This window comes from Syngnathus typhle, linkage group LG4, assembly GCF_033458585.1.
Source record: "Syngnathus typhle isolate RoL2023-S1 ecotype Sweden linkage group LG4, RoL_Styp_1.0, whole genome shotgun sequence".
NCBI lineage: Eukaryota > Metazoa > Chordata > Actinopteri > Syngnathiformes > Syngnathidae > Syngnathus > Syngnathus typhle.
Window position 1 is genome coordinate 10486316 of NC_083741.1, and position 144179 is coordinate 10630494.

Below are 144179 nucleotides of genomic sequence, written 5' to 3' on the forward strand. Positions count from 1 at the left end.
TTGACACACAAGTCGCTCCTGAGTATAAGTCGCACCCCGGCCAAAATATGAAAAAACGACTTAGAGTCCGGAAAATACGGTATGTGCACCCTGATGAACTTTGATTGACCTTTGTTCATCTCTGTCAGTGGCACTGCCATTCTTGCAACAGTATTATTTTATTGCATTCAACTACAGGCCGGGATTTCACACCGAGACAAGATCACCATTACTTCACTGATTATATTTATACCCTAGAGTTGTGTTGTGTTTGTCCAAGTATTGCCAGCTGTCGCTGTGTGTTTGCACAGAGTACATGATTTGTAGCCGCCCCCAGTGGCGGGAGTAAGCTGCGTGCATTAGCGTAATGCGACATCAGTGACAGAGAGCTATTAGTGTGGCCATGATTTTGTGCAGTTTAAACGGGGGATGTGATTATCCGCTGTTGTGCTCTGGGCTCAAGAGAGGGAGGGGTCGCCCGAGAGGGAAGAAGAGGAGGGGTTAAGAAACCAACGTGCTGAGCCAATGGCTTTTCCCACAAAGCAGCTGGCCGCCATCAGAACGAGACGGGCCGCCCCGAGGAAGGATACCTCGCTGAACGCGGAGGCCGTGTCCCAAGGAGCTGTTCATGGGATGCACTATCTACGCAACCAGCCCTAAGGCCCAGCCTGCAGACGAGCCAGCGGGTCAGGACGCGTATTACCGCCACCTTCATGGGAACTGCAGTCAGAGGATAGCAGACAGGTGAGCCACACACAGGAAGTGCATCACATTCGACTGCAGGTAAGCTTTTTTCTTACTTGAGGGCTCATCTTCCACCATTTATGATGACTACATACATAAATAATGCAATCTATTTACTGAAGGGTGCTAATTAATAATGAAAAATTGTGATCTCATGGGAATGAATTTGACATATTCATCATGAACAGCAAAATATTTATGTAATCCATGGTCACCAACAAATTTCATTCAGAGATGGCTGTATGTGTTGCTCAACATATTGTTGACATATATTCCAAAAAAGACTGACTTTGTTTTTCTCGCATTCGGTTATTGAGATGCTTTGATTTTTTGTTTTGGAGTTTGACCTGTAAAAGCTTGTATTGTACTGATTTTATCATGCATTCTTATTTATGTTTCATTGGAAAAAAAAAAAATCTCACTAGATACATTACTCTATATTATATTGCTGTTATAATTATGATGAAACCCTGATGTTCTAGAAAAACGGCAGATTTTAAACATATGTACATTAGGGAAGCTTCCGAAAATGTCACTCTCATCACTGGAGTATGGTGTACTCCAGGTGACTGACACAACATGCCACAAACATCTGCACCAAGAACCAAGACTGACCTGTGATGGGCATCCAGACTGATGAAAACGACAAAACAGTAAATAATGATAGGCTGTTACACACATATGAATTTGTGATTTGTGTGATTTTATTTGGAAGAATAACACACATCACAAGCATGCTAGTCAGTATAACCATTTAGAGACATCTGATAATCAGGCCTGTGAATTTTCTAGGTTTTTCTTAATTATTCGACTTAAAATGGACAAACATGGGCCACAAATATTTCACGAGCAGATCGATGAGAAAAAAAAGCAGTCCTATTGCACCATTCTCACCATTATCCAAGCAGGTCGGTGAGGAAAAATCACAAGTCACACAGGACAATCAATCAAGAGGAAATATTTTAGAGATATCTGATAATCCGGATCAAATTGTTTCCATTTATCATCAGAATCAACTTTCTGGGCCAAGTTGTTTATAATATGTTTATAATCCACTTAATACTATTTTCCGAACAGGTTGTGAAATCACTTTCAACAACCTGCAGTGCTGCACTCTGTAAAACCCTCTCAAATCCCTCCTGATCGTCAGCATGTTTGTACCTTGTGGACCTCAAAATATTAGAAAAATAAATTATGCAGATTGTTTAATACCGAACAAACGGATGCATTTGTGTAATTACGGTACAAACGTGTTCCTAAGATTGTGTTTACACCATGTGAGATCGTGCAGCCGTGAATCAAGGGTATTATTCCGGGCATCCGTTGCGTGTAAATAGAAATCGGCGCATGTAATCCCCTTGCAGAGAGCGCATAGCCCAGCGAGCCCACACTGGGCTATAGGTAAGCTCAGCTCAGCCCACCCCCTCGCCACAACGACGCACTTGAGAGGAGCTTGAAAGTGCACATAGCGCGCGTTCTGCTAGCGTTAGCTTGTTGGATTTTGTGACAGTCGTAAAGATTGTCGGGTTTGTTCGCACACAAAGACAAGACGATGTCTGCATGGAGGAATGAGACGCACTCCTGAAGACCTTTTGGAAGTCGACAAAGTTAGGACACAGCCTAAAAAAGACGTCGCAACCAGTTTGTGAGCTACAGGTAGGGGACGTCGAGGGCTGGTAAGCTCGCTACATTTAAATAGATCATTTCCGGTACTTTGTCAAAATAAAATATGTACGCTTGGTTTATAGCTGTGGAAAGGGTTTCGCTTGCAAATCTCACTTGTTGGTTGGTGTAAGCAAATATTTTCTCTGTATATTATATGCACACTTTACCGTATAGTTCTAAGGAAAGGTGATGTGTTTTTATTTGTAGCAACCCCCAGTAGTTTTATTTTGAAGACCAAGTGACCGTGTTTTGACAGCAGTCTATCTTTCACTGGTAAACTTAACACTGTCTAGCAATGGAAAACGCACCACTATTGAAGACAAGTGCCTTATTTATATGTGCACGTTGCACAAATTATGTATTGTGTACCGTCGCGTTAAGCGAAATTCTCTTAATATTTGACGGACAATGAATATCACAACAACAACAAAACATGTCAGCGAACATAGTTTGTTGCATACTTTAGATGCAACTATGCAGTAATGCGTTTGTTAGTACAACACTTGTACAATCGCCTACCTTTAAAATCATTTATTTGACTGCATGCATATACGCCGTTATTTGATATTGAATAACATGTGGGTTAGAGTACTGACCAGTGCTTATCAAGGTTTGTTTTGAGGTGCTTGCACAATGGGGAGGTTATTTCAGGAGGTCTCAAGCTGTGCACATTTCTCTGACTCAAAAGGCTGAACACTCATCTGTGAAATGAAGAATAATAAACTGCATTGTAAACAGTCATTGTAACTGCATGAGCACCAGCTGATCACTGCTATTAATAATACAAATATAGGTTGAAATATGACTCTGCAATCATATTTCAAATTTAAAGCGCAGTCAGGGAAAAAACATTTTGAAATGACTAAACAGTTTTTGCACTTCAGCTTTTGGGACAAACAAAAGTATCCAGAGGTCCACACACCCAACGCAAACAAACTCGCGCTGCTTTCAATGAGTTCAAAAATAAAATCCCACACATTTTAAATGCAGATTGTTAATGTTTACTGAACGTTCCTAGTGTTTATTTGGCCAGACAAGCACACGGTGAACACACAAACTTGTTGATGGAGAGGCCATATAAATACCGGGAGTATTTCTGTGACTCTTCGAAGGAATCCGGAGAGATTTCTCTTGTCAAGTATGTCAGTGGCCAGCAGCATTAATGAGATTACAGTTAACTGGATTGAAGGATGTCTTGTGACAGCACACAGTGTTTGTCTACGCAGACAATGAAGAGAGGTGGAAACCTTTCACAGAACATTACTGTCAAACATGTTTAACTGCGCAGAATGGCATTTAGAACTCAATAGGCCATTTGACACAATGTTGGCTGTCATTACATGAATGCCCGGAAAAGAAAACGAGCTGGTGTTGCATGGAAAATTAGGACATGGCATTTTTCCTCCGATTTTACATGGACTGGTAACCAGGAAGTAACGTGGCCTTCAAGAGTCATGGACTTGATGACTATTCCATTCATCCATATTCTTTTGTGCAAGACGGAGCCCATCCCAGCGGACTTTGGCGCAATGCAAAATGCATTGCTCGGCACTTATAGGGAAATATTCACACTGTAACTAACTGCTTGAATATGTTCTTAAAAATAAGACGGGATTGTGTTTTTTGTAAAAAAAAAAAAAAAAGTTTGTTTGGCCGTTTCAAAATTTCTCGTAGGAAAGTGTAGGTGTACATTATTATTGATTGTTTATGAACTGATGAGAGTTCACTTGGTTTGTGGGGAAATGCAGCACAATGTTGTGCCCTGTCATGTTTATTCTCTACGCTACAAACCTGACTTGCTGATTCTGCCGTTCGTTTGTCCACAAATCATCCAAGGAAAGAAATATTCAAATGTTTGAAAAAGGATTAATAATTAGACAAATGTTTGAACTGTCGTGTTAGGTTAATTCAATCAACAAAGAAAGCGAAACATGCCCATGCAGAGTGCATCTGGTGCTGGCTGAACGGAGGAGTCATAAATTTTCTGCTATCATGCGTGACGTCATGCCTGACGTTGATGTCAAAGAAAGCTGTGTCTCGGCACTACGCAGTTTCATCCATCCATTCATCCATCCATTTATCCATCCATCCATCCATCCATCTTCCACTTATCCGGGGTCGGGTCGCGGGGGCAGCAGCTTGAAATATCCACAAGCGTTTCTCTTTTCTAATTACCAGGCCATCTTGTGAGCCTCTTTGTGATCACAGATAACTAGTCAGTTGGACCCGTTCCACACAGGAAGCTAAGTTGTTTGAACAAGCCAGCGTCTGACGTGAAGCTTCTGGCCAATTAGAGATAATCCATAGGAAAGTGCATACGTGTGAGTATCTTTCCATCAGCACCTGTAATTATTCAGGGCAGGTGCTTACAGCCTTCCCTCTCCCACGGGGAATTATGGTACAATGCGGGTGGCGATGTTTTTGCCTGTGTGTGTGTGTGTGTGTGTGTACGTGTGTGTGCGGGGGTCAACTGCAATCTAATAACAGGTTTATTTAAACCATAGCTGGGTGAAAACTTCTAAACGATCACACTGTAAAAGAAATGGTGTGCAGTGTAATTAGTATAACGATAGTTTAATTATTTGCTGTATGTACGTACTGCGCAGTAGTATTTTTGTTGAGGATGTGTGCTTTAAGGGGCACGTTTTTTTTTTTTAGTTCATCTCAATTAAGGGCTGAACATTGGGGCACTCGTAAATAGGGCCCAACCAATTTAATTGGCCAGTTTTTATTAAAACAAATTGGCAAAAACCTTTTTTTTTTTACTGATTAACACAACACGAGACAAAAACCTCTGACATTCTAACCCCCCCAATCAGCTGATTTGTGCCAGTTTTTCTTCTCTGTTGTAAAGTTAAGCCAACTACTTAAGCACAAAGTCATGTAACAGTGAAATATTCTGCCAATATATATATTATTTTTTTTCTAGGGATGTCACAATATCAAAAATACTATATTATCTCTATCTCTATCTATATCTATATCTATAATCTCTACAAAATATCACGATAAAATAATTATCATGATATTTTGTAGAGATTTTCAATTAAAAAAAGCTCTCAATACTGTATAAAAACTCACAATATTGTAAAAAGGAAATACTAGTGATATTGAAAGAAAAGGCACAATATGCTGGGGGTTTTTACACTATAACATAAGCGACAAAGAAATAGACTTGGCCAGTGACTTTATTGGCATGTTCTAAATACTGGTGTCGTTCCATCCCTATTTTATTCAATGTTTGTGAATTTTTTAGAAAATCAGCTGATTAATTGGTTATCTGAATTTTACTCTGCCAAATATTTGAATTGTCTGGCCCTATTTGTAAATGAAGTTACGCCTGAGTTTCATACATTTCCCCCCCAATGTTTGTTTTTAACTTCACTGACCCATTTAACCTGTTTTTTATTTTGTTGAGTTGAGGATGTGATTCTAGCTCAAGTTGCATCACTGCCATGTTGATTTTAAAGGCAGAGTCCATGTGTTATCCCCAAAAACCTTTCATTCCATACTGCAAAAAGTGTACCTGCAGACAGAAAACAAACACGACAGCAGGGATGAGATCAGAGCAAAGTGGATGGCCGCTGTGCACTCATTTGTGTGTGTGTTTGTGGGTTCAGGGCCAGGAGCATGACTGAGCAGCAGGAACACTCTGAAGAAACAGGCCTGCTGACCACACAGGACCTGGATGCCTCCAAGGACGAAGACGCGCATGGACACCTCAGGCAAATTCCTCTCTCTCACACACACACACACACACACACACACACACACGTGCGCGCATGCACACACTCACTGACACACAATGGTCTGCAAACACAGACTCATTTTATAACACATCATCCGCTTCCTGTGTGTTTGTGCGCGTGTGCACTCATGAGCTACAGCTGCAGGAGATTTCTTTTCATTGTCCTTTTTTTAACATTTACTTGGTGTCAAACAATAGTAAAACACGCGCACACAAAACATCTTTAGACTTGACGTCTCATTGAGATGATAGACACTCACCAGCCATAACATGCTGTAAGGCCCCTGCAAATTCTATGTGAGATAATAATGTTTAGCTTGCTGGATGCAATATCAGATATTTTATTGAACAATGTTTATTACTGCAGTTGGAGTCTGCAATGTTTTAGTACTGCATTCCGTGACACAGAGCTGTTTCTGATATTGTCTTTTTTGAATTATTTCTTCTTCTTTTTTTCCATTTCATACAAAGCTGGTACAGTGTAAGGAAAAGAATGTGTCTCAAAAATCTATGCAATTGAGCCTCAAGCAAAAGAAAGCTCATCCAAAATGGTGGCCCTGAGTATGTAAATATTGTGAGGTTCATACCGTTTTATTAGCATAAAATATAGTAAATTTACAGGACTTGGTGATACCTTGAAGATTAAAGATATATACGTACATACAACCTTCACCAAACTTTTCCAATCCTACTATCTGTAAATTCCTAAATTTCATGAATTCAAATGCAGACCACTACCATGAAAATAGTAACAGTGACAACAGTTGTTGTATACATGTCTTTATTAACTTGCTGACAGCGCCACATCAATTTAATTGATATATGAAAGAAACGTTTCTGAATTGTGGATATTGGTATTGGATGCCACCAGCAGTTGTGTAGCAATCAAATGTCTGCTAAACATGTGGTTACGTTATGTAAATGCTGTGTGTTGCTGCTTTGCCAGTCAAATGGTCTGAAAGCAAAGCGATCGTGTTAGTGTGCGTTACCAACAGAGAGGCTGTTTGTGTTTATATAAAAAGGATTGCCGGCGGGAGTCGTGTAATCCTGGAGAATCGACTCTGGACTTGAGCACAGAAGCGTGTCATATGTTGGATTCAAGTGGAAGGCAGGAACCTGAACACTTCCTGTTTACCTGCTGCCAGACACAGTCAATGTGTTTCTAAAGAAAACCAAACTACAGTACTGCATTAAATTGGGGTCGGTTATTCCACACGTCAGTATTGCAAAATAGTGATAAATCAAATTTGTCCTAGAAAACACTGGATGGGTTAGCTTGTATGCTGCCTTCTTGGGAGATAGTTGTCGAGACTATCGATATAGAACAACTAGAGTGTTTGTTTTTGGCTCCGTTCATTATAACAAACATCAAACATGCAGCTTTTGTCTTTTTATACTCGAGACTTTAACAAAGAGACCATCGTAGGACCTCCTCTTCTTCAGATGACAACTAGATGGATTTTCTAGTGAGAAAATATGCCGAAATAATTCCTCACCCGAATGTATTACCTTTTTATATATTGTGGTGTCATAACATGGACTGCATACCAGCAATGATGACTTCTTTGAGTTAGTTCCAACCTCTACGTTTATGCTTCTGCGCTAATTTACCACGGAGCTAAATTGAAAGTGTCTCATGTGAAAAGGCCCTGTTAACTTTCCACATTATGTCTTATCTAGTAAAAATCTTTACAAGGTCTGAGTCTTTCCACTTGTCTCCAAGCTCACGCTGTTAATTTCCCTTCCTCTTGCAGCTCAATTATTACGCGGGAGTCCACAGCTACACCTGCTGCCGGTGGGAAGTGTTCCCTTTCTAATTTAAGATTCAATTTTAGAGCCTTAGAGTTGGTAATTAGTCTCAGTATTCTGCTTCACAGCCTGCGGCACAAAGCGGGCGCATGAAGGCAGTTTATTGCTGCTTACAGAAAAAAGCATACAATGTTTAGTTTACATTAAAACATTCCATTGCCGTTCTCTACGTGGAGTTCTGAATTGTGCTCAAGACACGTGCATTTTCATTTGAGCGTGTGCATCCTTTAGCATGTTCAAAAAGGTTGACTGAAATCCAAAAATAAAGGACCAGAGTTATTTGTCTTTTACAACTGCCCATCCCAGTGTGACCCTGTAAAATCTGCTTTACTTTGACATTGCAAATGTAATCATAGCACAGGTCCCTTCAGACCTCACTTTCTCTTTGTACCGGCAGTATTAGTCATGAAGATTATTTTCATGTGCGGCAGATGGAAGGTGAGCGGAGAGAAAACACATGGTGAGTCCCTGCAGGGGCCGACGCCTATATTTTTTAATAATCACTCACCCATCCCCACTTTGGCACTGGCGGCTACTGCAGAAACTATTTATAGGCTGCAAGCAGTCAGAGCAGCAAGCGCACACAATTACTAAACAAGGATAAACCGGTGGAAGCTGTTCATTATGAAATTGGATGTGCTTAAGTCACCAGTTTTGTCTTTTTGCTTAATTCAGTTGTTGATTTTGGTTGTAAACTCGTTTGAATTCTAATTCGTAACATTGAGGGCCGCCTGTATAGCTGTGTCCCAATTCGGGCCCCGTGTCATGTGAGCAAATACGGCAAACCACTATTTGTATTTACCAAACAAACATATAGACCAGACCTTTTATCCAAATGTATTTAGCCAACAAAACAAAACAAAAAAATGTTTGATTATATGTCAAAGTTGGGATTAAAACTGGGAGTGATGTTGAGCACATCTGGCCCAGCAGGCCGTGCTGTCACAGCTGCACCATCATGCTGTAAACAACATCCTGATCTTACGCCACATGCACAGACCCACACACACACATTTTGGCATAGGCACAGCATCTGGTTTTTGACACCTAAACAGTGTTTAGATCTTTTTGTCTCAGAGACTATTATCCTTCTCCAGAGGAAGTGGCTCAGTGACGGCTGAGGCTGTCTAGTGTATAAACCATGGCAGCAGATCAGGGAAGCTTGGCGGAATGGTGGAGCAATGTCTTATCTCGCAGTTCAGAGGTGACGATGCCGATCAAGTGGGCATTCCTCTTTCCCTCCAAACTTACGACATATGTGGCATTGCGCTGTGAGGTGAATGGATTAACTTGGCACAGAAGTGCTTCCACAGATTTGTGAACAATATCTGACAGAAAGATTCAAGATATCCTAGCAAAAGTGTTGCTTTTCTATTTTTGGTTTAATATCATTTTGGCTGGCATGTTAACCATATTACATATCTTTAGGATATGCATTTCAGCGTGGAAACTCGTTTTACTAACTGATTCATGGAATATGGATTGAATTAATACTTGATCATTTTTAAAGGGATGGGCAAATCAAATGAAAGAATGTTTGGTCTTGAGAAGTGATCCATAATCTTTCACTATGTTAGTGAACAGTAGTGTTTGCCATCGCTTTGCACTGTCAATCACTTCTCTGACAGCTAATGCTTAAAAAGAAAGTCATTTTTCTCTTTAGTCTTGAGTTTCACCTCCAATATTTATTCTCCTCCAGAGGGGATTATTTCGAATTTTATCTGCTGGTAGACGAAGCATCGCATTACATCAGCCCTTCTGAGGCAGGAGAGAGTCTATGATGCCGGTGTGCGTTCATGTTATTTGACAATAAACAAAACAGTAAACCACTGAATGATCTCCAGGGCATTGCCACTATTTGCATACAAACAACGTAATATACCTCTTTGATTGTGCTGGATGTGATAGAGTTCACCTGCATCCTGCAATGACACACTCACGCACTGATTACGTGTCGTGCTGAGGCATGCTGCCGGCGGGGATTGTCATGTGGTGCACACGCATGAAAACACATGCTCACCAGCATTTGTCAGGCTGCCAACACCTTGACTTCATGAGCGCAAAGAACACTCAAATGCACAACTAATAATCATGTTTGCAAATGATTTACAGTGTTTGCAGTGATTTCATGATTAATGGGAGGTAGCATCCATTTTGTTTTGTTGGTTCATCACAAGTCTGCCTTTTAATTCTATTCCAGGTTTCATCTGATTGAAGAGCTGTCCTACGAGGATGTAAAAAAATGTTACCGTGGCTCGGTGAGTGTCATCATTTTCTGTTGTCTGTGTTAGCTCCCTGAATTGGGACAGTTCCCCAGTGCATCGTTAACACACGAACAGAAGTAACGGTGACAAAATACGTATTAAAAAAACAAAACAAAATATTTTCAGCCATGCATTTTTGTGGCTGTTCAGTTAAACTTTGATGTATTCCAAGAATCATTTGAAAAATATGTCATCTTTACTTCTTGTAATGTAGCAGCCTTGACTTCATGTGTGGCGGCGTCAAACTGTGACCATTATAAAATGCAAATGAACCGTTTAGTTGCACTTAAATTGCACGGTACACTTACAGCATTCATACATTGTTGAATGAGGAGGGCAAAGTCACATACTGTATGCACCAGACGTCACACACGTAGCAAAAATTGCAAGTATTCTATTGTGATAATAAGAAATCATAAATTAAGTTGTCCGTGAATTAATTAATTTCCGAATCAGAATTCCAAGTCAATAATGAGGAGCCCAACCACCACCATCAGTCTGTTTTACTGTGACCTCCATTTAGGTCCACTTTCCTGTGTAGAGGAACTGCCTTTAACTATTAATAGAAGGACAATGAGTGAGCTGGGGAGGAGGGGAGCGTGAGAGTGAAAGAGGGAGACAGAGCGAGAGAGAGAGAGCGAGAGAGAGAGAGAGAGAGAGAGCGAGAGAGAGAGCGAGAGCGAGAGCGAGAGCGAGAGAGAGAGAGAGAGAGAGAGAGAGAGAGAGAGAGAGAGAGAGAGAGAGAGAGAGAGAGAGAGAGAGAGAGAGAGAGAGAGAGAGAGAGAGAGAGAGAGAGAGAGAGAGAGAGAGAGAGAGAGAGAGAGAGAGAGAGCAAAGAAAAATGGGTAGGAGAATGCTGGAAGTGAACAGGAAATTTTTGAGACCACTCACGTATTCGCATACAGGATGGTTTGGACTTTGGAAGGTGTCACTGACAGACGCAAGGATGTACTGAAAAGGAAAGGGGTCACCTGTCCTGGGCAGTGTGTGTGCGTCTTTCTAGCTCGATGATGGGCAGTGTGTACAAGTGTGTGCATGGAGAAGGGGCGTATACTGAGTGTGGAGTCAGTCACTGATGAAGAAGTTGAGACAGGGAAGCCTTGAGTTTGAGGATGGCTCAAGTGTAGTCGTGTGCATCTAGTCTGTGTACCCCGTAGCCAGATGTGTTTTTCTCGTAGAGCAGCCTGTCGCCCATACTGACACGCCACAGGGGAACAGTGTGTGTCTTGCAGTGACTTGCTTCAGGCCATGGATGAGTGTGTGTGTGTGTACGGTGCCAATGTGCTGAGCCTGGTGCAGAGCTCGCCGCCTCTGAGGGAGCGGGTGGTGTCGGCGGTGAGCCGGGTCGGAGCGGCCGGCGGCTGGAGAGGGGGTTCCGGTGCCGTGCAGGCGGGCCGGTCCGCCAAGGAGCTACTCATGACTCTGCCCTGTCCCTCTGCACAGACTGTCAGCAAGTACAACTCGCAGTACCACAAACTGTTCCAGTGTGTGCCCAAGGATGAGCTCCTTATGAAAGGTACCTGTGCCAACTGTAACTTGATCAACTTTTGTCACATTATTTGATGTTTTGATAGTGACTGTATATCGCGCTGCGTGTTATTACTGAACCATATGGGTCATGTGATGTTCGCAAGCTGAACTGTGATCGGTAGTTGTCTGAGCAGATGTGATTTTCAGTCACCAAAAAAAAAAAAAAAAAAAACTACACCCATGTGCTGAGCAGAAAATTCGGGCTCATGGTGTATCAGAATGCTCTTATCGTCTTATGTGAAAGGGCTGAACCACGGTGTCTGATGTTGATGATGTAATTCATCCAAGATCAGTAAATATGTTCGGATAACTTCATAATACCTATTTGTTTGCGTAGCTCCGACCGCTTCACCGTCCATTTTGCTGCTGCCCATAATATAAACGAGAAACTGACTGACACAGCTGCACAAAACAAAATCAATACTCCGCCTAATGTAAATATGAAATCTAAAGCTTAAAAATGTGTTTGTCTCTTGTTTCGTCAGTGTATTCCTGTGCTCTTCTCAGAGATATCCTGCTCCAAGGCAGGCTTTACATCTCTAGAAATTGGCTCTGTTTCTATGCCAACCTCTTCGGCAAGGACATTAAGGTACCCGTACAGATGAAACTTGACTTCTAGTTTGAATGCAACGGGCTTGAAATATTTTCAAGGAGAATATGCGCGCTGGGAAACTCCACCTGAAGCAGCCATGTCTTTTTTTCTTTCATGCTACACATTGTTCTTTTTCTTTCTCATTTCCTTGAAACTCAACCTCTCCTGACATTTGAGAGACAATAAGCTTCGTATTACGGCGGCATTCCTTGCATACTGACTTAAATAAGAAATGTCTCTTGGCCACTTTCACGACTGCTTTTGCTTCCACTGCCCACATGCAGTATTTAGACACTAAAAAAAATAATTCTCCTCCGCTTCTAGGTGCCCATCCCTGTTGTCTCAGTGCGGTTGGTGAAAAAGCACAAAACAGCAGGCCTGGTGCCCAATGGCTTGGCTATCACCACAGACACTAACCAGAAGGTAAACAATCCCGTCACACTCACTTTGAGTTCAAATGCTTGCACTGATTAGCGCAGGCTGTCTGTGTTGTCTGAGGCGAGGTGTGACGGGAAGAGCAGTGCTATAGATAGCAGCGGCCCGGAAGCGTGCTCAAGTGGAGGCTATTTTTCCGACACCACATTCTGAGAATCTCAGTATGACACGCAAATCATGCACAGCCAGCATGATGCAAGCGATAGGGGTTGGACTACCAAAAGGCGAAAGGTTCAAATCTCTGCTCAATCGCTGCTGGTACTTCAGCTTCCTCCCACGTTCCGGAAAGAGATGTTCATTGTCCGATTGGTCGGCGATCAGTCCCGGGTGTACGCCGCCTCTCGCCCAAAGTCAGTTGTGTAATCGGCAAAAATGTGACCGAAGCAGGTGGAATCGCTAGCAAGATGTTTCATTATTGTATGTCAGTGAATATAAGAGCACTGATTAAGATTCACCTGCCAACACAGCATTTCTGATATGAGCTGGAGATCTTTTTGAAGTAGATAAGGTTTGTCCTTGCAAAGTGTCATACATGCATGACTCATTCTCTGTAATCACGCACTATGTGTCTGGGGGATTATACAATACACGTAGAGTCCTCTTTGTACATCACAACTGTACTTTTGGTTATTTCTCGAAATACAAATGGGATTGAAATCACTATATCCTCTTTGTGCCCTAGATTAAATCGTTTTAATCTCCAATAGTGTTCTTATTTTGGACCAATGCAAAACCTTTTTACAAATTGCACATGGGTTCCTTCAGATGTCCTGTGGCCTCATCACAGCAATCAGTGAAACACCTTGTATGTTGACATTATGTTTTTATTTTCTCAGTATGTATTTGTGTCGCTTCTATCAAGAGACAGTGTGTATGACGTCCTTCGTAGGATCTGCACACACCTACAGGTACGGCGCACTGCATACACACCACCAGTGTGCCACCAAAGATGTGATGTCATGTCCCTCTACAGGTCAATGGGAAGAGTCTGAGTTTGAAGCAGTACATGGAGGAACCCACCTTGTCACTGGTGAGTGACAGCAGCTTTAAAAAAAAAAACATTCATGATATACTAGGGTTTGACTTGCTAGGAGGAGAACATGGGTTTTTGTGCAAATCACTCAAATGATCAACTTAAAATAAAGCAATAGTTGGGTATAATGATAATTTGTAAAAGATCTTTGCTTGTTTATAAGGGTGCGCCAAAGCACCTCAAGTTCAGGTATGTGCGAATATGTTCAACTGGTTTATGTAACTGGTTTGTTATGTGTTGTCGTCTACTGCAGGATGAATTCCCAACCCCTGACGGGTTTCCAGTGGTGGATGAATTCCCGTCAGTGTTAAAGTGGAGAAGGAAGGCCTCAGTGGTGTCTGTGTCCTCCTCCCTTCCTGACCTGCTGGGGAACTCCAGCAGCAGTCTGAGTGTTGCAAACACACCCTTCAAGTCAGAGCAGCCTTTAGAAGGTCTGACACTGAGATCAAAATAATTTGTATGAAATGCAAACTGTAGTTTTAATATCTAAAGTATTTCGATTATTCATGGCTGTATGTGAGTGAAAGTGCAAAATACTTTGCATTGGAGAGCGATTTGTCTGTTACGCAACAGGATGTCACGATTCAAATGGCGTGTCAAGAAGGGGTTGTATTAAAATGCTGGAGCGAACGCGGATTAAATCCAGATAATCCCAAAAAGTATGTGATAACAGAGAATAGTTTAGATGCTTTCAGACCGATAGGTTTGGGATTGGAAATCGGCACTCACGCTATTTTGTTTTGGTTTTGTTGTTTACAGTTATCCACCATTAGAGTTTTTGCTCTTAAACAGTTGGGGTACTTTTTTATTGACACTCTCAGACATTTTTTTTATTTCACAATATTCTAATGTGCCCCCACTAGTCTATACATGGCATTCTGATTAATATTGCATTTGTGGAATATAAGTGAAATATTCTTATTTTTATCCATCTTGGGGGGCGTGGTGACCATTTTGCCACTTTCAGTAGACTGAAAATGAAATCCCAATTGCCAGGTCTCAGGTTGCAACCAGTTGCGGCTCAGCTTTGGAAAACTTGTGAAGAAAGAAAAAAAGAAAATTGCCTGGTGGAACATTAAATCTGAAACCATTATAATTTCTTATGATTTGTTTGTATCACAGAGGGAGCCCTGGAGACAGACAGAGGCCTTTTATCGGAGCCAGTGGCAGAGTTGGGCCAGATGGAATACCAGCTGCTCAAGTTCTTTACCCTGCTGTGAGTATGGAACATGGACAGGAACACATTTATACACATTAATAACAGCTGACACGCAGGTCCACACTGAACATAACAAGTAACAAATAATAATATAATAATAAATAGTCACCTTGTCCTGTCATGTAGCATTTAGCGTAAACAAAAAACACACAAACCCACTTTCACAATGTCTTTGGGTCTTGTGCTATATAAATTGAATGAATTATTATTATTATTGCAACAGCTAAAGCGCTATCAAAGAGCTTTACAGAACATAACAATAATGAAACAGACCATATCGATATATAGACCATAGAACACATACAAAATGTGTCAATATGTGTGTCATGTTTGTGTTCTCTTGGCAGGATCATTCTCCTCATCCTGTCTTCATGCTACTTGGCATTCCGTGTCTGCAGTCTGGAGCAGCAGCTCTCCTTCCTCAGTAACCCACATTTGCCCCTCAGGGAGAGGTGACTATTCTCAATCAAACTCCTAATATCCTCCTGAATAGACACGCATACTTACTCTGTGTGAATCAATAGAGGAGGAGGAGAGTCATTGCCCAGAGGTTCCATCAACCTGTTTTACTTTCTCGTTGTCCAGGTAACCTCGGCTCCCCTGGATGGGCCTTTGGTTTGGCTGCTGGTCAAGCCTGTCACGTAAAGATCCACAGTCATTTCCGGCTCTCCACTTCATCAAGTGACAAAGCAACGACCCCAGACATCTCTCTGTGGGACTAGTGATCACTTTGACTATGCACACAGACTTTTTATTTGTGTCCTGTAATCACCCCGAAGTAATCATTCAGCTCAGTAATTACTTGAAAAGACTCAAAATAGAGGCATTTCATTTGTGGTTCTGCCAACTTACAACCTGTCGACCTTACAACGGTCTTGACTTCTGCACTTTTAAAAAAAGAAATACATGTCATCCTAATTTTCAAAGCATTTATAAATGTATGTATCGTTGTTGCACAGTGGTTAAAACGTGCCTCACAGTTCAGGGGTTCGAATTTCAGCTCTGATGTTTGCATGTTCTCCCCATGCTTGAGTGGCTTCTTCCTAAAAACAAGCACGTTAGGTTCATTGATAACTCTAAATTGTCCTTGGGTGTTTGGGTGGGTGGATGGGTTGGATGGATGGATGGATGGATGGATGGATGGATGGATGGATGGATGGATGGATGGATGGATGGATGGATGGATGGATGGATGGATGGATGGATGGATGGATGGATGGATGGATGGATGGATGGATGAATGAATGGTTGGATGGTTGGATGGTTGGATGGTTGGATGGTTGGATGGATGGATGGATGGATGGATGGATGGATGGATGGATGGATGGATGGATGGATGGATGGATGGATGGATGGATGGATGGATGGATGGATGGATGGATGGATGGATGGATGAATGAATGGTTGGATGGTTGGATGGTTGGATGGTTGGATGGATGGATGGATGGATGGATGGATGGATGGATGGATGGATGGATGGATGGATGGATGGATGGATGGATGGATGGATGGATGGATGGATGGATGGATGGATGGATGGATGGATGGATGGATGGATGGATGGATGGATGGATGGATGGATGGATGGATGATTCTTGAATGGAGGTACTGAGCTGTCACCTTTAAAGGTATTTATGCAACGGAGGTTGCAGCACTTGACTGACTGAAAAGATCTTTAAACTAATATGATGAAGCAATAACACTTTGTGTGTTAATTACAATGTGAATGCAATTTCATAATTTAGTAACATAATGTCTATTTATAGATGTATTAATCTGTTCTCAAAGAGTAGTTTATTTTATAAATCTCAAATGAAGTGCTCACTCATACTACTGATGAGCGTAAATGTTATCTTGACTTTGTTGAAGGATAGTATGTTGATTAAAATTACGACAGACCAGACCAGGAAGCTTTGTGTGTCATTTCTATAATTTGTTTAAATACTTAAACATCAAACAAATGGTAGTAACATCAATAATTTACACACAAAACAAATCAAATTTAAAATAGAGATTATGTATTGGCCTTCTGAAATTAATGAAACTGCAGATGGACTTTAATTTTTAAATTGAACTTCTGAAATAAAAACTTTCTAATTTCATGAGAAAAGATGCACCTATAAATTCACAAATTTCCTCTATATAAAAACTTTGAAAACATACACCCGCGAAAAATAGATATTTATATCTGACTAACAGCAAGCCAAACGTTCATTGCAGGAGAATGAATAAATGGTTTGTTCGTAACGCTCATGCCGTGCATCGCAAAAAAAAAAAAGGCGGAGAGCATTAATCCTCACATCCACTAGAGGGCGGACTTTCACCGTATTTTCGTTCATTTATGTACGTGACTACAGGTTGGCAACTGAGGTATAGCCAGGATATTATAACACAAAAGACTACCCTGATATCTAAGAATCTAAAAGTGATTAGCATAACTGCAGTACAGCGGGAGCAAACTGGAAGGAAGACATCAGGATCATACAAAAAACAGGAATTCCCCCATTTATTCCAAAGAAACCCTGGATTTAAAATGGAAGTGTGTGGTCAAATATATTCTCAATATTAAGTGACCTTTGTCTTTTTGAGACAGATTATTCATTGGGACAAGCAGGGAATTTAACAATATTGTCATGGATTACTGTACTCATTTGTCTTTTGGGGTGCAAATGTTATTAAAGTTAAAGTCCCAATGATCGTCACACACACATCTGGGTGTGGTGAAATTTGTCCTCTGCATTTAACCCATCCCCATGTGATTTTAATCCATCCCCTGGGGGAGAGGGGGGGAGAGGGGGCAGTGAGCAGCAGCGGTGCCGCGCTCGGGAATCATTTGGTGATCCATCCCCCCAATTCCAAACCTTAATGCTGAGTGCCAAGCAGGGCGGCAATGGGTCCCATAGTCGTTGGTATGACCCGGCCGGGGTTTGAACCCACAACCTTCCAGTCTCAGGGCGGACACTCTACCACTAGTATCAAAAAAAATCACTCCACTATTATCAGTCACTATCAAATACATATATTTCAGTTTCAGTGATTATTTTCTGTGGTTGTGTTAGACAAGTTAGGACAGATGGCCAGACGGGCTGCTGCCCCCAGGGAGTCATATCGTCTGTCCAGGAATGCTCCCCAGATGACCTTTAACCCCTCGGCTGTGATTGAGAACACTGACTGTAACGTCACGGTAATGGTTTGCATTACACACGCGAAGATCATCAGCACACAGTCGGTGCTTGCTCGGAGGGCCTTGAACACAGATGTGCACCGTGGACATGCATGACTATTTATCAGGGAACAAAGTGAGAGGTGCGGCTTGAACACACATCTTTATTTATGTTTCCTAAAATCTATTGGACCTTGTTAAATCTTCTACGAAAGCAGAATACTGTTGATATAGGATTAGTGGATTATTATATTCCCAGTTCAATTTTAAGAAACAAAAGATCTGAGACAACAGGCATGTTACGTTGATTTAAAACTCTAAATTGTCCACGTGTGTGTGTAAATTGTTTCGTTTATATATGTCCTGCGTGTGCATTGCAATTGAGAGTCCATGGAAATCACTGTAGATAAAAACATCATGAATTGAAACGCAGGAGTTGATCTAAAAGTATCACTTGAACCCCAAAATGACCCGCTTTCTTCAGGGTCAAACATTCAGGCTACACATTTCCCCCAGCTCTCATAAATCCTCCACAGAGGCAGTGCAACGCTTCAGTAATTGTCACTTAGACTGTCAGCGGGTGCTTCTGCATGGGTGGGTGCATGGAAGCATATCATAAAAATATAGCTTACCTGCTAATGATTAGCCATACATTCTATATCACTGTAATATATTATTATTAGAATATTAGCAAAGGTGTAGTGTTTATCCACCTGAATTTTATGCAGGCGGTGTGTCTCAATTTACCTACAATTTCTGTGTGAAAAAAAAAAAGGAATCTTTTTTCTAAGTAAATATCATTTGAAATTTGTTTCAGTGTAAATTGAACACATTGAACATTTTATTGTCTTCCAAGTGTTAATCTTTTACTCTGTGTTCGGAGGGGGACCAAATAAAGTAATTTTAAAATAAAATGTACCAATCCGAAATTTACTGTGCAACTAACAAAAAAAGAAAAGACAAATATTTGAGTACAATTGCTTTAGGCAGGCGTAACACATTGTATAGCCAGAGATATTAATAGTTTCATAAGCCCATTGTGTTTCCGCCCACTCTCTGGAGAGCTAGCTGTCATTCTACAAAATCGGTGCAATGAACCAAAACAATAAATGACGCCCATGACACCTAGAAATCACAGTTAATAGTGTTTCCCTTGTATCTGCTTCTCTTCAGTGGATGACTTTGAAATTTAAAACATTATCATAGGTTTGACTGGAGTCCTGATAATAAAGAAAAGGCAAGAGTGATCGACATTGCGGGAACTTTTTTTTTTGTTTGTTTCCCCGAGTCGGCATCTGCACTTCATTAGCTCCCTCGGCTTTTCAAGCCATGTTTCTTTCAGTACTGACTAATTCAAGTCAGTTGAAAGTTAAGGTTTCCAAGTTTTGGTTCACCCTCAAACTTGACTTGGGGCCTTTGACTTTGTAGGTTGTAAGGTCACAGAACCTGACAAGTGGATTAATGAGTTCAAGTGAAGTGTTGATATTTGAGTAAAATCATTTCAAGTTGTTGGCAGATAAGAAATCTTAAGCTCTTACTTCCATAAAGAGAAAATGGGAGCAAAAACAAAACTGTTGCATTTAACTGTTCTTTTGTGTAAAATCAATACTTTGAATCCGAGCTAGTAAAGACAAACACTAGTCATCTGTTATTATATTATTAAACTGCTTTCTGATTTCACTCTACAATTGACCGACAGCAGCTTGGGCAAGAGAAATGGACAAGCCTGGCTGGTACTTCAACATTTTAGCGACAGCTTATAAACACAGAAGAGAAACTCGACTCCTATGTATGTCAGTTTACTCGTTTCATGCTTGACGTGTGCTACTTACATGGAGGTAACTCGCTTTACGCAACTCCTCACCTTGTGCCACGGCGACTATTTTAACAGTGTGTAAGCATCGAAATGTTTGGCATCATTCCATCCTTCTTTTGTAGCCTCTTTGTAGCCTCCTTGTTAGGCTTTTAAGAGATGCTGAAGATTGTGGAAATTCTTGGCAGCTCTTAGCTTTTTGCAACACACCCAAGCGCACGTCACTGGTGTGGAGTCATGCACCTGTCCCGTCACTTCATTTTGATAGTGGTTCACATTTAGGTATTGTTTGTGTTTCTGACAGTGTCACGTGACGACGTGCATCATTCAGCTCATTTCACATCCTTCAACACAACACAGTGTGTTTATTCTTACTTTGTAATGTTGAGCACATATGTATGTTGGCTGCCAAGGTGGCGATTGCTCATGGCATGGCATATCTTTGTTTGACTGAGTAATTAGGCAAGGCGAGGCTGGTCCACCCTACCTTGAAATAAATGGTTGAGTAATAATTGGCTTTACAAATGCAAACAAGACGTTCTTACTTTTGAGCCAAAATGATTATCTTTGTTTTGGGAGGTGTTGCTGGCATCAAACTCAAAATAAGAGAATATTTTCAAAATGTTCAATATGTTGTCTTGATATAGGTTGAAAAGAAATTGTATTGTTTTATTTTATCTCTAACTGCATTGCAGTAGGAGTTTGGAAGATTGAAAATTGTTTATAGAGGACTAAAGGACAGTGACCAATAAAGAGGGGATAAGCTGATGCTCACTCATGAGGACAAGCTCTATGTGGGAATGTCGGACAGATGCTTTAAAAGTTTGATCTTGTAACATTTGAGTGTGGGTCAATCGAAATGAATTTATGACAAAAGATAATCTTAGGATAAAACTGATTTTATTAAAATAATCTAAAAGAGGATTTAACCCAACAATGTTGCAGACAGACCACTTTTCAAATTCCAGCGTGACGAGAACCAAGACTACAGTTATGGCATCCAAGTCACATTCTGTCAATTCGAGTCCATGTGAGTCTGGCCCCAAACTCATACAATGGAGCAAAGCGACAGATTATGCTGCCTCCGTCCGTCCTCACTTAAAACGTATAACCGACAACATGCCTTTTATAGGCACGCTGGTGTTCGTGGGTTTACGCATCTCATGTTGCAGTGCTTACATTAGAGATAAACATGACAGTGCTGGTTGAATGAATCATAAAAGAGTCAAAATAGTGTCAATTTCTTCCATTGCAGACTGTTATTGAAATATGATTAGTTTTATTAGGAGTGCTATATAGCTGTATAGAGGATACACAGGCAAACTTGTTGGTAGTCTATAATGACCACTGAAACTACTTGAAACTGACCAAAGTTTGAAATTGCATTCAATAGTATTGTTTATTTCAGTAACAATTATTGAGAATCTTTCTTTCACTGAGAGCCGTACCAAAGTTTTAATCCACTCATGTACATGCAACTTTGCATACAGTGGCCATCAGAGTGCATCAGAGTTCACTCTGAGTGAGACTCTGGATAATTTTGCACCATTCTGCTCTCTTCTGCTTAATAAAGGCTGGGGTGAGAGTTTGCAAAGCCCGGTGTGGCTTCTCACACAAGGCCTCAGCTATAGAAATAACATACATGCCACAGTCATATAAGTTCTCTTGTGCAGGAGTGGGCTCCTCTGCAAACAAGGCTTTTGTTCCTGCACCCAAAATGGGTTCTAGTTTGTTAGCAATGCGCTGGGCATGCTGAGAGTTGCTGCCATTTTGAGAGTCATAGTGAGCAAAGTGGTTGGATTTATGATGGTACACCAGAAGGCTCCAGTGTGACCCGCCAGCGCTCTCGTCCTCGTTGTCATTCACAGCCAAAAAGATGCGATGACGTGACGCCAGATCCAGAGGGTCAAGAAACACGGCCAACTCCTCCGGGCAGGAAGCGCACTTGATAAACTGAGTGACCTGGGGACTGACGAAGACGACACTCTCCCCCAGGAGTCGAAAACGCTCACTGGCAAAGTACTCAAAGGTAAATCCGATGATTTGGTCGTTCAGCCAGTGGTTTCCTTCGAGAAGGGACACATCAGAGCGTCGAAGTAGACTGTCCTGGTAGCTCAGCACGACATGATCCATCCTTCAAACAAACACTTAAGTGTCAGCACTTTGAATATATTCATTTTGAAATTATTAATAATCCTCTTCTACCACTTCCAGATTTGTGAATCAGACCCGGTGCACTTAAACTCACCTGCTACCTGATAAATTTTCCAAGGACTGCTTCTGCCGTTAAAAAGCGTCTTCATCCGTGGGACAAAAATAAACTAACATGCTATGAAGGCATAAACACGTAACTGGTATATGTAAAGGAAATAATTACTCTTGATATGATATGGTACGGTGGCGTGTCATGTTACTGATCATAGCACAATGCGGCGTTAGCATGAGCATGCATATCAGCTTTCTCAACGTCACAAGAAGCATTAAAAACAATTTAACCGCATATACATCCCGTGGCTCATTAAACTAGTTTTACTAGCCCAATCAGAATGGTTGTTTTTCTATCAGTACCTGAAAAAGAAGCATTCGACTGAAGAGGGGTACGAAGCTCCAACCTCATTCCTTACACCGGCTGCCGTAAACCACGTCGAGTAAACAATCCAATTTGCGACAGTGGGAGGAAAAGTTAAGAAGAGGAAAAGTTTATTGCGTGTTGTTCAGAATTTATTTTAGCATTGGAAATAGACATGTTCCATACGGATATTGTATATGTTTACATAAAGTCTAATAATAATAATAAAAAAATAGCGGTATGTGAAAGAACGTCGCCGTCTTGCGTCGGCTTCCTGTTATGTCGCTCAACCTCGTGAACGCGCTTGTAAACGGGGCCGCGCTGATTAGCTGCTCAGAGAAGAGTTGGGAGGTTCAACGTCAGTCACGAGCGTCTCTCAATCCCAGCAAACAGATGACATGCACGGATAAATAATGTCTACTTCCACGGCGCAGATTTGACCTGCAGGGAGTTATTCAGAGGTGAGGGACTGAGAAGAAAAAAGACGTTGGGATGGCGTGAAAATGCAGGGAATTAAATAATAAGATTTCAGTGCTGGTGACGGAGGAAAGCTCCAGATTTGAACTTCAGCTGCTATAACTGACTTTGGGCGTCCTCGCTTGGAGGTAAGAGTTCTTTAACTCATAGACGTTCACAAGTCATTTCTTGTTCGGGCAGCTTTCTTCTGGGCGCGATCCATTGCACGATCGTTGCCGAGACTTGGATGTTGGTGTGCGTGTGGGCTCGATGACAAGCTCAACCACGGCGCGTTTGTGGAGGGACGGTCATGCATGCGACTCTTCCAATGACTTGTTGCTTTGCGATGCTTTTCAAATACAAACTCAACATGGGTCTTACGTGTGTTGAGGTGAGGTGTTTGAACCAGCGTGCGTATTTGAGCCCTTGTGCGTTTCCACGTAATATTTGACAGTGAAGAAAACGGAGTGCAAAGAAAGTCCAAGTTGAACTGAAAGTTGCTGATGCATGTCCTTAAGCATCTCCATATGATGTGTGAAAAATTCCCACGTCATGGAGCTGAGGGTTTTGTTTTTTTCTACTTGGTTGGATGGCAGAAGAATGGAGCAGGGATAGTTTGACCTCATTAGGGTCAGCCAATGAGCCAGAGCAGTCTTTGGGCCAGACGTGGGATACACCCCTGGACTGGTCTCAAGCCAATTGCAGGGCACATATAGATAAACAATTATTCACTCTCACATTCACATTTAGTAAAAGCAATTTAGACATCTGTTAACCTAAATCCCGTATCTCAATAAGCAGGGAAGATTTACGCATATTGCAAATGTTGTGTTTTTGTCAGGGTTTGTTGAATGTTCCAGACAGTTGCAAAGATGTTTGCCAGAGATTCTTAAACCGTTTTAATGACTGCAAACAGTTTTTATTGTCCCCATAACATTTTGAACATGTTCAAAATTTCTTTGCGAGAGAAAAAGCGCTTTGCGACCCTTTGCAACCTTTTAGGAACCCCAACGAAATACTAACATTTGCTATGCGCGCAACCACTCGCGGCTCAATGAGATACGTAATAATGAAATGTGTTTGGAATGTGTGAGGAGGCACAGCGAGAACATGCCAACTCCACTCAAGAAGAGGCCCAAGCTGAGAGTTGAATTCAGAACCTCAGAACTTGGCCAGATACAGAATGCGAACCAAAAGGCAACATGTATTGTGCATAAAACGATTTAGATGTCGTCATTTGAGAGCTGCCCTTGTGTGGTCATGAGAGCAAGACCTGTTCATTCTTTCTTTGGTTAAGTACAGGCTTTTGCATTCTTGTTTCAGATAAGCATCCTTTGCTAGTGGTTTGAGGAGAATGACTTTGCTCCCCACAGGAGCTTGTCAAGCCCTGGGCTGTGCACAGGTGATGAGAGTAAAGTGGGCCTGTCCTGCGGGAATGTGAGGTCTGAGAAGACGCAGCTGCTGTAGTATGAGAGGCAGCCCGGGCGGAGACACCAGCAACTGGGCTCTGTCGACATCCGACACCCGGCAAAATCTCTGTCTGCTATTTGTAAAAACTGGCCTCAGTTTATCACGTCAGCTCTTGTCTGTTGATAGCAGCAGCAGCAGCAGCAGCAGCAGCAGTAGCGCTTCATTTCACTTGGCTGTGCCTCGAAAGCTCAACCTTTGCTCCTGTGATGCTGCTTTTGTAATAGAGCGTACCAATCACATTTTTTTGCATCCAAGTCAGTTATTTGTTTTATTAGTAACTGCTGATGCACAATCTCAATCTGATATCAAATGTGTCTTTTGTTTTTTTCCTGTCTCAACTTGGGAACTTTTTATATGGCTATAAAAGTGAGCAGTTCAACTCGGGTTAAGAAATAATTATTTTATTCCTGATTTTAGAAATGTATGCAGGACTACAGTATAATGTGATTCAGTTCTAGCAGCACTATTCAATTTCATTGCAGATTGTTCTTTTTCTATATGAATTCACCGCTTGTAAAAAAGCATTTTTCCATGATAAAATTGACAAATAAATTACCCTGTTAAAACATGTCCATTATTTTCCATGAAAACAGAAATGAACAGGTATATTAATAGAAAGTACTGTTTGCCAGCATGTCTCCCAGCATTGCAAAAATACAAACCGTGGTATATTGACCAAAACAAAACCAAATTCTCGCACGCACGCACGCACACGCACACGCACACGCACACAAGTCAATTCACAGTTCACCCATTTATAAATACCAAAGTGGTCTCGTACTTTTAATTCATCGCGTGTGGCTTGAAATTGCAGAAAGCTGAAGCGTGCGCTTTGTGATGCGATGTCACCGACGCGTGGATCTTGTTGCCATCTTCAGAGCCGAGTCCAACTCGTGATAAATGCCATGTTTAACCATTTAGCTGCTTTTTAATCACATGATGCAGTTAATAGACTTAAACAGATATCTAACTATGAGGACGAGCTGAGCACACTCAAATCATGAGTAAGTCACCCAAAGTAAATTTACACTACAGTGAGTCTTATACACTCAGATGGGCTAAGTGGTTCTGTTGTTTGTTCAGACTCTCTGGAAACTGCTGTAGTGCCAAGTTTCACCTTTTCCATGTTATTTGATGATTGATTAAAATGTCATAATTGGTTCAGAATAGTTTACCCTGGATTTTATCTTAAGGTCCTATAGCCTACTTCTGATCCACCGACACCCCCGTTTTATGTCTTCAAATCACCCGCTTGTAGTATTTGAAGTCATGCATTGGTAGCTCACATGATGGGGATGACCCAGAAAGAGTCATGGTCGCATTATTTAGAGGAAAGACATTGGCATGCACATGAAGTCATTATAAGAGTAACATGCTTGTGTCGGACCGAACAAAGCCCCCTTTTTCAGTGGGTCATTACACGAGTGAGGCTTTGCCCTCGGTAGCTCAACTTCCCAGCATTTTGCATTTGCCATCATTAACTCAGACTAAGAGATGCAGAGAAATGCTTTGTTTTGATTGTCGCAATCTTGCTCCTGTGAAATTAATTTCAATTGTCTTTTGTAATTAATCCTTGAAATAGAGACAAGCAATTCTGATTGAGCTGGAAGCTTGTTTTGGAGGGAGAAGAACGTTTTCTCTTTTGTATTGATGGCGTGGCTTTAAGTGATTCTGTTGAAGTTAAACCCTGTAACAGCTCCAGAAAAGCACACTCATGATATTTTTGCTTTGTCATTGCTCTGATATTTTTGTTGGTAACTTTTTTTCTTCAGAGGTTTGACTAAATAAGTGCCTTTGGATGCCAATGAAAATTAGAAACTAAAGTTGTACATTTGCTGAATTTTTGGGAGTATTGCGACATAGTTGTGACAATAGCAAGCGGCCTCTGCTGCCTTATAGTACAGAAAGGACAGGGCCCGTGACTAATCCTCAGGCATGTGCGCTTGTGTAATGCTGCACAATACTACAGGGCCTGCACTGCCACTCACTCGGCTGTAAAACCACATCGCTCTCAGCCAAAAATGTGACTTTCTTGATTTCAAAATGTACGCAACACCTTGCGGTGGTTTACAGCTCAAGATAATCCAGAGGACCGCAAGAGTTTAGTCTCTGCTGCAGCGCTTATCTGCGTGAGCAATTCTGACAGTTTACAGTAGTCTGGGCACTGTCAGAAAGAGGCAAGAGGGGAGGAAAAGCAAAGATAGTTGAGACTGACAACAAACAGGCTGTGATAAGGTTGATTTGAAATGCAGCCAACGATGGGCTCTGGTTGCTGAGTGCTTCTCTTGCCTAATCTGCTTTATCAATGTAGTAAATGTCTGGATGATATAGACTTCCCAAAGATTAGTCTTAAATCTGACTCATAACTCGAATGTACAGGAAGGCGTTGGTTAAGCAAGATGTAAATGTTATTTTATTTAATCAATTGTCTGCTGCAACCTTTTAGTTTCTTAAAAGTTAAATGTTGCTTTTTTTTAAAATGCTGTAGCACTCGATGTCTTTGAAATTTGAAGTGCATTACAAATAAAATCTACGAATAATATTAGGGGTGTGCGTAAAATATCGCTATTGAGATACGTACCGATATTGATAGAATCGATACCATAATCAATATTTTGGTTCTGAGTATTGATACTCCTCCCTGACACTAGGGGGTGCAGCGATGCCAGCGACTCACATGAGAAGGAAGCATCTGAATGAGAAAAACATTTTATTATTGTTTTTTTTTTAATAAATTGATAATATATGCACATTTCTACTTTCTTGAGAACATGGATGTGTTCAAAATAAACTAAGGAGCAGTAAGGCCATGCTGTATAAATCGTATCATATAAAATTGTACTAAATCAAATCGAGGTACATATTGTATCGTGACCTGTATATCGAGGTATGTATTGTATCGCCAGCTTCACAAAGATGCTCAGCCCCAATTATTAGTTTTTGATAAGCTCAATTAAACACCCAGCATGCCGCATTGTCCAGGCCTTCTTGCTGTGTTGTCAACTACCAGACCCAATGTTTACCAGTGATTGGTCTGGTGGTGGGGAGTCACATTGATGCAGATTTCTGAGCAAACCGACAGTTCAAATGAACCAATCAGCGAAAAAACAAAAATCCACGGCGTCTTTAGGAACGCCATCGGTTGCTGGGGTTTTAACGAATCTGTGACTCTAGCTATTTCAAACTGAGTTTAATGCTGAATGAAACCAGCTACCGTCTCTCTCGCGCGCATCAAAGATACGTCACAACAAGTAAACAAGTTTGATTTGTTGGTTCATTTGGAGATTAGCCAAGTGGTGGTAAATGGCCCTCACCACCAGACCCAATCACTGATTCAGCATTGGGTCTTGCTTGCCAGGCTAGCTCCCAGCGCCCGTCCTGAATACCCTCTGATGCCCTTAACAACAGACATCCACTTCATTGACTTGATGGATTTGTTTAATAACTGAAGTTAGACATCCTAACAATAATTATATGCTGAATTGGCTTCAGGAAGCCATATACTTAAACGGAAGGATTCCCCTTAACAGCATAGCTTTGTCCCTCTTGTCATATTGGGCTCTTTGAGGTTTGGATGTCCACTTGATTGTATCCTATAACAAGGTTTCCTGAATTAGTCTTTTGAGGTTGTGAGACTCTTTATCTGTTTTGGTCTTGTCATTTGAGAATGCTTTATTGCTCGGCACTAAATAGTTTCATTTTTGAAAACTCTGGTGCAATTCTGTCTCTCTGGATAAAGTTTTACGTATTATCATTTGTTTTCAATTTGGGATTTCCATTCATATGCTGTGTCTTATGCGTTTTTTCTACAAGGACTCACAGTCACAATTAGAATTAAACCTGTAGCAACGTACGTATTATGATTAACATTGAAAAATAAATGTTTACATTTTTTTTTTTTTATTCTGGTTATGCATTTCAAGAAAATCCAAAACTGTTTGGCCATATATGATTTACACACGTAAAACTTCAGACTGATCCTCTCCTGTCGAAACAACTTTAGTTACTCTTGGTCAGGGAACTTTTATTTATTACTGATGAAGCCTGTACTTAGGAGAGCATGCATGCATTCTGTTCATGGCTCCCCAGGAATGATCAACTAAAGAAAGAAGAGTTAGAAGTGCCATATTGGAGTTAAGTTTGCATGTAAATGATCCCATTGTCCCATGCTGCAAGGCTCTCTCAAACATGAACATTCATTGAAGTGGTAGCTCATGTATATTAAAGTTTGATCATGTCATATTTACATGATCTCTCCAGAATATCTTTGCCATGTTCTTGACGTCTATAGCTCATTCTGCCTCCTGATCAAACAGTAGCTTTTGCCGTTTCTCTGTCGACTGCAGGATCAAGCTCAGATTTCAAAAAGACTGCAGTCTGCTCCAGGCAGATAGACAACCTCTGGGGCCGGGCCCCTTCCTCAGAAGAAACAGTGAGAGCCTCAGTAACGTTTCCCTGTCATTACAGGTCATGTTTTTTCTTTTCTAATCCTCTAAACAGATGTGCTCCAAATAATGCTGAACGTTCAGACCCGAATGTTTAACATTGATGACCTGCCATTACAATAAAACTGGTGCAGGTCGGGTTGAGGCGGTTTGTAATGGATTCAACTGTCCCATGACCTTTTTTTCAGTGCATCAAATGGTAACATTGTCTTTAACAGACAGCATTGGATAAAGTAGACAAAAATATCTGTCAATGTGCAAGTCCTCGAGTAATTTCTTCTGCATCAGGTACCAGTTTTTTTTGGTGTGCACTTTGGAAAGACTAGTTGCAACAACAGTTGTTATTGCTTTGCACAATCGTAGCACGACTCCAATGCGGTGAGAAGACCAATTTTTGAATAAAAGCTTAACAAATAATTTATGGATACCAGTGCCTTGGTGCACCCTTATTTTGAAGTTCTTCATGGCAGTGACTGACTTGACTTATCTTCCCCAGGCTCCATAGTTGGAGTTCAGTTTATATCAGTCATCAAATGAGCTAAACGGAAATATAAAAAGGTAGTCACAATTGGTTAGAAATTAAAATATAAAGGTGGGTCCTGTGCCTCCCTTTAAAATATATCATCCCATTGACATGACATTGCTGTTTTAAATCCTTAATACAATTCCTAGTACACTGAAATCATATTTTTTGCTGTGATTATTGCAAAAACAAGAGGAGAGTTGCCTTATTGGCAAAACATACTGTATCATCATCGTAAAACGACCATTGACCAGTCTGGTTCGTCTCGTGGTCTGTATCAGGGGAAGTGCTGCGGTTTGTTTTCATCAGCTGGTTTTTAACAGAACAGTGAATCTCCATACCACGGTCATCAAATGCCAGTCGTGCTCTTAACATACACGTGTCACGCGGTTGCTTTATTTGGCATATATGTGTGATTCTTTTTCTAGCTGCAACATATGGGTGCCGATAATGTTGCCAAATGTGTTTCATACTTCAAATTCTCTGAAGTCTGCAGTTCTATTTTTATATGGTTTGACTTAAACATCTAGCCATCCCATATTCATACAGAAATCTGGTGCTCTTGTTGCTTTTTTCAAAATGAAAACATCATTAGAAGTGGATATCAGAGGCTTTAACTTCATTCAAGTGACTTTCGTACGCCAACTCAATTTCATTGTGGGGTGGAGTACTTTTCCAGCTTCACCGGCCAATTGCTGCAGCGTCATATTGATATTTCCAGAACTAAAATGGAGTCTGTATGGAAAACATTATCCACACTCCAAAACAATAAAAGTAAATGTGAGGGTAGTCCAAGAGCACATCTTGTTTTAGACATGACATCAATGTTCCTAAACTGTTGCATCCACAAGGAATGAAAAATCCACTTCTGTCAGGAGGAGGTCATTGTTGCTGTTATTTCAACCTTGTGAAAGCAACAAGGCTACCTCTAGTGATGGGCAAGCGACCTTCAAAATGTAGTGAGCTAAGATACAAGTATTTTACAGGAGATAAAAATGCTTCACTACCCTGAAGTCACACATCAGAGAAATGTAGCAATCGAAGGCTCTTTATTGAAAGAAAAACTTTTTTGTCAGAAGGCCTAGTGTGCACACTGGCACTAGATTTGATTGCATTTTGAATAACCGAGCGTTGAATTTGAGCAATGCTTGGAGTTCCTGAATGGTTGGAGTGAACCAGTGTGTGCTCGGCGCATATTTCCAAATGCATGTTGTGATGACTAACTTATAGTTTAGATGGCCATTGTTACTTTAATTTCGGCACATGCCTGAATGTGTGTCCTGAAATTTGTGATGGGTATCTTGAATGTTGACAGGACCTTCCTGTTGAGTTTACACACGCGAAACATTTCTTTGTTCTGTGAAGATTCGAAAGGTAAAATGGATTCTTTAAGCCATGAAGATTCAAAATGTTCTTTGGCAGCTGTATCAGGAACCAGTTGGCCAAAATAGTTTCCCAATTCCATTTCTGCCAAACATTACTGTTTCCATAAATGTCCTAAAGACTCAAAATCCCACATGTGGTATTGACTAAAAAGCACAGCTGTGTATGTTTCATTGTGAGAAACGTTGAATTAGCTGTTTTCTTTCCATGCAACACGTTTTCATCGACAGTATATCTAATAGATATTGGAGGTTTGACTTGTTTGCCTTTAAACTGCCTCTATGTAACCACATAATCTTCACACAAAGCCTGCAAAAACGGTCATTTATTTTAAATATGTAGACATTAATAACATGTTGTTATGTTGAAGTTATAAGTTGAAGTTTCCAAAGTTATACTTCCTGTCTCCCGCTGTATTTCTGTGATTTTTTTTTTCCTGGGAGTGGACACAGGAAGTAGATTTGTATGACTACAACAAAGGAGTGGTGTAGTTGACAGCAGTGCAGAATTGAGTGCTCTTTTCACTAGCATGCACTTTGGCTCTTAATTGGACACATTAGGTTCTATTTTCCCAACTAGCACAACAAAAGCGTAGGATTAAGGGTATCGATAGAGCTGATTGGTTAGCTTGATCTCTCAATGATCGGAATGGCCACTTTAAAAACTGCAGCTTTGAAAATCTCAAAATGACATTGTCTGAGATTACAATTTTGAACCTAGAATAAATCATTCGCCTCGTGTATAGGTTCATCCTTCTTTCAAAAAATAGTACGGTAGCTAATTTCTTATTTGTTGTATTGATCAGTCCTCCAGTTCTACTTGCACTTAGCCATGAGTATCTTCCATTTGTAGCATTTTACTGTTTTTGTTTGTACAAAAATGTGACTGTGTAAAACTACAGACAAAGGTGAAACAGTAAGAAGAAGGTACTTTGTTGGAATGGCAGTGAAAAAGAGCCTGACCTCCACTCCCTTGAGTTCATCCAAACTCATTCTTCTCTCTTGCTTCAGCAAAGTGGAAAATCTAGCTCAACTAGATTACCAGCCATAAGGTATTTGTAATCTAGCTCAATAATGTAAGGAGGTTTTCGTTTTCCACATTCATGATTTCTAACACAGTCCAGTTTATCCTTGCTGGCTTCCACAGAATCTGAAACTCTGAGCTCACAATGCACAACAGATCTTGAGTTTATCAAGAGCACTTTTCTTTTTTCACAAAACATACCCAAAACAAAAAGTTTGAAACTGACTTCTTCAACAAGTGAGGTTAAATACAGGGAGGAGTTGCTTCTCTGCCATATCCTCATGTTATATTCAAGTTAATTTGTAGTGTGGGAAAGAATCAACCATTGAAAACAAATATGGAGTCTATTTTTACTGATGCGGATTGATTTGAAGATTGTAAAAGAAATTACCGTACAAATTCAGATTGAATTGCGACGGTAACACAGCAAGTCGGTTCCTTTCGTACAGTTAAAAGTCAGCATCGATGTTATCTGTCAATAGTATCTCTCGATTGTCTTAGTTTCCTTTTATTTATTTTTTTAATTTGGTCGCGGCTTTTTTGCAGCTATGATAATGTTCAAAAAGTTTACTTAGAGAACAGAACAAGTTGGAGTTGTAACTCTTTAGTTGACAAGGTCAAGGCCTCTGTCTGAGAACATCAGTGTTGCCTTTAGGCTTAAGGTGAAATATTTCTGTGACTGTAGTTTTATGTTACACAATGATACATTTGGTGCAGAAAAAAAGTGCACATGTGCATTAGTTGAATGTCTTGTGCGTCATCTCACCAGTCAGATGACCTACCTTGCAAAGTTTTGGTGCTCCAGTGTACTGTGAGTGGATGTTTTTGCTGAAATAGACCAATTGCAAAATGCGCTGAAGATGTGAACATATACAGATAAAGAGCGATACATATTTAATTCACCTTACATCTGATACGTTGCATGTCTTTGTGACAACACAAAGACAGAAGACAGGATTGGCAAATCATGTAATTGGAAGTCATTTAACAGTTTCATTCTTATCACGCTATTGGTAATAGTGACAATTTTCAAGTTGAACTCTTTTTTTCCAGTTTTCACGTAATAATGCTTGGCTCCTCCTCCTAGCATCATTACGTCGTACTATATTTCAAACTTAACAGGATTGTTTCACAACATTGATAAATGATTCCATTTATATATTATTATTGAGAAGTGCCTAGCTTCAAAATGTTGCACGTTTTTTGACTAATTTATTGAAGATACTGTGGTCCGTGGCATGCAAATCAAAACTTGGGCAACTGGCCAATTTTGAAGACCCCGCAGATATATCTTCCAAAGGAGTGGGTAGGCTAGGGCGAGATATTGATGGTCAGCGAGTGGAAACTTTCCCCGGGTGAATGCCCCTTCACCATGCCATTGTTGATGAATATGACCCTAAAAAATATTGTCAACAGGGGAGGCAGGGGCAGACAAAACATTAGTTAAACTTACGCCCATCAATCAAAGAACGATTCCCCTTCATCTGCAATAATGAACAAGCCTTGAAAAAAATGTCACTGCTCAGGTGAAAATGTCACCGCTCAGGTGAATTCTCGGGGCCACACCCCTGCTTGTGGTTGCATTGTAAAGCTCGAATACGAAGAGGCAGCAACAAGAACATTGAGTTGCTAACGTTTTTACTTTTCAAAGATTATAAGATGTATTTGTAGTGACTTTACAGATGCTTTGTGGTACCTTTTCCTGTTAACATACTGCCCTGTTTTCCATTTGACCACGTGCACTGTATTTGCGCAAGTTTTATTTTAGTCCTCATCCACCATATGTTAAATCAAAGCACGTTCTCTTGAAAGCCGCGGCTTGTGAGTTTACAGTTGTTTTTACGACATGTTGGACCGTATGTGTTTTTCTGTTTGAAGTACATTTCCCTCTGCTTGTGCAGTGAAAGGGGGTTGGGTGTTTTTGAAGAGAGCCTAGATATTACAATGAGTGAGACGGGCGTATGTGGCGTTTATGCTGCATAACTATCATGACTATCTTTGCCCTCTTTGCTTGTGGTCGGTGCTGTCATGTGTGGCCATAATTAGCATCTTCTTCCCCATGCCGGCAGATGCCACCAAATGAGGTTAAGGGCACGTTTTTTTTTTTTTATTTCAAAACAAACTAGGGGACAAAATATTTGAGAGGAGTTTTTTCTCGTTGTACGTGGAAACGAATCTAAAACTTATCAGAAAACGAACTAGACGTGATCAGATTTGTATCTCTGTTCATAACAGCTGGTTGAAGACCACCCAGCTCCTCAGCAAAAACAAACATTAAGACGGTTGCTATATTGTCAGATCATATTTATATTTTTATACTCGAAAATAGCAGAAAGGCTCACAGGAAAAATGTTCTCTTTGACGTATGACATCATGTCTTTCTTAGAGTGGAGGTTGCTCATGCCAGAGGGAAGTGTGCTGTGGTATGTCCAAAACAGATTTTCAGTCAGATAACTTGAGTTTGACTCCAAATGACTAACTGCTCAATCAGTGTAACCAGATCTGTGTGCATATTTGGAGGAGGTGAAGGAAAGAGACAACAGGAGGCCTCTTCAGTGGTTCGCCATCAAAGCACCTCCCGCATCATCACTTTCCTCCAGCTTACATACCTGGGGCCTATTTCAATCACCATTATCTGTTGCTGTATTGCTCCTTTCCGTCACTCAGCTGACAGTATTTGCTGCTCCAAGTAGTGTGTGGTATTAAATCTATTCTTAGTGCTATACTATGATTTGAGTTTCTGGTTTTCAGAAGACAACAAACCATCTTGAACTAATAATCTTTCTTGTATTGGACCTGACTTTTTGACATACTGATTGAAATGATTTAGAGGGAATTTGTCCCAATATCTTTACACTGAGTTGGAGCAAGAAAGTTGGCATATTATTATTTTTCTTAAAATGTTTACAAACTAAAACTGAATCATTTATTTTGCATATTTGAATTATTAATGCAATGGTATCTTTGCCCATGAGATGTGATGGTCATCACAGTGGCCACTAGCATGGCCATGTGGCCAAATACCCCCCCATCTTTTAAGCAGCAAGCTGACCATCTGTTTTAGGCATGCACGCACATGCTCACGTAGACACACACATGCCCCCTCAGGTCATATTTGTGTGGCTCCAGCCTTGCCGTTGTGGATGGATTGAGCGTGCTATGTACGGGAAGCCAAAGAGGATGATGGTCAAGTGTTTTTTTTGTAGGACTCCAGACCATTGCAGAGCTAGAAAGGTCAGATGCAGGACAACAGGAAAGGACCCGGCAAGGGTGCAGGCTTTTATTGGCCACAATAATTGTACTTTGTATGACCCTGATCCATTTCCTGTCTTCATTTTTTCCCCCTGCCGAGTGTGTGAAATGGTAACGGAAAGTGTGTTACAAATTCTGATTAGAGATCTGAGTTAATGTCAGTGGGATGTTTAAGGAATTGGCTGACATTTACCCAGCAAGCACTCATTTTAGTTTATTCCTTTTAAGAAGACATTCTCCAGAACATCCGTTTTTGAGTGTAAGACTGAGGCCAATGTCATCAATGCAAATACCCGTCAATTCTGTCCACCGCTTGTCCTCATCGGGGTCACTGGTGCGCTTGAGCCGACCTCAGCTGACTTTGGGCAAGAGGTATGGTTGGTCATCAAGTACAGCAGGCTGAAAATATATATGATTTGAAACAAAAAGCACGATGGTTTCTCATTGTAATTTCATCGATATTTGCTCTGTCGCACATAAAACAGTGTGCAGGTGGCTGCCTGCACATGTCCTCTCCGCTATAAGGAAAGGAAACTTGTGAATGGCGTGAGTGTATTCTCATTAAAGACGATGGCAGCTGCTCGTCTTGGTGTTTGGGGGAGCTTATGTGTGCTCATGGGAGTAAGGATGTGTGTTAATGATAATCCTGTAGAGCCTGGCGACTTGGCCTTTATCCTCTATGTGCGCTCTAGCAAAATAATTTGGCCACATTACATAACAGCATCATCTTTTTGTCATAATCCGTCAAATTTCAGATTGCACTAGCATCACTGCTCGGGGATTGCAGTCACATTGCGTACGACGTCAGTCCTGACACCCCCATATTTTTATTTCTATAAATGGAGTGTGCACCTTGAAGACTGTGTCAAAGTACTGTGAAAGTAAGCTTGTGAAATGAATTCATCCAGTGTCCTTGCTTGTCTTGTCTTCACAGTGATGACTTGAAGTCGGTGGCCTCTACCGCCCAGTGAAGGACGTGCCTGACAGCTGCTAATGGGAACTCCTCCTCCGCCATGAGTGCTCGCGATGGCGTTGCCGGCATGGGCAGTCTGGGACGGCGGCAGCGCTTTGAGAACTCTGATTTCACCGTGCGCGTCTACCCAGGCACCCTGGCTGAAGGCACCATCTACTGCCCGATCAGTGCCCGTAAGACTACCTCAGCTGCTGAGACCATTGAACGCGTCATTGACCGACTCCACCTGGACCGTACCAAGTGTTATGTTCTGGCAGAGGTGAAAGAGTTTGGCGGAGAAGAATGGATTCTCAACCCCAGCGATTGCCCCGTGCAGAGAATGATGCTCTGGCCCCGTGTGGCACTAGAGCATCGCTCTCTATCTGGAGGTGAAGACTATCGCTTCCTTCTCCGGCTGAAGAACCTGGATGGTTCGATTCACTATGACGGCAGCATCCAGATGTGGCTGCAGGTCACGGAAGAGCGCAGGCGCATGGTGGAACGTGGACTACTGCCACAGCCCGAATCTCAAGGTGACCATGCCGATTTATGTCGCCTACCGGAGCTCAATGAGCGCTCGCTGCTGGACAACCTGCGCTCACGCTTCCGCCAGGAGAAGATTTACACCTACGTTGGGAGTATCCTCATCGTCATCAACCCCTTCAAGTTCCTGCCCATATACAATCCCAAATATGTGAAGATGTATGATAATCACTCACTGGGAGATTTAGAGCCTCACATCTATGCCGTGGCTGATGTTGCTTATCATGCAATGCTCCAGAGACAGAGGAATCAATGCATTGTCATATCTGGGGAAAGTGGCTCCGGCAAGACTCAAAGTACAAACTTTCTCATTCATCATCTGACTGCTCTCAGCCAGAAAGGTTTTGCCAGTGGAGTGGAGCAGATAATCTTGGGGGCAGGTCCAGTATTAGAGGTAAGTGGGGTTGGGCATTAGCGTATTGGTAATTATCACCCTGATCAGTAGACCCGATTTAAGACTTGAAAATACTTGCAAGTGTTCGTTCAGTCTTGGCATGGCTTTTCTGTCAGTAATTATGTCGATTGGCTCTTTCAGTTGATTGGCTTGCTAAAAATGGATTGGTGACATCACACTCTACAAACGTTTACAGAGGCTTGCTGCTCCGTTTCTACATTTTGTCTTTTTCCAGACTTTTTATTGTGTTTTCAAGCGGCTTTGCTGTGAATGCTCAGTCAAAGTGGATTTTTAAACAGAGTTATACAACGATGCTTATCACCACCTGCCTCTTGGCTCACTTGCTGTTGAATTGTGTGAACCCCTTACAGAGGTTTATTGCACTCGAGTCCAGCTGTGTGGGGATTATGTAGTGCACACAGGAGCTCTGTCTGTGGGCGACCAGTGGATGTCAGCGGTTACACTAGTAGATTCTTGCGTTTGTGATTACAGCACAGATGAAGACTGTTTCAGGGTAGTTGTGGTAGAGGCACAGCCAAAGGTTGTAAAGGAAACTGGTTGTTTTATTATCTCTCAAAACATTCCGCTCATATAACTTTTTCTTCTCGTCACTTCAGCACTCGCTATAATATTTAACATCGGCTGAATTCTTGAAGCTTGTGCAACACTCTCTGGAATTGCATGCGCAAAGAAAAGCACATTCATTGCGGGTATGGTCAAACGCGTTGCTGAATTTTATCAAGTGTCACCGTCATGTCACCTGGCCACCAGCTATTTACACTTGATTTAGCCCCAAATAACATGGCAGCGTTCCTAAAGTCAGACAATGCCTTAGGGTTCTTCTTAATCTGACAACCAGGCATGGAAAAAATGTTCTCAGTGTCGAGCGGAAATAGTTTGAGTCTTTTGATTTTATCACAATTTGGAGACTTAAATTGACCGGGGTCTTAGTCAACAAACTAGTTTTACCCTCCCGTTCACACCTACCCCTTTGGTCTTGGATGGGTTACTTGGGTTTCTGTATTGCCATTTTTGTTGCAAACAGGAGTTCAAACGACACAAGTTCAAAGGTACAAATATTTGCCACAGGTAGCTTCCCTCTTTTATTGTCCACAGTTCAGCAAACACTAGAAAAAAAAAATGCCATTCACCGGTGAGTCTCTGGAGTTAATGTGTAAGCATGCTCGGGTGCACGGCAACACGATTGAGGGGTTTGGATTGCAGAGGAGTTGCCTTAAGTTGTTTGCTCAGTTGGATTGTATATCTGCCCATGGGGCGATTGATACCAAGATATGGTGCTACTGCAGAGAGAGAGAAAAGGAAGAGTACTGGCAGCCAAAATTACCCTCGTTGATGTACAGTCATAATTGGTCTTCATTCATGAAGCATGGCGAGACGCTTTCTGTGTGGTGCATCCAAAGTACATACAGTACTGCATAGTATGTACATTCATTTTAAATAGTTACAATCTAATTTATTAATTGGACAATACTGAAAACCTTAACTGACTTCTATGTTGTTCTTGAGGATTTTTTTTTTACTAGTACCATGTAAAGGGATCGTTTACTAAAGCTTGATCATCGGATTTTTAAAGATAATGTTGTCTTTGTGCTCCAAGAATCTCTTTCCTTGACTTACAGGCAAAACCTGCCTGAAGCCTAAATCCTGTCTTGAAGGAGAATATCTCCTACATGTGGTATTGGAAGTCACCCAAAAGACCTCATTCTATACAGCGTATTAAAACCCTGATGAGCCTTGTCACTCAAGTGCTTCAGTGAATAAAGCTGTGGTCAAAGGTGACAAAATAGATTTTAAAATATTGTTGGAACTCCCAAAATCCTCTTTTGAGCTATTGATCGTTGTTATCAGGGCTTGATTAATTAATCGGGAAAACCTGAAAGCTAATGTTTGGTCCTTAAGGTATTTTTCACCTTCTAGTCACATCGAATTGAATGAACCTACATTCTTGTGACAATATGTCTACAAATGTCTTGTTTATGTGTGCGATGTTTTGGTTCATTTAAGAATGCGGTAACTCCTCCACACGTTCGACTTCTGCTTTACCTTATGTTGTATGTGTGACAGATTTTTTATTTTTTTATTCTTACCACTGGCTGTTAAAAGATGTTGAACATTTGTCAGAACTGGTTCTAACTGGAGAGAAGTCTGTTGTAGGCAACTTCAGTGTCAGTTCGGCAGTGTTTATGATGAGAAACAATTGCTCAGTACTGAAAATGCTATCTTTGTGAGCTGCTGAATGACTTTGCAGCGCACATTATCACTGTTAGCCACTTCATTTTGTGCATCTCTTATCAGTCTTTGGGCTTCAGAACAGTTATACAGTTGGTATTGTTTTCTTTCATTTTTTTTTCATGACCATCATCAAGGTCATTATGGTCTTATTTCACCTCCTTAACAGTAAACATTCTCTGATTTGATCCTTCATTAAAGCAGAATGATAAGCTCCAGTGTTGAATCAAAGTATGAGATTTGCTTTCACATTACAAATGACAGCAGTAGCTCAATCATAATCAATGAATGGGAAAATTAAGTCACTTAAATCCATTAGAAAAACAATTATTTGCAGCAATAGTATGAATAAGTACGTGTCTATTAAAACCTATCCACGCTGTCATCAAGTGTTATATTTTTTGTAGTATTTTTTTAGTTTCTGTGACATCTAAAAGATGCAGTCATTTTCTCCAGTAAAAAAGGCAAAATCTAATCAGGATTGGAGTTGTCTGATTCTTTTAAAAGATAGACGTATAGCTCCTTCAGCTTGTGTGCAACTCTTTCCACTGCTGTGGCCAAGTAACTTGACAATGTGGCTGTTTGTGTGCACTCACAGACACTGTATTTATACTCCAGCATACCAGAGTTCGCAGGTGCACACACACACACACACGCACGCACACGTGCACACACATGCGCGGCAATCGTCCTCACATGTATTCACACACATACTGCAATCTGAACTGAATCTCAAACTTGACCATCTGCCGGACTACACCTGTAGCAGTACGTCAAACAAAAACTGGATGGACAATGACGGCTTGGTTCTTCTATGCTGTGGTTGTTGCGTCAAATCCATCTACAATCAATTCAATTTTGTGACGTCAGTTAGGTTGCTTTCAGATTGACTGAAAAGAACAAATGACACTTCTAAAATTCTTTTCCAGGATATTCCTGACACCAGTGGTCCCCAACCATTTCAAACCGGTTTAAACAAGTATATGCTTTTCGAAGACCAGCAGCAACCATTTGTCAATGGGTGGTGGTGGGGGTGGGGGGGTCATTATCATTACTTAGGTTAACTACAGAGTACTTCCGATAACCAACTGACTACAACATTTTTTAAAATAGGTTGTAAATCTTTGAAAAAAGAGATACTGCAAAAAAAAAGATCAAAAATTTCCCTCATGAGGAACTCTGCAATGAATATACCTTAAAATGAAAAACATTAGAATTTTGAAGTTATGATCCCATATACAGTCCCTTTCAAAAATATTGGAACGGCAAGGTTCTGTTGTTTTTGTTGTATATTGAAGACGTCTGGGTTTCAGATCAAAAGATGAAAATGAGCCAAACTTTGTGTGATTTACATTTAGATGTGTTAAATGACTCAGCGCAGAGCAACCTTTGTTGGAAGTCATCCACTTACCAAGTGAGCAAAATATTGCAACAGACATTAAATTATCTTGAAGTGAAAAAGATTTAATATTTGGTGGCAAAACCAGTCTTGCACTTACTGCATTAAGCCTTCGACCCATTGACTCTACCAAACTGTTGCTTTCTCTGTTTGAGATGCTTTTGCGTGCCTTTTCTGCAGCCTTTCACTTGCTTTTTATTTCTTGGGCTTTCTCCCTTCTGTTTCCTCTTCAGGAGGTGAAATGCATGCTCTATTTGGTGAAGGTCTGCTGATTGAGCAGCTTGTGTGTTTTGGATCACAAGCAGATTCTTTCTCCATACTTTGGTCTTTCCATCACTTTAGTGGAAGGTAATTAAACGTGATCTTGCCACTCTATAAAACTTTGTTGCAGAACTTGTGCCTAAACTTTGAACGTCTTTGCAAAGTCCAATCTGGCCTTCCAATTCTTTTTGCTGGTGAGTGGTTTACTTCATGTGAGAATGTTTGTACGCACACTTTACGCCAACTTCCGTGCATTTTATAGGTGTGGTGATTTGGTTTCCATTGACAATTTTACAACCACTAGCTTTTAGACGTTACTGCATCTACTTAGTAAACATTGACCTCATACTTTAATCACTAAGGAACTTAAAAGCCTTTAACCACACAATGACAGGGTCACGACTTGTGTGCCCTGTCAAGTTGGACGACTCGTGCACAGTGAAGTCAACGTTCAGAAAAACTCTGCTTTGTAATGCGGTCTACTTGTTCTTAGCTAGTTGGCGAGACACATTGTGAGCATAGAACACACAACTGTAGGCGGTCTTCCATTTCATGAGATCCTGCAGGATGCCCCTGATGAAGTTGCCTTCCTCCTGAACAAATGCTAGATTCACATGAAACTATACCTACACTTTACACACAGCTTTTAGATTCCCTCCCTCCCTCCCTCCCTCCCTCCCTCCCTCCCTCCCTCCCTCCCTCCCTCCCTCCCTCCCTCCCTCCCTCCCTCCCTCCCTCCCTCCCTCCCTCCCTCCCTCCCTCCCTCCCTCCCTCCCTTGAATTGGCTCAAGATTGAACAGAAGCCCTATATTTGTGTCTCTAGGTCTATGTAATTGGATTGACCTTCTTTCTGTCGTTGACCACAGAGCTTAGCTTTGGCATAGTGGATGAGCAATGTCACACCCTCACCTGTCTTGAATAGCTCTCCCTTGCACAAATGCAGAACTGCTGCTTGACATGTGGTCTATATGTATATGAACGTGTTGGCACCTGCTCCGAGCTCAACTTTGCATCTTCGTGGTTGCCTGGGTCTCAATTTCAGTCTAAACCAATATATTTGTGATTTTTTTTTTCTTTCTTATGGCAAAGTGATGTTTTATGTTTGTTTTGGGCGTAAATGTTTTAGAAAAGTGCTGAAGTGGAATACCAAGAAATACATATTTATGGAGTGCAAGAAAGAAATGACAATTGATATCAGCCAGGTGAATTTGTGCTCTTCATGCATTAATTTAAGGAATTTTATTCTTAGTCTTTTTGAGTTAAAAACATTTCTTGAAGTTGAACCAATGTATGACCAAAATAATTTGGATTTTAGGTCATATATAAACCAGAAGGGCAATAATCAATGAAGCAAATCTTCTACCTCAGGGTATTTTGTTTATTTATATACAAGAGCTACTAGTTTGAATAGGCTATCAGTTAAACTTCAGTGACATATACAGCTTATATTTTCGCTGCTGCAACATTTACAACATTTTTATCAGGCCGTGTCTTCATGTATCAAGGTATTTAAATAAAAAAAAAAGAACATTTCCTTCAAAATGATGTCAAAATTAGAACACAGTCCAAAAATAGGTGGTGCTGCACATCAGTTCATCCAAGTAAGTTCGTAATAGGGCGTAATCGTGGCTAGTCTACTAATCCTGGCAGTAACATTTCCATGTATGACTAATCGTGTATATTGAAAATGAAGTATTTTATCTAGATTGTTCCACATCTTAAATAGAGTCAAATCAAATCAGGTATCATGGCTCTCCCAGTCATCAGGTATTATTAGTTATTTTAAGTTATTTTACATTTTTCCACACTGTTTACTCATCGGAGATGTTACGAGCCTGCTAAAGTATCACATTTGCTTCTAAGTCTAGATGAAGCGTAAGACGAACCGGTTATGCTGCACTCACAATCATAACTTACTTTTCTTGTTCTTCACTGCCATTGTTGATTTGCTCTCATCCTGTGTGCACTTGGCTGGTGTGTGTTCATTTGAGAAACTGGGAAAAGCTTGGCCCGGCAATGACTGATCTGTATCAATAATTAGCAACGCTCTAACACTGTTACGGAAGGAACTCCCAATATACATACTTGGAGAGGTTCTGTGGTAAAATGCCTTGCAGCTGTTTTATCATCATGGTGAAGAGCCAAGAAATATGACAAATTTGGTGTTTCACAGTTGTTACCTTTGGAAATAATGTTAGCATCAACGCAATATTTTTAACATGAGTAATTATCCAATATCACTGTTGAACAAAAAAAAACTTTTTTTTAACCTGGAAGGATTTCTAGTAGATTAAATATCTCTTACTTAAAAAAAAGACAGCCAAGTCATTGTTTATTGTCTTTGACAACTGGAGGAGCATCTGTTATTGAAAACCATCCTAACTGTTTGGTTTGACGTTTTAATTTTCTCCCCCCCCACTCATTTACTAATGTTGCGAAGCCGTGTACACTCAAGAGCACAAAGGGTGGATTTGGATATGCAATCTGACGCCCTAAGTCTGATCTGAGTCTGTGAGTGTTCAATTACATTCCAACAATGCTTTGAGCTTCTGAATGTTCCAGAGTGTAGTTCAAAGTGCATCTACAAACACACCCTTCAGGAGAAAATCATGATGCCAGTGCACACGCTTGCTCTTCTTTTTGGTGCTGCAAACATAATTGGCTGTGCCTGCCAGACTGGTGACTGGCACCAAATACCTGTTTTAAATGTCTTTTATGACTCATAACATCAGACGACAGCGAGATCAATATACGTCTGTGATTCTCCAACAAGGTCTCTGGTGCATGAAATGTACTTTATTCGTTTTATGCACCGGCTAACTTGGAGATTACAATCACTGTTTGTACACACAGGTCAGTCTATGTGCATCACTTAAGACTTAGTATGTAACCACTTTTAATGATTATAATATCAGTGTTTTTCATCATTTGTTGATTTAAGATGTGATGTTCAGGGTGTCTGTGGCTACCAGACTTTTTAATATACCGTATTTTCAGCACTATAAGGCGCACCTACAAACCTCCAATTTTCTCAAAAGCCGACCGACAGTGCGCCTTATAATCAGGTGCCCCTTATATATGGACCAATATCGGTGCCATATTGAGCCACTACAGCAGGCGCGTCCAAAGTCCGGCCCACCGGCCAAATGTATATATCTTATATATGGACAAAGTTTCAAAATGGGCCGTTCATTGAAGGTGCGCCTTATAATCTGGTGCGCCTTATATATGGACAAAGTTTTAAAATGGGCCATTCATTGAAGATGCGCTTTATAATCCGCTGCGTCTTATAGTGCGGAAAATACGGTATATTAAAAAGTCTGGTAGCCACAGACACTCTGAACACCCTAAAAACTAAACTTGACACCAGGAGCATTACCTCCTTGGCAGAGGAAAGATGACTCAAATCTTATGCCATTTTCTTCTGCGCCCTAACCCTAACCACTGCAATACCATGTATGTTGAAAAACGCTATAGCTGTATGATTTCGGGATGGAAGAGCCACAAGTGATATGCTTATTACAGAATAGTGGGACGTAATGACATTTGTGAACATATGTATCACTGGATTTTGTCCAAATGACATTTATGACCAGAGAAAACTTGCTTTTTACTGTGCTTACCAACTCGGTCTGTCTCTAATGTGAAAATATGTTCAATGTAAACAAACAGGAATGGGTTCTAACCAGCACCAGCAAGCTACCTCTCATGTGAAAAACACATTAAAAAATAAAGAGGGGTAGATTTTATCTTGTCATTTGGTTTATGTTAAGCTGTCAAGGGATGATTCACTTTACATGTGCTCAGTGAAGAATATTGAAGGAGGTTGTAAATGTAGAAGGATTTGAGGCAGCAGGGTACGAGCTGGCAGTGAAAACAAACAGGTACTGGCACAAGCTCCAAGCAGCAGCAGTCCATTTGTTTGCTCTGAAAGATAGGCCTGTTTTCCTAATGGCTAATCATGTTTACTTTGCGCTGGTCAAATACTTCTACTTCTATCATTCAAGAGGGATACATTTAGGGATAATTTTTTTTCTTGAAGCTAGCGTCACAGTTCAAACATATATTGTATTTCTTGTACACCTGTGCTAGTACAGTCATCCCATTTGCTTTGGGTTGACATTTTTCCTACTTTCAGCACATTTTCTAGCAAAGAGGATGGATGTGGTAAGTTTATTGTTATTGATTACATCATCAGAGATGTGCCAAACCTCTTAAGGCCTTATCTGGCTGAGCCTCATGTACGCATGTAGATAATGCTGGAATTTAGTTAGGGTTCCCAAAAGGTTGTAAACTGTTGCAAATAGATTTTCTTGTCGCAAAGACATTTTTGCAACAGGAAAAACTGTTGATCGTCTCAGATACGAAAATTCTGTGTTGCGATTATTGTGACGAAACCTTTATTATTGTGCTCATTCAGAATTGTAAATGACAGCAACCTAAATGTATTTTTATATACATGCAAACCCTTTGGAAGTCAACATAGACTAACAAAGATGAAAATGATGCGCATAGTGTATGATAACATTGTGTCGGGTTACAATTTGGGTGTTGAAGCAGAATATTAAGGATGGAGTCAAGGGTTATACAGTTTTGTATCATGTCGAAATCAAATTCCATGGAGATTTGTTATGAGTTTCATTGAAGTGGGTGCAGTGGCCAGTTTGATATTTGAGTCAACAATCAGCTTTTGTTCCTCTGTCGGTGGAGTGACCCAAACTGAGCCAAGCCTGTGGGCTGAGTGGAACGAACAGCGGCATTTCCTGACTGTCAAACAACAACTACTCTCATACAAGTTTCTTCAAACCCCAAACCACCTAATAGCAGACTCTTGAGAATGGATACAAGAAGACAAGTTACAAGCTGAAGTATCAATCTGCTTATGGATCACCTCTTAATGCTGCCCAAGTACCGTGCTACTATTTAAATATGATATTGAAAAGCCATTTTGGGGGTCTTTTGAAAAGTGATTATTTTGAACAATTTCCACATGCAATGCCAGTTACCACCTGTTACTATCGCAGAACAAATCTCTCGGGGTAAAATTTGTTTTCTTGTCTGGCCTGGTTTACCTCATCTCATGACAACGGTAGAACACTGCACCATTGTTTTGCCTCGAATATCCCAGTAAAGCAGATACTGAAACTAGATGCTTCTTTGCTTGATCTCGTCTGATCCCCAGTTCGTTCCAGTGTGCTTTGAACTTCTGCAGGTTCGGGTAAACTAGCTTTAGCCATTTCAGCTCTGCTCTCATCTAACCTGCTCTCACACTTCAGGAACCAAACACTTTTATGTAACACAATGTCAAAAGTTCAGTGGAGTCTATATTTTTCTTCCATATTGTCACATGATAGGGTGAGGGCAGGAATAATAAAGAACAATGTAGCCAGTATTTGGTGATGTGACACTGTGAATGGTTGTGTGAAATCAATTAAGCTGTAGTATTACTTAGTCCGTGTATGCCTGGAGGCACAAGTCACACATACATCTCAACTTAGTCATAACCTTCTACCTTCGCATTTTTAAAATAGGTTAGACACAGTCTTGTTTGGCTTCTCCAGTGGTTCAATGAAAATACACTAGCATAATAAGTTAAAGTTAAAGTTAAAGTCCCAATGATCGTCACACACACATCTGGGTGTGGTGAAATTTGTCCTCTGCATTTAACCCATCCCCATGCGATTTTAATCCATCCCCTGGGGGAGAGGGGAGCAGTGAGCAGCAGCGGTGCCGCGCTCGGGAATCATTTGGTGATCTAACCCCCCAATTCCAACCCTTAATGCTGAGTGCCAAGCAGGGAGGCAATGGGTCCCATTTTTTATAGTCTAATGTTTGAGTGTGGCGACATGCATGACTATACGAAACTACATGCAAAAGAAACTGCAACATCCAAAACGAACGGCTCAGAGAGTCTGCCCCCGGCAAATTATACGTATGCGGGACGCTAGAATGCTTATGGTTTTGTGGGTCATTTGTGCCACGTGGCTTATTACCTGGTCATGTGATACACCATTAAAAAAAAATGTTCTTGGAAATTCCCAATATTTTAAGATACAATCATACCTGCAGGCTTGAATCAGACTGGTGCTAACACACAAAACTGCTGCTCTTGTCGGTGTTGAGGGTTAGTTTTTAGCAAGCCACTCGAGTCCTGTCATATGACTTGAGTCCCCCAAGTCTGCCACAGCTCATTTCACAGTGGCTGAATATGATTTCATGTAGGAATAACACAAAGATGCTCTACTACACTACCGTCAGCCTTTTTTTCTTTCTTCATTTTAATGTCCAAAATACTTTGATGATACTCTCGTGATCATTTACGAGACAAGCTGTGAGTGCAGAAACTGCTTTTGTTGAGTCCGTTTACAGATCACAGCTAATTTCTCACTTTAAAATCAAATACTTTGTGTCCATCTACCAGTTAGCTGTTTCTATTTTATTTGTTATACATCACATAAGTCTAACAAAGAAGTGATGTCTCTGGACCATGTCACACAGTGTCACAAACTGGTGATGTGGACAGCTATATGACCTATTTCACTGAACCATCACATCTGCTCCCAGGGGTGATGAGATTCCTAGAAATGGCGTAAGGCGGCTTTTGTATTGTGTTATTGCTGAAAAGCTTGATTGTTTCATCTCAATAACAACTCTCTCGCTGGTTTCTTAAAAAAAATACATGAAGGCCTTTTCTGTCACTTCTTGATTGAACTGTGTTTTCAGGACACATTTGATTCTCAACTATTGTGTGATTTGATTTAGCTATTTATACTCATTACTGTGCTGCTGCATTACAGTGATTTCATATAATTGAAACTAATCATGCCTTCCTGCTTCATAGAGTAGATGGTGAAATGTATTTTACCCCATAGGAGGAAGCTATCTGCACACTTATACTTTACTGACATAAGCCTGATTCATTTTGAGCCATGTGACCATCATGCTGACACCCCCAGGGCCAGGTCTTGGTCAGGGCTGACTGTCCATAGGAGAATCTCTAAGGTCACATTTGCAATAAGTCACACCAGGCCCTCTGTCAGGCAAAGGAGGATGAGTCAATCAGAAGAAAGCAATTTTTCTGTGGTTGCTCATCTGACTTGGGTCTAAATGTAGTAGACAAAGTATCTCACTGTTCCATTTAGAACCATGCAGTCACATGACATCTGGACAATTCACAGCATTGAAATGAATTTTATCAACTGGGAATCAATGACTGGGAAGGATGGATAATCCTTCTGTTTGTTAAATCGGGCACTTTATCCACCATCTATCTGATGATCATTCTAGTATGATACATTCATCCGTTTAATACACTCTTGGCTGCCAGGATTAATCTGGCAGGCAGGATATGCAAAGGCATCTTTGCAGCTCTGTGTGAGTGTGGATTGTTGAAAAAAACAACAGTTGAAAAACACAAAGTTGACAAAAAATCTACTCAAATTTCCCCATGTGAACATACAATTAATGACAAAATGTCTTATGTCATATGTGGATTTTATGAGAAACAAAAGTTCCATAGTTCATCTCTTTGTATTCAGCTCTCTCCCCACAAAAACCCAACCATGCACATCTTTATGGAGCTTACGGTGTGCACTGGAGCACAGTCGAGCTGGAACACAAAAGACCCAAATTCAGACAAATTAAGTCACTTTGTGGACCCCCAGATTGAAGTATTTATTAGGTAGTTGAGTATTGCAAAATGAACATTGTGTTCACGTTTCCTAACTCTTATGGGGCAGGATACTCTGAATTTCTGATCAAGGAAAGAAAAAGCACACTATACTACCTAAAATGAAGAATGGGCAGCATCATGTTTTGAGGCTTCAACTGGAACTATAATCAAGATGATTATGAACAATTGGACAGAGTAGTCAGTGTTGGCACAAAATCATCAGGGTTATGCTGGGAGGCAAGACATTTTAATCCATTAGAACATCCAACCTTTTTAGCACCAAGGACCTGATTATTGTCAGACAATATTTTCACGGACCGGTTTTGAAGGTGTGGCGGATAAATACAACAAAATAAAACGATCAGCATGAAAAGATGGTATTGTCGTGATGAAGGAAAGAAGAAGCAGGTGGTGTGTCGCAAAAGACTTTATTGGACATACGTATAAAACGAGGAATAAAAAGAACAACGGAAGTGCGTTACCAGATAAACATGTATGCAACGCGCACTTCAACCCTTAGTTCCATGCCGGAATTCTGTATGTGAACACTTCAGTTTCATATATTCTACTCTACTCTACTCTACTCTACTCTACTCTACTCTACTCTACTCTACTCTACTCTACTCTACTCTACTCTACTCTACTCTACTCTACTCTACTCTACTCTACTCTACTCTCCTCTCCTCTCCTCTCCTCTCCTCTCCTCTCCTCTCCTCTCCTCTCCTCTCCTCTCCTCTCCTCTCCTCTCCTCTCCTCTCCTCTCCTCTCCTCTCCTCTCCTCTCCTCTCCTCTCCTCTCCTCTCCTCTCCTCTCCTCTCCTCTCCTCTCCTCTACTCTACTCTACTCTACTCTACTCTACTCTACTCTACTCTACTCTACTCTACTCTACTCTACTCTACTCTACTATAATAATAAAATGTGAATCCACTGTGTATTCCTATGCAACTTTACACGCAGTGTCGATTTCAAAAAAATAAAATAAAAATAAAAAAAGATTGTTCAACCTCGGATAAATAAAACTGAAATAATACAAGTTATTTATTCTTTCCTGTGCGGCCTGGTACCAAATGATCCACGGACCCGTACTGATCCGCGGCCCGGGGGTTCGGGACCACTACATTAGAGCTTCTGAACTTTATTTGGGGTTAATTAGAGGTACTATAATAAGGGTGGCTGTGGATCAACTGTAGAGCATTCGTCCACTAACTGAAGGGTCGGCTGTTTGATTCCCGCTCTGCTTGAGTCATGTGTGGTTTTGATTTTGGGCAGACACTTCACCCACCTTGCCTACAACGCCACTCATACTGGTGTATGAATGTTTGGTGGTGGTAGGAAGGACCGTAGACTTTTTACAGTTTATTTACTGTATTTACGTAAATCCATCCCCTGTTCATTCAAATACATACTGAATGCTCACGAGGTCTTTTTATTTACATTTCCATAACTATGTTTCCTGATTATGGGATGGCTGCCAGAATAACTACTGTATATAAATATAGCAAATATTTGCCATTACCACGAACGTTAAGATAAAGTCCCACCACAAAGACTTCAGTGTTTGCAATGTGAAAGCTAGCTGAAAAAGCTCATCAAATCAAACCGTCCATGTGTGTTGGCTCTTCTTAAAGACTCTGAGTTTGCAGGCATGCAGTCACATTGCACCCACAATACTTTGGCTCCATCTCAAGTCTGTCATTGGTCCGCCTTTGGCTCACTTGGTACCCTAAAGCTAGGAAAATGTTTGTTGACCTACAATATTGGAGTGTATGAAGTGGTGCAGTTATCTCTGTATAAACAGTTTCAGCTTTGCCAGAGGGAAAGGGAAACAAGCTCATATGGTCGGATCTTCTATTTTAAAGTAACAAACACATTAACCAAATCTGTGAATAATTACAGTTATGGGCCACATCCAACCAAACATCTTGTGGTTTTTATTTTTACGTGTTTTATTTTTCCATCACATAGATAAGCTCATGGTGTTTTCTGAATGAATCGACTCAAAAGAATTCACTTGACATTGTGTGTTAGTTGCTTTGAAACTGTACCATGGCATCAAATACACCTGAATATATTTGAATAGAAACTCAAAAGTAAATAGGGCCCAGAGGTCTTGGTATTAAATGTTTGACACGGGAATTGATTAACTCCCTTCAAAATACAAATTTGAGGTCAACCAGCTTCCCGGACCTTTAAATCTTGCACGACATATTTTTGATCAAGAATCTGCCTAAAGTCGGAAACTGTGCTTTCTGGTTCACACAAGATGATTTAAAGGAGGCATGCTGTGGAAATTGGATGTTTTTTATTTTTTATTGCTTTCATACCAATTAGAGGTGTAACCGTTCACCATACCTATGGTTCGGTTCAAATATCGTTTTTTAAGTAGCAGTTTTGGTTCAAACTTCGATTGCCGAAATTGCCATCAACTTGCCTGTGAAGTTATGCTGGATTCAAGTGCTCCTTGGAATTATGATGTGTGCAGCCAAACCGCGGTTCAGGGTGACAGAACGAGTAGTTGAACCAAAGTACTTTGTACCGCTGTTTACTGGTCCGGTACAAAACCGTTACACCCGTAATACCAATGGTTGTCAAAGCCCGACCCACCAGTCAAATATAAATTTAAACAGCCATGTAAATCTTTAAACTGCTGATATCTGAAAAGAACCAGCAGTTCTGAATTTCCAGCTGACTATTATGCAGCTCTCAACATAAATAAACTGTGCTAGTTTCTTCCTACAGCCAGGCGCCATCACTGATGTTAAATGTCAACCAGTTTAGTTTAAAAAAAGAATATATGCATATGCAGAGTATTGCATATTTTTCATCGGCTCGACCTAGCAAAATGACGCTGACCAATTGTAGTCTATCCCTGTTTTGACCTCGTGTTTCTGAAATGAGCAGAATACCAATTGGTTCTTCATTAAACCACTTATTTAATGGGAAGTGATAGTGTGCATCCAATTACATTTATCATGACAGGTTTGCATGTATTTTTCCTCCTTGCCTTTCAATTCCAGTGATTTCAGAGAAGGTTCATGAAGGACAAGTATGTGGCGGTTATCCTGTGTTTGTGAGCCAGGATGTGAAAGTAGCAGAGAGGCCAATACCTCTAAATTCTTCTGGTCCCATTTGAATGGAAAGGTTAAACTTCCCCGCCAAAAACTTCAAGTTGGCAAAAAACACTTTAGTGCCTGCAGCCATTATTTCTTTTCCCCCAGGCGGAATATTTCAGATGTTTCTGGCCAATTTTTTTATCATTTTAAATTCCATTTTCAAAAGTTGAAAATGAACTAGAATTACCCTTTTTTTCCATGCATAATGCGCAAAATTTAACTAATTTATTGTCCTAAAATCTGGGTGCGCATTATACATGGGTAAATTATTATTATTTTTTTTTATTCCGGATATCATACGGAGGCCGCCATTACAGATGCGCTTTCTTCTCTGCTGTTCACGTCAAACACGCTCCATACGAACACAATGCTCTTGTATCAGACGCTTGCTCGATCACCTGCTCGTTTGCTGTCTGTCACAATGTACCCTACACAAATCCGAAACATTTCTTCGCTATTGAGTTTGCTAGCGCATGCGCAGTGATACTGAAATTTTACGTTTACGGACTTAAGTAGGAGTCCAAATTTGGGTGCGTATTATACATGGGTACAGGCTTTTTTCCAGCATCGACATGCCATTTTTAGGGTGCGTATTATACATGGGGGCGCATTATACATGGAAAAAAACGGTATCCTAATTAAGAATCATTTTCAACATTGCAGCTTCAGTGGTATTAAGAAGAACAGCATGCAACGAACAATACTTTACTTCTGCTTTTGTCATTTTTGTACCAACGTGTGGGGAGTCATACTTGGAGTCCATTGATTGGTCAATAGAGGACTGTCATTGTGCAATATTGGGACAAAATGTCTAAAAGTAGACACAGAGAGGACAGTAAGATGCTTGTTTCTGGAAAATGCTAAGACAAAGAGTCACACCAATAGTCACAGTCTCTGGTTTGAATACTGTACACAGGCGGATTATACTGTCTTGTACTAGGACGATGTCACCCTATTGCATCACGTGTAGCTGTTGTCATGATCCATACTCTCTTTCCCTGATTCTTGCTTCAATTAATGGAGTAATAAGACAATTGCGGTCTCTTGTGCTAGTACTACTACTTTTACTACAACTGGTGTTACTGTTTTATCATTCACTAATAAATATTTGAGGGGAATTCAACCCTGAAATTTTCTTGATATGTTTCTTGTGTTTTATGTGCTCCCACTAGTCTTAACACAGTATTCTGATTAATATTGCGCATGTTGAATTTGAGTTAAGTAACAAAACTCAACCCTTTTTATCGATCTTAGTCGACAGCCATTTTGCCACTTGCTGTTTGTCGGCTGAAAATGACATCATGGTTGCCAGGTCTCAGGTCACCACCAACCTCCGCTCACCAGTTTTCTGAAGCTGAGCAGTCATTGGTTGTTACCTGAGCCCTGCCAACTGTGACGTCAACAGAAAGTAGCAAAATGGCTGCCCCCTGAGATGGATTAAAACAGGTAGATTTTGTTGTTTAATATATATTCTACGAACGAAACATTAATCGGAACACTTTGTTTTGACAAGTTTGGCTGCACAGAGCATACCATTTCAAAGAAAATGTTCCTCTTCCTCTTTACGCACTGAAAACTTCCTCTTTAAGCACTTATTCTTTAAAAATCATTTCCTGAGGCCAAACAACCCATTGCATTGTTGCCTTGACTTGTTTGGGGTTTGTAGCTTGAACGCCAAACTATTATTATTATCACTTTTTGCATTATATTGCTCCAAAGTAAGAAACTAACCAGTTTACTAAATGTAAACAATATGTTGTTTTCTAATTCATTTCCAATTAACTGGCAAAAGTTTTGTTTTACATGTGTGGTAGGACTTATTAACGACCTGATAGGAACTTCAAATTACTCTGTTTGAGTAGGTTTGCATGTAAGGGAAGCAAGGTCACAAAGCAGTGTATTCTCATTCTGCAGACAGAGAGAGCAGCAATCAGTAATTCACAGAAGAATTTGTTTACTCGTGGCAAAGCTACAAATAACTGCGGGGTTTATCTAGGGTGGAAAAAAAAAATACTTCCCCTCAGGCAGCCATACAACGTAAACAGTGGGTGGTAAAGGGAAAATACTCTTGCGTCTTGCAAAGACATAACCACGACAGTACATGTTCCACATAGACACATGACTCCCATGAATCACTTTTGGTTTTTTTTACAGAAGTGCAAGGCCAAGCTTACACTGCCAATTTTCTTTTTCTGATTTAAATAGACCTTAAAACCATGTTATTAATTTGTCTCAGAATGACACAGTTTGAAACAATGAAAGAGGAAAAGCCTGTTCTGTTCCATGCAGACTGACTGCATTTCAACAATGTTTGGCTCAAATTCAAAACTCGATGTATGCTTGACCTGCACGGAAGTATTTCGCACGTCCATTCTGCTTCAAACGTGTTTCGTGTCTTTTCGCACAAAATTCAACGTATCAGATTACGTATACAAGATGTCTCTTTCTCGACGTCCTCTGACTGACATTATCTTTGTGCTACTTTTTCCTCTTTAGGCATTTGGCAATGCGAAGACAGCCCACAATAATAACTCAAGTCGGTTTGGCAAATTCATCCAGGTCAACTACCAGGAGAGTGGAACAGTGAGAGGGTAAGGAACTAAGAAATGATGTACCGTATTTTCTGGACTGTAAGGCGCACCTAAAAACCTAGAAATTTCTCAAAAGCCGACAGTGCGCCTTATAGTCCGGTGCGCCTTACATATGGACCAAATTCCTAAATTTAAACTGGCCCGAAGCATTGTATCATGAAATCAATCATAAGTGGCCTGCTGACGACTATGAATCATGAATCAAAAAGACTATGGCTCATTATTTTGTGATTATAAAGTAATTTGTTGCGTCTGAAGTTGAAATAAAAAAGATAAAATGGAGAATGATTTCATTTGGATTAAAAATCTGACATGATGCATTAATGGTGCGCCTTATATAAGGACAAAGTTTTAAAATGGGCCATTCATTGAAGGTGCGCCTTATAGTCCGGTGCGCCTTACAGTCCGGAAAATACGGTATACTGTGCGTTTAAACAGCACGATGATGATGATGATAATTCGGTAATGAATAAAATTAATCTTTCTGGTTGTTTCAGGGCATATGTGGAGAAGTACCTCTTGGAGAAGTCGAGGCTGGTCTCTCACGAACACAATGAGCGGTAAGTGCTTCTTAGAAAGCCAGATGGTCAATCTCAAATCAGACGCATATGTGTCACAGGATGTTTCAGGTCATGGGGTGCTCATTGTGTAATGTGTGTGGAAATATCAAGTCACCACACAAAAAAAAACTACTACTTTGTGTTTTTTCATTATTTATATGCAATGTTTTGGTGTCAGAAGAAGGTGGCCTACTTGTATCCTTAATTTGCTTGCAAAAATGCTTGCTAGTTTGTCCACCTATGCAAACACACCACTAGAATTTAGTCATTTAAAGATCTGAAAAGTGTTTTATGTCACTGAACCATCAAATATCATCCTGTTTTTCTTTTATTTGACAAATATTGGCTTTCACTGGTGTTCATGTTTGAATGTTTACATAAATTAACATTGTTGTGTGTGGGCCAGTGTGATTCTGTGAGCAAATTCACTTCAAAGCCAAGCTTGACACTAATGTGGTAGCCTGCTGACTGCCGGTTTTAGTGAGGGTTAACCTCACCCTAGGAACTCATTGTGCGCCCCACGTTAGCTGCCCCTTAATGAGATGGATTGCTGACTCCAGGCCCATAAAATGTATTCACGCATTTTTCTTGGTTGTGTAGCTTCTGCACACAGCTTATGACCTCTAACCTTTGTGCTGCTGCTCGGTGATGTCAGCGCTTGAGTGTACCTTTCCGAGCACATGCTCACTAACAAAATTGATATAAATAATGTGGCAGTTGAATATCAACCATCACTGGGCAGTTGAACATTATGAACTGTTGATAAGCATGATAAACCTTTTGCACAAACATTTAAGCTACAACTCATGAAAATATCTAGCATGTTTATTTTTGTTATTCTTTTTGCATTGGTATAAATGCAAACATTAACAGTAGCAATATTGATTGGCATTATGTCGACATTTTCACCTATTGAGTTTTTTTTTATGGCTTGATGATCAATGTGGAGGATTGCTGCTGCTATCTTTTTTTTAACGGGCTTTAGCGTGGCGGATAGTTGTGAATTCAATGCACGCATGGGTTGACATATTTTGGTAACTATGGTCATGTGGTCCTTAGCATTAGCAAATCAAAAATAACTGGCGAGAGCCTTGCGGCCATATACGAATGATCATGGCTGTTTTGAAAACACTTCCCACTCTTTGTGAGACAAATTTCATTGAAATGTTCAAAACCTCCTTGTGACAAACTTGTTTTGAATATTTGCAACTTTTTATGAAGCTTGATAAAACCTACAATTTCCAGCATTCTCCGCTGAGTGAGATACGAGTTGAATGGTACACTACTGTGCTAGTCACACAACTAGACCCAAACTAGTAGGTATTCATTATGCACTTACCAGTTCGGGCTGTCACACAACTCTTTAAAATTCAATTAGTGCATATTTTAAAAAGTATTTTTTTTAAGTTAACAATATTTTCATATTAATTTTCATGTAACCCAGGGTCCGGTGTCATGCTCTTGCCCATTCAGGTTCCGCAGCCATTTAATCTGCTCTGATGGCGTGCTGACAGTGTTGAACTAACTAAATAAGGTTACTTTCTTGTGTCCTCTAGAAACTACCATGTCTTTTACTACCTGCTGGCAGGAGCGAGTGAAGAAGAAAGGACTGCCTTTCACCTCATGAAACCTGAAGAATACCATTACCTCAGTAAGGTAGGAAGGTTAGGCTAAATGTTTCACTTTAAACAGTACAAGGTCAAGTATTAATCCTGGCTTGGGGGTATTTTGATTAAGCTTGAGGTTTTGTTGGATCATTAGATAGTTTGCTTGGACTGGCTGTCTGTTGATGTTAATGTCGGTAAAAAAAAAATGGAACCCACGCGCTCGCACACTTACACAGGGACACATTCGCACACACAGATTTGCTATTCTGTTTATTTTCCCGTGTGCCATTGTTATGGTTTCACATGCATGGTTACAATATTAAAATACTATACGCTTAGCTCCATCTTTGACATTTGTGCATTCGCACACACGCACGCGCATACACACACACCCGTATGCTTACTGGATGGCGTGTAAAACTTTGACAGTTATGCCATGGCGACCAGCGACTTCCTGTCCTTCTATGAAATCTTAACGCCTACACTGAGAGGAGCAGGGAATTCCGTTCATTCCTCCTCACCCCAGAACTGCACGCACAAACACACATGCATAGTACATACATTCTACCACATTCTTGCACTCTCTCTTCAGTGTCTTCCTGTCTTTTGGATGCTGCTTGTTCCCCCATCTGTCCCTTCTGCAATGTGTAAATACACACTCTTGAACAGATTTCACAAACCCCTTGTGACGGCAAAGTGAAGGCAACTCGTTTACAGACTACATAAACACGCTATGGATTAGCACTTGTTTGTCCACATTCATTACTCTGTTTTTATTGGACTCTGCTGTTGTCACGCGGACAAAATGGCGCTTTCATCTTGCTTTTTATGCATTACTCCTAACTCTGTAAATATTACAGCAAGCGTTGCCCAAGCCTATGAGTTTTCTTGTGATATTTTTTTCCCAGTAGTTTTTGATTAGAGGAGAATTTAAATCACCATATTAATTACAAAATTGAACTTTACGAGCTTGAACTGACTTGAACTGTTTCTATATTGCTATTCAACTCTGCCCAATAGCTTCATATTGATATAATTATAACAAATGGACTTGATTAGTGGCTTGCCAAGTTACATTTTTAAAGTGGTAATTACAGTATTTTTCGTTTCTCAGTATAGGTGGCTAGAATAATACAAAGTCTGGACACATGATCACTGACAGCAATCACATTTACAAGAACCTTGCAAAGAACCTTTGCATTACAAATATTGAGAATTGAAAATGTTATTTATTAATATTGCAATAGAATACAATGATGTCTGTAGTGTAATTTCTAAGTCATACGTCAATGTTTTTGAAAACCAAGAAAAAAAAAGTGTTTTAAATACATTTTTTATTGCTATTGTAAGAAAAGCTTCAACCAGATGGGCAAACCCGAAGTCAAAGCTTTGTGGTCGACAAATTATTTGTTTGTAGAGTCTTCAAGCAGAAAAAGATATCCAAAACATTACAATTAATTAAAAGTCATTTATTTTGTGAATTTAAAAACGGTAACGTGCTTATTGCCAGTCTTTAATTGCATTAGTGGTTAATTCGCAACAACTACCTTGTTTCTTAGCATTGTGTTAGTAAATAACAATAAGGAGCTAATTTTGATTGGAATTTCTTTTCATTTCAAAGGAAAACCGTGAATTAACAGCAAGTTTCAAGTTTTTATTTGTGTACATCATCTAACCAGTGGGTAATGATAAGATACTCAAATGTAGGAAATAAATCATAAAACTCATAGTTGGCTTTGGAAAACAAAAACTTGCTAGTTTACCTCTGCAAGCAGCATTCAACAGCTTTCATTTCATGTGCAGAAACCATGTCAAAGTCTGTACTTGTATGTGACGTCCAACCATTTCTCATGTTTTTTAACTGCATGTTTGTTATTTTAAGTAACCTGTATGTAGTCCGTGTTCAAGTCTATAATGGATTATGTCATCACGGAATGCTGCTGTCTAATTCTAACCTCATGCCCTGTAAACTCTACCTTAACATTTCCAGATGACAAAGACAACCCACCGACTGCACCGGGACACTTACTGTGAGAGTGAAGTGGTCAGTATCTGAGTCTGCATTTTATAGAAGCCATAGAAGCTACTGCACATTGCCTCCCTGCTCTCACCCCCCCCCCCACCCCCCGATGTGTGTATATTTTCCCTGTTGTTGCCTGTTGGAATGATGTTGGTATGTCTAGTCATATCCTGACCACTTTGGAGCCCTTGTCTGCAATCCTTTTCTTGGTCAATGTAATGTTTTTGTATGGTGGGAGTAAATGCTTCCACATGTCAGAAATAAGGTTCTCAATAAGTTGCTTAAATACATTAAATCAGACGTGCAGCACCCTGAGTTTTTCACACCTGTTTACTTGTGGAGCATATGCAAGGTGTGTCAGAGAAGTCCCAGGATCTATATCATAAGTTTTCCCCTTTGCAGTAATGCACGGGTAGTCTTAATGCTATTTTCCAGCCTTCCCTGCACTCAGGGACAAAATCACATTGAGGTAGAGGAATAATGAGTTGGCTTATGCCCTGTGGTCTTCTTCTCGGCCAGGAACTGTCAGATGCTCAAGGCTTTCTGACCAGGCAGGCCACAAATTGTCCTGTTTCATGTCTCGCCACCTCGCACGTACTGAACAAAACAAACACCGCCGGATCTCTGTAGGCGTCTTGGTTGATTGTCTGGCCCACATTAAACACTATTTGTACCCCCAAAATTTTTCCACAACTATTTTAATTCATTGTGTAGGTTTCAGAAGAGACTGGAAACTTTCTTAGAGATGATTCCTATTAATATGATAGAATAAGGTAGTTGATGCCATTTTGTTGCCGGTGTAAGAAATGAATCTCCACTTCCAGCCCAACCTAAAGACAATGTAAGACGTGGAGAAAAGTAGCAAACCACACGCTTATGTTTGTTCAAGGTGTTCACTCACCTGCGTGCAGGTGATCTATGGAATGTTTACATGTGGGGATGAGTTATTTGTTCAAGGGCACACCTCTCCTCACTGGATCTGATTATAAAAATCACAGCTGCCAGTCAGAAGATGTCAGCATGTCACATTTTAAAATGCATGATTTTCTCAGATTACATGATTTGCTTACAAATTCTACCTACATTAATACACTCTATCTGCATAATGATGTTTTGGCATTCAAAGATACTACATGCTGTTTGGATGGGAGTGTGATTTTTAAAAAAGATTTTAGTTAAAAGAACAGAAACAGAAATATTAGCACAGTCCACACAGTGGTGTAGTGGCTACTTAGCATGTCAACCTCACAATTCTGAGGGACTGGGTTTGACTCTTTGGCTCCGCCTTCCTTATTGAGTTGGCACCTTCTCACCGTGCTTGTACTCTGGGTATTCCGACGACCTACCACATTCCAAAAACATATCGTTCCCGTTTACCGAGTAGCATTCAGGTTATTTTTGCGTTGTAAATGAGATTGTCTTTCTATTGTTGTGGCCGGTGAACGTTCCTCTCAGATGTCAGCCATCTTGTGATCATGCACCAAATGGAAAATGGCAAAAATTTCCACTTTACTTTCTTCACTTGTTGCTCCACACGTCGGACCACAGTGTTCCTTATTTGTTTGCTTCCTAATTATGCTTCAGGCCACTGTTTTTCTCCTCCACCCTCCAGTCTAAACAAAAATCCCTTTTCTTAAACAACTTAGCAAGAGACTGTAAACACGAAAACATTGGTTCACAGTTTATTTCAACAGTATTAGTAAGTGCTTCTCCACTTCATAGCCAGTTTTCGTTAGCTGGAGTGACTGTGAGTGTGTTGACTCCTGGTTTCCACATTTTGCAGGACTGCTTCACAGTTGAAGGAGAGGATTTGAAGCATGACTTTGAGAGGCTTCAGCTCGGGATGGAGATGGTTGGGTTTCTTCCTTACATGCGAAAACAGTGAGTGACGTACGCGCACCCACCCACGCAAGCATGCACATATAGACTTGCGTAAGCTAAGTAATAACATACGGAGGATAAATAATAATAATTACCCTAAAAAGTCTAACATGTGGTGAATAGCACTTTTCCATCTACAAAGCATGCAAAGCGACTGTGTCTTTACACACTGACGCAGCATTGGGAGCAACTGTGGGTTTGGTGTCTTGCTCAAGGACAGTTTGACATAGTTACAAGGGCTAGGAATCAAACCCTCAACTTCTGAGTTGGAATACGAACACTATGTAGAAAATGTGTCATACTGTACACGATCAACCCCACAATGTCACCACATTGACTAATTTAAGAAAAAAGGGTAAATATCTTAAAATGTAATTCAATCCTAACCGGTACAGTAAATTCTTGTGTTTTTAACATTGATGTCAGAAAACATGCGTATCACTTTAGTCAAGTTATTATGTACGATATGACGATAGACACATGATCAATATCAATATCAATAGAAATTGCCCTTGATATAATATTGCTAAAAACAATCAGAATGATGATAGGATTTGAGCTACAATTATGAGCACCTAACAGGAAATTTGGAGCACCGTGTTCTCAGTGCACAAGAACCATTTCTGTGAATGTTGTCCACCTAACAAGAGGTGCTGAACCACAGAAGAAGAAAGTGTATGAATGTGACTCAACCTGAACTTCGTTCAAATATAAGACGAGTACAATATATTTCCGGTGTTATTTGAACCCCACAACCTTTTCTTTTAAGGATCTTCTCATTGCTATCCGCCATCCTCCACCTGGGCAACATTCGCTACAAGAAAAAAACCTACAGGGATGACTCTATTGACATCTGTAACCCAGAGGTGTTGCCTGTGGTTTCAGAACTCCTGCAGGTATGACCACATCATGCTGTGCTGAAAAAGCAAAACACTCAAGTGTTTCTTATTGTCTGCTCAGTCTAATCAGCATGAATATTGAAAAAGTGGAATCTTGCCAAAAAGGTCCAAAGTAAACTACGGAACTGCTTATCCCAGCAACGAGATTTAAACATTATGCTGGACGCAACTGGAGCAAGATTGTTTTCTTCATCTTCAGCGGGATCTCATTTTAAACAGTACTAATCACCATTTTGACATGCAAAATGTTTGTCATTTCTTTAAGGTGTGCAATTGGTATCGCCCGTGTCTCTCAATTGCAGTGCTGTCCAGTTGCAGTAGTAATCCGTCATTGCTCATTAAGTCAGTCTTTTGCTGTTACTCTCTAAGCAGTTTCTGTAATTTCCTCAGAGTGTACAGGAGTTGATGAAAACAAATGACAGCTTCTGTCTATGATCTGTACTGACTTTTACTCAGTGATGAGAAGTTTTCCACAAATGTGATCTTGAGAGTAGATAATTGTTGTAAGGTAATTAGGATAGGGTTAATCATGGCTGGCCATCTTTTTTTAGAGTAATTATAATAATCTCCCCTAACAAAGTTCCATACTAGTTGTAGGACTTCAGAGTGACACTGATGTCAACGATTCAGTCATCCTGAACCTAAATATGCCTGAATGAATGTTGGCATTTAATTTAATAGCTGAGTTAAAGCGAAATCCTTGTGATAATCATAGATTTATTCTTGCACATTGTGGCTTCGAGCAGATTGAACGATTCTATTTGCTCAGGTCAAAGAGGAGATTCTGATTGAAGCGCTGACAACACGGAAGACTATTACCGTTGGAGAAAAGCTGATTGTCCCTTACAAACTGGCGGAGGTGAGCAATTCTCAATTTGTATCAACCATAAATAAATATTTGAGTCAGCCGTGGATGTACAAGACGATGGACAACTTGAAGCTGATTGCGGTTAAGCATGTTTATATGCTCAAGATGAGTGTCTTGGTGTATATAGCGTGTCTGGAGGCGCGTTGCCAACTCGGTAATGGCCTCGCCTCTCCAGCCTGACCTGGCTATGTTTACAGGACAGCTTGGACCCATACCGGATCTCCTCTTGCACTTTTGCTCTTGCTCTGACAATCTAGTATGACCGCACACATGAACTCGTGCTCAACACGTGCATGCACACACGCACGGACACGCACACAAACAGACGCAGGCTGTTGGTGTGTTTAGAGACGGGAAGGCATTTCAAGCCCCCGTACAGTGTTCATTGAGAACCCTACTCGTAAAACAAACAAAAGTCATGGTCTGCAGATGAGAGCCATCAGAATGAGGGAAAGGACAATGTGGACATACACAGCCAAACAAATGGATTAGATCACCAAATGTAAAGTTTATGCCAGAACTGTCTCATGTTTACAGCCTTGGTATTCACCAAGATATTTTTTGTGATGTTTAATAACCTTTTATGTGGAAACATTAAAATGAGGACGATTGTGCATTTTCTATCCACAATTGACAGTGTCCCAATTTAAGGTCTTTTTATTTTGATAGAATGCACAGATTTCAAAATACATCACATTTACCATTTACCACTTGTCGCAGTCTTATTAAAGGCAGTAAATTTTGCGAGGGCAGTTCTGTTAACGCAATGTTGAGTTGGGCTACCTGACCAAGACAACAGGGTTGGGGTGTTGCCACTAAGCAAGGGCCGCGAGGGCTACCGTCAACTTAGGAAGCTGCTGGTTTTATCCAAACACTATTGCGACTAGTTTACAAAAAGCAATTAGAACAGATCAAGTGATTTTTAGTGGTATTATTGGAAACACTGGGACCTCCGGAGCAGGCGATGTTACCCATTACTTTTCAAATTTACAGTTGCGGAACATTTTTATGGACTTGCATTCCTGAAGAGAAAAGGGTGTTTTAATAGATGAGTGCTGTGCTTCTGAGAAAAGTTCAAGTGAAATGACTCAAATATTTTTATGAAAAGGGAATATTTCTCATTTTCGTTCAACATGGTAACAGGTTCTAATACAGTCATATCCAAACAAGGTGTCAGTGGAAAACAATTTGTCTGAAAGTTTCTATTTTCTATTTTTTTTTTTTAAGTGCCTCGATCTATGCCAGGGACATGTCCTAAACTCATCTAATTAAATTTCTGAAGCATTTACAGAAAACGCAGCTGTAACCAACTGCCGTACATTTGACATAACTCAAATTTGATTCTGTTCAAAATTTGATGGTGACAAGAAAAACTGTTTGCAACCATTAAAGCCATTCGCTAACACTCGCATCACTTCACCAGTAAGTGCGATACCGCTTTAAGAGGTTGCCAAAACAAGAGTTATTATCATTCCAAAGAAAGTGTCCCAACATTGAGACTCGGCGTTTCCCATCAAAACTGTCACAACCTCCCACCCAATGATGTTTGGGTTCTCTTGCGATTGTTTTTGTTGCACACTGGGTGGTCTCTCGATAAAACTGCTCAATAAAACAACAATGCTAAACGGTAAACAAATTAATACAAGTTAAAACCTCAAAGACATCAGAGAAATTCTTGAGAGATTAGTCATTTGGGTAGAGTTGTGAAGTTGTTCCAACGTCTTCTAAATAATGAAAAGCTTTTGACTGATTAGAGAAAGAGGGAGAGCTTTACATTGATGTGTTCCTTGATTCATGTTTTCGATATTTAGAGTGACCTTTTCAAATCTTACTTGGCAGATTATTTGGGGTTAAAGCGAGCTGTTTGCTTTAAGTCACCACTCTAAAGTTTGTTTTCGACTCACCTTTACTTCGGAAAGGTCAAAGCTTTACGTCGGAAATGTGAATAATTTGGATAACCTCTATAATTTGACAAGGGGCCTTTTATTAAAAAAACCCACATTGTTTATGAAAACTTTATTCACCCAAGTTTGTGAATTCATGTTGAGATATTTATGTAAGTTACAAAAGTATTGAGCTATGCAGGATATTCATATAAGTCAAAGTCAAAGTCTGCTTTATTGTCAATTTCTTCACATGCCAAGACACACAAAGAAATCGAAATTACGTTCCCACTATCCCACGGTGACAAGACATAGTACACAATATACATACAAGTAAACAACACAAAAAAATAGAAACAAAAAGGCACAATCAATGAATAAATAAGAGTGATGAATAAATAATAAATAAACAAATACCATAATAAATAAGAGGAGCAAAAATGGAGCAAGTGTGCATACAGCAGACAGTCAGAATATACAGAAAACACAACAGAAAAAGGTGTAGTGGTAAATAAAACAGCATTGTAGAGCAGGAGGAAGCTGTTTAAGCCTCAAGAATGTTTAAGTGGCTTCGTACTCTAATCCGTGTACTCTTAATGTATGTTTGTGTATGAACTTGTAGGCGGGTACGGTGAGAGACTCCATGGCGAAGTCGCTATACAGTGCACTGTTTGACTGGATTGTCTTCAGAATCAACCATGCTCTGCTCAATATCAAGGATCTGGATGAACCCACCAAGGTAAGGAACAAAATACATGAAATTAGTCTGCCGTGATTGGTTGGCAACCAGTGAAGCCTGGATAGGCTCCAGGCTCTCTCTAGAGAAAACAGATGTTAAATTCAACTGTTAATTTAAGCCAAATTACCATTTAATGGTCTCATAGATCTTGTCCATCGGAGTGTTGGACATTTTTGGTTTTGAGGACTATGAGAACAACAGCTTTGAGCAGTTCTGCATCAACTTTGCCAATGAGCGTCTCCAGCACTACTTCAATCAGCACACCTTCAAACTGGAACAGGTGAGTGCACGCAACTCAACTCTATATATACAGCCACAGATACACTTTTCAACCATTTATTGATTGCCAAGAGAACATTGAAACTCGGTCAATATGTTCACTGTCCACACTTGAGCAGGAGCTTGCCACAGCTTCTCCCCCTGGTATCACACGCCACTCCTCCAGACCAATAGATCCATACCGTCACTAATATTTGTCCTCAAACAAAAATACATTTCTAGTAAGGCGAAGTATTTTAGTGTATGAGGTCTCGAGAAAAAGGCTGTAGGGATTTTCATTAAAAGTCACTGAGATGAAGTCTTTATTGGCTAAAGCTCTTTCCCATGGACACAGGAAAAATAACATGCACAGCCAAGCAATATTTGAAAAGCAAAACTGCCTGCGGTGCCTTCGGTTTTGTCTAGGAATAATTTTGTTGAGAGCTGAGCGCACTTTTTATGTTCCGTGTAGGAGGAGTACAGGGCGGAGGGCATCAGCTGGAGAACTATCGACTACATTGACAATACAGGCTGCATCAATCTCATCAGTAAGAAGCCCACAGCTTTGTTCCACCTCTTGGATGAAGAGTGCAAGTAAGTCCGCTGCTCAGTTCATTGAAAAACATTTGTTTTTTTTCATCCTCAGTTTTGTCTGTTGTATTTTATTGCGACCCACCATTTGGACACCAAAGTTCCTCCAGCTTTAAGAAGCTGCAAGGCATTGGGTCTGTGTTGTTTTGATTGAGCTCAGATTTCAAAGCCCCTGGTGTCTCATTCCTTGGCTCTTCCTGTAATCTGTTGATTTTCCGCAGCAGTTCTGGCTCTTGATAAGAAAGGGAGCAAGAGACCGTATGAGCTCCAATTGACTTGAAATGACGGCAGTGTCAGAAGATAAAATGTCCAACAGGTTAAAGATCAAATCGTTTTAACTCGTCTGGAAAAATAGTGGTTGCATCCTTTATCACTTTTGAATGAGATGAACACATATCAGGAATGAATTGACTGTTGCCAGTTGTGTGTTTGCAACGTGGCTTTAAACAATGTTTTCTTTGCAAAGATCCTGATCCCTCAAGATGTTTTCATTTGGAGTGCAGATGTCAAAAGCCATTGTTTTGCCATTTGCCAAGATTATTGCGTGTTAAAAACTTGTCTTTGATTTCAGCTTCCCACAAGCCACCAACCAGACATTGTTGGATAAGTTCAAGCGGCAGCATGACGGGAATAGGTACATCGAGTTCCCTGCTGTCATGGAGCCCGCCTTCATTATCAGACACTATGCTGGGAAGGTCAAGTATGGTGTCAAGGTTAGTATTAATCTAAGCCTCAGATTCTAAGGGTATAATTGTCCCACAATTTCTGGAATTCTCTTCAACGTTTGGAGACACCCTTCTTTAGAACCTACGTACATTCTGCAATTTTTCATTCCGTATTGGCTGGGTTGGGGGGTTATGGCAACATGGTAACTCCATCCATCGGTCCATCCATGCATCCATTTTCTATACCGCTTGTCTCCACGGGCAAGCATGTTTTTGGGATGTGGGAGGAAACCGGAGTTCCTGGAGAAAACCCATGCAGACACGGGGAGAACATGCAAACTCCAAACAGGGAGGGCCGGAGGTGGGAGCGAACCCGCACCCTCTGAACTGTGAGGCGGACGTTCTCACCAGTGTTTTACCGTGCCACCTCGGTAACACACTCACATCGCTCACTAACCTATGCAACTCAGTCTCAGAAAATCAATTACGCTAATTGTGAAGGCCTCAAAATCATCAACATTTACTCTAAATTAGCAGAAACAACAAACACATTGAGATTCATTAACAGTAACCACAAAGTGGTATCCTCGAATAAAAATCTAATAAAAAAACAGATCGCAGCACGCCAACAAGCCCTGTTTGCCTGGAGATGTACTCCTCCACTGGCTGTCAATCAAGGGCAGCAACTAAAGACCACACATCAGTAGTAGGTTATAGTAATGATTTCACCTTGTGTGCGATTTCTATTCGTGTATTTCCCCAGTTACTCATGTGATCTCTTACCAGTATTAATTCATTGTTGTGAGAAACTCTGAAATAATCCCATTTTAGATTTGAGAGTATGGTGGCAATCAGGCAGACCATACCATTATATTTACAAAACATTTGTCTCTCTGTGTCTTTGACACAGGATTTCAGGGAGAAGAACACCGACCATATGAGACCAGACATTGTGGCGCTGCTGAAGAGCAGCAAGAATGCCTTCATCTGCAGTCTGATCGGCATCGATCCGTCGGCCACCTTCCGCTGGGCGGTACTCAGGGCTTACTTCAGAGCCATGGTGGCTTTCAGACAGGCTGGGAAGAGGCACACCCCCAGGCGGGCCGGTGAGTGCAAATGGAAGTGCTATGACAGATGGATATTCATATACAATGACAAAAAACTTTGGTTTGGCACAATTAGACCTGGGTATTTAGCACATTGCAAAACGGATGCCTGGAGACTTACTTGATGTTGGTGATACTGAAAAAAAACAATCATGTGCTGTAAATACGCATCAAATTCAAAATATGGAGATCGAATCAAGTATTTGCATGATAATAGTTATCAGACAATAGTAGACTATTGTCTGTTGTTAGGAAACTTCCAACCAGAAGACAAAAAAGTGATTTAACGCCGACAAAATAGCATACATACCACACCGTTATGTCCCATTTGTTCATTGTAGGTGGCTTTTGTCACATCATGACATATTTGATGTTTCTCTAACTGTCGTTCCATAGTTTTTGTGCTCTGTTCTGTAGTCATATAGACATAATACATGTATTTATTTACTCCAGCTGTTCCTTTCCTTTATACTTTCTGTCAACGTGTGCCGCTTTTCTTCACTATAGAACATGTCCTTTGTTCTAAATTTGAAGTGCAGATGTTTATCCCGGTCTAGTGTACAACAAGTTACCGGTACAGCTATCATCATTTGCCTTTGCTTCAAATGTTTTTTCCGATCTTTAAAACTCCCAAATGAACACACACACACACAGACACACGCACACACACGCACACACACACACACACCAAACTCAAAGGGTTCACGAAATTGTCTTATTCCTCTCACTTGTTGAATTTATAAAAGGAAAGCCATGTGGTGTTCAACACTTATCCATAGAAGACATCTTGTGGAATGGCAAATAAAGCATCCAACTATTTCCATCAAATGCAGTTTCCAATGTCAAAACGTCTTGCACCAGTTTCTCTCCAGTAGACAACTGCATCTTTTTCTTCACTGTCTAATCTTTCGTTTGTCTCTCTTTTCCCTGTGTTGTATGTCCATGTGTTTCTTTCTCTCCTTGTTTCTCTTCTCATCTTGTTTTGCTTCTCCAAGGGCATGATGACGCTGCTCCCTGTGCAGTTTTGAACAGTGTGGATAGTTTTAGCTTTCTGCTGCACCCTGTGCATCAGAGAAGCTTAGAGATCCTGCAGAGATGCAAAGAGGAGAAGCACAGTAAGGCTGCCAAAGAAAAGAACCCCCCCTCCTTCTCTTCCTCCTCTACCTGTCAGCCCACAAACCACTGGGGAACTCGGGATGAGGCCAACCAACATCAACACAACTGCCCTTTACTCCGACTTGAATCAAGCCAAGAGAGATTGGAAGCATAACGGCCAAATTTAAGACAAGAGTTCACAGGCTTTATTAAGGATAGGGCGAGTACCGATACCAGGTATCTGTATCAGTGTAGATACCAGCCTCATTTCACCGGATCGGTTCTCGCAACATTGGCTGGTACCAGTATCGGCCACCCTATTACGGCCGTGCCAGTATCGTTTTACGATCAGAAAGTAGGAATTAGAAGAATAGAAAATTGCCATTAATCCCATACAATTTTAAGGAGAACTGCTATATTGGGATACAAAAGTCCTTTTAAAAAATGAGCTCTCATTATTTTGGGGGTAGATTTAATGTATCAAATACTACCTCTCGGCTCCATCGGCTGCTTAATTATTGTACGCATACCTGTTTTTGTTATTAGACTAGATGCCGGTTGGTCTCCTCTGTCCCCCCCACCTGTCTCCCCCTTCCTTCTTGCATTTTCAGCTGAATGCTTTGTTTTCCCGCTGTTTTCACCTTATGATGTTCACAAGCATGTCATGCCACTGAAATGTCAGTAGCTAGCAAAGAAATGCATGTTTCCATTGCTTTGTCAAAACACACTGCTACTGCTAGGCAACCATCACTGGCGCTTCCATATCCACCTTTGACCTTTTTTGCCCTCAAGCACTGTTACTTGTCTACAGATTCGTTCCCATGTCGCACAACTACACATGCTCGTGATGATGATTGATGACTGATGCATCACAGACACCGAACAACAACATTATGACCTCTTAAAATAATATTAAATGATGTCTCATATGTTTGAGTCTGTCATTGGACAAAATGAGGTAACCAAAAGCTAGACATAACTCATTGTGCAGTACAGTACTACACAGCTCTACCCCACTGCAAAGTTCAACCAAAAAAATAAACTGTACAATTATGACATCTCTGACAGCGTCACTTAAAGTGAACATTATTATTTCACAAAAGCCATAATATTTGATACAGCTCTAGTAATAGATATCAAACTAGTTTAGTTGGTCAGTGTATGTGTGTGTATTCCTGCCGCTTATGTTCTTTCTTAGTCAGTGCTTTATACATAGTAGACCTCAAGGTTTTTATTTCCTACACACGCCACTTTCATGGGTCTTTTGTCATGATCTATCTTTTTGTTCTGTACCGTCCTGCAGCTGCCGATGAGAGGGAAAATGTACAAATTGATGAGACTGAAAACGGTATACAGTACTGTCATAAGGCATCTGATGTCTCGTTTCTAGTTAGGCTTACATGCTTTATAGCAGTTGAACTTCTCAACACTTTTAATTGCCATTCAAAATATGTTCCTTGAAAAAGTGTAAGCTTATCACTGCTTTGCCATCACACTTTTTAATATTAGGACTATTACACCATGAGAGCACAATGCTGTTTTGAGTTTTAGAACGGCAAAAGAAAAACATTGGGGCCAAAAGCACTCTTCTATAATTTGACACTAACAAGAGTAACTCATTTTAACCTTCATCTCTAAAAGAAAGCACTTGCACTGAAGAGGCACATAACAAACTACAATAACACTGAAGTCTTGTCGAATGATTTAGATTTGAGTTTGTGAATGAAAGTCATGTGATGCTGACACAACACTGTCTGTTGGTGAACAGGTGTGAGCAGGAGGAGTGCACGCACGCCTCTGTCAGACCATCAGGGGAGCAACACCATCAATGAAAAATCTCCACGGTAAGACTCAATTGTTACATTCAGACTATCTGTTGCATTTGGCATATTTCTGATCCCCGTTCAATTACATTTACCATTATACAAAATAGGATATGTCAAGCTCGAGAAGAATGTACAGTATTTTTATGTTCACATAAATTTGTCCATTCCACGATGAACTGTCATGGTTGTTAAGATAATGCGTTTGTACTACCGTATTTTCCGGACTATAAGGCGCACCTAAAAACCTAAAATTTTCTCAAAAGCCGACAGTGCGCCTTATAGTCCGGTGCGCCTTATTTATGGACCAAATTTCTAAATTTAAACTGGCCTGAAGCATTGTGTCATGAAATCGATCATAAGTGGCCCGCTGAAGGTTATGAATCAAAAAGACGATGGATCATTATTTTGTGATTATAAAGTAATTTGTTGCGTCTGAAGTTGAAATAAGATAAAATGGAGAATGATTTGATTTGGATTACAAAAATGACATGATGCATTAATGGTCCGCCTTATAGTCCGGTGCGCATTATATAAGGACAACATTTTAAAATGGGCCATTCATTGAAGGTGCGCCTTATCGTCCGGAAAATACGGTACATAAATGTTTCTTCTATGTATTTTGCGGACAGGTCAGTCTTTATAAAAAAATAAAAAAATTAAAAAAATCCCTCCTGTAAATGATCACAAGAGGTGTTGGAAGCGATCCGTTACGATGAGACCATTAAGCGTGCTTTGGTCCCAGGTGGTGGCTGTCACACTGTCCCACTGAGACTCTGAAGCAGTACTTCTCTAATTAGCAGTGGACCATCAGGATTAGTCATTCACGGCTAGTAGCGCTGACTGGTAGCGCAGAGCAACCCGCCTAAGCCCACTTTTGTTAGGCACTGTCAGAGGGTGTGTTAAATCCACCCCTTAATTAGATTTGCAACCTCTGCCCACTCTTTTTTTGGTCTCCTTTCCTCACATTCACACGCTCTCTTCTCTCCAAATTAATTGAGCAGCTGCTTCCTCAGTGATGTAAAGTCACAGCTATGTGTTGGTGAGAAGTGCCTAGGGTGGGATAAATATTCAGTCCCGACAGGGTGCTTGTCAGCTGGACTGCACGGTGCACACTGCAGTGCTTTATGGGGCTCTCGCAGAGACAAGTTAACACAAAAGCCATATTGTGCATCATCGTTTACTCGAGCCGATGATCGGCTGGGGAGAAATTCTTTTTAAGATTTTAGGCCAGAGGTGATCAGATGATTTGTGCTTGTTCTTTATTCAATATTGCAGTTTGTAGTTTCTGCTTAGCAGATGGCCCGTTTGAATGCTGCAACAGTTTTGCTACTTTGCATGTCATCAAATCACATTCACTGTTGCTCTGGTATTCTGGATAAGACGGGATGAATTGGTGTCCTGGTAGCCTGATATTTTGGAGAAGGCTTCCACTCTAATGCAGGCATCTAATGCTTTAAGTTTATGGGAGTGAAATGATGCAATTTAATTAGGATAATAGACAGTATGACTTCAGTAAACTTATTAACACCAAGAAAGAATAGATGAATCCCAAATAATATAAGTTTGCTGTTTGCTTTACCATAGAGATTCTCCGGGCCTCGCATGTAATGGACGTGTGGGTCGACAGAGCCGCTTCTCGTCCTGCAGCTCCACCACAGACGAAGACGGCGTCTTTATCAACTCTGCCAGCAGCAAGCTTCTGGAGCGAGCCCATGACATTCTCATGTGAGCACCTTCCTTTTTTGGAAATGAAAGAAAAAAAAACGTACTCATGGTAAATTGAAGAGTAGGTTTTGTAAAGGTATGGATTTCAAAGTGAGTGATTTTTGTGCCCTGTGATTGACTGGTGACAAATCTAGGGTCTTTGCCACCTCTGGACTGGTCTGATACCCTTATGTGACATGTGGTCTCGAATTTTGCGTAATAAACAAGACTAATTAGGATCTATTGATTTTAATTTGTCACTGAAAGCATGACACCTGATTGATTCCTTTTTATACTTTTTACACACAGGAGGAACAAAAACTACAAAGCCAAGCCAGTTTTTCCAAAGGTTAGCTGACAATTTCTCTTCTCATATTTTTGATAAAAGTATGGAGTGTTTATGTAGTGTGCCCTGATTGTCACTTACAGCACTTATTGAATGTCAAGTCACTGAAGTACCTCAGCAACCTGACGCTTCACGACCGCATCACCAAGTCGCTGCTTCACCTTCACAAAAAGAAGAAACCACCCAGTATCAGTGCACAGTTTCAGGTCAGCCACAAAATGCTTGAACAGCCAGTCTTATTAAAGTGCAGTCTTTCCATTATGCTTTTCACGTAGACCTTCAAATATCAGATGTCTGTCAGTTCAAAACATTTTGAGAGTCTTGCTGGGATTACGCGATCTGACTACGACAGCGCAATGTTATTGGTTGTTAAGTTTAGTGCTGGTGGTGATACCAGGGCATCGTTGCCACATCATGGTTTTTGTGCCCACCGCACCTTTGATATTTTAAGTTACCTTTAAAATGATAGCATTTGTGCTGAGGAACATTATGGATGGCGCCGCCTGATGCATCAGCCGTACACATCGGTTCCAGAATCAGTTTGAATGCACCAGGTAATACGAAGCGTGAGATTAGAGGAAGTGGAAGAAGCAAAGACAACATTATCAGCGTCATCGCTCAGCAGCCACGTTTGCTAAGAGGACGGCGGAGTCATTTTGACACCCATCGGGTGATAAAGGTACCATTAACATAAAATAGTGTCCAGGCGGTTTGTGACGGTTCTGACATACAATATTTCGACACAAACACAATTGACACGCTCGGTTACTGGAACCTGATTGTATTTTTTAATTGTGGCCTTGAGTTGTTTGCTTCAAGTTGTTTACTATACGTTTCTTTGTGACGATGAGTTTCGAATCGTGACTTGGCAATTTGAGTCTGCGGTAGAGTCAAACTGTTGTCGTCAATTATTCATTGTGAGACCCTAATTTAAGTAACCGTCTTGAGGGCAAGTCACTGTTTTGAAGTTTCACTGAATGTGCTGATATCCAGCGAGATATGTTGAGTAGTGCATATCCCATTGACATTCCGACCTCTTGGTTTTTTAAGTGTGACTTGCGAGTTCATCTTACAGGAAATATTTGGTTGAATTAGCATTTGTAAAACGGCAGGGGATTCCGACTTTATAGAGTTTCCACTGAACAGTTAAGAAAACCACGCACAAAGTGCTATTTGCTGATTTTCTGTTTTCTTTGCGAGAGATGGTTGTTGGTAACGGTGCAATGAGAGCTGCTGGCCCGAGTGCGTGGATGACTTCACTTCCCACATCCTGTGCTGTACTGATTGCTTTAATCTCCCATGGAGGAGGCAGAGACTGAATTCCACTCGCAGCTGACGCAGGCTCACATACACACACAGATGAACGAACACATGGCACACTCTGCAATGATTCCTAAAAAGCATCATCAAACCTTTTACTGCTTTTACTCTGTTTAATTTGATGTCTTGTGTGTGTGTCCTATTGTGCAGGCCTCTCTCAATAAGCTAATGGAGACTCTGGGTCAGTCTGAGCCTTATTTTGTCAAGTGCATCCGTTCCAATGCTGACAAGGTAAAGCAAGAGCAACTTGGACTGCAGCCACTTGATTGTTTAGTTTCCCCCAAAGCATATGAAGTACTCGAGGGCTGTTGATCATTTCCTGTTCTTCTCCTTTTCGCCCTCCACCGCCTGTTGCTCCCTCTTGTGTCATTGTCTGTGCGTTTCCGTTGCTCCAACTTCCACTTTGCCTTTTGCAGCTGCCCTTGCGGTTTAATGACAACCTGGTGCTGAGGCAGCTGCGTTACACGGGTATGCTGGAGACTGTGCGCATCCGACAATCAGGCTACAACATCAAGTACAGCTTTAAGGTAACATCGGTGTCACGATCCCATTGCGGCGACAACACGCTGTGGACCGTGAGCCATTTCATATCAAGTTTGAATGTTTAAAGTGGAACAGTGCAGTCCAGCTCGCAATACTGGGTTCCTAGATGGGATGGCCCAGCTCTGGAAAAACGTTGGGCTCAAGGGCGCTATGTATTTTTCGAACGGGCTTCTGTGTCAGGTCATTTTAAAATAATGGGTAGAATAATAGATAGTTAAATGTACCCTTATCATTCTTACTTCCAATACTGAAATAAGTAGTTGCCACTCTTTTGTAATTATATTTGTTTGATCTAAGTTGATTAGAATTAAACTAATATATATTATAATAAATGAATACATACTGAAAATAAATCAAATGTTTTTGTTTACATTAAATCAAAACAATTGTTTAATGAGATGAATGAATTCAAAAAATGCGGTTGCCACTCACACAATGTCAGTACACTCTGTACGCAGCAATGGTTATTTCAAAGTTCTATTTAAACAAAGATGAGTTGAGTTGATAACAACAATAATGTCCAGTAGAAGGGGGCCGGTTGCAGACTATATTAGATTCTTTTTTATTTATGTGAACAGTTTGACAAGAGTGGTGACCTGCCATCGAACTCGGAGCATTGTGACACAATTAAGGACACAAAAGCATTTTGTGTTCTTTCGTCTCGGTTTGTGGCTGTTTTATTTTAAGAAGACAAGCTGTGTTTTGTTAAATCTTTGTGAAACCGATGATTATCTGAATGGAACAGTGACGAAAGATGTTTTTTTTTTTAAATATCCAATTTACATTGCCCAAAATGCATTATACTGAAGTGAACCGAAGCATGGAAACAAGGCTTTAAAACGGTCGATATTCAAAAAGTCTACTTGTCTCCCCAGCCACAGAAAACATTATTCATCTTTTCCCACAAGCTAAGTAGTGAACAATGTGACTAGTTTATGTATAAAATTGATGGTTATCTGTGGTTTAGAAAACCCTCAATGAGCCAAAGTTTAGCCAGTAAACGGGCTGCATCTGCGTATCATATTAACATTTTTTTCCTTCTCTGCAAGCATGTGCTGGCCAGAACACAGATGTACCATCAATCTCACTGTTCAAAACCCCCAAAGCTTGAAGGATATTTGACACTCATTTTTCCACAAGTCTCGGGCAGTGAAGACTCATCCAAAAAAAAAGTTTTGCTGATGTTGCTGAAATACGAGTTGACTTTGTGCCGTATAAATATGTTCGAATGACGTCAGAGACAATCCAGCGTGATGGAGGCTCATTGCATTCTCTTATCTATTGCCATTTTGCGGTTTTGGGTGTAAATTTGTGCCAAAGCTTTCATGGCATTTAGAAGTTGGAAGCAAAGATTAAGTAGCAGGCGATTCTCCCATTTAGGCTTCTGACACACCCACCATTGCATAACCCCGAAATTTGTGCAAAACCCTCAGAGAGGCATGGTTCGGTGAAATACCAGGGTGACCCTACTTGTTTTAATTCATTTAAATGTGAAATGAGCTTGTGGATCCAGAAGTTCTACTGATCCTCACCAGTGACGTGTGCACAGCTTATCTACAGGCTACTTTGAAGGCGCATGCCTTGTTTCATTGCCATTCACAAATTCCCCTATAAAGACAGCTCATAAATTGCTTTAGGCAAACGTGCCTTGATTGGTGGCAAAGGTTGGAGGAGATTGCTCAACTGATCTCAACCAACGTATACAAAGGAGCGTCTTTTAACTTCACACGGAACTAAACTCATCCAAGAAAAACCTTCCTGCAGTTGAAAGCCCAACTCAAACAGCAGGAAATGAAACAAGAGTTTGATGACAGTGGGTTGGTAATTCAGAGCTAACTATATTGAATGTCATCAGAGGTGATATGGAGGCGGACCCAATTTTGTGGTCTGTGAATGTTCTGGCCATAATTACCGACATTTTTCGGTGAAGTGAGCGAGCCTCATGAAAGTAGCCTTTATGATGAGGTTACATCGATAACTTGAGCATCACTGTTCATCATTTGCCAGACATTCATCCAGACATATTTAGCGCTGCGGTCAACCCTAATGACAAATATCCTTGGCATGATATCATGTTCACAGATTTGATTGTGTCCTGACTCCTTGGAACAGAGCTTGTCCATTGTCTTGACCATTTTGCAACACTCCCACATGCTTATAATTGTATAAACACGGCATCGGTTTCCCCATCCACCCCCGACAGCTTAGGATGCAGTGGATCGGAGCCACACAATGGGCCTCAGTTTGAAGAGGGTTAGGCCTTCAGCGGAGTTACACCACGATGACCTGCAAAAATGAACAACGGAGGCTTTCACCTGTTCCTTTGCAGCGTCTGCTTTAGTCAAGTGATGCTTTATCAAGAATGCTCAATGTCTGTGTCTTGTGTTAGGGATATATTTCTGCAAGGCCACAGGGATGTATAGTTGTATAGTTTTTATACTAACAATTCTGAAATGTATTTTTGTTTTTCTAGAAAGCAACTATGCCAGTTGTCTAAGTTTGGACTGGGTTAACCAAAATAAGCATTTTTCTTTCTTTTGTGCCCTTCATAGGATTTTGTCCATCACTTCTATGTGCTGCTCCCAGAGAGCATCAATACCAGCAGAGAGAACATCCAACACTGGCTGGACCAGCTGGACCTGGAACCAGATGGCTATCAAGTGGGCAAGACAATGGTATAGTTGCGCCTTCCTCTCTTGACACGCCCTTTTATGGATTTTAGATGGCATACGGTTGTGATATGCCAATCATATTGCACATTGAACCAATCAATGTAGTTCACAAGGATTCATGAAGCACAAGCAAAATATTGTGAGAATGCTATCAGGATAATAGTGTTAAAAATGCTCTGCACATTGAGTTAAAAGGAGGACTACATAACTGATGGAAGTTGTCTTAGTCGAAGGATTTAATTAAGTCCGTGCCCCATCTTGGGAGGGTGTGTGTTCTCACCATGGATAGGGTCCACGTCTTGAGGGTGCTGCCTATATAATTACAAGTTCATACCTGACATTTTTGTGGCCATGTGTCAGAGATGTCAGATGTTTGTGTGCACAGACTAAGGGGGAGTCTCCAACCTCTACCTTTCTTAAGCCGTCGTTACCTTACGCTAACTTGGCGGTGCTCCCTCCACTCAGGTGTTTCTGCGGGAGGCAGAGCGTCAGCATCTACAGGCCAAACTTCACGGTGAGGTTCTCAGGCTCATCGTCATGCTTCAACAACGGTTCAGAGCACGGTTGGAGAGGAAGCAGTTCCTTAGAATGAGAGCAGCGGCAGTCTGCATCCAGGTATCGCTTCTTTCTGTGTCTGCTTAACTTTTATTGTATTCATTTCCTGAGTTCATTTTTATAGATGGGAAATTATTATGCATGATGGACTGAGTTGTGTGTGCTTGGATAAAATCGTAACTGTTCGACGATAGTTTGATATATCGTTGTCATCTAAATGAGCAGTCATTTCATGTGTCTGTCTTTGGATTTTTTGTGATGAGAAATTTATAATCCTGCCTTTTAAGAACTATTTCTGAATATTGTCAATGAAAGACCTTATAGTATTATACTTTGAGCTTTTTTTTTTTACTAGTTTTGAAACACTTTGTTTGGAATCTTTTGACCTTGTATTGTTTCCAAACTAAAATCTCATTAACATATCATCTTTGTTGACAGTATACTAGCAAATGACTTCTGACAAACTACAGATAAAATAAATGTCCTTTTGATTACCCCCGCATTTTATTTTTTGACCTTGTCAACCGTCATCTTGTCTTCCATTTCCAAAACAGCAAGGAATCTTCAAAATATACACCATTGCACATAGTTTCAATAATTTCATTTTTAGGGACAATCCTGTGTGTTTTACTTTTTAGTCCCTTTTGACGCAGTGTAATGATTACATTGTTTCCCAATTACTCACATGGAATTAATTCATCCACAACAGCAGATTTTTGTCCAAGTTCATAAGCAACAGTGTATTCTATGAAAAAAATAATGACTACCGTTTTTTTCCATGTATAATGCACCCGCATGTATAATACGCACCCTAAAAATGTCATGTCGATGCTGGAAAAAAAGCCTGTACCCATGTACAATACACACCCAAATTTTGACTCCTACTTAAGTCCGGAAACGTAAAATTATTTCAGAAAAAAGATCATCTTTGGGAACAACCGGAGGTTATTCTGCCGGTCAGTATCACTGCGCATGCGCTAGCAAACTCGATAGCGAAGAAATGTTTCGGATTTGTGTACGGTACATTGCGACAGCAAACGAGCAGGTGATCGAGCAGGCGTCTGATACGAGAGCATTGTGTTCGTATGGAGCGTGTTTGAAGTGAACAGCAGAGAAGAAAGCGCATCTGTAATGGCGGCCTCCGTATCATATCAAAAAATGTTTGTTTTTTTGTACCCATGTATAATGCGCACCCCAGATTTTAGGACAATAAATTAGTTAAATTTTGCTCATTATACATGGAAAAGAACGGTAATATTAAAATGAAAAACAAATAATATTCCCCTATTGTTTTTTTTTTCTTGACAGAAATGGTGGCGCCTGTACCGACCCATGGACAGTGAGGAAGAGCAAATAGAGCAGAATGCACATGAGGAGGCAGCATTGTGTCTGCAGACACATTGGCGGGGTTACCGGGAGCGTCAAAGGTTCACTTTGTGGAAAGAGGCCGCGTTGGTACTTCAGAGGGCATGGCGACTGTGGCTGTCTCGACGCTATACAGCAGCTCTGGTCGTTCAGACGGCCTGGCGCTGTCATTGGGCCAGAGAGGCCTACTTGCGCCTTTATGCTACTACGGTGCGCCTCCAGGCTACAATCCGAGGCTATCTTGCTCGGCAACGGTAAGACCGAGAACAGAGGTGAAACACCCATTGGTTTTTGGGATTTTTTTTTTTTTAGTAGTTTGTTGCGTCTGAAGTTGAAATAAAAAAGATAAAATGGAGAATGATTTGATTTGGATTAAAAATCTGACATGATGCATTAATGGTGCGCCTTATAGTCTTGTGCGCCTTATATAAGGACAAAGTTTTCAAATGGGCCATTCATTTAAGATGCGCCTTATAGTCCGGAAAATACGGTATATTGAACATTTGCACAATGGTTTTAGAGTGTACTTGGTCAATGTGCAGCATTTCATTATGAGCAAGCCCACAAAGCAGCTCAATAATCAGTTGATCCACTGAAAGCAAACATTTTCATATAAGCCTCTAACTCCAGTGAAATCTTTTGAAGTTTGCTGAAGTTTGATTTGACCACACTGAGCTGTGTTCATAACAGAGTGTAAACTAATATGGCAAGATTGAATTTTGAATGCGCTAAACCTGTTCTTGTATCCTTTCATTTACCAGCTTCGGGGAATTGACCAAACAGAAGCTGAGGGAGAAGAAGGAGCAACTACAGAATGGACAGGTGAGATTTTCACCAGAAGAGGAGCCCCATGAGAGAGTGATGGGTTTGGACCTTAGCACTTGGGAGGACCACTCCTTCGAAGAACGGGAAAGGACACTGGATATCCGTGGCAACAAGGATGGAGAGTTCAAGGAAGAAGGAATAGGAGGAGAATATGCCCCCTCACCTACACAGCACTCCGAGTCACCTCCCTCAGTAACTCCATGCGCAGTCGTGGTGCGAGAGAAGCTCAGAGCAGCTGATGAGCTCAGCCAGAAAGCCACACGCGCCAAGAGAGAGAGTCGGCGAATGCGAGAGTTGGAGCAAGCCAAATTCAGTCTGGAGCTCCTCAAGGTCCGTGCGACCTGCGGTGGAAGCTCGCCCACCGCTGAGGAAAGGCGCTGGTCTGTTGAACTGGTGCCCTCCATCACACCCCCTCTGTGTTCACCACAGGGCACACCTGACAGTCAGAGCTCCAAAGGCAGCTTTGAACTTTTGAGTATCGAAGATGCTCCCAAAGCCACAGAGGAAGTGACTGACAGTGAGGACCTGTGCTCGCCAATCGGCTCACCCGGAGCACTGTCGGACCCAAGCGACGACTTTCTCTCCATAAGCCCTAAGAGAGAGCAACTCAATAGGGTGCCGGCTACAGATGCCGGAGGCCATTTTCAGGAACAAACGGAACCTACCGTCTCCTCTACACATCCGTCCAAACTTGAGAACTACCTCCCGACCTTTTACGTCCCTGCTAATAAGAGTAGCAATGTCATTCCGAGTAATCCAACCGGGGCACCTGTACACGTTCAGTCTTCAATAGAAAGGCATGAGTCAACCTGTAGGCCGGTGGTGGTGGTGATCAGCATGCAGAAGGAAACCCCAGTGAGCGATGAGTTGAGCGAGCTGGTCCATCCCTGTACCAAGGTTGGTGAGTCAGGGTCTCGGAAGGAGACGCCTGGGCAAGTTCCAGCTCCGGCGCCTTGCGTACCACAGCCCGTTTCCACTGTCGATCAGGTCGTCTTTGAAAAGCTGGTGCGGTTGAACGAGGAGAAGGAGGAGAGGCAGCGTAACCAGAAACAGCAGAATGAGAGGGAAATGATGGAGCAGATAAGACAACAGAAGGAAGCGTTGGAGCGTCAGCGCATTTACTTTGCTCAATATGAGAGAGACATGTTTGACAAACAGAGGGGAGAGGCTCTGCGGAAGATACAGCGGAGTCGGCAGAGTGAACAAGATGATGGTGGGCCTGCCACCTCGAGCAAACCGCCTAGACCCAGATCTCTGCTCATTGAGGGAACATCGGAGATAATTCCTCCTAAGAGAACCCAGTCGGAATCTTCTGACCCTTCGGTATACTCCCCACAAGGACGGGGTGTCCCCTATGGTGACGCTATTCCCCAGGTACTTCCTCCACCTGCCTCCGCCCCCACAGAGCGCCGTAAGGAAGGCAAGTCTGCTGCGGAGGGCTGGGCACCCAAACTCACCTTGCAGTCCAAAGATGGAGCAACCAGAATGAGAGCAGCCAACAAGAAAGTGCAGCCTGGTCATGGCTCCGCAGTGAGTCAATCAGCCAAACCGGGAAACATCTTCTTCTCTCCCAAGGACAAAGTAACATTTGTCACAAGTAACAAGTAAGTATCAAAATAATAAACTACTAGCGGGCGAGCGGGCAGGTTGGGTGGATGACAAACTGACACTGTTTATGTAATTTACCGTGAGATGTTCTATCAAGAGCTCCCACTTGAACCAGATAAGACATCATGTAACTTTAGTACTGGCCAATTTATCCTTTATGTCTATGTATTTATTGTTTTTTTTTCATCCTTAAATATTCTCACTTCAGATACGACAGCGGTAACGCCACTAAAGGCACGCCTCAAGCTGTCCCGACAGAGCGGCCTGCATTTTCCAGACTGCCTAAAGGAGCAAAAACACGTGATGTAAGCCAAGTTACAATTTTGGTTGTTTTTATTTCAATAGATGTGGTTGAAATCATTTTGATGCTTAGATTGAGTGAGTGGACAATGTGCATTTTGGGTGGCCTGTTTCTGTGTAGCACCAAAAGTGGTGATGCGCAAACCTGTAGAAGAAGGTTTATGACAGCATCTGGGTTCTATCCTCTTGCTATTTCAACATGCTGTTATCGCTTCCGCTGAACTCCAGGTGGGCAGAGTGGGGCACAAAAAGAAAGCCCGAATGTCACGGACTCGCTCAGATTTCCTCACCCGCGCCCCCGTCCTTTCTGTTGGGGGCGATTCAGATGAGGATGACTATGAGGCCACCAGCCCCCCCCATCAGTCCCCCCTACCCCTCTGCAAGCAGAGCTCCACAGAGGAAGGCCTAGGAGGCTCTTCCTGTTTTAGTGACTCCGAAATGGTAACAGGTCCCACCTATGCCATCGCTGGCCTTGGCTATGCTCTTTTCTTCTGCTTCTTTTTTTCCTAACCCCCAAACCCACCACCCCCACCCCAACCCCACCCTTCACAGCATAGAGACCTCACACTTCTTTATCCTGAGCTTCAACATCTGTTTCATTTAAATGACTCAGTGGATGACACATTGTGAAAAGCCCCAAAATATTTTGCATTGTAATAAACTGTCATCAGAAGGTGAAAACATCTGTTGTAAAATGAGTTTAATTTATGGATTGGAGGATCACTCCGCCTCCCTTTCAACAGTAAATGTCTATCAACAGTAAATGTTAACTTGACTAGCGATGGAAGGTGGGCAGTTCCGCAAATGTGTTTTTCCCCAGACCTACAACTAAACTTTTAGTGGATTTATTAACAACTTTCCAACTAACAACTTTTCCTTAAATTCTCACAGGTGTTTCTGCAGTTTTTTGTAGATTTTTTTGCAAAATGTGCATGTCACTGAATTTGTCAACTCTGAATTCTTAGATGATTAAATTTATCAGTTACTCTTTGGGGGGGGTTTATTGGCATGATGGAAGAGAAAAAAGGATGTGCTACTTTACTGCTATGCTGCCGTCTACTGGCAGGTCGTGATATAGACTTATGCTTTGGTCTTGGCCCAATACTTTTAAACCTTTACACACGTTTTTATTCCAGCCTGCAGGCTCAGAGGGAAACAAGGATCTACACAAAGTTATGTCGTCGGGAGATCTGAGAAAAGTGAACTCTCTGCGCAAGAACTCGCAGGACGGAAGGTTTGTCGTTTCCCTGGACTTTACTGGAAGTAACAAAAAATGGAAATCAGCATTGACATCTTGTACCTTTGAAACACAATTTTATGCACGGATCACAGTCAGTAGTTGTTGTGTACTTTGATTTTTTAGCAGAGTTCGTGGGAAGATGCGCTTCTGGGGCAAGACCAAACACGGTGATAAGAAAGCCTCCAGAGAGAAGCTGATTTATGGGGGTGACTCCTTGGAAGGAGACATTGGAGACAGCGGGCCATTGCTAAGAGAAGGTCTTCACAATCAATTTCATGTTTGGATTTGTTTTCCAATGGAATCAAATGAAGGGGGTTGAATGTGAACATCAACCTCACCGCATGTCGAGATTACTACATCTGATGGAGCTTGTGGCTTATATTGAACAGGTGAAGAAAGCCTGTCGCCTCGCTACAGTCCCGACCTGACGGGGGAGCGCCTCTTCCGAGACCTGAAAGAGAATAAGGAACCTTCTCCCAAGGTGAAGCGGAGGCGCAGTGTCAAGATCAGCAATGTGGCGGCGGAGCCTATTCAGTGGCCAAGTGATAGCCTGCAGATCCTCACCTGTATCAATGACTACAGAAGCATGAATGACTTTCTCATGAAGAAGGTAAGGCCACACACTAGTGGAGTTGTTTCAAGACTCCTCTTGTCACGTCCTTAATATTTACACTTTGGTGAAATATTTTCACGATGGATGCTCATGGCCCTCTTCACATTTCTTCAGTTTCAGTGCGTAATGTGCCTTCAAGTAAGAATGATACAAAGCCCACTTGGTCAAGACACTGCATTCTCAAAGATGTTGCCATTGTTTTTTGGGTTTTTTTTCTTTGTAAAGCCCCTGAATTAAATCTGCTTGTGACCATCGGTGACCATCATGTTGATATTTCTTTTCAAATCTGATTTGTGTGTTATATTTTCAGATGAACGATTTGGACACAGAGGACAGCAAGAAAGACACCATGGTGGATGTTGTATTCAAAAAAGCATTGAAGGAATTCCGTATGAATATCTTCAACTCCTTTTCCACAGCCCTGGCGGTATAGAATCTCTTCCACAATCACGGACGGTTTACACTGTACAATTCAATCTGCTTTGTCTGAATAATCCTCCCCAGTGTAACTTGAGAAATGTTCTGCTCGTTTGACACCAGATGGACGATGGTAAGAGCATCCGCTACAAAGACCTCTACGCTCTGTTTGAGCAAATTCTGGAAAAGACCATGCGGCAGGAGCAGAGGGACTGGAGAGAGTCTCCTGTCAAAGTTTGGGTTAATACTTTTAAAGTCTTCCTGGATGAGTTCATGACGGAGTATAAACCTCTGGACAGCACACAAACTAAGGTAAGTCATCCAGGGTAGTTTGAGTATTTCATGTGCCTGTGCTCATGTCCGTGATGTCTGTTTGTTTTACAGCAACCGAAACCTGAACGCAAAAAGCGAAGGAAGAAAGATGCAGACGTTGTAAGTTTCTTCATTGATGTTCATCATCATAGAATTTTGATCTTGATTGGTTGCTTTTGCATTTTGTCGAATCCACCTCATTTTGTTTAGTTCGTAAGGCTACACACACCAACCGGCCACAACACTGTATCTGTTTTCAAATATTCCGATTTTTACAAATGTAACAATGTCACAAGTTGTCAAGAATGTGTTATTTCAACGAATATGTTCATTATTGGGGTTGTGGTGTGCAGAGGTGAAGAACTGCACTGCATCGTCATGATAGCTGCGTCGAATACCTATTTTGTTTACCTCAGTTGCATGAGTGTCCAAAATATTAGCATTAGCTTCCAGCACACCAGTGGACTATGGTTTTAACATACATTTTTTAGCAACTGTATCTAGGAGGATCCAGAGAATTTGATAAGCCAGACACGGTCTGTTTTGTAACTTTTGTTGTAAAGATACAATTGTCTCAAAAAATGTTAATCTGAAGATTGTAGATTCAGGGTAACCTCGAATTGAGGAATTAATTGAGTTTTCCAGAGCTTTTGTCCAAAACGTTGCTATCACTTTCCAATGAAGTTGAAGCTTCTTCTCCCATATTCAGGTGGAGGAGCATAACGGCCACATCTTCAAATCCACCCAATACAGCATCCCCACATACTGTGAATATTGCTCATCGCTCATTTGGATGATGGATCGCGCCTGCGTTTGTAAACGTGAGTATGCTCACACACTCGATTGTGGATTTTTAAAGGAATCACTTGTGAAAATAGTTAAAATGCTATTTCATTCAAATGTGATTTATGAAAGTAAAAGGGGGCCACGTGTTTTATTTTGCGGAAGAATCGTATTATTACTTTTGTGTGTTTGTAATTTAACCAAAAATAATTTTGTCAGACGGAAAGTCCACATCTTGCCCCAAAACACTTAACTGCTAACAGAGTTGCGGTTGAGCAAATCATGTGATGAACCCACAAAATAGATTGCTTATGGCCTAGAATAACACTTAACCAGATATGATTTGATTAGACTGAGATAATGTGTTTGTGTTTATGAATACAGCTGGCTAGCCTTCAGGCTTATGCTTTTTTTCATAAAGACTTTCTCATGATCTCTGGCCAACGTGCATCATAAAAAACACATTACAGTGTCTGGCTTTTGAAAGTCACATCCCGCCCTCTCTCCCTCCAATATCCTAATCAGATTGTCTTCAACTGGACTCATGTGGGTCTGTGGTTCTGCGACTCCACAAATGTCTCTTCACAATTTGTCCTTTCTTCAGTATTCTTCTCATGCCGGCCAGTTCTGCTCTGCCGTTTTCATCGAATAATTTTTGAGATGAGGAGGCACCGCCTTTCTGTGGATAATGGGAATACGAGTGTGTTTGATTTTTCTGCCTGTGTTTACCCAGTGTGCCGTTACGCCTGCCACAGAAAGTGCTGCCAAAAGACGACCACCAAATGCAGTAAGAAGGTGAGTTGAAGTCCATGACTTGAAATGTGTCGTTGGAGCCACTATGCAGTTCTTTATGCATTAATACCGTATGCTGATGCGGACCCATTTTTGCCTACATTGTTAGCAAGCTTGAATCATGCCATTATTGGTGTTTTTGCATGTAACTATTTGAGCAATTATTTTCTCTCTTTGAGCAGTTCGACCCCGAGCTTTCCCCAAGACAATTCGGTGTGGAGGTGTCGCGTCTGATAACTGATGAGCGAACGGTGCCCCTTGTGGTGGAGAAGCTTATCAACTACATTGAGATGCACGGCCTCTACACTGAGGGAATCTACCGAAAATCAGGCTCCACCAATAAAATAAGAGAACTGAAGCAGGGACTTGACACAGGTAAGTTTGTTGTGACCAGGATGTTGAAACCAAAACTTCAAAGATGACTCATCTGACTTTCTTTCTGCTCTGTCTTGTCACAGATGTAGAGAGCATGAATCTGGATGACTACAACATCCATGTCATCGCCAGTGTCTTCAAGCAGTGGTTGCGAGACCTGCCGAGTCCTTTGATGACGTTTGAGCTATATGAGGAATTTATTCGTGCGATGGGTAAGTCCACCAGCATGTGTGTGTTAAAATGTGTTCCACGGCACATTCTGTGAGTGCCTTCAAATAAAAAAAAAATAATATTTGTCCTTTCTCAGGTTTGCAGGATAGAAAAGAAATGATTAGAGGGGTGTATTCAGTTGTTGACCAGCTAAGCAGAAATCACCTGAACACTTTGGAACGGCTCATATTCCATCTTGTCAGGTAAATGCAGATGATTTAAACGTGTTCAAACAAAACCTTAATGGAGTTCTTACAACCTGTATTGATCCTCTCAGGATTGCGTTGCAAGAGGACACAAACCGTATGTCAGCTAATGCACTGGCCATAGTTTTTGCTCCCTGTATCCTGCGCTGTCCAGACACGATTGATCCACTTCAGAGTGTCCAGGATATCAGCAAGACCACAGCGTAAGCATGTCCTCTACCTGTAGTCAAGACTAAAATACATGACAATAAGTGTGTGTACTATTCTTGTGGTCAGGAAATGTTTGTAATCCCACCGAGGTGCATTTTTGTCCCTCTATAGGTGCGTCGAACTTGTCATTTGTGAGCAGATGACAAAGTACAAAGTGCGACGGAAGGACATCAGTACCCTGGAGTTTGCTGAAGCTAAGGCCAAATACAGACTTACTTTCATCCGAAGATCAATGGTATGATCAAACTCTGTCTCACGTTACTTGTCCTGCATGGGTGCTTGCCGCCCTTTTTCGGATCCTCTCTATCATGTCCGTTATTTTGCACAGTAACCTTTACTTTGAACTATATTTGAGTGTGTGCTGTGCAATTGCGCAATAGTTGTAAGACTGATACTAATTATAAATATAGATTTGTAACAAACTTAACATTAAAAGTGTTTAAGTAACACGGTACAGGTGGAAGTGAAAAGTTTGGGGAAGGCCAGATCCGTAGGCAGGCGGATTGATGATTTGGGATGAAATTGAACGAGTAAGCTGGGTCCTTTCGTCCAACGTCACAAAATCAGTTTGACTACTGTAAACCCAAATTACCGTATTTTCCGCACTATAAGGCGCACCTAAAAACCTCCAATTTTCTCAGTGCGCCTTATAATCAGGTGCGCCTCATATATGGACCAATATTGAGCCACCACAGCAGGCGGCTCCAAAGTCCGGCCCGCGGGCCAAATGTATATATCTTATGTATGGACAAAGTTTTAAAATGGGCCATTCATTGAAGGTGCGCCTTATAATCCGGTGCACCTCATAGTGCGGAAAATACGGTACATTTTTTTCTTAGGTGATAGCTGTTTACAATTTCTTATACAACCTGAGTATAAGACGTATAAGTAGTATAGTATAAGTAGATGCCTTGAACTGAATTTTGAAGGTGTGTCAGGGAAAAAACATTTGACATTTTCTCATTTCATTTTCATGTCTATTTCACAGTCAAATACACCAAAAAAGGTAAAGTGTATATATGTTGATCAGTGGTGTATCTGTCGTCAACTGTCTTGTGGTTTGTGGGTTGTGTTTTTGTGCTCGGCTGCATTTCCAATGCTTCCCATCAACTTTTCATTCTGTGGTACGAAACAAGTTCTAATGCATGAAAAGGGTTTGGAGTTAGTGTGAAGACAGCCTTACATTCAGGTTTGTGTGTGCAAGTTGCAATACAAGCTTTTGGAGGGGTCTCTATAAATTCAGCAAATGTATGCTATCAACATGACAACATTGTTTAAAAGGAAAAACAAACTACTGACAAGAGTAGATGAAATTGACGATGGTTTGAAGTCTTTGAAAACGATCAGCTTTGTTAGACTCATTTGTTGCTGTTTTGCAGCATGGTAACTACTGCTATAAGGTCCACTACTTTAGGCAATTTAAGTTTTACAATCTAAATTGTGAAGGCGGATACTGATTCACACACTTATTTGCAAGCGTAACTGTCAATGTTGTCATCGGAGTATAAAATGGTCTGTTTTTGTGTATCATCAGCACAGATAATACATGAGCATCTCAGTAAGTTTGAAAAAGTTAGAAAACATTTTGTGACATCAGTAAAAAAACAAAAAAATACTGTCTAAAAATAATAGTGTCTACTGTAGATAGAATACACATTTTGGTAATTATAGCCAGTTCAAGAAATGCTAATTAAATCTATACATAATGATTCTTAGGAGTGAAGTATGTGTTTTAGTTCAGTTGTGAAGTTCTGAGATATTTTTTTCTTCAGACTTTTTTCCAATTTAATGAGATGCTCCTGTTTATTTTAGCCTAAAGAGGATGCTATATTTTTCACCCTGTAAAAAAGCCCCCCAACAGACCCTCCTGGGGATTCCAATTGACTTCCAGATAACGAACACTGGTCTCGTGCTCATGTTCTCATTGATTTGTTTTCCAGAGAAAACGTCTAAGCTTCCACGCACCTTCGCCTCCCGTGAGCCCACGACTTCAGTCTTTGTCAGACACCGTAATAGAAGAGAGCGAGGGAGACGAGGGAGACGAGTCTTTGGTGGAAATCTCCGAGCATCAGCACGTAGCGATGGAGCAGGAAGAGAGAGTGCTGACGGAGCAAATTGAGAACCTGCAAAAAGAGAAGTAAATGCTGTCACTGCACATAATTGGCAAGCACTTAATGATGCGTGCTCAACTCGCATGCTAATGTGCTCCCGCAGAGAGGAGCTGACTTTTGAGATGCTGACGCTGGAGCCACGAGCATCGGATGATGAGACTCTGGAGTCAGAGGCCTCTATCGGTACTGCTGACAGCTCTGAAAACCTCAATGTGGACCCTGAGCCTATTTCAGACTATTCTGGTATGTCGCTGTATAGAAATTGAGAAAACACACTTCTCGCTCTTATGTATCATGAAAAAGAAAATCAAAAAAGATTGAAAAAATGTAAACTGTCCACATTTTTCAGAGAAACGTCCAGTTTTGACTTCCCCTTGGTCTCGGAGGTCCGATGGAAAGAGCCCACGACATCGCACTCTGAGACGGCAACCCGATTCCCTGGACTCGGTGGATTCTTCCTCGAGTGTTTCCCCCTACTCCTCCTTGTCATACTTCCAGTCGTCACCTTCGCCCGTCTCGAATACCGGCCGTGGCTTTCGGTACCACTCCGCTTCAAAGTCTCCCTCTTCAAGCTCGAGTGCATCGCAGGCCCAGAATGCGCCTCAAGCTCCCCGCTTTGACAGTTTCAACTGCAGTCCTACAGCAGAGCTGGAGAGCGTGTTTGATGAAAGACCACAGTTTTCCAGCCGTGGCACCTTTAATCCAGGGAAAGGTAAACAGAAACTCAGGGGGACCAAACATGTATCCCAAAGGCATAGCAGAGAAAGCGGCAGTCACAGCAGTGAGCCACCTGACATGCAGCAGCAGTCGGTGTTGTACGGCAACAATGAATTTATGGTATGAAGGACTCAATGATGACATGCCCTGGAAGCACGCTTACCTTGCCTTTAAAACTTAAAAGAATTGTACCCAAGTGCCGTGTATAGTGAAGAGGTACAAGATGGTCAGCGGTAAGGAGCTCCACTTGTGTGCAGCCAATGAAGCTCTCACAACTGTGCCTTGGCAGCGCCGCACTAGGCATCAAGAGGAGACATGCTGGTCTGGAGGGCAGAGTAAAGGGAATGTTTGGAAATGTCAAAGACGGTGATAGTGAATATTCCAAGGCTGGAAAGCCAAAGCGAAAGCAAACATGACATCAGGCATAGCTGATGTTGCATTGAACCTAACTCTCACAATTATTAGCTGCTCTTGAGTTTACAGTTCATAACAATCAATGTATACAGTGGTTGCTTGATTACGAAATGTATTTTCCCCTTGTATTTAATGAATTTTATTGTCACGTAAATTTTATTAGCCTATACATTTATAAATACTGTACAAAGCCGGAACACCAGCTTATGCTGGGTGGTTGAAGTCACATATTTATCATCTCGTTTTTTTTTTTTTTTCTTTCTTTGGAACTATTTTGGTCAGAAGTTACAGAATATGGCAATGATATTCGTGTGTTCATGTGCCAAGCGGTCTATATACTTAAATGCTACTTTTCCACTCTGCAAGGGAGATACCACCATCAAAGGGACCAAGTTAGCTGGTGTGTAATTCCTGCCAAGGGGACCTATGTAATGCGAACAATGTCAGATGTGTATAAAATCCTTGCATTAACTATTTAACAGCCATAAAGCAACTGTGATGTACAGTACAGTCCATATGTGCAGTATAGGGAACAAAAATGCCATCTTTCCTGACACCCCAGTATCAAACCCTCCTTGACTATTTGCTCAATAGCAACCCAAAAAAAAACCATCATGTTGTCTGTCTTGCTTCCTGTTTTCTCTCATCTGTAGCCTCGAAGTGCCTCTTAATTTCAAGGTGTTACAAGGGAAAAGATCAAGGTCTGTCAAAGATTAATATTTCATCAGGTTTAAGAACTTATTAATGTGCCATCCATATAATGTAGAATTTGTTCCAAGACGATATAGTTCTTAACCTTGGGCTCTTGTTTTTTTTATCAACTGCAGAAAGCTGAGTCTTGAGTATTTTTGTAAAATTCTGATTATTTCTCTGTGCAATTTGAGTTTAATTATTTATCAAAGTAGGTGATCGGAGTGGAAAAGAAACATTTTTAGTTTTGGGAGCGTCAAGGCCACATGGGGAGATCTAATATTGATGTGACTGTTAAATCGCCTTGAAAAAAGACAAAGTAATAAAGTGACATCATGATATTAAAAGCTTTGCTACGTCTCAAAGCCATACTGGTATATTACGTGAATACATCAAGATGTCCTCGGATTTGCACTGTCATTTCTTTTCTGTTAAAATCCAAACACTACTTTAGAGTCTAACAGTGTAGGTATGTGTCTAGTGCAAGCTGCGTTGCGTTAAAATAAGAGTACCTCGCAAATATAAGCTCTTTGCCACCCAAACCTAAACTCGATCTAATGTGACGCGGCAGTCCTGCTGTGACGTGAGTACCTGTGGAGTGACGCATGCGCAGAACGCAGCCGCACCGAATTCAGGATCAGCTGCAGCCAGGGAGCAACAAAGGTGCGTTGTTGATCGACAAGAAACCCCCAACACCACAATGTCGGGATTTGACAACAACCCGTTCGCCGACCCTGTGGACGTAAATCCCTTCCAGGTGAGACTCTGTTTTCCTCTTGTTTTTAAGGGACAAACGACTTTGGTCCTTAATTTGGGTTGAGGACACGCTAAAGAAACCTGTTTGGTCGGTTGCTGGGTTTGGCCTCAACAATTCCTACCGGAACAAGCGTCCTTGAAGTAAATATGAAATGTTTATAAAGAGAAGAACCAGAAACAAACTTAAAATAATGACTCGGGATTGTAACTTCAACAGGTAAGAGTCGCAACAGGTGCCTGCTGCTACTCCGCCAATAATATAGCGCCACAAGACAACGCCACTTATAAATACGTTTAAAAACCTCACTTTCTAAATTAAATCATCCACTGTGTGAGGGTCGTTGTGGCATTTTTTTTTTTTTTTTTTGTGTAATGGGCTGCCCCCTTGTCCCTTCTCACTTGTCTGTAATGTTCATTTTGAGCGTCACACATTTGTGGCACACGTATTTGGTCCATATTTGCTCAGGAAAGGTGTTTGTTCAACCTGGAAACGTTTTAACAAAGACTCAAGGAATCACTAGTTCCTTAATAGTTAATGTATCGTCCAGGAAATGTAACCTAACAATGTTCTTCCTGAGCACTGAACCTTTAGTATTGCTCCACATGCCTAAAATGCACTTGAGCATTTGTTGTTCCCTATGACTATATGAATAATGTATTTTTTGCAGGACGCTTCTGTCACGCGGGCCACGCGAGGAGCCGTTGATGGGATCCAGGAATACAACCCTTTCTCCACTGAATTGGTGAGCTGCTTGTCTTTTGATGTATATTGCAGTTCTTCCAACCTTTAATTCTTTAAGAACCTGCATTACGTGATGTTTCCACAGAAGGATCGCAGTGACACGACCATCCCCATTTCAGCCGTTTCCTCTCAACCCGCCGTACTGCAAACATCTGTGGAGCAGAGTTCACAAGTGAGAAGAATGAAATAAGCACAAGTATAGTTAGATTAAAGCTATTTAATACACACACTTTCAAATCTGAAGTTGAGCTCGTCATATGATTTTGCATTTGTCATGTGACAGATTTGGGTTAGAGTCAGGTGAGGCCCTGGACGTGCTGGCAGTCAGTGTCATGTCACATATGGCCAGACAAACAAAATTCACACTCATTTTCGCATCTATGGGCAATTTAGAGTTGTCAGTTAACCTGACACACAAAACACACATTCTCCAGGAAAACATGCACACTCCGAACAGAAAGACTAACCAAGAACAGAACACTTACTAACCCAAATTCCACCTCGTGTTACCTCATTTTTCAGACATCACTGTACCTAAAATCAATCAAGAGACCTACATGAATACTTAATTTATGGTCATGGGACCATTGATGTCTTCAGGTTTCCATCGCAAGGTCATTTGACTGTACGTATATAACTCAACAACTGCCCTGTTTGATAACAGATATCTGCTGCGACGGCTGCCGGTCAGGCGAATCTGATCAAGCAGCAAGAAGAACTAGAGAGGAAAGCAGCAGAGTTGGAGCGAAAGGAGCAGGAACTTCAGAACAGGGCATCCCGAAACACGGGCGGTAAGTCACTCTTTGAAATGAGTATATTGTTCAACGATTGGGCCGGTAACAGAACTTTGCTATTTGACCACCAGTCGCTGAGAACAATTGGCCGCCCCTGCCCAAGTTCTTTCCTTTGAAGCCATGCTTTTACCAAGACTTTGAGGTAGACATCCCTGAGGAATACCGCCGGATCTGCAAAAGAATGTACTACCTGTGGATGTGTAAGTATTGTGCATCCCACCCATATGAATATAGAGTTCAATCCACCAGTGCCAGTTTGCACATTCGCTGTTTTTGTAGCTGGCATTGGTTTTATGTATCGCATTTTTACGGATTTTATTCGGAACCCATCCAGCAATATTTGCTTAAACTCTCATCTATTTGTTGTTTTTGCGTTCAGGCTAAAGCAATGAATGTATTACTTCGCTGCTATCTCGGTTTGTTGTTAGGTCCAATTCATTAGTTTTTTTTCTCCCCCATCTGTATTTGAGATGAGTTGTCTTGTTGGTTGTCCCTGTATGAAGCGCCTCTCCCCAATGCACAAGCAATGCGTACTTTTCTGTTACAATTTGCCCGCACAGTATTCCCGAATATTTCTTGTAGTGTCTAAATGCCATAAATGACTTAATTCCATTTTTCATTATCGTGCTAGTGCCTGTATGTAATTTTCCCCTGAGTGAGGTCACGTCAGTTTGTGCTTGCGTGTTATTTAGGCTGCCTATACTATTCAGCTTCATGTGGGAGTGGTTTGTTGAACAATTTAACTACTGAATGCAGTAGTTTATATAACTCGGCTTCACAATTATATACAGTGTGCCAGACCCAATGTTGGTACTTTATGGTCCTCTCCAAACCCAGTCTTTAACCGATTTTTGCTGTTCACAGCAGGTCCCCGTCCCCCACAAATAGCAGAAGGTTTATTATAGATATCGTGGTAGACATAGCTCCTTAAACGGTACATGCTGGTGCAAAAAAAAAAAACACAACACATACAAATCTTCCTCATAATGTGGAAAATGCTTGCATTTTTAAATGTATTTATTATGACTTGACATGACTGTCACAGTTCCAGTGTCCCACAAATATTTGTTTTTGATAACCAACAAAACAATTAGTAATCCATTAATTACAGACAGGACAGTCTGTTGGTTTAGGTTCTCGCTGTTCACTGTTCATGTATGTCTGTGATTGTGCTTGTGCAGTTCATTGTGTGACCCTGTTCCTCAACGTGCTGGCCTGCCTGGCCTACTTCACTGTGGACTCTCAGTATGGTGTCGACTTTGGTCTGTCGATCCTCTGGTTCCTCCTCTTCAGTCCTGTCGCCTTCATCTGCTGGTACAGACCCGTATACAGAGCCTTCAGGTATACTCAGCTCAATTCCTGGCTTTGTGCTCATAGACCAAATGGATTATCAAAATTTTGCAGTTTCACTTCCTTCCATGTTTTGTGTGTCCATCTTTTGTTTCCAGGTCCGACAGTTCCTTCAGCTTCTTTTTCTTCTTCTTCGTCTTTTTCTTCCAAGTGGCCGTGTACATCATTCAGTGTGTGGGGATCCCCAAGTGGGGCAACAGGTGAGCGGTACACTTGGGGGATAATCTGCATCTCTGAGGCCACCACATGGATGGAGTCATGCATTTTCTTGTGCGTGTTTTTTCTGTTGTGGCTTCTACTTGAGCTTCTCTTTTGTGTCTCTTTGACAGATCACTGTTGTCTTCTTTAAGGGGTTCTATACTTTGTAAGTGTGTGATTCCTTTCTCTTTGCATTTCCTCTTGATACTCTTGAAATACAGTATGTTCGTTGACCTTGTTTTGCCGCCGCCAAAAACTGGTGAAGGTCTATCATATGTATTCATTCATATTGTATGCTGCTACATAGTGCTTCCTGTTTTGTTGATGGCACGTTTGTATGTCTGTAATGTTGACAGTGGCTGGATTGCGTCCATCAGCATGATCAACAAAAACCTGGCTGTGGCCGTGGTCATGATGGTGGTGGCTGGCTTTTTCACTGTCAACGCCGTCCTGGCCGTCATGCTGCTAAAAATGGTATTCCAAACTAAGCTTTTGACAGTTTTGCTAAAGATATTTATTATTTAGCAGACCACCTAAGTGTTCCTGTGTACATGTGTGTGTCTCTCAGTCATAGCATATAGATTGTCATCACTTCAAGGGGAGTCGACCACAAAATTTTCTTTACAATAATATATTGTATGCGCCTCCACGAATCTATACATGGCAGTCTGATTAATATTGCGTTTGTGGAGTATGAGTTAAGCAGCAAAATTCACCCGTTTTTATTCATTTCACGGGGCGGACATTTTGCCACTTGCTGTCGACTGAAAATGACATTACAGTTGCCAGGTCTCAGGTCACAACCAATCACGGCTCAGCCTCAGAAAATTGCTGAGCCCGTCTTTCGGCTAGTTGACTGCACAGAGCATTTTGCAAAGACAATTTGGGGGTTTACTTCCTCATTAAACAATACAGTATATTATAAAAATGTAGAGTAGAAATTCATCATGAAATTGCTGTTAAGCAGTTGAAATATGATTTATGATTCTTTGCCACGAAGGTCCATTCCAAGTACAGACGTACAGGCGCCAGCTTCACCAAGGCTCAGCAGGAGTTCTCCAGTGGTGTCCTGACCAACAGAACCTTCCAGTCTGCTGCTGCAACAGCTGCTCAGGGAGCCTTTAGCAGGGACTAAAACGTGACGTTTTTCTTGTGTTCTCTTAAACCTGTCACATCCTTGATGCACATATCATGATAATTGGGAAAAAAAGCACAATGATCACAATCGTGTTGCCACATAGTTGTGGTTTGTGTTAAACAAATGTGCTGTACATGGTTGTAGGCTATATTTAAAAATGTACAAGTCCAGCCATGATAGCTTTTGAGGGATTTATGGCTTGTTCATGCTTTGAAATGCACTCTACAGTGAGTACACCTCAACACAATTGGGCAAGATGAGGCCGTTGTAAAAACAACGCTGAATTGGAGGCAGGCCATATTAACATTGCATCACCACAAGAAAAACACTCGAATGTCAGTAAGGTCAATGTGCTACTTTTAGAGCCCAGTTTAATTAATTTGGAAATTTAGATCCTGCCAGTAGTATTATGTTATTTTTTATTTTTAATAACGAAGGAAGTATACAGAGTAACAGTGGAAAAATGAAGTGAAATTGTTCATTCTGGCCTTGAGCGAGGGACCCCTGATAAAGAACAGGTTAGCAGCTGAAAATGTTGTGGTCCAAACTTGTGAAAACAGATGGCTGAGGTCAATTATTTTCATAGTCTGCATGCACAGCCTCGGTAATAGTGCATCTCTAGGGGAAGGTTACTTGTTACTCTGGCCCACTTTTGCATATTTTCTTGTGTATGCTTTTAATAAGTAATGAAGGAATTTCTTTGCTTACTGGCTTTAATGAAGGGTGAAACGAAAACTGTTCACAAGCCAACATTAAGTTGTCTTAAACAGATGATCACATTTTATACATTTTGATTTGTCAAGAATTCCATGCCTGTTTAGAATCTTAAAGTGCGTGGCAGGTGTTTATTTATTCACTGTTGCAGGGAGAATGCAAACCATAACCAAGAAAATAGATTAACGAGCAAAAGAACATATTTGTGTCCATTTTCCAGACACTGCTAATTGTATTACAGATTTCACCGATGTAAAACTTGTTTGACGTTGATTGTCGATTCAGCCTTGTCTTTAATAGTCAATGGCTTTTAAACATTTGAGATTATTGCTAGTTATTCCGAGTCACCATTTTATCAAAAAGTGCATTTCCAAGTCTGGTTGGTGTTTGTGTCACTAGTTTGTCTTTACATTCTGCTGTTCTCTTTTCTGCTAGTCATCTTAATAAATGTAGAAGTTTTAGTCTGAATTGATAATTACTTTCAAATGTTCAAAAATTCCCGATCTAGGAGGATGATGATGATAAATGAAGGATGCCCTCAAAATACTTCACCTTTACCTTCGAAGGGTAGAGAGTATTTATGGGTGGCGAACTCTCTGTGTACAGAAAACAATTACAAGGCTGCAGAATGCATTTTAAATTAGCATAATCTCAATCTTAGTTGTCACTATTAAAGCACTCTAAATCCAAGCAAATGTTTTGTACCTGTGCCTTAAACAGATGGAACCTACATATTTTGTATCACTTTTCTTTCTCTTTTGTCTTGAGAAATGTTTTTTTCTTAGGTATGTTGTATGTATGTAGGTATGTTGGAAAAATTGTTTTATATATTTTTATTTTTAGGGCTTCTGATAGGACAGTTGATTGAATAAATCCCTCCTTAATCTTAGTATTGGTGTTGTGTCGTCCAGAATGATGTCATCCAAATTGTATTATTTGATTTGGGCGGGGGGGGGGGGGGGGTATTATTTATTAAACCCCGGCTTCTGCACGTACAGAGCAGAGAAACAAGAAACGCGCAAAGAAAAAGTAATTCCGAGACCCTGTAGGGGGCGTACTTTCCATAGGCTGCTCAACTCCGCCTTCCCCACTTGTATCCATGGCAACATCTAGCTTCTATCTTTGAAGGCTTCAAGATGGCGGATGTGGAGCAACCTACCGTGGTGAGTTTTTAAGTCATAACCTGATGTCTTTCACATCCATGTTGACACAACACTTGGAGTTAGTGTGCTTTTGTCAGAATACATGGGAAATTATGCTGGGGTACGATATGCACACGGACAGATTTTAAAGCGACACGAAGCCAACCCAAGTCGGAGCTAAATTCCCAATCCCAATGCTAGCAGTAACTCGCGTTATTTTTAATCGCCCTCATCTGGGAGAGGTCAATGTTACGTCTTAGTAAAACAGGTAGTTTACACTGTCAAGACATTTCATTTGCATATGCATTTTTCAGATCAATGGATAATCAAAACAGACGAGTCACATTATCATAGTATCTAAATCATGAAGTCGTGTTTGAGCTGTCTGGAAGAAACTTTTGCACGCATTCAGCAGGAGTGCAAGGATCGGTGGAGATTTGTATTTTTCTGTGTATGTCACTGTTTTACTATACATTGTATCCTGGTAGTTAATTTTGAATATTTGCATCTTATGTATTTCAGCCCCCTATGGTCTCAGAAGTAAAAAAGCGTCGTGCACCTAAAGGTAAAGTTACTGGACTTTTTTTTTTTTTTTAAATAAATAAATAAATAAATAAATAAACAATGTCTAGATCCAAGTTACTTTCATTTCACGTTTTGGACCAAATTTTCCACTTGATGTGTGACGCTAACTCTCCTGCAGGGGTCACTCTCCTCCTTTTCCATCGTGGTCTATAATGAAGCAATATCCCCCCCCCCTTTGTACAGAAATTGACAAAACAATCATAACAAAACGATAGTAATATTTGTGACTCATGTGAAAGGTTGTAATTTACCATATACTATATCTTATTTTTCTTCAGATGAGCAAATAAGCCTAATTAAACAGTAGTTTTATATTCTATAATCGGTTGTACCGCTCTCTATTATGTTTGGTTATGTCTTGTTTGCAATGTTTTGAGTCAAAAATAATTAGTCGTTTAATCTATTTACTCTTACTTAATTGAAATGGTCTTGACTATTCAACATACTAAATGAGGTCAACTTAGGTTATGCATTACACATTCGCAAAAATATTGCTCTGTGACATTTTAATTATATAACTCAGCAACATGACAAACTTTTGAGTGCTGCATAAAATAAACTAAAAGACCATAGCTACTTATACGGCTTAACCAATGACTGAAATTATGGCTATGTAATTATTGTTCATCGAAAAATCATTTAATTCTAAATGAAGAATTAAATACAGAATGACATAGCATATGTTTTTTTTTTAGCGGTCAAAGTTCTATTTTTCATATTTTCCATTACTTTTTCCCAGAGCGTCTTTTGATCTCAGCGTGCGTCTCATCTGCTCTTCTTCCCTATTAGCAGAGTTGGAGCGCCTGCAAGCATTAGCCTGATCAAATAACAATGGAAGACACCATCATGTGTGGGATGAAGTTTTCCAGTACAAGACTATTTTTAGAAGACTTCATGCTGTGTCCTCTTTCCCTGGCAACTTTTAAAATATATATTATTATTCATACAAAACTTGTAGAAATATATGTCTGCCATCGCTGCTCCCCAGATTTCGGTAGTGGACACCGAGGAGCTTTGGGGGCACAGCTGAGAGAATATGATTGCTGTCTCAGCAGGAAGAAAGCGGATTAGGTCACTACAAATAGGACCATTCCCAATCTTGACCCAGTGAGTGCGTTTGAAGATCATTCAGCCATGGAGAGGATTTCTGAGAACAACTTGGAAGTGGCCGCGTTTTTAGCGGCGAATCAAAGGCACGCTGCTTGAAGTGCTGACAGCAAAGAAACCGAAGGGAGCTTTGGTGTAATTCATACTAGTCTCACACCGGCAGTTCATTAATAATATTCTGAAATGTCAGTAGCAGATTTAAGCCGAAAACCTCTGTTCACAATGTTGTTAATCCTATTTTTAGACTTTAATACAATTCAGATTTAGGTTGCCCTTTATTGGTAAGAAGATTTCAACCGTCGTGGTCCCATTTGTAATGATCCAAATTCTTCCTCTATCCTATCGTCCTTCTGTCACTAGCACCTGACTAGTGAGAGAGGTTGTTGCCCGGGCAACGAGCCGACTACCTTTACCTGCTGCAATGCTAAAAAGACTGTAGGTGTGGAAACATTCACATCGTGACTTGTGAGTTGATTGCAATTCTGTCTGAAGCGTTAACGTCTGCTGTCAGATTGGGTGGCAGATTGTTTATTCATTAGACAAATTAGGACTGTATGAATTGAAAATGGTCTCAAATAGAGCGAGGCTTGCGTTTCTAAGAGGGGAAAAACGCTTACAAGCCGTGACTGGCAGCGAGCCGTGCGGCTTTGGCTCAGAGATGTAATAATGACTGCAAAAGGAGGGGACTCTTCGAATAAATCACTCAGCCGTCCGCAAAGACGTGATGTGAATGGAAAATGGTAACGAACACAACTCTCTTTTCTATGTGTTCTATTTCAGCCCCTGAGCTTCCAATAGTCGAGAGGAGAAACTGGCTCATCCACCAACACTACATACACAAAGATTATGACATCTGTAAGGTAAATAGCCTTCACCCATGTAATTCATTCTAGCTGACGTTTTTCCACGGCGCTTGTCAAACCAGAGAGGTGATTGTCTGTTTCACTCACTTTTCTCAATTCTGTCCATGAAGGTAATCATTAAGGAGCAGTTGCAAGAGACAAATGGAGTGTGTGAATATGCCATATATGTGCAAGGTGAGCTGGTGAACATAAAGTGGGATAAGATCCCCCGTGTTGTGCTGACATGCAACATTTTGGACCGCTTACTGTTCCTTAGATGTTTGAAGTTTTTTTTGGATGCAATTTAAGCTATTCTTTTTTTTGTTGCCACAGCACTAATCTTGCGCCTGGAGGGCAAGATTCAACAATCCCTGGAGCTGTTTCAGAGCTGTGCCATCCTTAATCCCGGCAGCGCTGACAATCTGAAGCAAGTAGCCAGATCACTGTAAGTTAGCTTCAGCCTGGCCCAACATCCGGAAGAATTTTACTAATGCTCTCAGCACTACTAATACTTTGGGCAAAGATTACAAGCCCATGCGTGACTACAACTGTTAACCTATGTAGGACGAATAGAATATCTGTTGAGCATGCTAAGATGGTGCATTTCTTATATGCTTGTCTTGTAGGTTTTTACTGGGAAAGCACAAAGCAGCGATTGAATTCTACCGTGAAGCTGCAAGACTCAATGAGAAAGACTGGGTAAAAAGAAAAAAAAAAAGCACCCCTACGGTACTTGATGTACCGAACAATATAGATAGTCTTATTTATAACACTTAAAGAGAAAAAAAAACATTGAACTGTCCAGATTTACCCTCATTTGAACCCCGTGTTATCAAAAGAACATCTGCACGTTTATGCTCGCCCAAGTATTCCATTTTACAATGCCGTCTACCCTCTGTGTACTGAACCAGATCCATTTGCTTACTTAACCACAACCTTATGGCTCCTTCTTTGCAATAAACATAGGTAATTTCATAACGCACCACATGCAGGCCTGCGGGCGGTCTAGTCAAGCAGCTGCACTCTTACAAATATGTGCATAATTTCCCTTCATGTGATGTGCTTTGTGCCATGGGACATACCATTTTACACTGCTTGCCAAAGTTTTGGGGAATCAGGATCAGTAGTATTGAAGGGTGACTGCACTCAAGCAGCCATCCAACTGTGTCCAAAAGGACCACATAGTACTTTTAATTTACCACCTTTTCCTCACTTCAGGAGATCAGTCACAATCTGGGAGTGTGCTATCTCTTCATCAAAGACTTCGCACATGTGAGTATGCTGATAGAACCAAGCATTGTTTATCAGTTCTCAATTTGAAAATATATTTTTTGTCTTCCGTGTGTCAGGCCAAGGAGCAACTCAACATGGCTCTCCAGTTAAACAAACACGACGCAACTTTCATGATGCTTGGCAAAGTCCACTTGCTGGCCGGAGAAACTGACAACGCCATTGATGTGTACAAGAGGGCAGTGGAGTAAGTTGAGCTCGGATTGAACTAAAAAATCACATTAAAATAGAATGGATCTCAACTCGATAGAATAAAGACCACACCCTAAAAATAGTTCAGAAACGATAATTGAGTGACGTAACGCTGCTGCGTTCTAATCTGGGGCAGGGCAAATGGGAGTTCTGCATCCAATCCAGATTTGTAGTATGAAATGTGTTGTTTTCAACTCATGCCTCACCACTGCCCAAAGTTTAATGTTTAAATTTGAGAGTTCTTGCATAATCCTACTAAGGGCAAAAACTACACTGCAGGTGCAGCGTGTTTTGGGAGCTCGCTGCATTCATGGGCACTTGTCATGTCGAAATAAAAGAAAATTCGTGTACAGTGTTTCCACAAATATTTGGGATTTGCTCCTCACAAATTCATTTAGTAATTTATTATTGATTCAAAAATTCACCTATTTGCTTTATTTGTGATCTGTCCAAGCCCCACTAATGTAAAAGTATTGCTTTAGTGCCATCTTAAGGCATCTTGGTGTGTTCTTGAGCTTAGTTTAAGTGAGGGAAGGAGCTTTTTTTTTTTAAGAATATTAGTAAAGTAAAGTAGTGCTTTGCATTGTATTACTTTGGGGTGCTGCGAGTCAGAAGCATATTGCAGAGCGCCCTCTCTGTTTTTGTTTGCTTGTTTGCTTCTTTACTCTATTTTCGGATGTTTTGTACTTTTGCACTGTCAGTGTGTCAACCTTCTCAGACTTGTTTTCCCTCACACTTTTCCAATAACCACTTGGAACTACTGCCATCCATTCTTTTGGCAAAGAATGCATCCCACAAGACATAATGAGGGTTTTTTTTTTTTTTTTATGTAAATGTTTCCTCCTGATTTTTGTGCCCATGTTTTGTCACTGAGTTTCCATCCTGAAATTTTCACTTGAGGGGACTTTTTGCTTCTGTATTGATTTGGTTCATTTCCATACCTATTCATATGTTGAATATTTAAACATCCAGCCTTGTTGTAAATAAGGAAATGACGTCCATGTCATGGCGCTCATTAAATCTGCCTCCTGGTGGCAGTAAATGAATTAATCATGTGCTCCAATGGCAGTTGCTTAAATAACACGTTTGGTTTAAACAATGATGGGCCACCTCGTTACCATTTCTTTTTCAATTATTATGCCACCGTTACATTGAAATGGATCCTGATTGAATAATCAGCACAATCTCTGAATATTAACCACGCTTGCTGAAGATTAAGATGGGTCATTAAGTGTCACTTATTTCTTTTTTTATTGTCTCATTTTCTTTTTAGATTCTCTCCGGAGAACACGGAACTGCTGACAACTCTCGGTCTGCTCTTTCTCTCAGTAGGTCAAACGATATCATTGGTATCATGCGTGCAAGGGGGAATTGTGTTGTACTGACAGTTAAATTGTTGTGTTCTTTTTTTTTTTATTCCTACAGCTTGGTAAATACCAAAAAGCTTTTGAGCACCTTGGAAATGCCCTCACATTTGACCCCAACAATTATAAGGTGCATGCATGCGCAATGTGCTGTCGTCTTTGGTTTCTTTAGTTTGATCAGCCTTGGTCATAGCATTACATTGAATCATCCAAATTTGAAAAGGTCACTGCTCGTCAGATGGTCCGCTCCATCGTTCATCCTGTTTCAAAGGGCACGCAGGATTCCGGTAATACCTCGCTAATGATTGTTTTCATCTGTAGGCCATCCTGGCCGCAGGCAGCATGATGCAGACCCACGGCGACTTTGATGTTGCCATGAACAAGTACCGGGTGGCAGCATGTGCTGTGCCTGAAAGCCCCCCTCTCTGGAACAACATCGGCATGTGCTTCTTTGGCAAAAAGAAATACGTTGCCGTAAGTACTGCTGGATTACACTCTGCATCTAGTAATCCACAACAAAAGGATTCTACAAAAAAGTGAATGGTATATTTGCACTATGTTGTGGTGCCTAAAAGTGGGACACCAAGGTTTTTAGATGATTGTTTTTTTTTTCAAACTACAGTGAAGTCAGCTGTGAATCTTTCATCTTCTAGACGAAAGATGAAGATCCTTAGCATTTTATGCTAAGGATGTCTTCTTCAATATGCTCATAAAAAAGATTTCATCTGGGTCAGTCCGTCAGCGGCACTACTTTTAAAAGAAGTCAATGCCTGGTGGAGAGCCATGCAACAAGGAAAACACGTCAGTCAAGTCAGGCTTTTTAGTTAAGACCAAAACGGAAATTCAAAGCAACATACACAGCTGGTTGTCGCCTCATCTTTTATTATATTTTTTATGACTTTATTGTGGATATGTGCTTTACAGTCTGTAACTATAAATACACTCATAACTTGTAATTCCCAAGTCTACAGATTTTGCATCATGCCTCCACCCAGAACATCTTGACAGCCTATAAAATTACACTTGTACTCTTCACAAGACACTTCACAGATCAGAATGTCTTTCTTTATTATAAGTGTAGTTCTCACATACTCTGACCGTTAAAATGAAGTCAACTTGAAATGTTTCTATCCGATAATATGTTGTATGTGCTCCCACTAATCTAAACACGACCTTTGGATCAATATTGCGCTTGTAAAAGATTAGTTAAGCAGCAAAACAAGTTTGTGGTTGACTTCTCCTTTAAGTTTTGACTTTATAAAAAAAAAAAAATGTAATTTTCAACATTGATGGACAGACCTTGATACTGCATTTTGTCTGTGGAGTGTCACTAGTTTTTTTTTTTGACATATTACTTTTTTGAATTACTTGTCAGAGTCAGCTCCTGACATCTTTTTCTCATCTTTCCTTTCCCAGGCCATCAGTTGCCTGAAGCGAGCTCACTACTTGTCTCCTTTTGACTGGAAAGTGTTGTACAACCTGGGGCTGGTACACCTGACCATGCAGCAGTATGCTTCTGCTTTCCACTTCCTCAGCGCCGCTATCAACCTCAGCCCACGATTGGGCGAGCTCTACATGCTTCTGGCAGGTACCAGCACAAATGAGGAGGGAAAAAAACCCATGACGTTTGGAATTTACATTGCGCAGGTCATCATGGCCTTCTATTGTACAGGTAGTTAATTCACAAACAATGGGTTCAAAGAGGCTGTCTGAAAAGTCAAGACACATTGAATTTTATTTCAAGAATATAAAATAAAAATAAATAAATGAAATAGATTAAATTATATACATTGTGGTAAACACAGTTTATACATATGCTCTCTTAATTAGCACTAATTAAACAAAAAAAATAATTGAATTGTGGGGGAAAAACTTTGTAAAATATCTAAAAGTCAATGTGGCCAGGCACAAGCATATCTCACGGGGGCAGTGCCATCTCTATCTCCGCCAATGCGTATATTTGAAGTAAAGTGTTGATCCTTGCTTACAGTGGCTTTGACGAACTTGGATGACGTGGAGAATGCCACCAGAGCGTACGAGCAAGCTGTGAATCTGGACCAGTAGGTTGTCCTATAGTCTCTCTCACAACACCTAGTATATTAATTATGTTAATCTTGGTGACTTTTCTTTGCAGAGCAAACCCTCTGGTCAACCTGAACTTTTCAATCTTCCTCTACAACCGCGGTGACAAAAAGGGAGCGCTGAATCAGTATCAGGAAATGGAGAGAAAAGTCAACATGCAGAGAGACAGTAGCAGCAGCTTTGACTTTGACCCAGAGGTACTGGAGCTGCTGATGTGGCGATAGCCGTTATTAAATCTGTTGGATCATCTTTAAGTGCTTGGCTCCTTGTCGCAGCTCATAGACATGGCTATGAAGATGGGAGCAGCCCTGCAGGTGGCTGAGAGCGTAGTGTGGACTAAACCATCCAAGGGCTCCAAGTCCAAACCGACCTCGGGGTCAGCTACTCTGAGCCCGGGCGCTCCCCTTGGCACTAACCAAACCCTGGGTCAGGCCATGTCTTCTGCTGCCAGCTACAACAAGAATATCCAGCCACCAACAAGTACGTTTGACCTCTCTAATATGCAGTCAATGTGTGCTTTTTTGTTTATTGGGCCAAAACCATGAGTCGCTCACCTTCATTGAGTAATGGAAACCACATTTTTTCCATTTACTGCTCCATTCAATACGTAAAATGACCTCAAGCTATAGTATGACACTATCTTGACTGGAACAGAGCTGTTTTGTGTCTGTGATACAAAGGCTGCATATAAATAATTGTTAGCTTCTTTCATTGTTGAAAGGTAAGCAAAGCCATGGGCATTGTGTTGTTTCTAACGAAGCACTTGGTAACAGCCTGCATCCATATAAAGTGTTTTCACAATATAAACGTACTATGCTTGTAACTGTTTTTAGAACAGAATTTGATCCTGCATAGAAATGTGCGTGTAGTTTAAACAATGTACTTATATTTCTTTGTCGTATCTGTCTTGCTCTGAAGAACCCTCCACCTCACTTGACCCTGAGCCAGACGTGGACAATGTTCCCAGCCCGCCTTCTGATCCTCCAGGTTCCCCAGAACCAGCCCAATCAGAGGACCCGTGGCCCAAAACCTCCAAGAGAAAATCAATGGTGGAGGAATGAATTCATATGGAGGGATCGTCGCCATGTTGTCCAAATTAAGTCAGTCAGTGGTCAGCGGTTGGAACTATCCATGCTGCTCTTGGATCTTCACCAAGGTTTTTTTGCTTTCACAGTTTTGCTGTGAAATGACAAACAGGATGGTTGGTAAATAGTTGAGGCAAAACTTAAATAAAAAAATGTTTTCTACGGTTCTAACACAAAAGACGTTTCAAAACCGTTAAAACAATGCATAATATGGACATCTCAGCTCACTCAGCTGTCCTTAATAGCAACGTTCCTGCTTATAGATAGATGATGAACCTTTACACTTGATTTAATAAATATCAGTTTCAGCAGCGACAGAATGGCGATCAGGAGCGATGTAAGTTTCCCGATGGGACCAGTTTGCTATTTAGGTTGTTAATTTGAGAAGCTCCTAAAAAAGGTGGGGAAGGTTACACAACCCATGTGACATTTATCTGCAAATGCATGAAAGTTTGTCACATTTAAATGGACAGATCAAGTGTATGTGAGTTGACAGACAGATGTACAGTGCATGTTTACATCATGTCATATGTGAGTGGAGACCAGCATTTAGCTAAAACGCTGAATGGAAACAAGTCCTGGATGGGTGTGTGATGTATATATATTTCTATAAATGACATAAAAAGAGATCACCTTTTCCAGATAATTAAGCGGATCCAATTCCCAGATCATCTAAGTTTCCTCCTCATCTCATAAAAAGCTGTTTCTCTCATGTGGCTGCCTGCGCTTGTTTGTAACGAGACATGTTTACGGCCACGCTTGGCATCCAAGTTGTATCTGGGGGACAGTAAATAGAGTGCGAACCAAATTTCCCAGTGGAACACGTCTTCGTCTCTCAGCGGTGCTGGTGGCTGACACCTGGAACATGGCAGTCCAATTGAAAATGCGATTTAAGAGAGATGGTAGTGTTTACAGTCAGGCTGTAAAGCAGATGTACTTGTAACACGGCGAAGTGGAGCTTGGAGAGCTGACCTGATTTGTAATCTTCTCGCATCAAAGGATATGATCAGCCCAAAACTTTAATATATCTTAATTATAAACGCAGATGTTTTTCCTTTGAGGCCAATTTCATGGTCAACTTCAAATGCAAGTAAAGAACTATGTAGAGGAGATAAGGTAATTTGTACTGTTGAGAAAAAGCACTTTTTCAGTGTTTACTGAAATGCCGACAGTGGCTTAAAACTTCAATAATTCAAGCATTAGTTGTGATCTGTTCTCAAACAGTCCGCTGTGTTGTGCCACTTCCACATCACAGAGGTGTTTTTGCCTCTTTAATATGGAAGAATTTATAGTGCTGCCCTATAAATGTTAACGAGAAAGCAGTTTAGTTATTCAGTTGTAAAGCAAAGTGGCTCACTACTTTAGCAAAGTGATCAATTCATATAGCTCTGAAAAATATTTTTAATTGGCATAACTTCCTTTATGGGGAATTGGTTTATTTGTATGTATCATGCATTTGTTACATAACTGGTTTTAGGGCTGTAAAAAAAACAACAACAACAATTTTAACTTTGAAAAATTATGATTGAACATTCCGGCTAAAAGAACAAATAAAAAAGATGTAATATAATGTTACAAAAATTAAGTCATACTTTTATGAAATCTCACAAAAAATGAATTAAAGAATAAATGAGGTAAGAATGAGGTGATGAGAAAAGTAATGAATAAAGGAATTTCTCTGATTGACATGCCAAATTTCCCACACAAACAACCAATTACCTAACTTAAAAAAAACAATTTCAATTCATGCAACTTTACAATGTTAAAGCCCCAATTTTCTTTTTCAGTTCGGCGCCTCTATAACACCGATGCAGTTTGTATATTTGTCCTCCAGCTTGTGCACTGCATGTTTTTGCTTACCAGAAATGAGGTCAGGCTGACAATATGGTTAACAAGAGAAAACAAAGCCTTATCAAGTCTTGACAAAGACTGCTCTGTCGGTTGTGGTTGCCCTTTAGCATTTCTATTGATGTCTGACTTATACATAAGCCAGCGTTTGTGCTTGATGTTAAATTATAGCATAGACACGCCACGGAGTAGGCAAGAGAGAGAGACAGGCCTGATGATTAGTTTAGCACTCCTACCACATTTCACGATCACGCTATTAATGCGTGATTAAAAAAAAAAAAAGTGAAGGTTGCTGTTTGAATCAGCGTCACGATGCTTGGGAAGCCTTCTACTCATTGCTGTGCGAGGAAGCGAAGGAGCAAAGCTTTGCATTTCAATTGAGGCCAGTCAGTAGCGGGCACCGCATGCTTTTTGCTATTGTTGTTTATCTGCACACACTGTTTGCTTGTTTGCTCTGAGCACCGTCTCCCAAAATTCCTCCCTCTCCTCATCTGCCGGAGACAGCTCAAAGACCCCCTGCTGGCATCTTAGTGGAGCAGCTTTATCTGACTCTGCTGCAACGGGCTCAGTGATTGTGTCATTGGCGCATATGCTGCGAGTTACCAAAGTGCATCGTCTTTAGAGAGGAAGGAGCCTTTCATTAGGGCATCAACAACAGCTCCATTCTTCTCGCACCACTTCACAGCCATGCCACTCATAGACTTTGTGAAGAAATAGACATGAGGCAATTTATGGGAGGTGTATTGCATATTTTCCCATGTCCAATACCTAAAAATAGATCATTTCTCTTCTTATAGAAATTGACCGATTAGTTTCACAAAAACGTTGCACTGCATAATGTCATTTTTATAGGTATTATTTATTTATTAGTTACGTATTTGTATAACATTTCACATTCACACCCAAAAAAAATGCTATCTCGTTTGCGTAACCCACTCGCTGGCTGACTGTTGATTTTGTCACCTTATCTCTAAGGGAGAGCCTGGACACCCTGCGGAGGAAACTCATTTCGGCCGCTTGTATCCGGGATCTCATTTTTTCGGTCACGACCCATAGCTCGTGACCATAGGTGAGGGTAGGAGCATAGATCGACCGGTAAATTGAGAGCTTTGCCATTTGGCTCAGCTCTCTCTTCACCACGACAGACTGGTACAGAGTCCGCATTACTGCCGACGCTGCACTGCTCCGCCTGTCAATCTCGCTCCATCCTGCCCTCACTCGTGAATAAGACCCCAAGATACTTGAACTCCACTTGGGGTAGGATCTCATCCCCGATCCTGTGGTAACCCATTCCTTTGAATTCTTTTTTTTAACCTCTAGTTAGATCAATTGACCCAAGGTGCTGTGTCAAATCCTCAATCCAATGCACTTGCTATTAGCAATCCAGCAGTGGCTCTGTTTTGTTACTTTTGACCCAGCCGTTTTAAGAGTGAAGAGCAAAAAAGCCACCTGCTTCTGGGCTTCCTGTCTTCCATGTGCATGTACTCTGGTTTCCTTCCAAATGGCTGGTGACCAATCCCGGGTGTACGACCGCCTTTTTCCCCAGAGTCGTCTGGGATAGGCGCCAGTTCACTCACTACCCTAATAAGGACTAGCGCGATACAAAATGGCCGATAACATCCTGTGAGATAACGTCGATACTCAGTGTCCGAGCGAATGCCAAGAGGCTCTTTGCCTGTCATGATGGCTGCTGTTGCTGCAGTGGTCCTGCAAACGTGCCTGAGTGGACTGGATAGCGTCACGGATCAATACTGCCGACTGACGCGAGATTACTGCAGCGACCACCAAGACACTCTATGCCACTCTCTTGAGTAGTATTCATTTTGCCACAAAGCAGGGGATTCAGCTGGAGAATAATCAAGTGGGAGACAATGAATGGACTCTAGTGATATGAAATCGTGTGTTATCAAATGTGAGGCACGAGCAGGTTTAATCTCTCAAAGTGTTTTTGTTAAAGGCAAGCATATGGAAACCCGCACATGATAAACATGTAAAGATGGATTCAGTTGAGATTCGAACCTGGGCCCTGCTGACTGTGAGGCAGACATGTAAAATATACATTCGCCATGCTGCCATTTTGAATTTGTAAAGAATGTACAGTGTATATAGGGGAATTTGGACTGGTTTGTTAAACCATTTGGCCGTGCTTTTTTGCAGCAATATTATATCTGTACTGTATTGATTGCATAGATAATTTAAAAGCAGAACACATCAAAGTTGCAGCGAGCTGCAGGCTACATTTAAGATGTTTTTGAAGCCAAGTAGCAAGGCCTCCTACATGGCCCCCAATCTTGGCAGAGCTGATAAATAGAGTCTGTAATCAGAGGGCTCAGTTGGACGTGTTCTCTTCTGCACAGCCTCATCTCAAGTCATGAAAAACACCCAGCTCTATGAGCAACCGACACTTGGAAGGAACGACATCCTGGATTGAAGCATCACGGGGAAAACATGTTTCGCCGGGTGACGTCACGTGTGCGGCAGACAGTCGCCATTACTGTCACATGATCAAATTATAGTTTCAAAAGCAATTACAGGACTTAAATAGAAACAAACTGAGACTGTAGTTGGATTGGAACACAGCGGTGAGGGGAGTCCTTGAAATGTCCTCGTGTGGTGTGCTCAATGCTGCCACTTGTGTTTGTGTGGGTGGTCCATTGAGGAAAAAAGACACGTTAGTAAATGGAAAGGTGAAACGGCAATCCAAATCTTTTTATTAACATGCAACATGGTAATATACACACTTGTACAAAATGGTCACAGATTTAGCTTCAATCTCACAAAAGAAATACTAAATAAAAATCAATTATCAAATTTAAACAATGAAAACAAATGAAACAGGTTTCTACGAAAACGATGGTACATCTCGAAAATATTGAAACATAGTCAACACCTCTTCATGGCCTACGTTGCTAGAGGCAGCTGGAGGCAACGGAACAGAAACCAGAAGTAAGCACTGCTACTTTTGGGTCGGAAAATGTTGTGTTTTTGGTTGTCTGAACCTTAATAACAAAAATTTGAAATTCTATCCTCACAGCCTCCTCCAGTAAGAGAAATCACAGACTGTTGCTGAATGCGATTCAGTGAGAGCACCGGACTGAGTGTATCATCATCACTCATGTTTGCAGAGCACACTTTACATTAGGTAAGATTTAACATGAAATGTACTATCATGAAATGTTGAAATTAATGATTGTCAATGCCGCACGTGCTCGTCTTCTGTCCCTGTCGTTGACTCGGCAGCCCTTGTGGCTGCGGGACACAACAATTATTGCTCAAGTTGTTATATTGTATATCGTGTCTATTCGAGACCTAGGTAGGTAGAGGCCTCTGATGATTTACAGGCCTTCACTTTATCTTTGGTATCAACACTCGTTTTTTTCTATAAATGTCCGGCAATTGCACAGTGGGCAGTCCTGTTAAATTGTCCCTCCATTATGTACTATGTGTGGGCGTAGGGGTCGATAAATATCGTCCCATCACTCAGTCAACCTTTTAAAGTGCCATTTGAGTTTACTGACTCCTTCACTCAAATGACGTTTTTGTAAATGATGTTTTTAGCATCCCCACCTACGTAAAAGCTCTGATAAAATATGCTAACTGGGTTTCAAGCGATCATACTGGTTGTTTTTGCCGCCAAAAAAGCTGCACCCTATAAATGAAGTCACAATGGTTACATACTTTGAAGAGGATATGTTCAACCAAGTTGTGTTCTTTAATTTGCTTGCAATCAATAAGCGTGACTATTTAAAGGGAGACAAATTGGCTTCGTTTAAATTGCCACACTGCAGGGTGTGATACTTAATTTGGAATTTTTTGATAATGTTGATATTTAAAATAAAAATAAAAATGTTTTTATTAAATATATGTACTGTTTCACAACGACAAATCCGACTTCTAATGTGAATGGAACGCGTCCAATTGTTTGATGAACAGTAATTGGGGAAAATGTTTTGGAAAATACACTTCAATGCAAAATAAAATTATCGAATTTTTCGATTAATCGAATCTAAAAATAAACCATACTGACATTCCCATTTTGCACCGTGCTGCATCGAAATATTCCATTAATCGATTCTGAAAACATTCAATACCAGCCCCATTTTGCAGTGTGCTGCATGTTTGTGTATGGCAAATCAGAGGCATACACAATCCACGCCTTTTGCGAGATACTCCTGAAAGCTGCAGCTCACAGGAACACACTGGGGATGTTTTGTGTTTGTGAAGTGAATGGTAATGTGTGCAGGTGACTCACATGGAGTCTTGGTGCACGTTTGTATTCATGAATACTGCAAGTGGTGGCTACAAAGGGAGCAACGAAGAACAGCTTTGGGCCAAAACGTGAGGCTCGGTGAATAATTGGCAAGTGTTGGCCGGCTGGGTCAATCTGTTTCCTCCGCTGGGATAGTCGCCTTGACGTCATCGTGCCACGCAGCTCCTTTACGAATAGAGACAGCGCATTCTCAGTGTGTTCATTTTCTGGATGGCTCCACTCCAGCCTCACACATGAAGCAAACGACCCGGCTGCATCCAATGTGAGATTGGAAATGTCAATGATAATCTCTGCGTTTGTGTGCATGAGCATGCAGATTTACAAATGAGCACAGACAACGGAATATGTCATGTCAGTCAAACGGGTCATGAATCAGCCTTGACCCAAGTTTAATTACCCCCAAAGAAGCCGTTTCTGTGTTAGATGGTTTGTCAGTGTGGCGGCACAAATAAGGCCTTTTAAAGACAAACCACGAACAAATGCTTCTGCTGCTCATGGGAGTGCTGAACTATCAAGCATAGCATTATGCATCCTCACCGAATCGATCCGTCACAAAAGATGTTACTTCAATGAGCTTTTTTGTTGCCGATGCATGAATGTTTCTACGTTGATTCATTGGCTCAGCATGTTTAGATCCAGGATTAAAATCAATGAGCACAATTACGGCGAGCTCGTTTCAAATAGTTCCTTTTTCTTCCCTTTTTCTGCTTGAGTCTGAAAATGATGCAACAAATCAGTCAGTCCCACACATAATTTCTTCCTTGATTTTCTTCCCTAATTGGTCAATAGTGTCAGAACAAATAACCGCAATGAATTTGTGTCATGTACTACGTATTAGTGCAGCTCCAAGTTTCCGAGAGCAGCTGGTTAGAAGCATTAGCTGCAAAGTCTTATACATATTTCCCATTGGAGTTGGAGACTAGTCTTTATCCTCAGGTACACCTCTAATGAGATACAATGAAAAAGCTGCTGAATCTGGGTCTTTTTCATCATCCTATATTTATGAAGGGAGAGTTTCTGAAATGTTGTTGCCCAACAAAATTATGAAGTAGACTGGGTATAAGTAATGCATTTTGCCTGTGGGCGGCCCCCTTCAGGCTACGACTATTAAAACAAATATTGTATGTTCAACGTAATAGTTTTTTTTTAATTTTTCCTTCCCATGTGTTTCTATGTGGGTCTGTCAAAACATTGTATCAAATGAAGTTAGTTCATGGAACCACTGTAGCCCCCAATGGACCAAATTTTCACATGGATTCCAAAACACACTTTTTTATTTTATTTGATACATTAGATCAATATTAGCTTAGGTTTTCTTTTAGGACTATACGCCTTACAAGGATAAATAGCTTGCGCAGATTGGCAATTTATTGCTGTTGTCAGTATATTGGCAATAATGCTATCGAAACAAGACCGGATGAGATATAATGCTGCTTTCTATCAACCACTCGAAAGCCCCTATCCAACTGAGGGCCGAATAATTGAGTCTTTTTGAAGGCAGCAAATGTTCTGTTCTCGTCAGAGTTTGTCTAGGTTTGTTAAAGGTCGCAAATGTTGGTAAAACGTTCGCTAGACACTCGCCAACGCTTGTAGTGATTTTTCTTGTCGCAAGAAAAGTACAGGCGAATGTCCGCTGAATGTCTGGTGAACATTTATGATCTTGAAAAAAGCCTTTAGAGACTGCAAGATTCTCTGTGTTTGAAAACAGAATCGTTTGCCCCTCAGTGGGATAGGGTCTTAAGACGTAGTACAGTACTCAAGAGCAAACAAATAGGTGATGTCATTCGCATTGACAGCAATGTTCAATTAAATGAGTTAAATATTTAGTCCAAGGAAGTTTCTTCAATGTGAAGTAAAAGAAAATCAGATCCAAAATGTCGGCAAAGCAAGCCATTGTATTAGTGTCACCAATTTTGTGTTTGGTGGTTTGTTCTCTACTACTACAACAATATTTATTGTTTTGAAGTGAAACAAAAGTTGTGCGAGAAGCCCGAGATGCCACAGGTCGTATATTTTCAAAAATATTTTCTTCATCTTAAGCACAAGTGTGTATCCTTTCTTTGACTTAAGTTGCTCCTCAACGCTTGCTTGCCTCTGACAAACACAACTGCGCCACTCGCAAAGCTGCTCTGAAGCAATCCTTGGATCGGCAAAGTAATTTCTCTTGGGAGGAGTTACGATGCACACCGTTGGTCTATCGGTGAAGTTCCTGTGTGGCATGCATTGATTACGGCAATGTCTAGAAAGCCATTGCAGGTGAAAATAAGTATAAAATAACCTAACTTTTTAAGGGTTGCGTATCCTTTGTGATGAATTAACAAGTTTTTTATTAACAAGTATATTTTATTCTACACAGTCTGACTTATAGTTGCAGCCACTTTTGAGCTCTCCTTGATATATGTCTAGTCTAGTTCTAGCTCTGGTGAGAGCGCTTGATGGGTGTTCTTTATAGCAGTGTCCAGCTGCTCCTCTGCAAAATGTTCTCATCGCTAGTAACTCACTGACTCTTTTAAGCTGTCCCATTTTTTCTCAGACCAATTGGAAACCTTGAGCCACGAGGTGTTTCTTTGTGCCATTGTTCTTTTTCCTTCATCGCTTTTGTCCTCTGTCTTCCCCGAGTGGTCGTCTCCTCTTTTTTCTATCAGATAAAAATAGAATGACAGTCGTAAAGCAAGCCCTCATCCGCGTGTGTAGCAGAGCTATGAGAGAGTCACCTGTGAGGCCAAGTGTGCCCTTCATAGTCATCTGCATGCATGCAGATGAGACGAGAGACCGCACGGAAGCTTTATTAGAACTGATGACCTCGACTTTATCGTTCATGCATCATTATGGTGAAGCCAATCTTAATCTGCCTTTTAAATCGAGGGGCGCATACACATGGACGCATGTGTTTCTATCTTCATTTATTTCTCCTCCTCTGTCTCGTGCACACAGAATCAAGGAAGCGTGCCATGAGGGTGTACATCTGTGGAGTAACTAGATGCTTTCGAACATTTAGACTTGTAGCAATTATGTGACGTAATTGAGAAAGTGGAGTCTAGTACAAACATTAAGAACTCTAATTCTGTTAAAGGTGTATTCTGTTTCATTTGACCATTCATGACTAACACATCTTAGAAATAGCAGAATACCTTCTTTTAAATCAACAAATGCAGACATCGGTCTGTCCATTTTTACTTTATACAGACATCTGTCTACAAGGGGTGGCCTGAAAGACCCCAATTACTCAACAAGTCAACCTAAAAGAAGTTTTCCTAAAGTGGTGAAAAGCCCAAGCTAACAGCAGAAGTGCGTCCTGCCAGCATTGTGTATTGTGTTGTGTAGTTCAAAATGTTTCAGCAGGATGTTTAGTACATTCATGTGCTCCTCCTCACGTCCCATTTTGGGATTACCTGGGGGTATTATGTTGCCACGGACAAGTAACCTCTTTTACCGATCCGTCAGCAGGTTTTAATGGATTTCTATTCGCTATATAATTATCTGCTTAAACTGTCCATCAAAATCTGGTCAGACATCACGATGCCCTCAAGGTAAGCAAAGACTATATCGTTGTGGCAAAACAGAGAAAGGCTCCCAAACGATAATGTTTGTTCCAAAGTACATTGATGAATACAGCATACTGCATTTACCGTATTTTCTGGACTATAAGGCGCACCTAAAAACCCAAAATTTTCTCAAAAGCCGGCAGTGCGCCTTATAGTCCGGTGTGCCTTATATATGGACCAAATTCCTAAATTTAAACTGGCCCAAAGCATTGTGTCATGAAATCAATCGTAAGTGAAGACTATGAATCATGAATCAAAAAGACTATGGATCATTATTTTGTGATTATAAAGTAATTTGTTGCGTCTGGAGTTGAAATAGAAAAGATAAAATGGGGAATGATTTGATTTGGATTAAAAATCTGACATGATGCATTAATGGTGCGCCTTATAGTCCGATGCGCCTCATATAAGGACACAGTTTTAAAATGGGCGATTCATTGAAGGTGGGCCTTATAGTGCGGTGCGCCTTACAGTCCGGAAAATACGGTACATGGAGCAGGAGTTGGATTGCGTTTGGATAATTCATATAATTATTCATTTTTATTTCATGCACACAACTACTTCTCGGCCACAAAATTATTTTATGCACACATTATACCTGATTGGGGACACAATGCTTTTCATTGCGTACCAATCAAATGTGGTTTCCCCTATGTAATGTCTGAGGTACCGTAATATATTCATTTTTTTTAGGTTTTTGATGAGCAAATGCATTCTACTACACTATCCTTTAAATCACATTAAAAATAATAAACCACACTTTAGTGTCATCGTTTCATCCAGGTAGCGGTCGACACTGAACAAATGTAATTTCACCGTCGTCCACACCTGATAACCACGCGACACTTGCAACAAGGCAGGATCATTCTCGGTCCAGTGCACACATGGACAAAACCACATGTAACCAGGATGCTTGGCTACCTGCAGAGTATTAGTGCAGAATGAAAGGCCTGGGGCCCTGAAGTGGGACCGGGATGAAGAGGTGCTGACACTTGACTTCAGCAAGCACTCATTCAACGGCTGATGCACCCGCACATGCATAAATATACACACACAAACAGTCTTGCACCGGGCTTTTAGGGGCTTAGTGGAAAACCAAATGGGTGGGGGTGGAGAGGAATGGCCTGGGTCTACAGGGACAGCTGCATACGTCTTCCCTCCACACCGCCTCGCACCTGTTACCCATCATGTCCGCTACGACGCACACAATCTCCAAGGGTGAACCCCAACACACGACTCCAGGCCCAGGGAATTAGTCTACACACACACACCCCACGCGCACATCCTGGATTTATAACCCCTTTCCACCCACAACCCTTTTCCTTACAACTTAAATGCATTGAGTTCATGCAATGACACATTGTTGTGTCATCTCAACATGAGGAATCTCTGAACATGAACACACTCGGAACTATTATTTATTTACAGTGTGTGTCAATGAAGATCGACATTATGAATCCTTTAAAAGCATCATGCGTATTATTTATGTAGGTTATTGACTACAACAATATAGCATAGTACAGTAAATAGAGTATGGCTTGCATGCCATAAATAGTCATGTTATGTTTCCTGCATTAATTTAATTATTTTATCCTCAAATTGGTTAATCAGAAATGTCTTTATTCAAATTTAACGTCATATATATTTCATTGGAAGGGAAGTCCTGATTGGTTGTGATCTGAGACCTTGCAACTGTGATGTCATTTTGAGTCGACAGCAAGAGGCAAAATGGCCGCACAGCTGAGATGGATAAAAATGGATTAATTTTGCTGCTTAACTCATATTCCACAAACTCAATATTAATCAGAATGCCGCATTTAGGCTTGTGGGGGCACGTGCAACATATTGTTAGGAAATGTTTTGGGTTGACTTCCTCTTTAAATTATTAATAACTCATTTATTTGGAAATAATTTAAACTAAAATGTTCCATATGTGTACTACTAGTACACAGAAATTTACTGTTACATTGGTAAATTAATCATAAATAACATGATTATACTTTGGAATTAATGAAGCTCTTAATCATTACAACTTAAATACTATAATTACCATTTGAAATGTATTATTCCTCATCTTAAAATAAACTGACCCATCTGTCCGATGTAAAAAATCTAATTTGGCCCTTGAGTACAAAAACCTACCCGCCGCTGGTCGAGGTGCATATTTCATCTGATTGTATATGCCGCAAAATGGCATATTGCTAGGTGAAGCAGTAAATGATTTAGCCCAGACATTTCCTGACAGGAAAACTACAATATACTTTTTTCTGTTTCTTGTAGCTTTCATCTGAGGAATCCATCCCCAACCGTTGAGTTGATTAGCTCCATTTAGCATAGTTCATGGCAACAACAAGCCAATAGGTCATTTCCTGAAAAGCGTTTGAGTTTACTGTCCAAAATTGTCTTTGTGTGGTTGATTTATCGTTTTAATGAAAACACTAGGTTTGCGTGCTGGTCTTTATTTATGTGAGTTGTTGAATCGGAAAGAAGTGAAGCAGGGTGCCCTTGAGAGCTGTCTCATGTCAGGGATTGTTGGAGACCCAAGTAAACATCAGTCAGACTGCTGAAGCTGAAGGGAGGGCATACAGACATCAAGTCAGAGACAATGGCAGACCTTTATTTTGTTGCGGGAAGAATGTTAAGGCTTCAATGAGTTGCCAGTGACAAAACAGAAACCTCCTAACAAAAATCATTGTCATCGGGAGAAATGAGTGGCTGAAAAAAAACACAAAACTTATCAGCCAAAAAGACCTTGCCACAGAATTTGTGCTGTTGGCCTTCAGCTAACAATCGTCTGACTCCCGAAATGTTTTGCATGCAAAATAGGTGCAAACAATGAATGCACAGTCAAACAGATGTGGAAACTCATCTATGAAGTGGGTGCATCTGCCAAACGGGCAAAATTACCATGCTGTTATATATATATATATATATATATATATATATATATTTTTTTTTTTTTTATTCTAAGGGGACTATATGTAAATAGATCACTTTTGCACAAACCATGTGATGTCGCCGTTCTGAGGTGAATTTCAGTGGCTAATTTCGCATCTTTAAATACAGTCTGAAAGCCAGGTTATGATGAGGAAGGGAAGGAACCAAAATGATTGTGACATATTGCATCTTGAAATGTTGAACCAAGTCACAAACCATGCGGCATCACTTGTGAAAAATGTTTTAACTGCATTATCTTCCATCTGGGTCTTTTTGGTGCACTGTGACAATCGCGCATCAGTTTTAAACAGTGTTACGCTTGATGTGCAGATGAATATGTTCGATTCCCATCAAGACCGCGTCCAGTCTGTTAGCATGAAAATGCAATTACAAAAACACTTGTTGGGATCTTAGCGAAACGGGGCTCAGGTCTTTTCTCGCTTCTACCATTTGGCTACTGTCTCACAATCTATCTACCACATCTTACATGACCTTATCTTACTATTAGTTGAGGTTGGTTGTGCTATTATACCTGAATTGCTGTCACCAGAATCAATATATTCGTTATTAGATTTATTTGAATCTGAAGCTTCCTCCCACAATCTTATAGCAAGCTGCTTAGGTTATTTAATGACTGTAAATGATAGGTGTAAATGTGAATGTGAGTGATTGTTTTCTGATTCGACCCTTGCTATAAACTGCCAAGACCAGTGCCAAGAGGGAGCGGACCGATGTCGCGGTGGCCCGGACATCCAATAATTTATTAACCATAATACAAAAAGTTCCGATTTACGTTTGTCACATGTCCTTCCCAATGCTCTCCCGCTTGCTTGAAACATAATATTTGAACAAGGACTGCAAAGTCTAAGTCTACGCTCACACGCAGAGGCGCTTTCAATTATGAATGTACTGTCTACGTTTGCTGCTGTTATCCTTTCCTCCCTTCCTTCGCCATACATTTCACAAAATGATTCCCCAGCAGGCCTCAGCTCGGTCAGTTCCATTGCCAGCAGCCCTGAGGCGAGTTTAGACTGCAAGCAGAGATGCACCTGAACATTAAACTGGGATTGCGGCACTCAAGCTCACTAAATCTCTGTCCACTCAACAGGTTTTAACACCTAAGCAGTGAATCACCACCACACACATCTCCTCCTCCCCACTGATCAGCCTTTACTGCAGCGTCATTGCTGCCCACAGTCTAGTAAAAAGCCTCGTTCGTCAGCGTGCAAATGACCGCAAAGGCGACTGTCATGGGAACAGCATGTCAATACAACTTGTCTTTCAGTGGCCTGTTTTTTTTTCTCTTTGCCTTCCTCCCTTCTTGTAAACATGCCTTACTTTGTTTGTGTGCTCTGTGAATGTAGTTAGCTCACCAAGGGCAAGGAGCGATTGCGAATGACGTCTTTATGCGCCAGAGACGACTAATGTATGGTCTGTGTTCTGTATGGCTTTAATTATGTAACAGTTTGTTTCCTAGCCTCTCATAGTTCATTGCAAAGCCTTACAAACATCATCATATTTCAAACGTCATATTTCAAACAACTGCGTCTGTTTGCCCACTCGCAGATGTCCAAATGACTTCTCCGTGAACACAGCGAAATCATAGTTGCATATGCGTCCATGTGTAAGCTGTGATTGATTGGTTTGTTCATTGTTTGTATCACCCCAGGCAGTTTGATTATGTTGTGTTGTGGGACCCTAAAAAGAATTGAGATCATTTTTTTATGCAGAAGTTGTTTTCTCATCTTGCTTTGTGTCATTGGGGCTGTTTACATAATGCTGTTATTCATTGGAAGAAAAGTACTTTTTGGTTTTGTAGACTTCAGCATTGCTTACCAACATTTATTGAACTACGGGGAAAAAAAGCATTTAATTGTTGTATCACAATATATGCCGCTGACACAGATCAAAACAGATACAAGTATTTGTAGTAAATATATAATTTTGCAAATCAATCAATGAAATTGATTAACTTTCCACAGAACACTCGGTGATCTCTTGACCATGTTAATGTGAAGACTGAAACACTTTTGCCAACTGATTTTGGTATGCAACCACTGTGTGTGTTTTATTTTTAATGTTTTCGTTAAATCTTCATCGTCCCGCTGTATGGTAATGCTTAATGTGCCATATTAAGAAATCAGATTCTGCAATATATCAGCCACATCACATTAGTGATGCTTTATCGAGACTGATTAATTTGCCCGTGAAGCGATGCACTTGCATTTTTTACATCCAAACCCATTTTCCAGTTAAAACTGATTTTCCGATTCAAATTGGTTTTCATTACTTCCCTAATATCCAATTATAAATTGACCTGATATGTGCGGTGTGCTGTGTTGCTTTTAAGAACAGTGAGCCCACTTTTGACCATTTTTTGTCTTGCCGTGCATCACGTTTCTTAACTTACTTAAAATGTCCTAGGTCCATATGTGTTTATAGCACTTTGGGGAGCCATTGTTAATCAGAAATTCACTTTTTTTTTTTAATTTATTTATTATGACCAGTCCAACTTCCACTACTGCAATGTTGTTATATCGTCTATGTGCTGCTCAAGCGTTTCAATTCAGACATTTTTTTGAATTCTTGAATTGTTATAAAACGGCAATGCGAGAGACTGCTCCACAACGGGGGTAGGGGTGCTATAGCCCAATCGGGAATCTGTGTAGCTCCAGTTAAGCTTCTCTAGCATTTTACTTGGTATTCTAAAATATACTCTTCCTTCCATTTTCTGACCCAATCATCCTCACTAGGGTCGGGGCTATGCAGCAAAATTACAATTATTTTTTCAGCTTCCCTATGTATCAATCAAGCCCTCCTTTAGCCCCGGGAGAACAAAATGCTGGAGCTCTGGCTAGACAACAGCCTACGTATTTGTTGTATTTTGCATTGTTTAATGGCATTAGGTTAAACGGACAGCTGTTTGAATACACAATGTGATTTCTTTGTTTTATGTTTAGTTTGGCAGTAAACTTCAACTTGGAACAGGTTGAAGCCTCATTTTTGAAGAATTGTTCCCTGCTTTTAAAAAACAGAAAACCTATGTCTCAGTTGGATTTCATGGCACCACAGTTCAAAAAAAAAAGGAAACATTTGGATATTATTATCAATCAATGTTCCGTAAAAGTGGCCATAATGTGTCTCCCACCCTCCATTTTGCAGCCTTCCTGTCATTTGGCCACCAGGATGCGGAAGGAGATAATGACTGATCCTGTGTGGTGAGAGAAGGTCAAAGCCACGGTCAAAGGGTCACGGTCTGTCCCCCTCTCTGTCATCTTCCTTCCCTTATCAACTATTTACACACAAACACACGTACACACGTCCATGTCATTTGATCTTCTGAAAAGAAAGAATTGAGATGCTTATATTTAATAAGACAATTAATGCTATGAAGACATAGACGTAGCTACTACTTGCGACAGTAGTCCGATTTGTTACATTATAAGGCTACCCATCGATCAATCTCTCTGTCTGTCCATCTGTCTATCCACAATCTGTCTATGTCCTGGCATTCTCAATGTGTATCACCTTCTTTCTGTGCTGCAGTTGCCCACACCACTCAGATCATTATGGCCGCATTGGGGAAAGGTTTGGAGAGGCAGCTCACTACCTTGCATGCGGCTTCCCCGAGGGGTATTACCCTGAGCAAGGCAGAGGCTTTGTAATCTGAGCCCAGCAGGTATGTCGACAGCACTGACATCAAGTGTGTGGTTGCGTGCATGCGTGGGTGTGCTTGCGGGCATGCTTGTGTGCGTGCTGCATAGCAACTATGAAGAAAATGACGAAAGACAAAGCTTTCCATGGAAGCTTTCCACATGCGCAATGCTTGTTCTCATATGACGAACAAGGAACGGAGGGGCACCACTGAAGGGGAAAAAGGGATCCCAGTAACCTTGCAGGTCTGAATGTTAGTTTGATCACAATATTTTTAATCATGTTAAATTACTTTTGGGTCAGTCTTGAAGCTTTACAGTTAACATTTATGCTTTCTTTTCATGCACTCATTCATTTTCAGTGGTAAGAGGTGAGGTCCACCTTAGACCATGGGTAGGCAAACATGCAGGACTGGAGTTGCCTACCCATGCCTAAGACTGATCGTCACTCAAACACAGGGCAGCTTTCTTTTTTCATTTGCTTTTCGATACTGAATGAGTGCATAGTGCAGTTTTTATTTACGATCCACTCACTCACTTTACCACTTCTGTGACCAATGGCGAGACAATGAGAAACAAAGTGAAGCCTTATTTATGACACTCCATAAACATGGCAGTAAGGCATTGAGAGCTCTAAATTTTATTTCCCTGTCTGATTAGGACATTGTATTTCATTAGTAATTTACAGAGGTTCTCTTTTTACAACAGTGCAATACTGTTCATATGGTCACAAAGAACTTCCAGAGTACTTGAATATACATATGTACTTGACGACATCAATTAGCTTTTTGTGTTCACCTTTACTTGCTACTTGTGACTTATAATGAAAGATGCTTCCTTAGAGTTGGGAGGACACAAAATTCTGATGTTAGTCATCTTCACTTCCATCAGTTGAATTGTAGCAAGTGGAAGAAATTAGACAGTCCCCATTCATCATTTCCTGTCTATCACGCAGAATCTTCCGCCAATGCCAGCAAGTAAGTCAACGGGAACGTATAAGCATCCTGCAATGCTCTGCAGGTTGCCTTTATTATGACAGTGGGGAGGCATGAAAGCAGAGAAATGTTGTCTTGCAATGGAAGCAGAAAAATCCTGTCAAGATTCAGCAATATGATATGTTACCATGTGGCTCGAGTGATCAGCCAATCATGGTTTGGAACTTTACAACATAAACACAAACAGTCAATGCCTTTCACTGGCCGGCAAAGGAAAAGCGACATTTTAAATGTGTTTGACCTTGACAATTGTTTATCACTTGAATGCAAACAAACACTCCTATATTTCTGATGTGGATGAGTCAGTCGTGTCACTGATTGAAAACTCAGGTAATCTATATCACGTGGAGACCAGTGCAGCTAACTTCTTGACATAAATAAAAATAAAAAAAATAGCTGTGATGATCCATAAAGCAAGGACAGGGAGCCTCGCAGCTGCCTCCCATTTTGAGCTGAAACTGCACTCTCTTTTCCAAAATGGTGTCCCTTTTGGAAGGACTAGGGTTGGAAAGTAGGAAAAGATGGAGGTTGAGTGGCTTCCAGTCAGTCCAACAGGGTAATTCAAGACAGATTTAGGTGAGCTGTCCCCAAGGTCTTGCCAAATAGAGGTTCATGAAAAAGTAAAGGGCAGCAGCATGGACCTGGGAAAGGAAGTCATTTTGACAAATTTGCCATAAATACTGCAGTAGCCCCTGAAATATAACAGACCTTCCAGTTCCTCATTAAGTTGCTCTGGCCATTTAAGGCATTCGTGAAATCTGCACACAGTGCTGATGAATTGTACAAGGTTAAAAAAAAACAATAATGCCAAACATTGGCGGAGTGTTTATTTCGCCACTTTACTCATGAAAAAATAAATAATAGCGTTCACAGTGTTCCAGCTATGTCACTCATTCGGCAGTTGCTGAGTCCAATCTATCATGTTTCACTATTATTGTCAAGTAGCGTGTTTTACAACCACTGGGATGTTATTCTCCAAGTGGCCTGTATACAATGGCCCTCTCTGTGGAATGTACTATTGGGCACTCTGCCACTCAGCCATAGTGACATTTTAGGCAATGCCTACATCAAGTTAAGGCTCTCTGGCAGCACAAACATGTCACCATGGGTGTATGTTATTTTTGGAAAAAGTGGAGAGCTGAGCAGGGTCGTGATTACTGTATTGCACCTCATCAGCCAGCCCAACAGTCCAGATGACGGATTGTTTCAATTTGGCTCTTTGCCTTTGTCGGGACTTAACATGCAGATGGCCAGCCAGATGAGGGACAGCTTCTTTCTTACTTTGAATTAGGGCAATTCTTATTTTCAATTTAAAATTCGTTAAAAGTCATTTGCCTTGACATTTAATATGGGTTTGTATTTAAAAAAATACTGAGAGTAGTGCAGAGTGATCTGGTTTATTTCATCCCTAGTGGTGCCTTGCTCCAGATGACCTTGTAGCCCACGTACAAAGTGGTTTCACCTGGAAAGTAATCAGAAGTTGGTGTGCGTGTGTGTGTGTGTGTGCGTGTATGCGTGTGTGCGTGTGTGCGTGTGTGTGTCTGTGCGTGCGCGCGTGTGCGTGTGTGTGTGTGCGTGTGTTTGCATTCGTGTGTGCGTATGTTTTTCATCCTACTAGTATTACTACTTATTTTGCAGTTTTTTTTCTTCCACTCACAATTGATAAAAACAATTGATGAAAAAACTATGAGTTTGACCACTATTTTATTTTATTTTATTTTATTTTATTTTATTTTATTTTATTTTATTTCATTTCATTTCATTTCATTTCATTTCATTTCATTTCATTTCATTTCATTTCATTTCATTTCATTTCATTTCATTTCATTTCATTTCATTTCATTTTATTTTATTTTATTTTATTTTATTTTTATGTGCTACACCAACCTACTTTGCAGTGGAAATTTTAGAGTAAAAAAACGTAAACCTATTGCAAAATGTTTAAATTTAACACAGTATCAAAAAAATTCAAAGAATATCCTCTAAACATTTATTTATTTATTTATTTATTTATTTATTTATTTATTTATTTATTAAAGCGCTCCAATTTAGGGACTAATTAGAGATACCGTAGGTGACTGTGCAACAATTTAAATGGAAGCATGAGACTCTTCCAAATAAAAAAAAAACCTGTGACTTTGTTAACACAAACAAGCACACAGATAAAGTGCGTGACTGGACGCTGGAGGAACAGGAAGAAAGAGTAAAAATGCTAACAATAATAATATTTCTATAATCAATGTTTGAATACGCAATCATAGACATTATTCTTCTGGGGTTGTAGCACGCATAGAGAAATCTGGAACGGGGCCCTAGAGGGCATCAGGAATTTTGGTAGATTCCCGAACGGCCCGTCCCACCACCGACCCACACGACCCCTTTCGATGATAGCGTTTCTGATGAGTGGTGGCCGAGGTCTTTAATTCCCCTCCACGACCCCTGGTAAGAACATATTCACTGTGATGATCAGTCTCCTCCTATCCCAACTCTCTGTGGACTTTGATCATCAACTGAATTGCATACAGTACTGCAGTCTACTGAACTGTACTGCATTACAATCATCATTGATCAAGCTGCTGAGTCCCTTTATGTATGTGTGAATTTTTTTTGTCTTCATCCTTACACCCATACACACAAGTGCGATTTATGAGTATCGCAGATGCTTCCATTCTCTATTTTGAGTGCAGCCTTTATATGCCACCAAAGCAAAGCAGCCTCTTTGAAAAATGTGAGCATAAATCCTGCCAACTATGCACATGCCAAACATTTCATGCTAATGATTGTACTATGCATACATCTTCAGAAAAGCACCTTTCTCAAAAGCCCCTGTAATAATCCACATGGTAATTATTTCTCTACAATATAATCTGCATTTAGCAGGAGAAAATTAATTCCCTTTGTAAAATGACATTTTTGACGTTTGGCTTCCACGCTGCTTTAAATAGAAGAATGATGTGCTCGAACTGTAACTTTTCTTTTTTTCACTATTTTGAAAAATAGCGAATGTCACAAGTGAGGTCTAGTAGAATTCCTGTTTTACTTTTGCTGGTGTGAGTCCTCTCCAACTCACTTCACAGTCTAATACTAGTATATAGTATTATAATGTAAATTGTCCATGTAGTTGGTAATTGATTTGCTACCAATTGAGGAAAATATCCCAAGTCATTCCCAGAGAAAGTGACCCTGAAAAGAACAAGGATTCTATAAAAAGACCTAGTAGGAAAAAGTTCCCTGCACAAAACAACTCCATACACAACAAATATAATGTCAACCTAAGATCCAAATGGCATCCTTTTTCCCACTTATACATACATACCAATCATTAGATCATATTTAGTGTGGGGTCTCTTCTGCACAAAATTGGTTAAAATGGGTTAAAAATGGATATTTATGTACCACGCTTTCCATGGATCTGAGTTTTCATGAATCCAGGATCCTGAAGCCCTCCAGTATCAAACTCCAGTATCAAACTCAAGGTACCTCTGTGGTGTTTTGAGCTTGGCCTCGATAATAATTACAAAATCTATCATTGGGCAACTACAAACTAACTAACTAACTAACTAACTAACTAACTAACTAACTAACTAACTAACTAACTAACTAACTAACTAACTAACTAACTAACAACATCGACACTGTGCGTGTATTTCAGCAGGCGCCACCATATACTGAAGCTTTTCGAGAATGAACAAATTGCCCATTACGATTCAGGGAGACATCCCTGTGATTATTCATTGGCTAAAGTTTCTGACTGATCACGCCTCACAGATGTCAAGAGTGCAAAGTTTCTGAAACTTCATTTCACCGTCGGCCTGACCTTTCTTTTTTTTCTCAATAATCATGATGAATAATTGTCTGGAAGTTGCGCAAAGAAGTGCTGAGCTTCCAGCTGACAAACGGACACCTAGTATAGAAGGCAATTGAAGACTTTTCTGTGTTTGTAATTTAGTTGATCCTAAAGTTGTTAATTTTGCATTTTTGCTTGGCCTTTGAGAGTTTCTTGTCCGTTAAATGTTTCGCCGTATAGTTGTGTTTCATGGCAAGCAGGTCTCCTTACCATTCTCGTTGGGAATTTCAGTTGTTTTGTGAAAACTGTTCCTATACTTGGTCCCACCTGGCAAAGCTGTCAGAGGCATGGCTCGGTGCCTTGGCATGCAACCGCCATCTACCTGGCCCATTGTCCACTTTTGGATGCCAAGTGGGCCTCCACTGATTGTACGGATGTCCTGTGGGGGGACGCCTGGAGGGGCTTGCCTACGTATGTGTTCAGTGGGAACCTGAAGTGCACCTTCAGTGATTCCTTAGTTTCTTAGAGACTCATCATCATTGTACTGTGTTTCAACAGATAAGACTTTATTGGAAATAAACTGTGACATTTTTCAGCCATCTTTTTTCAATAGAATTTGACCATATTTGGGTTGGGGAGGGGTGGCTTGTTGTTTTGTCAGATGATTCGTCTAATTCTTTGTCATTAATAAACCAAATGACAACTTATATTGTGAATCAAGTCAAACGCTGATGGAAAAACTTGATAAAACGTGATATGAAAGCTCAAAGTTCTTCGAAAGACATTTTTGCGCTTTCTTTCCATGAACTAAACTGCTGCTTTTGTCTCACTGATCATTTAAATGTGTCAGTGAACTGATGTAAATAATTGAATGTTTGCAGCCCATGAATTACCAAAACTGACCTTAAAATATGGATGTGTGTCTTATAGCAGCGCTTTGCAAGTGTATGCACTTGTGTTTTGCTGTCAAAAGGAAGATCCAAACCATGATGTGTTTTGATCTAACAACGTCGGAAGAAGAAACCTCAATACGTCAAGAGAAACGGCTGCTTTAACAAGTAAGTTGTCTTGGCTTTATGGATGGTTTAATTGGCAGTTTTGTCGCAAGTGTCACACAAAGTGTCAGCAAAGTATGTGCTACGATTCTCTGGTGTCATAGGGAGCTTTTAGAAGGTCCTGCGTGAGTTCAGACAACTGTTGGCGTTTCCTGAGCTTTCCTACCGCTTCACATGCAGTCAGTCGATGCTTTCCATTCAGTCATTGTAGAAACACACCAGTTCCAAAGAAATGTTTGCAAACTACAGTTTTATTCACTATTCCGCATTCTGTTGTGCTCGTATGTGAACACTAACTGGCAATACAACCAGTTTAACAAGGAGGTGCATATTTAAAGAAAATCATTTGATATCCAGTTTATGTTGTGAGACAAATTAGATTAAGTCAAAATAAATCATACAGTTTCTATACTATTTCTATTCTATATACGGAGAAGGATGTCACAGAGATTAATCTTACTTCAATCACTCTTTCCATAAAACAAGGTTACCAATTTCATGAATATCTTCCCACTTGGATTTGCTGGTTTAATGTGATGTCCCATCAATCAAAAATAGTCATTACTCTTCATTCATCTATGTTAATTAAACCCAATCTATTCGTCTCTCATCACCATATGTTCTAATTTGCCTCTTTGAATTTTCTATTGCAATCATATAGTTGCATACAAGCAATGGCCTTGACTTAAGTTCAACAAACTTCTGTGGTTTTCGTGATGCAATTTCAATCTCGTATTTCAGCAGCATCAAATCGATCCACTGACTTCATATTCTTTTTGCACAAGCTCAAGTGTGAAAATATTTCTCTGCTGTATTTCAAAGCCAGTTACGGTTCAATCTCCTGGGAGTGTTTGTCACACCGCACATTGATACAGCAGCTGGTGCAGTAAATGTGCTATAATTGCACAGTCGCACATGGCTTTGGGTGTGTTCATAGTATCACACCGAATGTGTTCATCAACAGTCTGTGACAACTCCTTCCTTTACTTATTCCCATTCAATCCCAACTAAATGTTGGGTATGCATATTGTTATCACGCCTGTCCTCTGCCAACATGTGTATCTCAGAAAATGTTGGAGGAAATGATTCAGTGTTATGATCTTTATGGCATCTCTGCAGCAGTGACCGTTAATGGGAGGTGCTAGCAGTGCAGATCTGCAGGTGCTATGCTGTTAACAGGGAGCCAGTTGAGACAAGCTGTGTGCCACACTACTCACAGTGGTGACAATTCAAGCAAAGCCCTCTCATGTAAAATCTCATTTCTTATAGGGATTGAAGATGACAACGAAAGAAACCGCATACCTCCACCGAGAAACATAACATGAAAAGAAATGGTGAGTTATTTTAGTTCTGTAGATTTGTCACTCATTAATATGCAAGGGTCTTTGTTGGGAGACAGTCAGTTACCGCAAAATAGAATTAAATAATTGGATTCAGGAATTACATTCGGGCCATATAGTAAAGAAAACAGACTGAAGGCTCTGCAGGTTCACAGAGTCCCATAACGCTATAATAAAGTGTGGACTCAAACTGAATGCAGCTCCAAAAACACTTCTGGTATAACAACCAGGCTTGTAGATAAGCACGAAAATGTCTTTAATAAGACAAGGCTATTTCACTATAAAGCTGGGAGTGTTTTTGTTTTCTTTTGCTATTCAACCTGTGTTTGGTCAAAGCTGATGAGCCAGCGAGAGTGATTTCTCTCACCGCCGGTCTCCCTGATTCAACATGTTCAATCAGCCGGACAATCCTCTGACATGGGCTGATCCGTGCCAACGGTGCAGGATAAACCGAGCACACTGCGACCACAGCCATACGCTCACAAAACGCAGTGAACCTTGAGCACAAGCGCACACATGATGGGTGGCCATCTGTTTAACTTCCTCTAACGTCACCTGAGCTTTAATGACTTTTGTTATTAAATGTGCTTATTGGAGCTAAGAAGTAGATTTCTGTAGTAAGGTTCTTTGCTTCAGAACCTAAACCTACAGTGGCTGCAGAGACTTGCAAATGTGTATGACTGGTCACCAATTCCAGATAATCAGCAAAATCTGCCGAAGCTGAACAGTATTTCTGATCATGATGAAGGTTGTTTTTGCAATTTTAAAATGAGACACAGAATGTTAACCACAGACTGTAAAGAAAATAGATGAAGCAGTTGAATTCAATAATATATAATATAAGAACGGATAATGTTCTTATATTTGACTTTGCTTTGCTATTTCTGTTTCCACAATGCTGGTACTATGAATTATATATTCATTAATCTATCAATAATTATCACATTAGATGATCAATCAAAGAGCGATTTCACTTTGAATTGGCCACACATTCAATTGGTATTACAGAATCCCTCATTTTTGGGCAGTCTTAACCCGCGTACAAAACGTATATCTTGAGTATTGTTTTACGAATGTCCACTAATCCATAAATTTCCTGAACCGCTTATCCTGATGAGGGCCTCGGGCATGCTGGTGCCTATATTCAATTTAATTTTTTTAAACTCCTACCATGATTGGCAGTGGGAAATCAACCTCTAAAAGTGTTATCCTACACATTGTCACAGTTAGCAGTTAGATCATCCATCCATCCATCCATCCATCCATGCATGCATGCATCCATCCATCCATCCATCCATCCATCCATCCATCCATCCATCCATCCCGCCTCCGGGCTTCTTGTGTGGAGTTTGCATGTTCTCCCCATGTCTGCGTGGGATTCCTCCAGGTACTGTCGTTTCCTCCCCCATTCCAAAAAACAAGCATGGTAGACAGATTGAGCACTCCAAATTACACATAAGTGTAGTTGGTTGTGTGCGAATGATTGATTGAATGATTGATTGAATGATTGATCTACGTATGTTTGCCCTGTGATTGGCTGGTGCCCGGTTTGGGGTGTATACCACCTACTGTCCCGAAATCAGTTGGGATAGGTTCCAGAAAGAAAAGCAGTTCAGATAATGAGTGGATGGATAATAATCAATAACTCAAATTATTCATCAATAAAAAAATTAGACATTACTTTTGAATATACAGTATAATGTCTCCAACACTCCACTGATGAAAGCTGGGAATGCAGAACTACACATCCTGTGCACTTCATCAAGGTTAATTTGTCAAGTTGATATACTGAGTATTGTCTGTTTTCAAAAGACTCCTTAAAAGCCAACCTCGACCCTAAAAGCATCATGTTGTGTGCTTACAAATGTAATGCAGCTACAGCGCTTTCTATTGCCATGGTTTTATTTTATGATTGATACCCAATTAGAAAATAAAGGAATAAACGATTATCAATCACTGCTGAAAGCAACCCGAGCAATTTATGCACTTATAGACAGCATGCGGAATTCTCCGGGGGGATGTTTTACAGACATAATGAGTTAGAAAACATCGGGGTAAACAAATCGACTTTTTTTTTTTCAGGGAGACCTAATTACAGAGCAGGGATAAAAAACTACTATTGTAGAGGATTCAGGCATGCAAGAGTAATGCATTGTAATGGGTCTCAGGAGTTAATGCTTTTTTTTTTCTGTGTGATATGTTGCATGCTATGTTCTGTGTTGCGTTTGCTTGAAGATCTTTCAGGTCGTTTTACTACTTAATCGTTTTAGATTTAATCAGAACATTGGTTTGTAACTTAACGATGGCAAAGAAATCAGCCAGATTTATTGGTGCTGCTACGTCAGGATAAAATTGGAGCTACTAAGAAAACTACTACAGCACTGATACATCAACTGGGGATTTTAGGGACAGTACATTTTCAAACAATAATTTTGCGTGTTTTAATATGAGCCAATGGAGGACTGACCTTGTTACTTAAACTTTAACCTAAGACATACTGGTACTAATATTTTCAAAAAAAAAAAAAAAAACAGTTAACTAAGATAGGAATAGCATTTTGCTTTATAACACCCTGATGAATAAAGAAAATTCAGTTCGTTATTGGTAACTTACAACTACTACAGAATTCAGCAGCCCAGGAGCAGAAAGAGACTTTTTGTGTGTTACAACAGAGATTTTAGATTAATTTATTACACCCTTTATGGTTTTGGCCCCTCTTATAATGCAGATCATTAACCCTTGCGGACCCTCAGATCCTCCACAAGCAGCCTTTTAGTAATACCCAGAGTAGTTGTTGACATTTTTCCAGGAATTCCCATTGTTTTGGAGTCTATCACTGTCAGCTTCACTTCTGGCATAGTGTCATGTGTACATTGCATTTCATGTTGATTTGATTTATTGAACAGCCCGGACGTTATGCTGCTTTTCAAAACAACATCTTACCAAGCGAGCCAGAGTCAGGACAGAAAATTCCAATGGAGTTTTATCGCACTGAAAACATTATTTATGTAGTCTTTATGTGTCTGGAACGCAGCATATAATTTCCGAAAAGTGTAATTATCTCATCATCAGTCTTCATCTTAATCACATGCACCATAACTCACAGGACCAAAAATAATTCAAGATGCAATACACAGCAAGGCAGGATTTGGCAGTAACTGCCCTAACTCATAACATTCTCACATTGGTCAGAGAATCCACCTTGTCAGATGAATCTGAGGGTAAGGGAAGGAGGGGAAAAAAAAAATCCCTCAACCGAGTGTTCCCTTCACAGTAATCGTTTCAATCTGTTCTGCCAGAACAGATTGCAGCATTTTGCTTCCCTGTTGGAGGGCCCTCTACTCATCGTCCTTCCTTGTCATACGGCATCCAGTTTCCCGTTATTGCAAAATGACATTTTCAATTTCATTGTCAGACTGGATCGCATATACTCAATGTGCCCCGTCCACCGGTCACCTCCTATGATCATCCATCTTGGACAAACCATTACACAGCAACAACAAATTCACACTTAAGTGGAAAATGGGGGAATAACAGAAAATATGCGAGTAAAATTGGCCATAGACCATCAAAATGAAACACTTGTGAGACCCTCTACATTTGTGTCAGGTCAAAGACAATGCTTTCTTTAGGCCCCGTAAACACAAAAAACCCACGGAACATTAGGTGCGACTTCTCATTTTCTATTTACCGGAGCTCGCCTGGCTCTTTTTAAGGATTTGCAGTCCATGTTGATTGATAGAGCCCGTGTAAGTGGCCATGGCAATTCCAGAAACAACAGTCAACCTCCTCTGGCAGGAAGAAGGCTCTTAACCACAAGAGCTGAGGCTGAAGGGGAAGGTGGGAGGTGAGCCAGAGGGAAGGCAGCCTGCGGTTGCAGATCTTTGGAAAGCTTCATGTGTTACAGAGAAAGCCCCTTAAGTAACTGAAAGATGCTCATTATGAGCGATAGAAAGCCTCCCCTTCATAGCAACAAAAACTGCAAGCCGGGCCCGTCTGGAGAGGAAGTAAGCACAAAAAGTTGTCAAATTAGGACTAAGAAAGTGAAAGGCTTTGGAACAAGTGCAAGTCATAACATCCACCAGCCTTTACAATCACAGCAGGATATTTAGAATTTTAATGTATCAACAGGGTTTCCCCAAAAATTGTAAATATTTACTCATGAAGTGACAGAAAATGCAAGGGGGCTCCACAGTTGGTCTCTTTCATCATATTTAAAGGCCAGTAATTCAAAGCGGCCACCAAGGCAAATTCCATACTGCATAGAGTATTCGTTTTGGAGTCCATGTTTCTACGCTGCCAGTTATAAGGCCAGTCTCTCCACGCAGGGGGCTCCTGCTGGGATGTTAAGGAACTGGCTGCTTCTCAAGATAAAGTCTAAAAGAGAAGGAGGGCAAGTTGGGGAGTGGACTCGCAACAGTATTATCCGTCATTGTGGGTTTCATTTGAGTAGCCCGTTTTGATAGATTATCCGTTCCTTTCACCCATCATCACCCTTTGCTTTTTCGCGACGTTGCTCAAATGTTCATATATGGCCTTTGGGGTGCAGGGTCTGTTCTTGACCGTATTGAGCAAATGAACCAGAGAAAGAATCACTCAGGCCAGCCTGTGAAATGGGTCTGTTGTAGAGCACAAAATATGAAGAACCAAGATTGGTTAGGCTTAATAGCTTTGACTAGAGATTTATAAAAAGCCACTGACATTTCAAGCAAACCTCAGGCTGATTTCCCTAATCGCCAATTATATTACATGGGCCCTGCCTCACCTTACAGGAAGGAGGCTGACATGTTTCACCGCCATTTTTCCATCACATACCGAAAGGAGACGAATCACATCACAAATTCGCTGAATCACAGATGGGTGAGTACTGACACCAGGAATCGTTATCTGTGCTGATACCAGCCTTTCGATCCATTTATCATTTTGTTCTGTTTGCGGACAATTTTTTGAAACATGAGTATGATATAATAGTAGTCGTTGTATTGTAACCTTTCTTTTCTTCACTTGTTGTTAGGGGGTTGCTAAGTCTTCAGTTGCCTAAACAAGCCACACTCCGAGAGGGAATTATGCCAGGTAAGTTTATTTGTATAGCACATTTCAAATACAAGATAACTCAAAGGTCTTTGCATAAAACATTTAAAAGCATTACAGAAAGAGAAACTAATTATGAAAAAGAAGGCAGCACAGAATGTGAATGCAGTAGATGTTTGTGCATGTATGACCCGTTGACCATGTTTCATACATTTGTGAGAATTTTTTTCCACGAAGACGTGCTACTGGAGTACGGATCATATTCAGGTGGACATTTTTACGGTTAATCTTTGTGATTTCGTATGGGTGGGACATTTTGAAAGGAAAACTGCATTTCTCTGAACTAATTATAGACAAGGAAAATGTTCCTCATAAATTGTGTGGGGGAGGTAAACTGGGCTTATGCAAGGATGAGACAAGTCTGTAAATTAAAGTTCTGACTCTTAGCCTCTGTGGCAGACATTGGCTAGTCAGAAAATAAACCATTACATTAAATACATTACAGTCACAGCGGTCACCACCCCCGTGTTGAAATATTGACTCACCTTGTCAATTGAGCTTCAAGCTGCTCTTTTGTGCTTCGTGAATGAGGAGCTTTGGTGTTTCTAGAGCGCCTTAATTGACTCACATCACCTCTAAAATTTTAGAAATTCATATTATATATTTTTTACATTGTATGTCATTCTGGAATAAGTAAAAAAAAAAAAAAAGCTAAACTATCAAGTACTTTATTGAAACGGAATATTTAAAAAAGTATCGCCCTTGTCTCAAAAATGGTTTGTTCCATGCAATCCCTCCTACCTGTTGTCGAATGGCCTCTCACCATGCTGTCTGCACAAAGCTATACACTGCCTTCTAGTGATATACAACCATTGTGTCAATACTTGTCTTGAACCAGGATACATGGAATATTTCCTAATTTATACCACTCAATACCAACAGATCATCATGTATCACAGGTATCGTTTTGTGCTGTTATCAGACTTAGGGAGTAATGGCATAATACATGTACCAGCTTTACGTATCCAGAATACATGAATAAATGTAACTGTATTCTGTTTCAGTTACATAAATTACATTAGTTACGGGCCACGGTGGCTGCCTTGCACTACTCCACTTGCACTACTCCTCCTGTACTTTTGCGCTATTATACTGACAGTCTGCCGTATGCACAATTGGACCATTTCCACCAAGTTGCTCTTATTTATTCATTGCTCTTATTTATTCATTGTATGTGCCTTCTTATTTTTACTTTATGTATTGTTTACTTGAATGTATAATATGTCTTGTCACCGTGGGATAGTAGGAAACACAATTTTGACCTCTTTGTCTGTCTTGACACTTTGACTATGATAAAGCACACATAATTATTTATTAAAGACATGAGTATTTTGCAAGATTATGGATGGATGGATGGATGGATGGATGGATGGATGGATGGATGGATGGATGGATGGATGGATGGATGGATGGATGGATGGATGGACGGACGGACGAACGGGCGGACGGGTTAGTGTGTGAATGGGTCAGTTGGTGGTTGGGTGGATAGATGATGGAGGATGGATTTTTGGGTTGGCGGGTGGACGAACAGACAAACGGACACTCCCTTGCATCATTCATAAAGTCAATAAATATATTTTGTACTGCCGAGCCTTTATTATAACGTTATTCAATAATCTAAGAGAAAAGTATCCCCACAGTCCAAGGGCAACAGAATGAGAGCTGAGATTGCTGTCAAAGAATTTGAGCTGAGCAGTGTGCATGTACATTATTTAATTGGCATGTGGATATGAGTTCACTTGAACTGACAACTCCACCATGAAATATTCCATTATTTTGCCATTTGATAAAGAGAAAACCATGCAGTAGAGCAGGAAGTTGGGATGGTTGTTTGTCTATGTGTGCCCAGCGATTGCCTGGTGACCATAGCCATTGCATTCTTTTGTTCAGACAAGGTATACAGATCTTACCTTAAAAAACCTGTAAGAGTAAGACCTGTACACCTTGTCTGAACAAAAAAATACAATGGCTATCATCAACGAAGACATAGCGTATTTTCCGGACTATAAGGCGCACCTAAAAACCTAAAATTTTCTCAAAAGCCGACAGTGCGCCTTATAGTCCGGTGCGCCTTTATATGGACCAAATTCCTAAATTTAAACTGGCCCGAAGCATTGTGTCATGAAATCAATCATAAGTGACCCGCTGAAGACTATGAATCATGAATCAAAAAGACTATGGATCATTACTTTGTGATTATAAAATAATTTGTTGCGTCTGAAGTTGAAATAAAAAAGATAAAATGGACAATTATTTGATATGGATTAAAAATCTGATATGATGCATTAATGCTGCGCCTTATAGCCTGGTGTGCCTTATATAAGGACAAAGTTTTAAAATGGGTCATTCATTGATGGTGCGCCTCATAGTCCGGTGCGCCTTATAGTCCGGAAAATACGGTAATGAACACAATTCAACTACAATCAACTGCCTGGTGACCACTTTAGGGTGTACCCCGCCTACCGCCAAAAGACTGCTGGGATAGGCTCCATCCTGCCGACGACCCTTGTGAGGATAAGCAGCTAAGATCATGGATAGATGGATCGTTCTATAACCACTTAGAGTCACGGGTGTGCTGGAAAGAGAAACACAAACGTGTTAAGGTCACCGGGGGCGAACATCTTGTTAAGCTCTTGTCATTCTGTTAACTGCTACTCGGTAGAAGAGCATCAGTGCAATCAGAACCTAATTAGTAAAGATCCAACATATTTAATAGAATGCACAAGGGAATTTTTAAATGCAGATGGGGCTACTGTGTAGCAGTGATTAAACACCACTGTGCCATGGCAGTAGTGTTGTGAGAAATGTGTGCCATGGGAAATTATGCAATTTCACTTCATTGGGCCAAATATGATTTGTTACCTAAAAATACATTATCTAACTATGCTAGCAATATATAGTGACAAACAGAAGAAGTAATGCACTTCCATTGGATGGCAGAAGATACAGTTGACCTGTGCATCCACCTGGACTTGTGCATGGTATGCCGAACACAGGTTTCTATCCTTTATGCACAGAAATTGGACCAGGAGTACAGAATATCAAATATTGTATGGTCCATCACCATCATTCAAAATCATTTTCCCCATAGATTTGATGACGTTAAAAGAAATGAATGTTATTGATTTTCATGGTCAATTCATAGCCTAATTGTTTTGGACCAGCTTTACAATCCATCTATATTAAATGGATCTTATAAATTAAGTTTCCATCCATCCATCCATCCATCCATCCATCCATCCATCCATCTTCTGCTTATCCGGGGTCGGGTCGCATGGGCAGCAGCTTTAAGAGGGACGCCCAAGTTTCATTCATGGTAAATTATTTCTCTCATGTGTTTCTTATGTCACTATCCTGAAAGAATCAGCTCCAACAACTGAGTAATGCTTTCAGTTAGTGACTCAGTCATGTAAGAACATGTAATGCTGAACTTATGACCAACAAGCTCAAAATCAACACAAAAAAGTAATGTGGGCAGATGGCTTGAGATAAGGAACAGCTGATGACAGGAAAGGATTCTACTAAAACTCATGCTCAATATTAACTTACTTTCTATGGAAATGATGTTATTCCACTTATTTTAGGACATATGTAATCAAATATACATCTAAGATGGGTCACTCCCCCAGTAAGAGTAATAAAAATAATGATTTTCTTTTTATTGATAGTGGTAGACAGGATTTTCAAAAAATAAAAGCAGATAATATGTGCATATGCATACGTACATAAAGCTTAAGATGAAAATGAAAAGACTTCATGAAGTTCATTCATTCTGTTGATTTCTTTTTCTTGGTGCATTGGATCCTCCCCCCTCTCTCTCTCTTCTGAAAGATTTGTGTTAACCAGAAAGCATGAAGCAACTTACAGATGGAACACTGAATCCTTCATAACTTTGTTCTGCTGAGCTACTAAAATATGAGGTGTGTTCTTTTTTGCTTATACAAAACACATTGATATATTAGGAATCTGATTCTCAATTGAAGATAAACTCAAGGGGCATGAGGCATTATTTTTTTCAATGGCTTGTTTTCATGTACTGTGGATAATGCCAAAACCATGACTGATCTCAAATGTGAGCCCTGAGGCACACCAACTTAATGAAGCAGCGGGTGGGATGGATATGCTGAGTATGTTGTGGGTTTTTCACACCAGCGGAGGGAGCTATTCCATATTACTGAGTGAAAAGTTTTGTTTTGTACCTCAATGGAGGCTTGACAGTGACTAGGCCTGTTTTTCCTCATTCCCTTCTCCCTTAAGCCAAGCGACAAGTTTAGGGTGGTACTCCTTGGAATCATAGCCCCACTGTCAGTTTTATTGTCTTTTCATTCTCTGACAAAATATAATACACACTGCCCCAGGGATCATTTTAAGCAACTTTATCTGAAGCTTCGGGGGCTATTTTGTTTTACTACGTAAGCCTTTCTTTGGATTACGAGCCACCGTGCAACATGATCTGGAGTCAAGTTACAAATGTTTAAATGCAGCCTCGATGTATATTTAAATAACTAAACCATGCAATATTGCAACTATATGACAGGAGGTTTTGCTATGTTGCTATATACTATATAGTATATCACAATACGTAAATCTTGTTTGACCCTAAAAATTATGAGATGGAAAATAAGAAGCTGTTTATTATCTGGGGCTCCTTCTCAATGTTTCTCATTTCCCCCCCAGATGATTTTTGTGTGTGTGTTTCATTCTCTTCCCGCGGTTAAGATCAGGGTTAATCGATCAATCAATCAATCAATCAATCAATCAATCAATCAATCAATCAATCAATCAATCAATCAATCAAGCAATCAAGCAATCAAGCAATCAAGCAATCAAGCAATCAAGCAATCAATCAATCAATCAATCAATCAATCAATCAGTCAACCAATAAATCAATCAATCAACCAATCAATCAAGTTAATGGAGAATTAAGGCAGTGCAGCACAGTTATGGTTTTAATTTTCGTTCTTGTGAATAGAGGGGTCAACAGTGCTATGGATGGGAGTGAATTCCAAAGAATGCTCTGTCCTTGGGACCTCGAGATTATTAGCGGAGGATGGAGGAAGTCTTTAATGTAGTTAGTTGTGAGCCTGGTTATGGAAGTCTTTATGAATGAATATGTAAATGTTTAATTTGATGCGGTAAGGCATCAGAAGACAATGAGAATTATGAGGGACAACGGTGATGTGGCCACGGGGACGGGGTATGGGTGAGGAATTGGGGGAAAGAGTTTTGAATGTATTGAATTTTGCTGAGTAGATTTGAGGGCGTGCTGAAAGGATGCTGTTACAGTAATCAATGAGAGACGATATAAAGGCCTGGATAAGGGTTTCAGCTGCAGAGAAAGAGAGGGAGGGGCAAATGCGGCCAATATTTTGGTTGGATTTAACTGCAGCGTTCGATACGGCGGACCACAGTATTCTGCTGTCTTATTTGCAGCACCAAATTAGCATTACTGGCAATGCTAGAGTTGTTTAGATCCTATTTGGCTGGACTAACCTAAGTCACTTTGAGGCTCGCTTTGCCCCTCTGGGGTGTATGGTGTTCCACAAGGTTATATTCGGGGGCCCTTGCTTTTTTCATTGTACTGTGTTCTATTTGCTTTTCAAATCTCTAAATGGCCTTGCATCAGTTTACCTCTCTCCCCCTACGCCTCAGGTCCGCAGACCAGACACTACTGGAAGTCTGAGGCCGAAGTGGAGCCTCAGAGGGGATCGAGCCTTGTATTGTGTTGTATTGTGTAATATTTTTAAGGTGATATGAGCTGGTTTTGTTACTTCTTTAATGTGGGAGAAGGTGAGATTATTAAACATGATGAGGTTCCAGCAGTGGGGTGTAGGTGAGAAGGTGGGCTTATCTGAAGAGAGGCAAACGTTTAGGGGTGGTGAGGTGAGAGATTTGGGACCTATTATGATAAAGTCAGATTTGGTACAGTTAAATTTGAGAAAGTTACTTTGCATGCCAAAGGATTTGGTAGATAAGTAGATTTGGATTTCATCAGTATAACTGAAAGTGGAGACCATGGCATTAGATAATCTGACTGAGGAGGAAGCTCTGAGCTCTCAAGGACACCTTAGGGGACAGGACATTGATTTGACTGTTTGTACTTCACCTGTGCTTTTATTGCATTTGAGGATAGAGTTCCATATTTTGCAAGTGAATGAGCTACCAAAATTCTTCTCTAAAGATCTTCCAGTGAACCCATATATTCATACTGTAAAATGATACGCGTTGCAAAGTTGCTGCGTGATGTATTGTACAACCGCCGTAATGAATAGAGGTCTTGATATTATTGGACAGAGGCTTCTTCATTTTGTGCTGCAGCCCTCATTGTGTGAAGGCGAAGGCCTTCACACATATGTTATTCTACACCATTCTCTATTATTGTGTGAAGGCGAAGGCCTTCACACATATGTTATTCTACACCATTCTCTATTATTATTATTGTGTGAAGGCGAAGGCCTTCACACATATGTTATTCTACACCATTCTCTATTATTATTGTGTGAAGGCGAAGGCCTTCACACATATGTTATTCTACACCATTCTCTATTATTATTATTATTATTATTCTCTACGTTTCTCCACACTTTTTTGACACGTTTCATCTTCCACATAATTCATCCGATTCACTCCATTCCACTTTTCACGTATTCCAAATATTCACGCGACGAGCGCTTGTATTTTGCTCGTTCCGAAAATTTTCCGATTCCGCAAAATTCCCAAAATTCCGACAAATTTTTCCCCATTCATTCTTAATGGCACATTCGACATTTCACATTTACGTCGTTCCAATTTGAAATTCACATCATTCAGCACATTCTAATCACATTCGGAAGGATTCTCGACATTCCCAAAATTCCCAAATTCGAAAATTTCACGTTTTCACGTTAAAAATTCCGACAAATTTTCACAAAATTTCGTTTTTCACCTCTAACTTCTACATTTTTCAACCGATTCAACTCGTTCCAACTTTCAACTGTTCATCTTTTGCCTACCTATTCCACAACGTCCCACTTACCAAAAACTTCACATCTTTTATTTTGAAATTCAACCAAAATTCTCTAAAATTTCGTTTTTCTACTCTAATTTCTACATTTTTCAACCGATTCAACCCATTCCAACTTTCAACTGTTCATTATTTTTCTACTGATTCCACAACTTCCCACTTACCAAAAGCTTCACATCTTTTATTTTGAAATTCACACCCAATTCCTTTTCCCTTCTCATTTCTACATTTTTCAACCGATTCAACCCATTCCAACTTTCAACTGTTCATCATTTTTCTACCTATTCCACAACTTCCCACTTACCAAAAACTTCACATCTTTTATTTTGAAATTCACACCCAATTCTCCAATATTTCCGTTTCTCCTTCTCATTTCTACATTTTTCAACCGATTCAACCCATTCCAACTTTCAACTGTTCATCATTTTTCTACCTATTCCACAACTTCCCACTTACCAAAAACTTCACATCTTTTATTTTGAAATTCACACCCAATTCCTTTTTCCCTTCTCATTTCTACATTTTTCAACAGATTCAACCCATTCCAAATTTATTCACTTAATTCACCTTATTCTTCCCACATTCACTCCCATTCACCCCCACTTCCACTATGCTTACACAATTCAACCCTTGACCCCCAATTCCAGTGTGGCGGCCATCTTGGATGACCCTGAAGTGCCACCAATGAACCCAGAATGAACCGGAAGTGGCCCAAATCAAACCGAAAGTGACCCCAAATAGACCGGAAGTGACCTCAGGTAAACCGGAAGTGACCCCAAATCAAACCGGAAGTGACCCCAAATGTACCGGAAGTGACCTTTTTAGACCGGAAATGACCCCTAATAAACCGGAAGTGACCTCAGACGAACCGGAAGTGACCCAAATTAAACCGGAAGTGACCCCAAATAGACCGGAAGTGACCTCAGGTAAACCGGAAGTGACCCCAAATCAAACCGGAAGTGACCCCAAATGTACCGGAAGTGACCTTTTTAGACCGGAAATGACCCCTTATAAACCGGAAGTGACCTCAGACGAACCGGAAGTGACCCAAATTAAACCGGAAGTGACCCAAATAAACCGGAAGTGACCCCAAATAGACCGGAAGTGACCTCTGGTAAACCGGAAGTGACCCCAAATCAAACCGGAAGTGACCCCAAATGAACCGGAAGTGACCCTTTTGGACCGGAAGTGACCCCAAATAAACCGGAAGTGACCTCAGCTAAACCGGAAGTGACCTGTTTTAAACCGGAAGTGACCCAAATAAACCGGAAGTGACCCAAATTAGACCGGAAATGACCCGAATCAAGCCGGAAGTGACCTTATTTCAACACTAAGTTCCCCAAATAGCTACATTTGCGCTAACGTCTTCGTTTTTTGTCCGATTTAACCCGTTTCAACATTTTTACCCCAAAAGTGAACCTCCTGAGGCCGTTTTTTTTGTTTTGTTCCAAATTTAGAAAGATTTTGGCGCAATTGCTTTTTTTTATTTTCCCATTCATTCTCTCTATGGTGATTCAACATTTGCTCTAACTTCTACATTTTTTAACTGATTCAACCCGTTCCAACTTTCAACTGTACATCTTTTGCCTACCTATTCCACAACTTCCCACTTACCAAAAATTCCAAATTCGAAATTCAACCAAATTCTCCAAAATTTCGTTTTTCTACTCTAATTTCTGCATTTTTCAACAGATTCAACCCATTTCAACTTTCAACTGTTCATATTTTGCCTACCTATTCCACAACTTCCCACTTACCAAATATTCCAAACTTCCAATTTTGAAATTCACCACAAATTCTCCAAATATTCTACATTTCTCAAGTAATTCAACACGTTTCAACATCGTTCGGCAGCATTCCCCGAAAAAGTTATTCATACATTTCGCCTTCACACGCAATTTCTCCAGAAATTGCAAAATTCTAGTTATTATTATTCTCTACGTTTCTCCACACTTTTTTGACACGTTTCATCTTCCACATAATTCATCCGATTCACTCCATTCCACTTTTCACGTATTCCAAATATTCACGCGACGAGCGCTTGTATTTTGCTCGTTCCGAAAATTTTCCGATTCCGCAAAATTCCCAAAATTCCGACAAATTTTTCCCCATTCATTCTTAATGGCACATTCGACATTTCACATTTACGTCGTTCCAATTTGAAATTCACATCATTCAGCACATTCTAATCACATTCGGAAGGATTCTCGACATTCCCAAAATTCCCAAATTCGAAAATTTCACGTTTTCACGTTAAAAATTCCGACAAATTTTCACAAAATTTCGTTTTTCACCTCTAACTTCTACATTTTTCAACCGATTCAACTCGTTCCAACTTTCAACTGTTCATCTTTTGCCTACCTATTCCACAACGTCCCACTTACCAAAAACTTCACATCTTTTATTTTGAAATTCAACCAAAATTCTCTAAAATTTCGTTTTTCTACTCTAATTTCTACATTTTTCAACCGATTCAACCCATTCCAACTTTCAACTGTTCATTATTTTTCTACTGATTCCACAACTTCCCACTTACCAAAAGCTTCACATCTTTTATTTTGAAATTCACACCCAATTCCTTTTCCCTTCTCATTTCTACATTTTTCAACCGATTCAACCCATTCCAACTTTCAACTGTTCATCATTTTTCTACCTATT

At 40.7% G+C, this 144179-nt stretch overlaps 6 protein-coding genes across 22 annotated transcripts in view; 5 read left to right on the forward strand and 1 right to left on the reverse strand.

The window, feature by feature from the left end:
• Nucleotides 1–397: 397 nt before the first annotated feature.
• Nucleotides 398–16928, forward strand: gramd2aa (GRAM domain containing 2Aa). 5 transcript variants are annotated; one of them, XM_061277061.1, is made up of 13 exons: nt 587–723; nt 1289–1376; nt 6009–6113; nt 10146–10203; nt 11653–11725; nt 12225–12328; nt 12656–12754; nt 13603–13674; nt 13740–13796; nt 14053–14230; nt 14922–15015; nt 15366–15470; nt 15604–16928. In XM_061277061.1, the coding sequence occupies exons 2-13, from the start codon at nt 1360–1362 to the stop codon at nt 15605–15607; spliced, it is 966 nt and encodes a 321-aa protein (XP_061133045.1). In that variant the 5' UTR covers nt 587–723; nt 1289–1359; the 3' UTR covers nt 15608–16928. The 5 variants fall into 5 exon arrangements, with proteins under 5 accessions (XP_061133044.1, XP_061133045.1, XP_061133046.1 ...); XM_061277062.1 differs by lacking the exon at nt 587–723 and adding an exon at nt 734–762; XM_061277060.1 differs by lacking the exon at nt 1289–1376 and having other exon boundaries at nt 398–723.
• Nucleotides 16929–20875: 3947 nt separating this feature from the next.
• On the reverse strand, nt 20876–22813 carry senp8 (SUMO peptidase family member, NEDD8 specific). Of its 3 annotated transcripts, none has more exons than XM_061277448.1 (3): nt 22563–22813; nt 22243–22323; nt 20876–22128 (listed from the first exon to the last, which is right to left on the reverse strand). In XM_061277448.1, the coding sequence occupies exon 3, from the start codon at nt 22125–22127 to the stop codon at nt 21501–21503; it is 627 nt and encodes a 208-aa protein (XP_061133432.1). In that variant the 5' UTR covers nt 22128; nt 22243–22323; nt 22563–22813; the 3' UTR covers nt 20876–21500. The 3 variants fall into 3 exon arrangements, with proteins under 3 accessions (XP_061133432.1, XP_061133433.1, XP_061133431.1); XM_061277449.1 differs by having other exon boundaries at nt 22243–22291; nt 22563–22647; XM_061277447.1 differs by lacking the exon at nt 22243–22323 and having other exon boundaries at nt 22563–22794.
• Nucleotides 22814–22865: 52 nt separating this feature from the next.
• myo9aa (myosin IXAa) lies at nt 22866–90985 on the forward strand. Of its 10 annotated transcripts, none has more exons than XM_061277434.1 (44): nt 22867–23168; nt 36050–37004; nt 54196–54290; nt 54788–54850; nt 56407–56506; nt 58448–58501; nt 60261–60358; nt 61128–61254; nt 62027–62116; nt 64631–64747; nt 64893–65027; nt 65478–65599; nt 66168–66309; nt 67172–67367; nt 68363–68482; nt 70231–70306; nt 71873–72013; nt 72302–72341; nt 72422–72544; nt 73809–73889; nt 74075–74185; nt 76754–76876; nt 77339–77488; nt 78737–79047; nt 79555–81222; nt 81435–81531; nt 81755–81967; nt 82663–82760; nt 82890–83023; nt 83156–83376; nt 83690–83806; nt 83920–84108; nt 84181–84228; nt 84818–84929; nt 85625–85686; nt 85866–86058; nt 86142–86270; nt 86366–86471; nt 86546–86677; nt 86796–86919; nt 87673–87690; nt 88625–88821; nt 88899–89038; nt 89145–90985. In XM_061277434.1, exons 2-44 carry the CDS (start codon nt 36129–36131, stop codon nt 89636–89638), a joined length of 7983 nt encoding a protein of 2660 aa, XP_061133418.1. In that variant the 5' UTR covers nt 22867–23168; nt 36050–36128; the 3' UTR covers nt 89639–90985. The 10 variants fall into 10 exon arrangements, with proteins under 10 accessions (XP_061133428.1, XP_061133418.1, XP_061133421.1 ...); XM_061277437.1 differs by having other exon boundaries at nt 82893–83023; XM_061277435.1 differs by having other exon boundaries at nt 22870–23024.
• A 227-nt stretch (nt 90986–91212) lies between these two features.
• Nucleotides 91213–97197, forward strand: scamp2l (secretory carrier membrane protein 2, like). 2 transcript variants are annotated; one of them, XR_009714283.1, is made up of 10 exons: nt 91213–91373; nt 92041–92115; nt 92200–92286; nt 92779–92905; nt 92980–93108; nt 94090–94249; nt 94357–94458; nt 94588–94622; nt 94813–94930; nt 95457–95598. XR_009714283.1 is itself a non-coding variant. In XM_061277445.1 (9 exons), exons 1-9 carry the CDS (start codon nt 91317–91319, stop codon nt 95589–95591), a joined length of 990 nt encoding a protein of 329 aa, XP_061133429.1. In that variant the 5' UTR covers nt 91213–91316; the 3' UTR covers nt 95592–97197. The 2 variants fall into 2 exon arrangements, 1 of the variants encoding a protein (XP_061133429.1); XM_061277445.1 differs by lacking the exon at nt 94588–94622 and having other exon boundaries at nt 95457–97197.
• On the forward strand, nt 96834–106006 carry bbs4 (Bardet-Biedl syndrome 4). The gene is made up of 17 exons (XM_061276673.1): nt 96834–96875; nt 97376–97471; nt 97973–98015; nt 99923–100002; nt 100116–100179; nt 100318–100429; nt 100611–100683; nt 101203–101256; nt 101334–101461; nt 102740–102794; nt 102892–102960; nt 103152–103304; nt 104247–104418; nt 104821–104890; nt 104965–105109; nt 105188–105392; nt 105831–106006. The coding sequence occupies exons 1-17, from the start codon at nt 96834–96836 to the stop codon at nt 105971–105973; spliced, it is 1704 nt and encodes a 567-aa protein (XP_061132657.1). The 3' UTR covers nt 105974–106006.
• A 28472-nt stretch (nt 106007–134478) lies between these two features.
• neo1a (neogenin 1a) overlaps nt 134479–144179 on the forward strand; it is a 141997-nt gene continuing 132296 nt past the window's right edge. Inside the window, exon 1 of the mRNA XM_061277124.1 lies at nt 134479–134500. Within this exon, the coding sequence (XP_061133108.1) occupies nt 134494–134500 (7 nt within the window). The 5' untranslated portion in view covers nt 134479–134493. The remainder of the gene's footprint in view (nt 134501–144179) is intronic.

Coding starts and splice junctions, on each gene's coding strand:
- gramd2aa (XM_061277060.1), top strand. CDS start 608: ATGGGATGCACTATCTACGCAACCAGCCCTAAGGCCCAGCCTGCAGAC. Junction 724..6,008: donor AGTCAGAGGATAGCAGACAG/GTGAGCCACACA, acceptor TTGTGGGTTCAG/GGCCAGGAGCATGACTGAGC. Junction 15,016..15,365: donor CTCAAGTTCTTTACCCTGCT/GTGAGTATGGAA, acceptor TTCTCTTGGCAG/GATCATTCTCCTCATCCTGT.
- senp8 (XM_061277448.1), bottom strand. CDS start 22,127: ATGGATCATGTCGTGCTGAGCTACCAGGACAGTCTACTTCGACGCTCT.
- myo9aa (XM_061277434.1), top strand. CDS start 36,129: ATGAGTGCTCGCGATGGCGTTGCCGGCATGGGCAGTCTGGGACGGCGG. Junction 68,483..70,230: donor ATGCAAAGAGGAGAAGCACA/GTAAGGCTGCCA, acceptor GTTGGTGAACAG/GTGTGAGCAGGAGGAGTGCA. Junction 84,229..84,817: donor GGAAGAAAGATGCAGACGTT/GTAAGTTTCTTC, acceptor TCCCATATTCAG/GTGGAGGAGCATAACGGCCA.
- scamp2l (XM_061277445.1), top strand. CDS start 91,317: ATGTCGGGATTTGACAACAACCCGTTCGCCGACCCTGTGGACGTAAAT. Junction 92,287..92,778: donor CTGTGGAGCAGAGTTCACAA/GTGAGAAGAATG, acceptor GTTTGATAACAG/ATATCTGCTGCGACGGCTGC. Junction 93,109..94,089: donor AATGTACTACCTGTGGATGT/GTAAGTATTGTG, acceptor GTGCTTGTGCAG/TTCATTGTGTGACCCTGTTC.
- bbs4 (XM_061276673.1), top strand. CDS start 96,834: ATGAAGGATGCCCTCAAAATACTTCACCTTTACCTTCGAAGG. Junction 100,430..100,610: donor AAGCAAGTAGCCAGATCACT/GTAAGTTAGCTT, acceptor CTTGTCTTGTAG/GTTTTTACTGGGAAAGCACA. Junction 104,891..104,964: donor CAAGCTGTGAATCTGGACCA/GTAGGTTGTCCT, acceptor TTTTCTTTGCAG/AGCAAACCCTCTGGTCAACC.